Genomic DNA, 144179 nt, shown 5'->3' with positions numbered 1-144179 from the left:
ACACGTTATAGTTAGGAAGTAGCATTTACAAAACCTATGAAATTCACTGAAAAAACCATAGGTTTGACACCAGTTATAGTTAGCTGGAAATTTTATTGATATAAAACCAATGAAATTCCACGTTATAGTTAGTTGGACTCACTATAACTTGCGCGTGTAATGCACTGCTGATGACGTCACATATTACATCACTCATGACATCACTGATGACACCATCCAGTGAATGTGTGTCTTTCTGAAAAATAAATATGTGTTATATATGTATATATTATTGAATATCTTAGTGAATACATATATTAGTGAGCAATGCTTAAATATTTAAATATATGTATTAGTGTTTCACTTTGTGTATAAGTGGCTGCATGGGTTGATGAGTAGGTACATGTGTATGTATATAGGTTATTAGATGTTTTTCTTAGTATCAGTATGAGTGTTTGCATGCTATGGTGGTAGTATTACTTAGTACATAGATGCAAGAATGACTGAGTCTCTGTTTGTATGTGTTTTGAAGACAGCATATGTGCAGGACTGTATGGGTGGATGAGTGTGTATATGTCTGTGTTAGTGAGTGAATGACTGTCTTATTAGTGTCTTTATCAGTAACTACATATGTTTTAATCTAGTATATGTGAATATTGATGTATATAAGTGAGTATATGTGAGAGTGAGGGATTGTAAGAGTTCCTGTTTAAATTAGTATGTGTTTCTATAAGTGATTTTTTAAGAGAGTAAGTATGTGTAAGTTTCCTTAGAAGTAAGGTGGTAGTGTGTGTATAGCTGTTTATGCAAATAAATGGATGTTCAATAGTTTATTTGCATGTGTGAGTATGTGTGTGAATAACTTTTGGATGACTGTCGGTGTGTAACAGGATGTGTAGGTGTATCACTACATATGATTAGTGAATATATGTATGAGTGACTATATAGAATTGTTGGTGAATTAGTGCATGTGTATATAGATGGTGGAATTATTGAATTGGTTGTTGTAACTGGTATGGGTATCTCCATTTTTTTGAAAATTTTAGTTTCTATTTTTGAATATGTGTTTCAAGGGTTAGATTACAGTGAAAGGAGGTCTGTCACTGTGTCACAAGGATGGTGTCATCAGTGATGTCATGAGTGATGTAATATGTGACGTCATCAGCAGTGCATTACACGCGCAAGTTATAGTGAGTCCAACTAACTATAACGTGGAATTTCATTGGTTTTATATCAGTAAAATTTCCACCTAACTATAACTGGTGTCAAACCTATGGTTTTTTCAGTGAATTTCATAGGTTTTGTAAATGCTACTTCCTAACTATAACGTGTGTAAAACCTATGGTTTTTTCAGTGAATTTCATTGGTTTTTAAAATGCTAATTCAGAAATATCTCGTGTATACAACCTATACTTTTGTCAATAAAGTTCTGGCAATATTTTTTTTCGGAAACAAGCCGTTTTCTTCACTGTTCAAGTTGCATAGAGACTCCTTGTAAAGCGATACAGAATTAGAAAGTCTGTACCTTGCCTTTTTTTCAACGCATTAAAATTTGCCTGTAAATAAAAATAGCCTTTCTAAACTTTCGTGCACGACCCGGTGTGCGCACTCTCGGCAACAGTTCTCAATAAAATGGATAGCGCATTTCCAGGCTTTCGTGCGCGACCGACTGCGCGCACCCGCCTATATATTTCGTGAAAACTTTGCAATCTGAACTTATTGAATTTCTTCATAGACCCATCAAAGAACTTATACTACGTCAAAGAGACTAAACCTCGGCTTCTTTTTTAATATTATGAACATTTTCATTAAATGGAGCCAAATGTCTTTTTAAACTTTCGTGTGTGACCGAATGTACACACCTTGGTATTTTAAAAAAATATATAAAAGGTTTTATACTTTAACAATTGTATGCTTGAATCGAGCTCAGAAGATATATTAAATCCGGATATGTTTGGATTTACTCCTTTTCACGTTTTGAAACTTTGCTGAATTAGACCGCTACTTCCAAATGGCGTACATGACCAGATACTATCACTGCGTACACGTCCTGAGACGCGCATGTGAAGTCATGTGACTTGAAAACAACACTTCCAATTGGTTCTTAGTAGTTTCTATTCTGCAATTTACACGGAGCACTCCACCCACTTCTCTCACTATCTTTTCTACTCTCAAAAGAGAACAACGTTCAACATCTTTCGAAAGACTTTCTTTTCACGCGATAATGTGAAATACTGAGATTGTTACAGGATTTTCTATCAGATATGTGTTCCCATTTCTGTTGAAGCACTAACACCGTGGAAAATTCCACCGATAGCAGTGATATTTTTAACGCCGAGCACCGGCGATTTTTATCACTTAGAAGCCTTCCTATTATGAAGGTTTATCTCCTAAGTCTCTGATTCTCAAACTGTGCAACGCGGCTCCCCTGTGTGCCGTAATGAAGTGCTAGGGGCGCCGCCCACACTCTAGTGTGACTAACCATCTATAAATTCCACAGACATCTCTACCCTGTTATCTGCAATTGTGAGCATCAAAAGGAGCTGCGCTACGCCCCTGTGAGAGGCCTCACTCCCACTGCTGCAACGGCTTGGCAGTCCTCCAGATGCACAGGAACAGCCCCTCCGATCCATTGAAGTTCTCTGTCGTGAGAGGCCTCACTCCCACTACTGCAACGGCTTGGCAGTCCTCCAGATGCACAGGAACAGCCCCTCCGATCCATTGAAGTTCTGTGTCGGTCTCAATACCACTTACGAAATGAAAATAAGCACTGAAGAATATTCAAGCATGTAGTACTCCTCCTGCTACAGCATACAGAATGCATTGTATTACCTATAAAAAAGTGAAACACCCACGCTACAATCATATAGAATACTTCCTCTAAAGAAGCCTGTGAATAACTTTAAAACATCAGGTTAACCTTTTTTTACTCTCTCATCATTGTTAAAGATAAGTATTTACAATACTATATTAAACAATGCCATGGTTGTTGCTTTTTAATTTCAAAAATCTTGCAATCTTTCACAAACCCAATACTCATGGCTTCTTTTTCGTGACAAAAATATTGCAATATTACATACCTACATAGAATAACAGAAAAAACATAAAACTACAAAGGCCAAACAGTCTACTAAACACGGATTTGTAACCTATGGGGCAGATTTATGTTAACTACTTCATACCCAGATATGCACCAGTTAATGTGCACCACAGTATGCTAGTGCTCCGTTACCCATGGTGTGCCACATTTGAAATGTGGCGCACCATGGTACAAAAACACCATACATGCGTAACACATCTGTGCTGAAAAAGTAATACATTGCTAGAGTTGCATCGCAACTGTGATGCAGCTCCAGCAAGGCTCACCAATGCACCATATTCACAATGCTGCGTCAATACCTACGCCTGCTTCAAGCACATGCACAGTTTTGAAACAGCATGGGCCTGAAAGTCACCGAGTGAAATATCATACATTACAGTCAGCCACTTTCAAGACGCATTCCTTCAGAGGAACACTTACCGTTTATTAGAGGTAGATCGTCCGACTCCACCGGAGGACACCCCTAATAAAAAAGACATATATATAAAATGCGGACTAGCCGCTGTATCGTGCTAGCAAACTTTAACTTAAAAATCGTTAGAAAAAACAAAAGGAATCGAGCAAAATCAGTAGGCCACTGATAGGATCTCTTTTTGACCTCGCTAAAATAGAAACATTAGGAACAACCCCTCATGAGAAATATGAAACTAGTAAGAAAAACCGAGCTCGACGCCATGATGGCTGCAACATAGCTCGGCTCCGCCGCCCACCCCACCCAAAATAAACAACAAACCCTATGCAAATATTATAAATAAATACAACACACCAGCAAAGTAACAGGGTAAAACGTTTTATTAAATAACTATTTACATGGCAGCCTGCTGCAACATGAAAACAACACTTCCAATTGGTTCTTACTAGTTTCTATTCTGGAATTTACACGCAGCACTCCACCCACTTCTCTCACTATCTTTTCTACTCTCAAGAGAGAACAACGTCCTACATTTTTCGGAAGACTGTGGTAAAATGGCTACCGTATCTCATTCATCTTCCGAATCTGAACAAAATGATCGACTACCTTTAAGAAGAAAAAAAGAATCTTTCATCTGGCAATTTTTCACTTATCCTGAAGATCAAAAGAAAGTAAATGCACCAAAAGTAACCTGCACGATATGTGACTCGTTTCTCTCAAGAGGAAATCCAAGAAAAAAATATTCCTTTTCCATACATACCATGGTGCGGCATGTCAAACAAGTGCACCCTGTGGAATTTGCAAAGGCATCGACAAGAGCCCTGGCCACGCTATTACCATCAGAGGTGGCCAGCACATCTGCTGGTGGACGACCTGTATCTCCATCGAGTGCACAGATGGACTTGAGATATTTAACTATATATGGTCTATAACCTATGGTTTTTTCAGTGAATATTCAAGGTTTTGTAAATGCTAATTCCTAACTATATATGGTCTATAACCTATGGTTTTTTCAGTGAATTTGCTCCGCCGCCCACCCCGCCCAAAATAACGACAAACCCTATGCAAATATTATAAATATATACAACACACCAACAAAGTAACAGGGTAAAACGTTTCATTAAATAACTATTTACATGGCAGCCTGCTGCAACATCGATCCAAATGCATGACACTGTTCCTGTCAAGGTAGCATAGCTGGCGGCCTAGGGGTAGAGGACCGTTGTGCAAATACCCCGGGGAGGACTCTGGATATGCTTGGTCCCTGAGATTCTTCGATGTCACTGCCTTCCACAAATGGCATAAGTCCTGGATGTTCGGTGCCATACTTGAGGGTTTGACCTAAAGACACGTCCTGCGGTGCCCTGGTCCAACCATCACATATACCTGCGCCAGGAGACGGCGTGGGGTGCACTGGAAGGGAGAGGCGGCGCGAACGAACCTCCCCCACCTCCCCAGGTGGAGGTTTCTCAGCTACACCCCAGCGCTTCACTGATCTCCTTGTCCTCAGTCAAGCATCAATAGTAAGATTTTCATAGGTGAGTGTAGGTTCATAGTTTGCCATCCACAGACTAAAAGCCTGGAGTGGGAGTGAAAAAACCATAACTAGGTAAGAAGGAACGCAGAGGCTGTAGGAAGGACTCTGGATATGCTTGGTCCCTGAGATGCTTCGATGTCACTACCTTCCAGAAATGGCATAAGTCCTGGATGTTGGGTGCCATAGTTGAGGGTTTCACCTAAAGACACGTCCTGCGGTGCCCTGGTCCAACCATCACATATACCTGCGCCAGGAGACGGCGTGGGGTGCACTGGAAGGGAGAGGCAGCGCGAACGAGCCTCCCCCACCTCCCCAGGTGGAGGTTTCTCAGCTACACCCCTAAAGACACGTCCTGCGGTGCCCTGGTCCAACCATCACATATACCTGCGCCAGGAGACGGCATGGGGTGCACTGGAAGGGAGAGGCGGCGTGAACGAGCCTCCCCCACCTCCCCATGTGGAGGTTTCTCAGCTGCACCCCAGCACTTCACTCGACATAGGCGGCCGGCTCCCGGGGTCCGGCGGAACTTTTAGCCTTTTGGTGACTCTTCCATTCTGGACCTTGTCCCACAATCCGTTTGACCTGAAGACACGTCCTGCGGTGCCCTGGTCCAACCATCACATATACCTGCGCCAGGAGACGGCGTGGGGTGCACTGGAAGGGAGAGGCGGCGCGAACGAGCCTCCCCCACCTCCCCAGGTGGAGGTTTCTCAGCTGCACCCCAGCACTTCACTCGACATAGGCGGCCGGCTCCCGGGGTCCGGCGGAACTTTTAGCCTTTTGGTGACTCTTCCATTCTGGACCTTGTCCCACAATCCGTTTGACCTGAAGACACGTCCTGCGGTGCCCTGGTCCAACCATCACATATACCTGCGCCAGGAGACGGCGTGGGGTGCACTGGAAGGGAGAGGCGGCGCAAACGAGCCTCCCCCACCTCCCCAGGTGGAGGTTTCTCAGCTGCACCCCAGCTCTTCACTCGACAAGATGAGTTGCGCCCGCTCCTGCGGCACATTGCCTCGCTCGGCCAGATGAATTACGCCTGCTCTTGCTATTACAGCGTCTCACCCGCCATCCGGCTGAATTGCACCCACTCTTGCGGTACAGCGACAGGAGGCTGCCACGGAGCTCAGGAAATGGCGGTCGGCTCCACAGACTTGGGCCTGGCCTGCAAGGATGGCTCTGGACAACCCTGGAACTCGGACGCTTGACTGCTACGGCATGGGCCCCATTCCCAAAAGCGTCCCATCAGCCTTGAAGATTCTACAAGAGTCACCGGGGCCCCCAACTCCCGCAGAGTTCCGGTGGGGAGCTTCTGCCATGATTGCTCGCAGAATGGCCACGACGTAGCCATGGGGTGCTCTCATGCTGACGCCAGCTTCAGTCTGAAACTTCCAGAAACACTGTAGACTACCAATTCAATCAGTTCCGGTGGAGCCCCAACGACGTATCGCGTTGTTGCATAATGCGTCATATGACACGCCGCGTTAGCGCACCCGGTAGTGCTCCGGTGTGCGATGCGCGAAGCGCAGCTTCCCGGAAGCAATCCGGGGCGCGGCGCGGAGCGCGTAACGTAAGCATAACAGGTCATGTGACTTGTTAATAAAACTTTTCATTGGTTTAGAAATATTTTTTGTCCCAAATGATGAAAACCCCTCCTTGTTTCCTCTTGGCTCCTGCCCCCTCCCCAAGTCTTGCTCGCCCAGCTGAGTTTCGCCCACTCTTGCGGCCTACGACATGGATACGCTGGGGCGTTATGGATCAGTATGAGCAAATATACACTTGGGGATTCACAAGCAACAACAAGCCTTTGTATTTGGGGCTCTAAATCAACAACAGTGACAGAGAACAGAACCGAACTAAGCACTCAGGGGCTACGTTTAAACGTAACATCATCTCCCCAGAGTAACATCACCTTACACACACATCCACTCTGATCTCCTTGGCCTCAGTCAAGCATCAATAGTATGATTTTCATAGGTGAGTCTAGGTTCATGGATTTCCATCCACAGACTAAAAGCCTGGAGTGGGAGTGAAAAAACCATAACTAAGTAAGAAGGAAGGCAGAAACAGAATCTTCCTCTGCAACATCCGGCTCTGCATCGCTACTTACTTATAAATGCAGAAAAAACTCAATTAACACAAGGGCTCTTTTCAGAGCCACCTTATATCAAAGCACTGAAACTTCGTGCTCCATTTTCACACTCTTGTAAATAGGTGTGCGCGCCCGAGTGCGCGCACCCCGCAACTTTAAAAAAAAAAAAGATATATATTTTCGCCTTTAAGGACCTTACTGCACACCCTGAGAAAACCTACGCATCAAAACAATCTCTACCTTCTCCCCTTTCCATGTTCCAACGCTTTGAAATGAACAATATATTTACTCGCAGTGACAAAATGGCGGTCAACACTTCCTGATTTCCTTCGAATCGAACGTTAACAGACGTCACGCAGCAAAAAAAAATTCCGCTCGCGCGCAGCCGCTTGAGTGCGCGCACCCGTGCGCGCGTATAGATATATAATTGACTTTAACTTTAATTTTCTCAGCAACTACTGAACGGATTTACACCATTCCAAAAAAAGCGTAATCTGCGAGCCAGACTCTACAGTTTTGCCAAATTTCTTATAAATCCATTCAGCCGTTCGACCTGTAGCCGTGTCTAAACGTCCTATGGAAAATAACATGGAGAAAACACGTTTTGGGACCCCCCTTTTATCTCAGCCCCCACTTCACCAATCCCCAAACTTTCAGGGAAGGAGCGCAGCGGACCGAGCCATCTTCTTTGAGAAATTCGCAAAGATTCATCCACCAGGGCCAAAGTTAATCCAAATAGAATGTTGAGGATTTCCTATGGAAACTAGGTCCTAACTATAACTACCTACTGGCGACCGCCAGTAGGTAATAAATATATATATATATATATATATATATATATATATATATATATATATATATATATTACCTACTGGCGGTCGCCAGTAGGTATATATAGTTAGGATTTTTTCCCTATGGGATTTTTGAAAATTCTATGTCTAATAACTTTGGCGTTTGTGGACGGAATTGGCTGAAATTTTCAGCAAAATGGAACATTTTGTTTCTGAGCAGCCCCTGGAAATTTGGGGGGAGTTGGTCCAGGGGGGGCAGAGAAAAAAGGGGGGTCCCAAAACGTGTTTTTAACATTGAGTTTTCCATAGGGCGGTTAGCCTCACTTTTAGCCCGAACGGCTGAATGGATTTGCACGAAACTTGGCAAAATTGTAGGGACTGGTAGCCCGATGTGCCTTTTGTAGGTCTCAATATATGTGCTGCAGTGGATTTTGAGAAATTAACGTTCAAAAAAAGATATATATCTGTAAGCGCGGACCAGGCAGCGCCCCGGTTCGCGTACTTGACGCGTAACGGAACTTCGCGTAGCGAAGATGATTGGCTCTCCGGTGTCTGTCAACATTCTAAACAGTCCGGAGCGGCCGCCATCTTGTCTCTCGGTAGGATCGAGAGACAAGAGGAGGCCAAAACAAAGGGGGAAATAACTATAAGGGGGCATAGTAGATCCTCGCTGACCCCCTAGGTTTAATGTGGAGGTTTTAAAGGGGCCCCGCGAAGCAAAAAAAATAAAAAAAATTTTTGTTTTTTTTCGTGGTTAGCGCCCGGTACGCGAACCGGGAAGCGTTCTGGGGAGCGTACCACAATGAAAAATGAATGATAGACTTTTCAAATGCTGTATGTTAATTGATTGTTGGTTTTGTTGATTATTTTTTATTTTTTTTTATTTTTTAAGCTTTTTTTATTGTGTTTCATAATTTATTAAACTTTCTAACATTTCATTGTCAGAAATTTCATAATAATCATGGAATATAGATTGTAGTCTCTGAGGTTGTAAAATTTCCTCATTTGCAAGGAGGTTATCTACTGCTTGTACACATTGCAGTAGTTCTTGGTCCCAAGTTTCATCCATAAATTCAATCTCATTTGGATCAATGATTTCTGTGTTGGACTCTGGAAGGACAATTTCAAATGAAATGTTTTGTTCACTTTCCATTTTCCCTGAAATTTGCATAAAAAAAATATATATTAGTAGAGGTAGGGCACTGTTGGGATTAATTTTAGATAGGCAGTTTTTAACAGAGAATTTATCTTTGGGCAGTGTATAGTATCAGAGTGGAAGTAGGAATATAAAAAAGTGTATCTAAATTTATAAGTACTACAGAGGGATAGTATATAACTAACAGAAAAAGTTTGCCATATTAACTTAAAGTGCACAATATACTTCAGTTTTAAAAATAACAACTTACCTTTAAAAAGAAGTTGAAGTTATTAATGAAAATCCTATTGAAATGTACACCAGGAAGTAGTAGTCAAAATGGCTGTGTTTCCTTCTCTTCCTTTATATATATTCGGGTACATAACCAATCAAATGTCAGGTAAAAAAAGTAGAAAATGAAAGTAACATTTTAATTGGTTGTCAATTCCAACATTTCAGATGTGTTTTGTGAAGTAATTTACCTCACGGTATTTAGAGAGGTCTACAAAAGATAAATGGCTAAATGGAATTCCAATCAAATTTGTGAAAATGGTAGGGAGTGGTATGTAGTATGAGCTAATCTATATTTGGTGAAATTGTCTCAAGTGGCTTTTCTGTGAACTACTTTCCCACCTTTTTTGATGGTGCGCTTCCCAGGGAGCGACCCGGTACGCGAACCGTTGAGCGCCCCGGTTCGCGTACCTTAAGCGTTCCGGGAGTCCACCATTTTGTGTTTCGGTCGAATTAAGATACAAGATGGATGGCAAATAATGTTCAGAATGGGTAGAAGGGGGCACGGTAGAGTTATCTTGACCCCCTAGGTTTTCTGAGGGTGGCTGAGGAGGTTTATATGTGCGAAAAAAAACCATTTTTTTAAAAAATTTCGCGAGGTTAGCTCCCGGTACGCGTACCGGGTAGCGCCCCAGGGAGTGTACTTTGTTGAAAATTAGTGAAAAAAGTTAGAGTAAAATAATAATTGTGAGTGATTAGATGTAGGGTAGCTCTGAGAAGAGCTTTTGGGTTTATGGTACATTTAGGTACTTATAAGTAGGTACCAATGCACATTCTTAAATTCAGAGTGAAAACTCTGTTGCCCTCATCTGAGAAGTGAACTCCATCTCCTCTGTAGATATCTTGCATGTAGTATCGCAAGTTATTGTTGTACAGGGAGCCCATTCCATGGTCTCTCATGTAAGCTGAAACAGATTTGTTTACATGCTTCCTCGACTTCTCAATTTGTGGACAAAATTGGTTTGACCATCTCCATTTCTGTCTTTGGCATATATTTGAATATACCAAGGCAGTCTGAGGAAAAAGTGCCATTAATTGCTCAAAGGTGTCCTTTAAAAGCATTTCCAGACCTACACCAGTCAAAGTGCCCAAGTCATTACCTCCACAGTGCACAATTAACAGGTCAGGTTTTGGCAAATGCATAAAGGTTTTCACCAATGGTATCAATTGGTGACATTTTAATCCTCTGTGGCCAAACCACTTAATTTCCACATCTTGTAAATTGAGGTTAGGTAAATTCCTGCTTTCAACGTACCTTTGAGCCCAGTGAATATAACTATGACCAACAATCCAGACAGAAAACATGGTGAGAGAAGGTTCTCCTGCAGTCAGATGAAGTGTGGCAATGAAATGGCAGTTGAAAAAATGAGAGTTTGAAATGAAAAAAACTGTGGAGTTTCTGTGTTCATGAAGCAGTAACAGTGATTGGTGGATTTTGATTGATGAAAACAGAAAGTTAGGGTGTACAGATGTGTTGTTTGAAAGATGTATTTTGAGTGGTCAATAAAAAATCATTAAATGAAAGAAAGCACTGGATATGCAGGTGCACTGAGAGTTCAGAGTTCAATTGCAACATTGTTGTGTGAACTTGCAAACACCAGAGTTTCTCCAAGAGGTGGTTGCTATGGAAAATAGGCAGAAAGGGCAGAGGGGGAAGGGTTTTCATTTGAAAAAAAGTGAGGGAAGAGTTTTGATTGGGTGACATGAGAAATATGTGTGAAGAATTACAGCATTTCTGTGCTTTTGATAGCTGCAGACTCTGGAGTGCATACCTTTTGCTCTGCTGAAGACAAATTGGTGTGTTTCTTAGACTGTTTTCAAACTGAAAGTATTTGCTAAGGTGAGAAAATATTTCTTTACTTTAGATAGAGAATAGTGTGCTTTAAGGAGAAAATTATGATTTATGTGGCGCAAATTGCTTGTAAATATGCTCTCACATGTGCATGGAAAATTTTGATTTTGAATGTTTGTGTTAAATAGCCATGTTAAAAGTGACGCAACCATGCTGGAAAGCCAATCAAAAAATGATTTCATGTGTTTTAATGACATTTTAAGTCATTTTCCCATGTGCAGTGTTTAGAAATTATGATTTTAAAATCGTTTTTGGGGAAAAGGAATTGTTTATAAAATCATGACAAGGACATAATGGTGTATGGTTCTTTATAAGGCAATTGACTGTTCCTGATGTTATTTTTCTCATTTTAGTGTAAGACCTTTCTCTGTGGCGCAAATTGCTTGTAAATATGCTCTCACATGTGCATGGAAAATTTAGATTTTGAATGTTTGTGTTAAATAGCCATGTTAAAAGTGACTAAACCATGCTGGAAAGGCAATCAAAAAACGCTTTCATGTGTTTTAATGACATTTTAAGTCATTTTCCCATGTGCAGTGTTTAGAAATTATGATTTTAAAATCGTTTTTGGGGAAAAGGAATTGTTTATAAAATCATGACAAGGACATAATGGTGTATGGTTCTTTATAAGGCAATTGACTGTTCCTGATGTTATTTTTCTCATTTTAGTGTAAGACCTTTCTCTGTGGCGCAAATTGCTTGTAATATGCTCTTACATGTGCATGAAAATTTTAATTTTGAATGTTTGTGTTACATAGCCATGATAAAAGTGACCCAACCATGCAGGAAAGCCAATCAAAAAACGCTTTCATGTGTTTCAATGACATTTTAAGTCATTTTCTCATGTGCAGTGTTTTGAAATTATGATTTGAAAATCGTTTTTGGGAAAAAGGAATTGTTTTTAAATTCATGAGAAGGACATAATGGTGTATGGTTCTTTATAAGGCAATTGACTGTCCCTGATGTTATTTTTCCCATTTTAATGTAAGACCTTTCTTTGTGGCGCAAATTGCTTGTAAATATGCTCCCACCTGTGCATGGAAAATTTTGATTTTGAATGTTTGTGTTACATAGCCATGTTAAAAGTGACCCTACCATTCAGGAAAGCCAATCAAAAAACGCTTTTATGTGTCTTAAGGACAATTTAAGTAATTTTCCCATGTGTAGTGTTTTGAAGTTATGATTTGAAAATCGTTGTTGAGGTAAAGGAATGTTGTTAAAATGTATGTGCGCCATATGCCCCCAAATTTCTTTTTCAGGGTTGCAGCAGGGTGTTCTTGAGACACCCCTGCACCTTTGGAATAAATTCCTAATTTGTGATGAGCAAATTGTTAATCGCAAATTGCACCTTCATTTATATGAGCCTCCTAGCCCATGGAAATGAATGGGTAATTTGCAATTAGCAATTTTCTCAAAGCAAATTTGGAATGGTAAAGAATCGCTATTTATTCCTTAAAATTCGCTTTTTTGGAAATGCAAAATAGTTATATGATACATATGGCGGTTGATGTCTAACAAGATAAGAAGCTTACGGATACATTTATGATGACTGGTGCAATGAAGTAGAAATCACTTACTTCATTGGTAGGCCTTTACAATAAATTATCTCCTCTGTATTCTTCATCAAGCGTAACTTTAATCTGCAATCCTGAGTAGGCCTCACCTTAAACAAACCTCTGGATAGGCCACATCTTATTGTCATCCTGAATTAATCATTTAAAATGCTAGGGACAGATTTATGATAGGTGTATACCTCTTTTGTGCCACTTAGAAAACATTGTCCATGGGGAAATGACTTAAAATGTCCTTAAGACACATGAATGTGTTATTTTAAAACGTTTGCAATTTTTTTGGGTCACTTTCAACATGGCTATGTGTCTGAAACAGTCAAAATCTAAATTTGCAATGCACAGGTGGGAGCATATTTACAAGGAATGTGCTTCATGGGGAAAGGTCTTATAATGTAATATGGGAAAAATGACATTAGAGATACTGAAATGCCTTATAGAGAAGCATACACCATTATGTCCTTGTCATAAATTTGCAAACCATTACTTTTCCCCAAAAACGATTTTCAAATTATATTTTGAAAACACTGCACATGTGGAAATTACTTAAAATGTCAATAATTCAAAATTTGTGATTCCTTAAATGCAATGTATCAAAAAAAAAATATGTAAAAAATGATATTAAGGATTTGGAAACTACCACCAACTTCTAGTTTGTGGTAATTTGCGAATTCTTTTCAAAAAGCATTTTTTTCAAAAAAAAAAAAAGGTCCCATATGACGCCCATACATGCCATTAGGGCATGTAGGTGTGCCATGTGCTCCCAAATTTCTTTTTCAGGGGTGCAGCAGGGTGTTCTTGAGATACCCCTGCACGCTTGAAAAAAATCCTATTTTGTGATGAGCTAATTGCTAATCACAAATTGCAACATTAATTCCTATGAGCCTCCTAGCCCATGGAAATGAATGGGTAATTTGCAATTAGCAATTTGCTCATTGCAAATTAGGAATAGTAAAGAATTGCTATTTATTCCTTAAAATTTGCTATTTAGGAAATGCAAAATAGTTTGATGGTACATATGGTGGTTCATCTGTAACAAGATAAGAAGCTTAGGGATACATTTATGATGACTGGCGCAATAAAGTGCACATTACTTACTTCATTGGTAGTCCTTTATATGTATTATCTCCTCTGTATTCTTCATCAAGCGTAACTTTAATCTGCAATCCTGAGTAGGCCTCACCTTAAACAAACCTCTGGATAGGACACACTTTATTGTCATCCTGGATTAATCATTTAAAATGCTAGGGATAGATTTATGATAGGTGTATGCCTTTTTTCTGCCACTGTGCGTCACTTTTATGATGCAGCGGTGGTGCATAATATTTGCTATGAGGTGACAACATTAAAAATTGATGCATTTAGGCAGATATGTCATAGTGTAAAAAAAAAACGTACCACATAAAACCCAATCAGCAGTAATGCAAAAGATGCACCATGTCGCAAGACAGGCCTCACTTGGGGCCATATGTATCAAGCTAATTAGCATTTGCAAAGATCAAAATTCTATGAATTTCGGCCTTTGCGAATGTTAATTAGACAAATGGTATGTATCAAACAACTTTGATGCAAAATAAGGAGTAGCAAAATTTGCTATTCCTTATTTTGCGATTGCACTGAAGCATTTGTAAATTTTGTGACTACTTAAATGCAATGTATCAAACAAAAACTATGTAAAAAATGACATTAAGGATTTGGAAACTATTGTGGTAAATTAGTGGTAATTTGTGAATTCTTTTCAAAAAGCTTTTTTTCAAAAAAAGAAAAGGTGCCATATGACGCCAACACATGCCCTTAAGGCATGTATGTGTGCCATATGCCCCTAAATTTGTTTTTCAGGGGTGCAGCAGGTGTTCTTGAGACACCCCTGCACCCTTGGAAAAATTCCTACTTTGTGATGAGCAAATTGCTAATCGCAAATTAAACCTTCATTCATATTAGCCTCCTAGGCCATGGAAATGAATGGGTAACTTGCAATTAGCAATTTGCTCATCGCAAATTAGGAATGGTAAAGAATCGCTATTTATTCCTTAAAATTCGCTATTTAGAAAATGTAAAATATTTTGATGATACATATGGCAGTTCATCTATAACAAGATAAGAAGCTTAGGGATAGATTTATGATGAGTGGCGCATCACCAGGGATGTGACAGTCATCCTGCGCCACTGTTCCGCCACCCATGTTGTGCTGCATTTACAATGCGGCGCAGCATGGGGCAAAAACGGCACAGATGCGTGACGCATCTGTGCCGTAAAGGTGGCGCATTGCTGGAGTTGTATCGTAAGTGCGATGCAGCTCCAGCAAGGCTCAGGGGTGCCCCATCTCTACAATGCTGCGTCAAGACCTATGCCAGCTTCAAGCAGGCGCAGGGTTTTGAAGCAGCTTTCTCCTATCTGATTGTAAGTAGTGTGTTATGTTTTTGATCACTATTACTGATTTACTGTTTGATAATAATGTTTATTAACATTTTTTATTATATTTTTCCTCAGATTCAACTGCAGATCATTTCAAGATTTCAATATGCCTACAATACTAAGACAGATAAAGGCTGCAAAACGTCAAAGACAGCAGGAGAAAAAAAAAACGCAGCAGTCCTCTAACAAAAAGATTTCTCAAGCCACGAAGAAAGCACCGGGTAAGAGCTCTAAATATTTCATAAGAAATATTTGTAATAAAAAAAATATTACTACAGAAAATGTTTCAATCCATAACACGAGAAGTAAATCAAATGGAAAGAAAAGGACAAATGAAAATGTTACTGCTAGAGCAAGAGATAAATCTGTGCATGATAGTAGAAGGAAACAACAGTTTGGGGAGATTCGTAAACGAATGTTCCGTAACAGGATAATTGGCAATTTGTTAACAATTTTTAAGAAAGGTCAACAGAAACTAGTTTTTTATAAGAGAAAAAAAAAAGTTGAGAAAGTTATTGATCAGGCATTTGAAATTAAACGTAAGTTATTTATTTTGATAATCAATAGAATTAGGAAGCTAAACAAGGCAATTTTTGATTTCAAAAGAAATAGTAGATGGAAGAGAATAGTTAATCGTAGTAATTTTTGTGAAGTTTTTTCTGGAGAATGGATACATAGTTCAAGCTGTGAGGCATTTTTTAATGAAGAGAGTTATTTCCAGGATAATGATTTGGTGCATGCAGTTGACATCAGTGGTCGTGCTTATGAAGTGAAAGATGGTTGTCCAGTTGAAAAAGAAAAACTTGTGACAACAGAGGCAGAAGAGTTGTTAGGTAATGAGGTTTTAGGAAGACGTGCTAAGGGTCCTGTGTACACCTGGAAGTGTAGTAGTATTTGCAGTGTGCGACAGGATTCCATCAATTTGCTTTGTGATTTTGTACGGTCATTTAACAAAAAAAGTTTGAAGCAGAAAATGAGGTTGTTGCAAGAATTAGATCCTTGCAGAGTAAGAGAAGTGACAGGTTTGCATGGTCATTCACTGGCTTGTCTATCCAGGAGAGTATGCCAGAGTGTTTTTCATCATTTCAGGATGCTAGCAGTGCATCATAACAAAGTGAGGAAGTTAGTTAGACTGTTGTATTATGCTAAGAGTCCAGCAATTATGCTGAAACAATTATGCGCTGCTCTTTTGCATGGTTCTGAAATAGATGTGAAGAATATATGTGAAGAAATTGAGTTTTGTTACTTTGGAAGTAAAGAGGAGAATGTTGAAATTGAGCAAGAAGTAGAGGGTCATTTGGAAGATAGTGTACATGTTTCCAGTACAGATAATTTCCAGAGGGAAATTGCGACGTTTGACATGAAATCAAGTGAGAGGCCTAATTTCACTTGTGTGTGTTGTAGACGCACTTATTATAAGAATCAGACTAAGTTAGTGGATTTATATGCAAAAAGTGAAAGGGAAAATAATAGTGAATGGAAGGATTTTGCAACATACTTGATGGTAGAAAATTGTTTTGATTTGGGATTGGATCAACGTGTGTGTACTTATTGTTGTAACAAATTAAAACAAAACCAGATGCCTGCTAGAGCAGTTCATAATAATCTGGAATTGGTTGAGATTCCTTCTGAATTGAAGGACTTAAATACTTATGAATCTATTTTGATTCAAAGTATCCATCCCTTTCAGGCTATTGTAAGAATGGAGCCAAAGACAGGGAAATTGCCTCCATCAGATTTACAGAGAGGATTAAAGGGAAGAGTTGTTTATTTGCCTCTAGATTTCAAGAAAAACATTAACACAATTGGAGTAGAAAAAGTGGAAGAGGAACCTCTGGTTATCTTAGTTAATGGGGTTCCGACAAAGAATAAGAAAATATGGCAAGATTTAGTAGATGTTAGGAAAGTTAAAAAGGCAACATTGTATTTGAAAAAAAATAATAAATACTATAAGAATGTATATGTTGCAGAAGAGGAAGTAAGTGAGGAAGAGGATAGCGATTTGTGTGCTGGTCAAATTGAGAAAGTAGAACCCTCTACTAGTGAGGAAATATATGAACATTATAGTGTTCATCCTTTGCATTCGAAGGAAGTCATGGGGAATGCTATTGAGTTGTTTCAAATGAAACAAGCCAAACGGAGTCCCATTAGTGTTTGGGAGGAAAGTTTGGAAGCTCGGTGTTTCCCACAGCTTTTTCCAACAGGTCAGGGAGGAAGATATGATGAGCGACCTCATCAAATTCCTGCTTCTGAATACCGGACTTTGCGATTGTATGCAGGAGATGCTAGGTTTCGACAATGCATTCCTTATTTGTTTCATCTCCTGTTTGAAAGCGATCTGTCTGGACTGTCATATGCAGTGAACCACATCTTGAAAAGTGGTATACACATGCAAAACATCTCGGCAAGTGATTTTATGGATAAAGTGAATGTCCAAGATAGTATTTTGGATTCTCACCTGATTAATCTCATGGCGTGTTTGCGTGGTACTAATGAGTACTGGTACCGTCGTCATGGTGATTTAAAATGTATGCTGAGGAACTTAGGTACTCCCACATGGTTCCTCACTCTGAGTTGTGCCGAGTATGGCTGGGAAGACTTACTTCAATTTCTACGAGAGGCAAATGCTAACGTAGAAAACATCGAATTCAAGACACCCGGAGAACTGTGCTCTTTGGATCCAGTCAATGTATGTAGGTACTTCAATCATAGATTTGAAGCTATGATGTCTTTCATCATGAATAAGAAGAATCCACCTCTTGGAGAGGTGTTGGATTTCTTCTGGAGAAAGGAGTACCAAGCAAGAGGTGCTCCTCATATACATATGTTGCTGTGGATCAAGGATGCACCTAAATTTGGAAAGACTCAGTGATGAGTTTCATCCAACAGTATTCTACGTGTGCTGTTCCAAACGCAAAGGAGAAGAAAAGCCTAAGAGAAAAAGTTCTGCGTTTCCAAAGCCATCGATGTGGAAAGTACTGCCGTCGTAAATTCCGAAACAAAGACAAGTTCTACACCAAATGTCGTTTCGGCTTTCCACGACCGGTGATTTCTAAAGGAAGAGTAAACAGTTTGATGTCTTCGCTGCGACATAATGTGATGAAGAAATCACCTAAAAACACTTACAATTTGAAGAGGAACGAAGAGTCCAAGTACATCAACGACTACAACCCGGTGATTTTGTCCATGTGGAATGCTAACATGGATATACAGTTTGTGGCTGATAACTGTATGGCTGTGGCTCGGTATGTGACGTCTTACATCACCAAAAAAGAGAAGACAGAATTGAAGGATATGTGGGAGGACATTTCCCATGAAAAGAGCCTCAGCAAGAAGTTGTACAGTTTCAGTCTGAAGATGTTGTCGCATCGAGAAATCGGAGCGTACGAATGTTCTGACCGGTTGTCTTCAGCAAGTCTCTATGCCAAGTCCAGGAGTATCGTTTGGGCGAGTCTTGGTCTTGCTGCAACACGTAATCGAGTTCTCAAACCTGTGCGGGAAATTGAGTATTTGGCGGAAAAGGAGCCAAACAGTACCGACATTTTGAAGACAAACATGTTGGATACATATTATCCAAATCGAAGCAGTCACCTAGAGAATGTTTGTCTGTATGAGGTTCTGCAAAATTACATGTTCAAGAGGAACATCAAAGAAGATACTGAGAAAGGAGTGTATGCTGTAATAGGAAGTGAGGGATGTCTGGTCAAGCAAAGAAAATGCCACTTGATAAACCATCGAAAATTGAGTGGCGAATCTCCTGAAAAAAAGGAGTTTTTCTATTTAGCACTTTTGCAACTTTTCAAGCCTTGGCGTGCAGAAGAGGAACTGCTTGGAGATTTCCTCTGTTACGAAGACTCTTTCAATGCCGCCAAGGAGACCATAGAATGTCCTGCTTTTCCCAAATATGTAGAAATGTTGAATGCGGAAATTGAGCAGGAAGCAACGATTGCAGCCGAGATTGCCAGAGACAGTTCTCAGGACAGTCAGAGTTCTGCTTCATTGAGTCAGGATCCACTAGGAGGACCTCTTATTGAAAATGAAGCTGCCACTGCTATGAATGAAGTGGAAAGAGCCATGGCACATGCTCAAGAGGATGCGGTTAACTTAGAAGAGTTGGAAAGGCAACTCAACGTTGAGCAGAGGAAAATATATGACGAAGTTACCATGCAAATTGATCATGGATTAAGTCATGATAAGAAAGAGTGCTCATGTACGTCGTTGAAGCCTGTCCGACTGTACGTGAGTGGAGAAGCGGGAACTGGAAAAAGTTTCCTCATTAAAGCAATTTCATGCTATTTGCAGGAAAGGACAGAGTCATCGCTGTCTTGTGTTGTCACTGCTCCAACTGGACTGGCAGCACATAATATTAAAGGGATTACTTTACATCGTTTACTGATGCTGCCAGTGGAGCATGACAACAAATTAGAATATCACAAGCTATCTGGAGATGCTTGTTTTGAAGTTTCAAGAATCTTGAGGAAAATGAAACTTCTTATCATTGACGAAGTAAGCATGGTTTCCAATGTCATGCTTGCCTTTGTGCATTTGAGGATGCAAGAAGTTCTCAAAACAGAGTATGATGTGTTATTTGGTGGGAAACACATCATTGTTTTCGGAGATCTTCTGCAGCTGACACCAGTGAAAGGGCAACCTGTGTTCAAAATGCTCACGCATGAAGATACCAGGAAGTGCCTAGGCAGCATTGGCAACGTCAATATATGGTTAAACTTCAATTATGCTGAACTGCATGAAAATATGCGTCAGGCGAAGGATGAAGTTTACAAGACTATTCTACAAGATGTTAGAATTGGAAAAGTGACCGAGCATGGGAAAGAAGCTTTACATGCACGATTACTGTCAAATTTGTATCCAGAACAAGATGTTGTGCCTGAGAATATTTTTCAGAAAATTACTGATAAGAAATCTGGAATATGTTTGATGCCAACTCTTGCAGAATGTGCCAAATTCAACAACAAAATGTTGAATTTAGAAAAGCAAGAGATTGTGAAACTGGAAGCTATTGACAGAGTAGAGCATATGGGATCAACAATTATTTTGTCTGAGAATCTGAAAACAAAATTGGATTCATTAGAGAAGACTATATCTAAAACTGCAGGTTTTGAAAAGACTCTGAATGTGTGCTTGAACTGCCGTATAATTTTAAGAAGGAATTTACATGTTGAAAGAGGTCTGGTAAATGGGTGAATGGGTAATGTTGTTGATTTTGTAAAATACAGAAATAGAGATGGAATTGAATTTTTAAAAATTAAATTTGATGGCATTGAGGAAGTACAGCTAATTGGTCGTTGCTCTGCTAGATTTTTGCTTGTGAAAGACTTATATGTTCGCCGTAAGCAGTTTCCTGTTTGCTTGGCATATGCGGTGACAATCCATAAATCGCAAGGTTTAAGTGTAGACTGTGCATTGGTGAATATTGGCAGTTCTGTGTTCAAGGAGGGTATGGCATACGTGGCATTGTCACGAGTTAGAACTTTATCGGGATTGTACTTGATTGAGTGTGATGTCACAAACATTTGTGCGGATCTAGATTGTGTTAAGGAATACAATAGGTTAAGAAGAGAGTATGCGCCACATTTGCCTCAGTATCCTTTGTTTGAGAAACGTGTGGTAGGCCGGAAAAGAAGAAATGTGACCAATACTGGGGAGGTTGTAGCAAAAAGACGAAAAGTCGATGAACCTAAAATTACAAGCAGAAACAAAGAGGATTCTGTTGAAGATGTTGTTGGTTTTCAGTTTTAAAACAGTTCTGGTGTCAACTGCTATGCTAATGTAGTAATTAATGTTTTGTTTTCTCTAAAAAATGTAAAAGAAGAGATTGTGGTCAATTCTGATCAAAGATTTTGCAGTTTGTTAAATTCTGTGTTAGAGAAATGTACCACTGATAGAAGAAACATAGAAAGTGTGTCTGAAATTAGAAATCTGTTAGATAGATGTTCAGGCCAAACACAATTCTCTCAAAATATTCAGCAAGATTGTCAGGAGTTTTTAATGTATATGCTTGATGTATTACATGCTGAAGGTGTAGATGTAGATCAGCTGTTTGGGCTTTCTTATCAATGGCAGCATGACTGCGAGAACTGTATGGTATCAAGTACTACTAGTGTAGACTCAGAAAGATTTATACATTTAACTTTGCCAGACAGTAAATCAGTCTCCTTTAATAAGCTAGTAAAAGCTGCTAATCACAACATGGAGTGTAGCCAATGTAAATCTGAAATGATGTCCACTTTATTTATACGAACATATGGCCAGTACGTCATTTTAATGTTCCAACGATGTAGGCCTGATGGAACAAAATTGACAACTTTAATAAAAAATTTTGTAGCTTCGCAGTTGTCAATATCAGGAAGGACTTTTGTAACTACAGCAATTATATATCATGACGGCCCTTCAATATCATCAGGACATTACACAGCTTATTTAAAGTCTAGAAATGGCTGGTCATTCTGCAATGATTCTGTTTTAATTTTCAAAAAAAAATTGCCGTATGACCTTAAAAACTCTTACCTGGTGTTTTTAAAACCAAAATTTTAGGGAAATAATCTCAGGATGTGCTCTGTGGAATTTCAAGAAGTTCTAATGGCTCCTACACAATTTGGCCTTGAGGATAAGTGTAGTTCAGAGACATAACTTCTAATCATAGGATTGGACATCATGTAGATATATGTGCACTTTGAATGAGTTCAGAAAAACTGTTTCTTTTCATAAGCTAATTGAAGCAGCCAATCAAAACATGGAGTAGAGGGAATGTAAGTCTGCAATGCTGTCTACTGTTTTACATTGCTTTGTGATTAAAAGTGATGTAGAGAATTAAATAATTGTACTACTCATAGAGGTAGTGTAAGTCTGCTTCATATTAAGCAGTATCAGTGTCATAGGAAATGTAGAACATGACTGAGCAAGAAGGGGAAGATATTACTATTCCAGGATTGTGAAAATGATCTTCAACATTTTAATTGTGAAAGTTGCGGAAATGCCAAATGATGGGATTGGCTTACAAGAAATCCAAGAGTTATAAATATCTCTGACTAGATTTGGCCTTGTGGAAAATAGTGGTACAGAGCAAGAAGTCATTTATTGCATGTAACGTGTTTTTAAAAACGATGGAGGTTTTCTTTCAGAAAGTGGCGGGCTGAAAGTAATAACAGCACAAAAGAGTGTAAGCTGTTCATAGGACATCCTTGGACGTCATGGAAAGTAAGTTAACTTTAAGGAGTTCTGAATTTTAATTTCTGATGTTGTATGGGTTTGTTAAACACAATCATTTTGATTGTGTTTTTTTTTCCCCGCTGTTACATGATGAATACCTTCAAGTCACTGTTTTTAGTGAATTTTGATACATTCTGAGAACAGCAAAAATAAACCATTTAACATGTATAATTAATTCTGTACTGTTTGCATTTATGATGTATATGTAGAACTGTGTAGGAGGCATGGAGAAGGTGAGTTTTCTGTAAGTGTTAAATTTATTGCATGCAGTGCTGCACTTCTACGTATTCTTTCATATGCTGGACTACATCTGCACAATGAGATACCTAAGCAAAGGAAACACAAGTGATGTGATTGTGAAATGAGCAAAATAAATTGCACATATTTCAATTACATCACCTGTGTTTCCTATCATTACGAATCACATTGTGCAGATCAAGTTTAGGTCTGTCCAGGGAAACATAGGAGGTTTCTACTTTGTTGAAGAGTGCAGTGGACATGACTCACTTCATTGGTAGACTTTCACAGATATTATCTCCTCTGTACACTTCAACAAGTGTAAATCTCATCTTGAACTCTGAGTAGGCCTCACCTCAAACAAATCTCTGGATAGGAGACATGTTATTGGCATCCTGAAGCGACACTTTTCTGAAACAAGAGCAATGCAAAAGATGCACCATGTTTTAAGATAGGCCTCACTTCATCTGCATCAAGATACTGTTAGTTTAAAATGTATATCTTTAGGATTGTGTAGAGGACCTGGAGAAGCAGAAGCTTCTGTCAGTGTCAAAGTTGTTGAAAAACTATTTGTCCTTCAATATTTTCCCTTGTCTTTTGTAATTTTTAAATACATGTTTTAATATTTTTCAAATGTTGGTTCTCTCTTTCACAGATTGAAAGTATAAAAATAAAATGTGATTAATTTAACGGCAATTACAAGGTACATAGTTGTACTCTTTTCGTTACATTTCTATCACATTCACCTACTATTAGATCCACTGCTTCACTTCTTTAATCCTCAGTTTCCTGCCTTTGCTACTTTCCTCATTCCTTTCTCTATTACCTACTTACTCAACTCCTTCCACTCTTTTTCTCAGTCCCTCTGTTCTCATAGTTCCTCAGTCTTGTTCACTCACTCCATCTCTATCTTAGTGTCTGTGAATTACTTTCCCAACTTTTTTTTTTGGACCGCTTCCCGGGAAGTTGCCCGGTTCGCAAACCAGCAGCGTTATGGGAGTCCACCATTTTGTGTTTCGGTCGAATCAAGATACAAGATGGAGGGCAAATAATGTTCAGAATGGGTAGAAGGGGGCACGGTAGATGTATCTTGACCCCCTTGGTTTTCTGAGGGTGGCTGAGGAGGACCATAGTTCTTCACTCTTGTTCACTCTCTCTGTTTCTATTAATGTCACTGTTTATGACTGATCAAAAACATTTTTTTTAAAAAAGAACAGTAACTATAAGGGAAGGAAACAGACAGTTATGTCAAAAGAAAGACAGCTATAGGGAGTAAACTAAGGATACTGTTACCTACAATCCACTGCTGTTGATGTTACTGACCATGTCATGAATGATGTAATATGTGACATCATAAGCAGTGGATTGTAGGTAACAGTATCTCTTGTTTACTCCCTAACGCTGTCTTTCTTTTCACATAACTGTCTGTTTGCTTACCTTATACTTACTGTTCTTTTTTTTTTTTAAATATTTTTTTTGGTTAGCTGCCGGTACGCGTACCGGGTAGCGCCCCGGGGAGCGAACTAAGAGAAATAGAGGTTGGCAGAGTTCCAAATATTCTACCAATTTTTTTATAATAGGGAGGTAGTTCTGAAAAGAACTTTTTTTTTTATGTTTTTGTTGTTTTATATTTTTTTTTGTATTTTTTGAACATTTTTTTACTTTTTTTGTATTTTCTGAACGTTTTTAAAAATTTTTTGTTTTTTTTGGGGGGGGGAAACAAAAACGATCCATTATAAAGGGCTCAACAGGAGCAAAAAAAAAAAAAAGAATTTATTTTTTGGGACGTTTCGTACAAACATTAACATGATTTTGAATTGCTCGCAAAATCAAAGTGATGCTACTTTCTCTGTAGCAGATGAAATCGCCACATTCCACGCACACTTGCTTTACGTGCCCAAACAACATTTGGATGTTTGCAATCATCTCCCTCGCCTCTGGTCCCGACACCTCTGGAACCACCGATCTTCTTGCCATTGGGAGGGGATTTTGTTGTTCGTCACGTAGCTGGGCAGCACTATAATTATTTGGGTGCCACCTACTCATATGCCGATGCATAGTATGATTGCCATAACTGTATTTTTTATCAGTGCCCCTTGACAATCTATCACCGCATATACGGCAAAACACGTAGCGTGCATTCACTTTTTTTTGCCCCTCAGGAATTCTGTAGAATTGCCAGATGTAATTCTCCTTTCGATTGTACCTCCTGGGCTCCTCTGGCAAAAACCTTGGCTCTTCCTCCTCTTCCTCCTCTTCCTGTTCTTCCTCTTCTTGCAAAATTACTTCTGCAGGTGGTCCTCTCTTTCTTGGATTTGGTGGAGGTGGTGGGTTAGCACCAGCTGAAGCTACTAATGAAGCCATCTCAAAGTCTCAATAAAGGGTCTTTCTCTCACCAAGATGAAAGTCAGAGTGAGGAAAGAAGGAGGGGTTTTCATCATTTGGGAAAAACAAAAGTTCTAAACCAATGAAAAGTGTTCATTTTAGATCACATGACCTAGTATTACATCATTAGGAAACCAAAAGTGAAATGAACCAATGAAAAGTGTTATTACCGAGTCACATGACCTGCTGTGTTTACGTTACGCGGTCGGCGCCGCGCCGCGGATCGCTTCCGGTTCGCGTACCGCTGCGCTTCCGGGTACGCGAACGTAGCACGTCATATGACGTATTACGCGAGAACGCGAAACGTCATGCTGACGCGACGTGTCACGATGTTGTTTTGTAACGCGAGAGGTGCGCAAAAGGAACGTTTACCGGTTCGCGTACCGGGTTGCGCCTTCGGATTGAGCTAACGGGAAGCTAACCGGTACGCGTACTGGGAGCGAAACAAAAAAAATTTTAAAAAAAATTGTATTAAAAACATGTAAAAAATATTTTTCTTTTTAAAGAATAATACATTGTAAAGGTTTTGATATTAGCTATTAAAAAACCAATGAAATTCACTGAAAAAACCATAGGTTATAGACCATATATAGTTAGGAATTAGCATTTACAAAACCTTAAAAATTCACTGAAAAAACCATAGGTTATAGACCATATATAGTTAGGGAATAGCATTTAAAAAACCTTATTTTACTCACACAAAACCATTGAAATTCCATATATAGTTAGTTGTACTAACTATATATCATGCACCCGCAATCCACTGCTGATGATGTCACATATTACAACATTCATGACATGGTCAGTGACATCACTGATGACATCACTGATGACATCTCAAATGACATCACTGATGACATCACTGATGACAACATCCAGTGACTGTATTTTTCTGTAAAGTTAAAATATGTCTTACATATTTATGAATGAGTCGATGTATAAGTGTCTGGACGATGAATTTAGTAGGTGCATGACTGAATGTATGAGTGAGTGATTAAATGTGTCTCACTGAGTGCATGGGTTAGTGACTAAACTGTCTTAATTTGTGCATCATTATGTCTGTTGTTCTGTAAACTGCTGCATGTGTTGATCAGTAGCTATATGAGTAACTATATGGGTTATTGATTGGTTGCCCAAGCATTTGTATGGGAGACTGAGTGTGTGTATGGGTGGCTGGGAAGTGTATGACTCTGTGCATAGATGTATGGGTTCAAAAGTGCATGTTGGAAACAGCTGTATGGGCGGTTGACTGTGTGCATGACTGTATTGGTGAGTGAATAGATATCTCAGTGCTACATGTCAAATTAAGTACATATGTAAAATATAGTACATGTGAGAGTTGACATATATAAATAACTGTGCATAAGAGCCAGTGAATGTGTGAGTGGCTGTATGGATCATTGTGAACTTGTATCCAGGATTGTATAAGTGAGTAAATATGTTTTAGTATATGTTTGAATAAGTAAGGTGTGTTTAACTGTATAGTTAAGGAAATGGAGGTGTGATTGATTGTTTGCATGACTGTCTAGGTGTGTGTGTAACTTCATGGATGAGTGACAATCTGTGAGTCTGTGTTTACACTGAGTGTATCTAAGGTTATATTAGAGTCTGAAGAGGTTCATCGTATTATCACATGAATGATTTTATCAGTGATGTCATCAGTAATGTCATTTGAGATGTCATCAGTGATGTCATCAGTGATGTCATTTGAGATGTCATCAGTGATGTCATCAGTGATGTCATTTGAGATGTCATCAGTGATGTCATCAGTGATGTCACTGACCATGTCATGAATGATGTAATATGTGACATCATCAGCAGTGGATTGCGGGTGCGTGATATATAGTTAGTACAACTAACTATATATGGAATTTCAATGGTTTTGTGTGAGTAAAATAAGGTTTTTTAAATGCTATTCCCTAACTATATATGGTCTATAACCTATGGTTTTTTCAGTGAATTTTTAAGGTTTTGTAAATGCTAATTCCTAACTATATATGGTCTATAACCTATGGTTTTTTCAGTGAATATATATATATATATATATATATATATATATATATATATATATATATATATTCACAGAAAAAACCATAGGTTATAGACCATATATAGTTAGGAATTAGCATTTACAAAACCTTATTTTACTCACACAAAACCATTGAAATTCCATATATAGTTAGTTGCACTAACTATATATCGCGCACCCGCAATCCACTGCTGATGATGTCACATATTACATCATTCATGACATGGTCAGTGACATCACTGATGACATCACTGATGACATCTCAAATGACATCACTGATGACATCACTGATGACATCTCATTTGACATCATTCTTGTGCTAATACGATAAACCTCTTCAGACTCTAATATAACCTTAGATACACTCAGTGTATACAGACACTCACACACTGTCACTCATCCATGGAGTTACTCACACACCTAGTCAGTCATGCAAAGAAACAATCTCACCTCCATTTCCTCAACTATACAGTTATACACACCTTACTTATTCAAACATATACTAACACATATTTACTCTCTTATACAATCCCTGATACAAGTTCACAATGATCCATACAGCCACTCACACATTCAGTGGCTCTCATGCACAGTTATTTATATATGCCAACTCTCACATGTACTGTGTTTTACATATGTACTTACTATGACATGTAGCATTGAGATATCCATTCACTCATCAATACACTCATGCACACAGTCAACCGCCCATGTAGCTTTTTCCACATGCACTCTTGAACTCATACACCTAGTGAATCAACTGCTCACACATCTATGCACAGAGTCACACACCTCCCAGCCACCCCCACACAAACTCAATCTCCCATAGAAATACTTGGGCAACCAATTAATAACACATATAGCCTCTCGTATAGCTAATGATCAACACATGCAGCAGTTTACATCACAACAGACATAATGATGCACAAATTAAGACAGTTTAGTCACTAACCCATGCATTCAGTGAGACACATTTAATCACTCACTCATACAGTCAGTCACGCACCTACTAAATCCTTCATCCAGACACTTATACATCCACTCATTCTTCAATATCTAAGACATATTTTAACTTTACAGAAACATACAGTCACTGGATGTTGTCATCAGTGATGTCATTTGAGATGTCATCAGTGATGTCATCAGTGATGTCACTGACCATGTCATGAATGATGTAATATGTGACATCATCAGCAGTGGATTGCGGGTGCGCGATATATAGTTAGTGCAACTAACTATATATGGAATTTCAATGGTTTTGTGTGAGTAAAATAAGGTTTTCTAAATGCTAATTCCTAACTATATATGGTCTATAACCTATGGTTTTTTCAGTGAATTTTCAAGGTTTTGTAAATGCTAATTCCTAACTATATATGGTCTATAACCTATGGTTTTTTCTGTGAATTTCATTGGTTTTTTAACAGCTAATATCTGTAGCTGTAAAATGTATTCTTCTTTAAATCCAAAAATATATTTTATATGTTTATGAATAATTTTTTTTTTAAATATTTTTTTTTCTTCGTTCCCGCTTCGCGAATCGGGAAGCTTCCCGTTAGCTGACCTTGATGCCGCGAAATAGACCGCGAGCCGGTAAACGTTTCTTTACCGCAAGTGCCGCGTTAGAAAACAACATCGTGACGCCTCCCGTCCGCATGACGTTTCACGTTGTCGCGTGATACGTCATATGACGTGCTACGTTAGCGAACTGGTACGCGAAGCGAGTGCCAAAGCGCAGGTTTCTGGAAGCAAACCGGGAGGCCCTGCAAAGCGCTTAACGTAAACACAGCAAGTCATGTGACTTGGTAATAACACTTTTCATTGGTTCATTTCACTTTTGGTTTCCTAATGATGTAAGACTAGGTCATATAATCTAAAATGAACACTTTTGATTGGTTGAGAACTCTTGTTTTTCCCAAATGATGAAAATCCCTCCTTCTTTCCTCACTCTGACTTTCATCATTGTGAGAGAAAGACCCTTTGTGATCACTGAGCAATGGCTTCTTTAGTAGCTTCAGCTGGTGCTTCCCCACCACCTCCACCACATCCAAGGAAGAGTGGACCACCTGCTCAAGTTGTAATTCAACAAGAAGAAGAAGAAGAGGAACAGGAGGACGAGCACGAAGAGAGGCAGTTTTTGCCTGAGCAGCCCAAGACGTCTCACCGGAAAGAAAACTTCATTTGGCAATTTTTTAAAATTCCCAAAGGTCAGAAAAAAGTAAATGCAAGATACGTAACTTGCCTTATATGTCAAGATAGACTGTCCAGAGGGACCGACAAAAAATACAGTTTCGGAAACTACACAATGCATCGCCATATGACTAGGTGGCATCCTAACAACTACAGTGCTGCACAGTTTCGGAACGACCTAGATAATCTCCCTATTATGGCCAGAAGATCTGTTGTACCGGAAGTAACGGGACCAGAGGGCAGGGAGATGGTGCCAAATATACAAATGAGATTTGGTGAAGTAAAACACACCTGCGTATTTTGCGATGGGTTCATTTCCTACGGAGAAAGAAGCATCACTCTGATCAACAGAGCTATTGACTATCATATGCAAGTTTGTCCGAAACGCCCAAAATAATAAATACTTCTTTTTTTTGTTTTGTTGCTCCTGTTGAGCCCTTTACAATGAATCGTTTTCATTGCCCCCTCCAAGAAAAACCCAAAAAAATATAAAACTGTTCCGAAAAATTCAAAAACAGTAAAAAAATGTTCAGAAAAATAAAAAAAAAAGTTCTTTTCAGAACTACCTCCCCGTTATTAAAAAATTGGTACAATATTTGGAACTGTGCCAACCTCTATTTCTCTTAGTTCGCTTCCTAGTTCGCTCGCTGGTACGCGAACTGGAAGCGAACCAAAAACAGTAAGTATAAGGGAAGGAAACACACACTTATGTTAAAAGAAAGACAGCTATAGGGGAGTAAACTAGAGATACTATTACCCATAATCCACTGCTGATGATGTCACATATTACATCATTCATGACATGCTCAGTGACATCATCAGCAGAGGATTGCGGGTTTTTTGGCAACATGCCTTATCCACGGTTTAATAACGCTGCCTTTTGCTTTATATAAGTTTTCAAATTGTATGAAATATATACCAATAGGTCTTTATGAACCTTTAGGTAGTGCTTTTGTTCATGAGGTCTGGTCGCTTCCATACACATACAGATGTTTCAAAGATGATCAAGAAGTTTATCTGAATGGAGAGGAATGCACTGAGACGCCAGATCATTCACTAATGTGTAGGCACATACAGTTACACGATTCATGCAACAAACACCGACCAAATATGGCTTGCGTGTTGCAAGGCACGCCAGTTCCTGCTATCATCCCCACGTTCAAGTTGTTGGAAAATGGTAGTTATTTGATGCTCAATAATGAAGATTGTTCTGAGTTAATTAAAAGTATTCCTTTTATCGTAACAGTAAGTGAACGGGTTATTTGCTGCAGAAATGTTCTATTTCCTCCCACACATGAACATAGGGAGTTTTCAATCTGGCCACAAATACCAACCTTGGGACACGTTTCAACGGCATGGCAAGAATAAGAGCTCTTTTGTCTCAGAGAGAGGTGGCCTTGAGTTCGGCCCGTGAAACTTTCGTACTTCACATAGCGAACACCCGTACACAGGTTTGCCTTTCAATTTCAGCAACATGTTTCCGACTATCTTTAACGCATCCTCCACAAAATCCCTGGCACACTTTTTTAAAGTTGTTACCAGTGGTCTCGTGACTTCATTTGAGAAAATCTTTGGAGTCATCCCTGCTCCCTTTCATTGTATTTTCTGCACTCTGGTTCGTGGATTGGCATTTTTACTTGCATTACCAGCGGACGCTCTTGTGCTTTTTTACATTTTTAAATATGGATGTCCCTCCTATGCAACCTCCGACCCTGCAGCTGCTGACACTGTTCCGCAATCGCATGCTAGAATATTATGGCACAATGCCGTTGGCGATATTAAGCACGGCATATGGATTATCTTTTCGGTTCTCCTACTTCACCTGTGTCCAGCCTGTATTTCACTGCCTGACCTGTGATTTCGATTGGGCCATTGATTTGTGTCTCTGCGGACCGGTTTCTCCTGACGTCGACTTTAATCAGCTGATGACTCCTATCATTACTCACGAGTTGATTTGTCCTGGCGAAAGGATTATGGCTGTGGCATTGATGCATGGACTACTTGGTCCCTGGAATTTACTGGCGGCAGCACAGTCTTTCTTGGAACACAGCTTTCTTGAAAACCCACCGAGCTGTCCTCTGATGGTGATAGAGGATCCGGTGCTGGGAGAGCACGTATGTTCTTTTCCGCTTTTAAATTGGATGGCTGAACTGTTTTCGGATGAAGACGGTGACTTCCTATTGGAGGCTGTTGCAGCTTATTTTGCATACACAGTTATGTCATAGACCTTTTTCATGTTTGATATGCTGAGTACTAGCATTTCATTGACAATTCATTGACTTATTTGTCAAGTTTTTATTATTTACCTTGCCTATTGGCTTAAGACTCGATAAAGTACTTGGCTGTTTTATTTTTCTTTAGCATTGAATTTTCCTAGTTTTTAATGCTTTACCTTGCGGACCGTCCACATATAAACTTGCAATCTGCTCTCATGAGATGGCACTTCTATTATCTTATTCAGTTCGTTTCCGGATCATGAGGAGGTGTCATCTAGGTCCTGGATATCTTTACACCGTGTTAAGTTAGCATGGGCTCATTACCGGTTTAAACGCCATTTTTCCTTTTTTGCAACTTCTGCACACGACACTTAGTTGTTGCTTTAGCTTTCCACCTAGTAGTTCATCGTGGTTTACATGAGAATAATATGTTATTGGTCTACTATCTGCTTTACTTGTTAAACTATATCTGTACAGCGAGTGCTAAAGTTTCAAGAACAACACGATACAGAATTGTTATGAGGTCTGATCTCCACGACTTCATACTCATAACATAAGTGCAACTTCTGCCAATTCTGGGCATGAGGCGGGTTTTATATTGCTTTGCCGAACACACATACACAACAGTTGATGCGGTTCACATGAAGAGAGAGCTGGTGTATGCTGATGTGATTCCTTCAAATCTAAGACACTAAAGTATGGGCACGCCCTAAACCAACACAAAGAGACCTTCTTAGCAAATAATATAATATGTGTATTAGGGAGGGTGAGATATAAGCAGCCGCGGGCCGTGGAGGGAGTTACGATGGGGCAGGGAGGCGGGGAGGGGGAGAAGCAGGGTGGAGCCCTCTCTACCTTGCCCCTCCCCCTCCCCGCCTCCCTGCCCCACCGTAACTCCCTCCACGGCCCGCGGCTGCTTATAAGTGTTGCTAACTCTTATTCATTTACAGCATGTTAACATACTGTCACCATTCGCTTTTTATGTACTAGTAACTATGCTGGTAATTTTGCTACTGATAATATGTGTACTTGTATTCTCCACCCTGCTTCTCCCCCTCCCCGCCTCCCTGCCTCACCGTAACTCCCTCCACGGCCCGCGGCTGCTTATAAGTGTTGCTAACTCTTATTCATTTACAGCATGTTAACATACTATCACCATTCACTTTTTATGTACTAGTAACTATGCTGGTAATTTTGCTACTGATAATATGTGTACTTTTATTATCTAAGGTACTACGCCTGAGAAGACGGCATTAGTAAATAAACATTTCAAATACACATCTGTTCTTCTTAACTCCATGTTCTGGTTTCTAAGAAATCTATAACGACCGACTGTTCATGAGTTCCACGTATCCTGAGGTACTATAAGTTCATATTCTGGATTGTCTAAACATTGAGAGTTTGTTATATCCAATGTGACACTGTACCTAGCTTGCTAAATAGTTTTTGATTACTAACGTGAGTTTTGGGACACCCTAATTCGCCGAGGTTCCAATCCTCTGTCCACAGTTCTGTGTGAGAACAGAAACCCTGCGACAGGGGCACCCCCGACCCTTGCTGGAGCTTCATCACACTTGCGATACAACTCCAGCAATGCGCCACCTTTACGGCACAGATACATCACGCATCTGTGCTGTTTTTGCCCCATGATGCGCCGCATTGTAAATGCAGCACACCATAGGTGACGGAACAGCGGCACAGAATGACTAACACATCCCTGGTGATGCGCCAGTCATCATAAATCTATCCCTATGCTTCTTATCTTGTTAGAGATGAACCGCCATATGTATCATCAAAGTTATTTGCATTTCCTAAATAGCGAACTTTAAGGAATAAATAGCGATTCTTTACCATTCCTAGTTTGCGATGAGCTATTTGCTAATTAGCCGAATGTAGCCCAATGAAGCCCAATGTAGCCCAATGTAGCCCAAAGATGGCCGCCAGACACACAAAAAAACAAATGTAGCCCAAATATCAGCCAGATGTAGCCCAACTATAGCCCAGTGACAGAATGACCAATCAGCTTCGCAAACCTCCGTTACGCGAAGCGGAGCGCTGTTACAGATATATATCTTTTTTTGAACGTTAATTTCTCAAAATCCACTGGAGCACATATATTGAGACCTAGCAAAGGCACATCGGGCTACCAGTCCCTAATATTTTGCCAAGTTTCGTGCAAATCCATTCAGCCGTTCAATTATTATTTTTATTATTTTTTTTTGCCCCGCGGGGCCCTTTTAAAACCTCCACATCAAACCTAGGGGGTCAGCGAGGATCTACTATGCCCCCTTATAGTTATTTCCCCCTTTGTTTTGACCTCCTCTTGTCTCTCGATCCTACCGAGAGACAAGATGGCGGCCGCTACGGACTGTTTGGAATGTTGACAGACGCCGGAGAACCAATCAGCTTCGCTTCACAAAGCTCCGTTGCGCGAAAAGTCCGCGAACCAGAGCGCTGCCTGGTCCGCGCTTACAGATATATATCTTTTTTTAAACGTTAATTTCTCAAAATCCACTGGAGCACATATATTGAGACCTACAAAAGGCACATCGGGCTACCAGTCCCTACAATTTTGCCAAGTTTCGTGCAAATCCATTCAGCCGTTCGGGCTAAAAGTGAGGCCAACCGCCCTATGGAAAACTCAATGTTAAAAACACGTTTTGGGACCCCCCTTTTTTCTCGGCCCCCCCTGGACGAACCCCCACCAAATTTTCAAGGGCTGCTCAGAAACAAAATGTGCCATTTTCCTGAAAATTTCAGCCAATTCCGTCCACAAACGCCAAAGTTATTAGACATAGAATTTTCAAAAAACCCATAGAGAAAAAATCCTAACTATATATACCTACTGGCGACCGCCAGTAGGTAATATATATATATATATATATATATATATATATATATATATATATATATATATATATATGCGAAATGTGCACAACATATGTTTTGCACAGAACAAAAATCCTTGTGAATGTAATATATGGCACTATGCCATTAATTCAGTTTTAAATAACAAACATCTCTGTCTAAAAATGTGAACAGTAAAGGGTTAACAGGGGTAGGTTGGAAATAATTAACACCACCCCTTTTTTTGAACTCCTTAAGTACCCTCGTCACTGTTTAGCAACTGTATCATGTGATCAAGCCTCGAGCTAGAGGCGAAACGCGTCATGCGGACTTGCTGGGTTTTATTTCTGAAATAAAACACTAAATTTGCACCAGAAACTTTGGGTCTGACTTGTTCGCTTTTATGAAAACTGTCCGAGCAGAGAGGACAGTGATGTGGTGGCTGCAACATGGAGCGGAGTACAAGGAATATATATATATATATATGAACATTAGCATTACGGTATCCATCGGCCGGCTTGATTATCTCTGGAGAGTATCATTTAAATCTGTAAATGGACCGAGTAATGATATTGCTAGGATGTACCGTGGAAATCTGCAGCATCTTGGGCTACCTATATGAAATGAGTGATCATGTATACTGGGCCAGGAGGTAACAGGTAACAGGTACCAATATATCTTTGTGAAAATCAAGGGTAGTTCCATCTTTCAAACAGTGGATTGGATATTGATTACACTTTTGTTTCAGATAAAATGATTAAAACAAATTTGAATATAAGCTGACTCCTTGAGTCAAAAGTGATCATAACGCTCAGTTATTAACTCTGCATCTGTCAATTAGCTGCAATCCCAAAAGCAATGTGCTTCAAAATAGTGTCCATTCTTCATATAATTTAAAAAGGCTGGTTTGGCACTCGGAAAAACAAATGAAATAATGAAGTTTGCTGAAAATCTAATCAAAGATAGTAATCAAGGTTTTGGTGGGCTTAGGATGCTTGTGCTTCTCATACAATTTTGTTGAGTCAAACTCCGATATGCCTACAAAGATTAATTAATGCATTTGATGATCATATTTTAGTTAATGGTCTGAGAACACTAAGAACACTAAGAACAAAAGATATAGCTGATGGGCTAGTTGTACTTGTCTTCAGAACAGGACCACCCCATTGTAGCCTGGTGAGATTTAGATTACATAATCCCGGCGACACACTAAAAGGGAGCCACTTTAACTCTGCCAATCGTAGAGTATTTTCCAATTCTGATGCTCCGCAAAACAATTAGGAGGCAGTTGATTGACAACTAATGCTGCCTCCTTCATTCTATCAAAGTGAGGGTCCCCCCACTTTCTTAATTGTTGATCCATCAACATTTCCCCTTAATACCATGCATACAGATAAGGGAGAATGAGGGACCGATTTCGATCAAGTGCGCTCATTGTCGGAAATAATCAATCCTGCTACCTCAATTGCGATTGATATCTTGGAATATAGCTGGTCTGAATCGAAAATTAAAAGCCTTAGACTGTAAGAGTATATTAACCATTGTGAAATCTGCTTGTTACAAGAAACTTGGTTACTGGCAACCCCAGACAAACTTGGATACAAAACATTTAGGGCTCGATTCAAAAAAGTAATCTGAGACAAAATCTTAACTTTACAACTTTCGGAATTCACAAAGGGCATTTAGGAGTATTAAAGTTAGGAATTTGTCTCAGTTAAACTTAAGTTTTGGTCTTAAGTTTTACATAGGTAAAATGTAAGTTTAATTGAGAAAAAATCCTAACTTTACTACTCCTAAATGCCCTTTGTGAATACCGAAAGTCGTAAATTTAAGATTTTGTCTCAGTTAAAGTTATGTTTTATTCTTAAATTTAACTTAGGACCAAAACTTAAGTTTAACTGAGTCAAAATTCTAACTTTACTACTCCTAAATGCACTTTGTGAATACCGAAAGTTGTAAAGTTAGGATTATGTCTCAGATTATTATTGGAAATCCGGCCCTTAGTACCTGTGCTACTCCTTCAGTAAGAGGTAGACTATCGGGTGGCCTTGTAACATGTATAATAATTATCTTAAAAGTAGAAACAACAAGGTTGGACATTCCTTCACAAGATATACTTGGGATAAAGGTACTACCTCATTATAAAACTAAAATAAATATACTAAAAATGTATAATACACCAAGCCCCTCTAGCAAAGAATCTCCAGTGATAGAGCAGATCGATATGTTTTTAAGCACAATTGACCCAAGAGCTATGGTAGTCATAGGTGGAGACTTTAATCAAAAATTTGAACCCGTAGTGGGACCAGACAACATCTTTGAAGATGAGGACATGGCAAATAAGGCTGGCTCTGCAGTGGCCTGCACAGTTGCAGTCTCATGACTTATTAAACTAATTGCCAGGCAGGGTTTAAGGCCCTGCAATGGCAGTCTGCCGTCTGACAAACCAAGTGCTCCCATATTTAGCAGGGGACCCACCTGTAGTAATATTGATTACATATTGGTACCTGTTACCTCCTGGCCCAGTATACATGATCTAGAAATCGAAATTAGAGAGTACAGCAATCACCTTCCACTATGCATAGCAATAGCAGGCACTCTATTTGAATCCATGAATAGGAGAATTAATGATAACGATTTAATTCCAACTCAACCCATAGTTAGCAATAATCGTAGATCTTTGAAATGGCCATCAATAGTGGGCAAAGTTTAGGTTATGACAAAGATTTACAACACCTTTTCAGAAGTCATGTATCCTTATATTGAACTGCACACTGCAGTGATTTCCATAGTGCATATTCTTCAAACTATGATAGATAAACTAAAACTGATCATGACAAAAGCTCCCAGAGACAACGAGGTGGGGAATGCAAAGCCATTTACTCCAACCAACCAGTGGTAAAACAGCGAGTGTTGTAAAGCAATGACAGAGCTGATTTTGGCAGTAAACTCTAATAACACTAAGGATTTAAGGGACAAATGGTCAAGGTACAAAAGAGTATTAACCCAAACCAAGAGAGACTGGGATGACAGTATCTGGTCCAAATTGATTTCAGCAGCAAAAAGTAAGGCCTACGTGGGCTTTTGGAGAATAGTAGCTAAGGGTAACAAAACAGGGAGAAGCAGCTTGGATCGCTTTTTGGATTCAAGCACTTGTGTGAACCATTTTACAAAGCTTTATTTTGAAGTTACCATCAAAATAACTAACATTCGCCATAGAACCATGCAAAGTCCCCTGTATCTCCCAAAATGGGGCAAAACCTCACCTAATTTTTTACTCTAGAGGAAACTTTTGCAGCCATAGATGCCGTCAAGCCTGGGAAAGCACCAGGCCCCGATAAAATACCAGGTGATCTGTTGAAACTAACATTCGCCATAGAACCATGCGAAGTCCCCTGTATCTCCCAAAATGGGGCAAAACCTCCCCTAATTTTTTACTCTAGAGGAAACTTTTGCAGCCATAGATGCAGTCAAGCCTGGGAAAGCACCAGGCCCGATAAAATACTGGGTGATCTGTTGAAACATGACAACGCTGTTTGGGGGCTGTACATTAATCTTCTCTGTAATGCCGTGGTGGCAGGAGCCCCTTTACCAGAGTCCTGGAAAGGGGCTAAAATTATTTAAATTTTCAAAAAGGATGAGCATCCAGACCCAGCAAAGTATTGCCTCATAAACCTTATTGACACCCTACAAAAGATTTATGCTAGAGAACTTTTGTCAAAACCTAATGATTGGATAGAGGGTAATAATATTTTATCACAATTCCTGGCTGGGTTTAGAGCTGGAACCAGTCAAATTAATGGGTTTTTTAGAGTTTTTTGCATGGGATGGAAATATACTATTTAAAAGGAAGTCCATTTGTACATAGCATTTATAGATCTGAAGGCCGCTTTCGATTTTAACCCCAGGAGACCTGCTTTAGAGATCTTGAAAAACACAAGGTGTACCTGAGGATTTCCCTGTTCAGATAATGAGATTACATGAAGACAATCATGCGAAAGTCAGATGGGGACCAAGGAGAGAACTTACTGACGCAATCCCCATAAAGAGGTGTAAGACAGGGTTGTGTGCTGGCACCCACTCTTTTCTCATTATATGTAAATGATGCCCCAAAATACCACTTGGGGTGCAGTCATGATTCTCCGAAGCTAGGAGAGGGGCCTGTACCAGCTCTCTTATTTGCGGATGATACCATTTTATTATCACAAACCCCGAATGGTCTCCAAATCTACTAGATTAATTTAGCGACTATTGTATTACAAAAGGCCTAAAAATTAATTCTAACAAAACAAAATATATGGCAGTTAAACCGCACAAAAAAAAGAACATTACCATTTAAGAACAGAGGCTAGAATATGTGCTGAATTTTAACTATTTAGGTATCACATTAGACACCAAATTGACATGGTATCCGCATCTGCAATAAAGCAGGACCATTTTTTATCTAAATTCTGCACCTATTCTAAAACACATCAGAATACCATTAGTAAGACTGTGTCTCTCGTACTCAAAGTATATAAACAAAGGGCACAAACAGCTACCCTGTATGTGCAGAACTTTGGGGGGTTACTTGCAGGAATATGTTTGCGGGGGAAGAAAATATGTTTTTTAGGATGCTGGTATGCCTTCTTGTAAGAACACCCATAAATCCTATTGTCACTGAGCTGAACGTAAAGCGTGTAGACCACCAAGCCATGTTAAGACCGTTATTGTTCTGGGTGCTTTAATGGAGCACTCCAGAGCTAGCAAGGTATACAGAAGGCAAAGTGTAGTGTGTTTATCTAGGTACCTATATTGATACTCCTATTTCTGACCCTTGTCCGGTTATTAATTCACTAATGTCCATACAACGGCACAGAAACCCGTCTTCAGATTAGGTCATAGCGCATGCTGTCACATTAAGCAAGCACTATCCCTTCAGCCCCCTAGAGAAGCACACCGAGTTCTCAAAACAAATCAAACCTCCAACAGACCTGGGAAATCCACGCGACCATTGTTTTGATTTCGCTCGAGAACTCCTGCAAAGAATGTAAGAACGACCAGTCCTTATGACATTCTTGCTGACGTCTTATGTCCATCCTTACGTCAAACACGGCACCTTTCAGGTATAAATATACCGACGTTGCCCTAAGCTAAGACACGGTGGTGACGAGCTTGGAGCAGCGCTACTTGCCGGAGAGCCCAGCTGATGCAGAAAAGCCCACGGACGCTGCCCCTCCCTTTTGACGCGCTGAGAGAGACGCTGCCTTTTCTCCTGCCGAGAAATCCAGCCTCCGGCGTTTCCAGCTGCCCTCGCGGGTAACTGGGATATCGAGTCCTGAGACAGAGATACCAACCCTCCAGCCTTCTAAATCCCAGGTACTGAACTGACTAACCCCTTACAGAGAATTCTTGAGTCAGATTCTTGGCAAAGCAAACTTAACTTAAACTGCTACTTACTTACTCCCTCCCAAGTATTAGGCTTAGGTCAGGTACACCGGGGTAGGCGTAGTTAGAAGCACCAGTTGAGTACGATTAGTCAATGTATATATGTATGTATATCTTTTATCCATTTTAAGTATCATATGGCTAAGAAACCATATAAATGCTTTTACAGTATTATTTTATAATTCTGTTTTTACTGTATGCACTTTACTTAACTATAAGTATTGCAATAATAGTGATTCATTTCTCTTGTATGAGAAAAGAGACTGATCAATAAATAACATCTTTTATTGAACCACGCCCATCTCTTATTTCTCTACAAACTGGTGAAACTAAGAATGCACGTACTGACTGAGTAAAATAAGTTGTCTTTTGTTTTCACACGACTCTGGAGATATACTCTTGATTAGGGGAGAGCAAAGTTGTCATGGTCTATGGTTGTCAGAAACTAAATCCTTTCTTGTCTATCCAGGGAGGTTAAACTCCTCCTTGCCTATTCGAGAAAGTTTCTAGTGAACTCTGAGCTAGCTGGCACACATAACTTTAAGTCTAATATTATTCCAATGCGCAGAGCCTATTGGGAAAATAGGAACTACACTACATGGCGCCCAACGGTTTGGATAGGCGATAAATCAAACGCAAGACATTAGAGTAACTCAGTCGTGCTTTTTCACACAGACCCTTTTTCCCATAAAACTCCAAAGACGTCTGGAGTGGGTGAAAGGTTAAATCCGCCAAACTTAGTAGGAGGAGATTCCTATGTATGGTTTTTGGTTTATTCAACGTTGAAGGATACAGTGCTCCAAAATATTGTGCATCTAATCTTTGTTTCCGTGAAAACCTGATCTGCAACAAAAAACCTTCTTGTCAGTAAAATGTCAGAAACTGAAGAAGATAGGGAGGCAGCTAGAATAGCAGCTCAACTCCTAGAGGAAGACACAAGTCTCCTACAGCAAGACCCGGGTGCAATACTCATCCCGGTCAGCATAAGAAAAACTATAACCTTAAAACTTATAGAAAATGGACTGACACCAAGAGGTGGTACAGTCATATTCGTGATTGAGGCACACGAATATTGGTAGACAGAGGTATTCTATTCATGGATAAATTTTCCAGCAGCAAACGCTGTAACAAAGGAGTTCCATTATTACAAGATAGAGGAACCTCCGGATGAGTACACCCCTTTCGAGGAGGTGGAAATACCACTCAAATACCAAGAGCACCTGCTCTGGTTTAAAGGCGCCCTAAAACATAATGATCACATCACCAGGCTCGGTCCACTAGGTAGACCAGGAGCGACGTGGCCGGTTCTAGCCGGATACACACCACATCCAGACATTGAAAAAATGTCAGTAACAGTACTTTTAACACAGTTAAAAAAACTGATTAAAATACACAGACAACTAGTCCAATATGTAATGCGGACTTCAACAGTCCAACCAGCTATTAAAATTCCACAGCTGACCCCTCATCAGGGGAACACAAATAAAATCACACCACAGAACATACAGTCCTGTCTAGGTAAAGTACCCATTAAACGGGAACGAATTCCATTCTGGTTAGCACAAAAAATCACTCAAATAGAGGCGGTATTTCCAGATACCACACCTGTGGAGAAACACAGAATTCTGACTATCTGTCTCCCAATGGGGATCACACCACATGTGGAGGACTGTGACACTTGGGGTACAGTCTTTGCTTCCATTTACACAAAAATACATGGTGTTCCGTCCATGGCGGTAATACCAGAAGTGCCAAAACAGATTCAAAATGAATACGGTCCAGAACCTGCTTTAACTCTGGGTATGAAATTACTGAAAGACTTCAAGCAGGTCTTGGCAATACTACTAGCAAACATAAAAGGGGAAGCAGCAAATGTGGCGATCCGCCAAAGATTGAAGGAAACAGATATGGCAGACCAACCATTTGAACTTGCCAGAATCATAGAAAAATCCTATGAAGAACTAGGAAGAGATAGTTTGGGTGGGAAACCAGTGAAACCCCAACTAATAGAAAATCCTGAAAAGGTATTTAATAAAAATAATCTAAACACTTCAAAAAAGAACTGGGATGGAAATAAACAATCCACTCCCAAAGAAAAAAGATTCCAGTCCGGAGGAAGGTCTCCTCGGCGGAGAGAAAGATCTCCGGACCAAGGACACAAGTCTCCCCAGAGGGAGCCCTCTGAGAAAAAATACAACCTTAGAAATAGGGATAATTTGAAGAAACCTGATAGATATCAAGATATTGATACACGTCCCTCTCGATCTTTTCAGACTTCCTCGCAGAAATCGGAAAGAAGAGGACGGTCAGAACACAGGGAAGAGCACGTAAAGTCCAAAGACAAAGAACCTGCTCATCAAAGTAAAAAGTTACAATTTCCAAAGAAGAAGGTAGCCAGCATTAAAATAATAAAACATGCCGAGGATCCTGAGGACTCAGCTGAAAAACGGAGAGTGGGCTCAGACAATGCTAGACAGCGCAGCAGAAGTGAGCATAGCTCGCAAGATCCTGATGAATCATCTGGAAACAGTGGACACAAATGAATACATTCAGGTAGAAACTGCAGATACCAGAGTTAGCAAACCTCATAAAATATATGAAATAACCTTACGTATAGAGGGAGATAAGACTAAGAAAATAAGGGGTCTATTTTGGGATAATCTCTCCAAGGACTATGACATCCTTCTAGCTGAAAAAGACTGGCCACCAGAGTTTGTCAGGGAGTGCCCTCATTGCGAAGAATTTCATAAAAAATATACACTTGCAAGAAAGTGGGCAGTAGCCCAGGCTCCTGCACTATATAAAAATCATGTGGGATGGGATGAGGACTCTCCTCCTCACAAAATCCAGTTAAAATCTCAACCAACTGCACAGAGGCAGTACCCAATTAAGCAAGAAGCTAAAAAACAGGTCAGGGAGATCTTAGATCAACTTGAATACCAGGGGGTGATTGAAACATGCACCTCACAAATGAACAATCCTTTGTTTCCTGTCTCCAAACCAGATGATTCATATCGTCTAGTTTTGGACTACAGACACCTTAACTCATGCTGCAAAACGTTTGCAGTACAAAACTCACACAGTGCCACACTAATGAATAGCATAGTGCGCAAAAAATACAAAAGAACATTAGACATCTCTAATGGATTCTTTTGTCAAAATATAGCACCTGAAAGCAGATATTTGACCGCTTTCTCAATAAATGGCTCGCAGAAAAAATTTCTGTTGTTTGCCCCAAGGGTTCAAGAACAGCCCAGGATTATTCTCAGAAAGAGTAACAGAATTACTACAAATGTATGATGATGAGGCATTATCTTATGTTGATGACATCTATCTAACAGATGATGACTTGGATACTCACTTGAAAAGAGTGAACACCATAATACTTGGGTTCGCAGCAGAGGGTTACAAATTCAACTCAAAGAAGTCAAGAATTGCCCATATGACTGTCCTATTTTTAGGATATGAATTATCAAGTGAAGGCAAAAGCCTGGCTGACAATTTCCTAGAGAAATGTGCTGTAATCCAAGCACCTAGAACACTGAGAAACTTGCAATCAATTCTAGGTTTCCTGAATTTCGGAAGAACTTACATTATAAACTATGCAGAGAGGGTTAAACCTCTCTATGACCTAATAAAACCAGATTTTAAAAGAATCAATTGTACTCAAAAACACACAGAAATTTTGAGATCTTTACAAACAGACATGTTAGTTAAAACAAAACTACAAACACGCGATAACACACGCAACCTTGTGATTCGAGTCATCCCAGGAACATGCGGATTCACATACCTGACCTCAAATGAGGGAGAAACGGTACCAATAGCATACAGATCGCATTTGTACACAAAAGCTGAAATAAAATTCAGCCCAACGGAAAGAATTTTAACCGCGGTACAGACTGCTGTAGCGAAAGAAAGAGCCCTAGCACAAGGTAAACGAATAATCATCGTGACACCAATACCAGCCCTGGAGGCGGTAACAAAGGCAAGCATTCCGAATGCTAAAGCATTACATCCGAGATGGATACAGTGGGCTAATTCACTTGCTGCAACAGACGTGGTATACGAATTTGACCCTAATTTAAAAACACAAGGATTTCTCCAATATGAATTTGAATGTCCTCTGCCGACTGAAATTCTGCCTCTAGAACATTACGGCTGTATAATATATACGGACGGATCAGCAAAACCCGCAGTGGGGGGTAAACATGCTTACAGTGCTGCGTGTGCGATTGTTAAAGGTCGCTGGCACGAAGGGAAATTTAGACCACTGGTAACTAAAACACAATCTCTAGGAGATTGTACAGCTCAGCGAGCTGAACTACTAGCATTCAAGTTGGCGCTTGAAAATACCGACCGAGAATTCCCCACACTCATAGTGTGCGATTCATAATATTGCGTTCAGTCTTACAATGAATACTTGCAGATCTGGGTTCAGAACGGTTTTAAAGATGCAAAAGGTGGCACAATCAAGCATAAAATGCTTTGGAACAAGTGGTTCTTTTACAAAAAGAACTACAAAAGACTCACGTGATACATACACTGAGTCATCAACGTGATGGCGTTCACGTTGCAGGGATTTCATTGGCTGATGAGGCCGCGAAGGCAGCTGTGCAAACGGCTTCCGTAGCTGCCATCACCCGGTCAAAAACAAAAATAGACAGTGAAATATTACAGGCTGTCTGCGCTACGGTAAAAAATGCGATAGAAACACTCCTGAAAGGCTTTCCAGTAAAGTACTCATACATAACTGATGCTAATAACGTTCCATTTGCTCGAATCCCTGGAGTGGGGGATAGGGCATTTCCGAACATGGAACATAGGTTAGGACTCATTATAGCGGCACACGAAGGGCTTGCTTCTGTACATGCTGGCGTTTCAGCCACAGTATTGTTATTAAAACAGAGATACTGGTGGCCACGAATGAGGGGACAAACTAGGAACTATGTTCTAGAATGTGAAATATGTCAAAGAATGAAGGTATCAACAGTAAAACGACCAGCCCAGACGCCCCTTCTAATCTCAGATAAACCATTAGACTGTGTTTACCTGGACCACTGCGGTCCCTTACAAAGGGATGGTAACTATAAATATATCATGGTCGCAGTGGATTCATGCACGAGATTCATATGGATGTGGCCCCAGCGATCGGCTGACGCCAGAACTGTTATAAAAGATTTGCGAGTCTTCATCGGCACATACGCAATTGGCATGCTACATTCTGACCAGGGTCCTGCGTTTAGCTCTCGGGCTTACAAGGAGGCCATGACCAGCATGGGCATTGCATTGCGGTACTCTTGTCCCTTTCATCCTGAGGGAAACGGAATTGTGGAAAGAAAAAACCGTGACATAAAGCAATCTATAACGGCAAAGGTATTAGGTTCGGGAGCTGGGTGGGTCAAACATTTAATAGTGTCCAACGTAGTCTTAATAATCTGCCGAGAAATTCTCTGAGAGGTCTCAGTTCGTACGAACTATTGTTTGGGACTAGAATGTTAATCCAGGACCTTGATAGTCAAACTTCAGTGGTTAAAGAAAAATGCTTTGATGTCAAAGATCGTTTGGCTATTTTACAGGACTTAAACGAAACAAGAAAAGACCTGAGCAACATAAAGTTGAAACAGCAGCCAATAACCACTGAAGAGAAACCACCTGTCCCAGCAAGGCCTGTCTGGATTCCAAAAATCGGGGATCTGGTCAGAGAGAAGATAGCGGTGAAGAAGGAATTTGGGCCTTCTTACAGAAAAGCAGTTCCTGTCTTGTCTGTCAACGGGACAAGATCAGTAGTACTACCGCCCCTTGCTGGTAAAAAGGAGAACCGAGTTGTATCCATCGACCTGGTTAAACCACAATCATGTGGCCGATAACAAGTAGTAGGCCAAGTGGACTCCCAAGAAGTAGTAGAACACCAAAGTTTGCTACAAACACAGAGGTTCAAACTGAAAGACTAATCACAATTGATAAACCTACAGTAAAACAACAAGGACTATGCAACAAAGCCATGGAACTTAAACCTCTTGAAACCCAAATTAAAATCTTAAATCAAGAAACACCAGTCTACAATGATGTAACCACAGACTATGCTAATGAAACAAAGAAAATTCCAAAAACAAAAAGGAATCAAGAAGCAATTGAAACAATTGACAGAACAGCATCAGGCTACTTCATCAACTTCGATGATTTTTCTGAGGATCCAAGTGAACCGGAGGAACAGCCGACAACAAAAACTTTTAAAGACAAAGCAAAGGAACGCTTTCATCAACTACAAGAAACCTATCTGATTTCTCCATGGATTGAACTTTGGGTGGCACTAGGAGTATTCATCCTCATACTTTGGCTCATCATGGTACTATGCTTGGGACATTTCATTGAGGGAAAATATGTTACAATGGACACAGCAAGTCAGAACATCAACTTGGTCCTGAAACCACACAAGTCTTCACACATAGAGAAAAGAGAACTTTCTTCAGTAAACTACACAGCCAATCCTATACCCGGTGGGGTAGCATGGGACAAAACTGATTACGAAATCTATGGTCCGGTTGAGCTTCTGAAGTATCCTCATCAATTTAAGATTTCATTAAGTGACTTTGTAAAACCAAGCACATTCGCTGATGATTGGGACGTTGAAAGTATTAATGATATGATGTCTGATCTAGTAATGTCAGCTAAATTTACAGAACATGATTATTTGCAAGGTTCATCTAATTACGATCAAATGTTTTGTTACAACCATTATGGTAACCATTATCTGCATAAATCTACTCAACCTAGAAATGTTTTAAAATTTAACCAATGGGAACATTGTGCAACTCCACCAAAAGGCAGTTCAAAGACATATTTTGATAAATATTCATACTTTTCAGGGTTCAACACAAGTAATGCAGAATCATTTTATTTCAAATTGTTAAATAAGACAGGAGTGAAAACCATGCTTACAAACACAAAATTAATATATTCAGACTCATTCTTTGAAAAAATGAATACCTTCGGTTTTGATTTCTTGAACAATAACATTGAAACAAAAACGATCTGGGGCACAAAAGATTGGCAAGTGCAAGGTATAGAATCATTATTTAGAGCCTGCATGATCCCAGAACAAATTATATTTTTGAATGATACAATTCAACAGACATCCTGTCTTGGCCTAGCCAAAATTAAGGACTTAAATAAACCGTCTATTCCAAAACCAACACCTAACAGTAATAGCACTACGGATGTTGAGATAGACGTATCCCATATTTTAAACCAAAACAGAACACATGGTGATTGGAAAAAATGGTTGATCTGGCCCACAGACACAAATAACTGTCAAGACAGATTCCTGAACAAAATACAGGGGTTCACATTGACCAGGCCAGACCCAAAATACTCCCAGAGACAACATCCAGGGATTGTAACTACTTATAGTGTGGGAAAACTCTGCCTTCAATGGCTACATACATCCACACTGTCAGAAATTAAGCAACACTTAACTTTACTTAAAGAAGGTGCTGACTTGCGTGATTTCATCATGGGACCATGCAAACAGCGTCAAAAACGTTTCATAGCGGCCTCTATATATGCAGCTTACAACGAAGCTTGGAAAGTAACTCAAATTGAGACAGCAGAAAAAATACGAGAAATTGACCGTGTTCATTTGGAAAAATCACTTTCTGTTGTGGACAATGGGTTAATCACTCTGTCTTCCAGAATATATTCACTGGACAGTATTGTATCTTCTGCAATCGATATAATAGAACAAGACTTACTGATGTTGCAACACGGTCAGTCTCAATTGCGTTCTATTGTACAGCTTGGCTGGACGTTACAAAATCTGCGTTCAGGCTATGTGCCTTGGTGTTTAATCAACACAACGTCACTATTTAATATCTTTAACCTTACTGATAAACAATTCAGTTTGGCACAAAAGGGTGCTGACTATACAATTCTGAGCATTGAAAAACTTGAGAGATTACCATTTACAATGTAAGAACGACCTGTCATTGAATGGATAATACATGGGATAATAAATATTCCGATAACAACTTTCCAGTTTCAATACTGCCAAAAATATATACAGGCAGGCCAGTATGAAAGGTTGGGTAAAGGATACATTAAGTCCACATAGAACTTGCCCTATACACACACATGTGTCAGTAATAACGGACAGAGTGTATTTCTTAGTAGTAATAATTGTGAAAAATCACTAAGTGGCTTTCTTCTGTGTCAGGGTATTAGTTTGCATGGGGCCTGTGAAGGGACTTCAAATAACCTTTCATGTCACCAGTTAGGCACACCTGCAACACAAATAGAACCATTCTTTAGAAGACTTTCGAACGGGAGTTACATTCTAATTGTAGATCACAGATGTTGTGGCTTGCTGCCAGGAAAACCTTATCTCATAAGCGTGACTTCCAGGGTCATGTGCTGTGAAAGAGTATTGTTCCCGAATGATGCTCCAGACAGGGAGGGAAGGTTATGGCCCAGTTTAAAAATCTCTTCTATTCGAATTGATACTTTAAGCAGAATGAAGACTGTGCTCCTACAGACGTCAACCCAGTTGACGTCATCAAAAGAAACGTATGATCTCCAAGTTTCAAGGACAACGGCCGAGATTCATTCAATGTTATCAACAAATTGCCCCCTACACTTCGCAGAAATGTTGAACGAAATCTTAAATATTTCTGATACAAGTGCTATTTAAGACAGTTTTTTCAGGCGCTTTAACACCATTCAAAGCGATCCTGGGTATTTTTCCAAATTTCGTCCATTCCATCTTTGGCGGACTTCCACTCCTGTTGGGACTCGTAGCAGGCATTTTATTCTTGCTACTCTTGCTTCGTTATGGCAAGCCATGTCACAGACAAGACTCCAGCTACAATGGAAGAAACGATCCTAGCTATCCGCTACCGGGACCGCATAACTAAAGTCCTTGGCTTAGCCCGGCTACGAGATCTGAATATGACCTGGTTTCTTTCATTCAGACCCATCTGGCAGAATTGTGTTATGCCTGTATTAAGGTGCATGCTATGCGGCGAAGAATGCGTGTTAGACACCTGTCTTACACTACAATCAGACGTACATTGGATGCAGATACTTTGTTGGGTCCGGTAAAGGCTCATGCATTGTGCTGTCCCCAGCGGCTACCTATCCTGATGACGGCATTCGTGGAAACTTCACCACTGCGATTGAAGGGTAGTGAAGTACATGATGGAAGCAGCATCGACCAGGTACGACCTTCTGTAAGCAGTTCTGATCAAACCATCAGTGAAAGCAATCATGCGCGTGACTGCATGGTAGCGACATTTTCTAACCTAGTCGAACTCTCACCAGAAGCTGTAGACTGTTTTTTCGAGAATCTATCTGAAATGATGTTTTCACCGGAACAGAGAGAATGATTTTAAACAAACTTGCACACAGCGTTCCCTGAACTCTGAATTAGAGAACAGAACTTCTATTCTTAGGAATACTAGAGTAATTACATTACCTCAACCTCTAGTTTATATGCAATTCATTGTGTTTATATGTGATGAGATGGTCTCGCAATTTTTTTTCTGTTTCAAGAGCCATTTCATGTGTCATTTCGCAAATCATTCATGCCGATATAAAATGTGCATCTCCTTTTGAATGTTTATACTGCTTGAATGCATACAGTACCTATACTCATTTTGTGCATTTTGCATACGCCATTTAAAAAAAAATATATATATATATGTTTTTGGGGTGGGCCGTTATACAAATGCACTGTTAGTTATGTTTACTATTGCTTAGGTTAGTAAATATGTACATAATTTCGTGGAGTGGGTGTAGTGTGTTTATCTAGGTACCTACTCCTATTTCTGACCCTTGTCCGGTTATTAGTTCACTAATGTCCATACAACGGCACAGAAACCCGTCTTCAGATTAGGTCATAGCGCATGCTGTCACATTAAGCAAGCACTATCCCTTCAGCCCCCTAGAGAAGCACACCGAGTTCTCAAAACAAATCAAACCTCCAACAGACCTGGGAAATCCCCGCGACCATTGTTTTGATTTCGCTCGAGAACTCCTGCAAAGAATGTAAGAACGACCAGTCCTTATGACATTCTTGCTGACGTCTTATGTCCATCCTTACGTCAAACACGGCACCTTTCAGGTATAAATATACCGACGTTGCCCTAAGCTAAGACACGGTGGTGACGAGCTTGGAGCAGCGCTACTTGCCGGAGAGCCCAGCTGATGCAGAAAAGCCCACGGACACTGCCCCTCCCTTTTGACGCGCTGAGAGAGACGCTGCCTTTTCTCCTGCCGAGAAATCCAGCCTCCGGCGTTTCCAGCTGCCTCACGGGTAACTGGGATATCGAGTCCTGAGACAGAGATACCAACCCTCCAGCCTTCTAAATCCCAGGTACTGAACTGACTAACCCCTTACAGAGAATTCTTGAGTTAGATTCTTGGCAAAGCAAACTTAACTTAAACTGCTACTTACTTACTCCCTCCCAAGTATTAGGCTTAGGTCAGGTACACCGGGGTAGGCGTAGTTAGAAGCACCAGTTGAGTACGATTAGTCAATGTATATATGTATGTATATCTTTTATCCATTTTAAGTATCATATGGCTAAGAAACCATATAAATGCTTTTACAGTATTATTTTATAATTCTGTTTTTACTGTATGCACTTTACTTAACTATAAGTATTGCAATAATAGCGATTCATTTCTCTTGTATGAGAAAAGAGACTGATCAATAAATAACATCTTTTATTGAACCACGCCCATCTCTTATTTCTCTACAAACTGGTGAAACTAAGAATGCACGTACTGACTGAGTAAAATAAGTAGTCTTTTGTTTTCACAGGTCTCTGGAGATATACTCTTGATTAGGGGAGAGCAAAGTTGTCATGTTCTGTGGTTGTCAGAAACTAAATCCCTTCTTGTCTATCCAGGGAGGTTAAACTCCTCCTTGCCTATTCGAGAAAGTTTCTAGTGAACTCTGAGCTAGCTGGCACACATAACTTTAAGTCTAATATCGTCAGTAGCAGACCTAGTTAACCACAGTCCTACGTCTATACTATTGAAGATATTATTCCAATGCGCAGAGCCTATTGGGAAAATTGGAACTACACTACAATAGAAGGGATTCTAAGGTTTGACCAGCCTTCTGTGGATCAAGCATGTGCACACATGCATCAAGCAGAATTGCATTCGCAAAAGGTGCGAATCGCAATTTTCGGACGTTTGCGAATGCAATTCTTAAATTTGGGATGCATCATGTAGAAATCATTTTTTCGCAAATTAAGAAATCGCAAATGGATTTGCGATTTCTTAAATAATAGCAATTTTAAGGAATCACAAAAAGAACTCAAAAAAGTGCATGCATCAATATCGCTAATTGCGATTCGCAAAAAAATCGCATATAGGAATTCTAAAATTTAGAAGTACTGAGAGCAGGTGGTAATTTGTTTTTTTTTTTGGACACATCTGAAACTAATTTGAAGTGTATTTAAGGAGTTCCACAGTAGTTCCAGGTCTCTTTGAGGATGGCAACAGTCATTGTCCTTTATTGGATGAGGGAGCACTCCGTTCACTCTGTAGTTTTACACTTGTCTTTGGTGCTATGGTTACTGGGTTTGTCAGTCCCTGGTAATTATAGCTTGTTTATGTTGGGTATGATGGCCCAACGAACCATGCACTATTCACTTGGTGCTATGCACCTATACATATAATACTTTTTTACAGCAAAACATAAACCTGTTGTCATTACAGTATCTTGTCTTTTATTTTTAAACTTCTTTTATGTCTTGTTTATCATATATGCACTTCATCATTCTTTGTTAATCACAATCTTTCGATTAACATAAATGGTTCAAAGTAACAATCAATATATTCTTAACATTTCATATTCATGTTATGATTTACTTTGCAAAATATTGTACATTTTGTGAGAGAGCCCAATGCATTTCGGCACTACCAAAGTGCCTTCATCAGGGGCAGACCTGTAAAAATAAACAAAATAACCTTGTAAATACTGTTATTGGGTGCCCATGCGTGTTAGTGAATGTGTTTTGTGATTGTTTTTACCTGAGTATGGTGTGTTCAGTGTTCTGGCCTGCGTAAACACAATTGTAGTATTCATGAAAAACAGCTAGACAACTAATCTTTAATTATTAAGCCGTGCCAATATCAAATCCAACTAATGAGTGTCCCAAACATTCTGCTTACCGCTAATGTCGTTATTTCACCAGCTTCCTAAATGATAGATAGTAGACATAGATCTAGTTTAGTGTCCAGCTTATGATTGTGGACAATCCTTTATCGTTAGTGCTACAAAAACGTATGTTGAGGTGCCTACCTGGTTCTCCAAAACTTTATCTATCTGTAAAACATAAACAGACAAACCACGTATTTGATATTCAGATTCTAACCTTGTAAGCCACCAAACAAAGCACGATTTCCCTTTTTAAACCGGTACCAGATCTCCACATACCTCTGCAATTCAACTCTCCCGTTTTCTCTGTATTGAGAAAAAACAAAAGAAAACCATTTTCAGCGTCATGCCGTGCTGTTAACAACACGTTTTTACGCTAGATTCCTCTGAACTCCCCTAGACTGCCAGCTTACCTAATGTGCATATCTTCCACGTCGCCTTAATCGAACTCGCTGTTGTTAGTACGGGCAAAGATTTCGCTACCCGCGTTGTCGGTCCGTTGCTATTATAATCCCCCGGTCTGCAACCATCAATGACATAGAAGACGGACTCCTCTACCCTAGACACGAAATCTACGGGCGCCATCTTGGAAAGGCTATCTACTCTCAACTCACTCAGTTCAATGCTGCATGTTCGTCTCTCAAACCATAAACCAATGCATGTGGAAAGTTTGTTAGTCGTATTTGGTGCAATGTGGTGTGATGGTGTTTGAACATGGTGTCTATGATGATGTTTACTTGTCGTTATTCAACCCCTTCATGCATATACGTGGAAAAAGTAAACATTACAATCTTAACATTATTATACTTGACACACTTACTATGTTGCATGATTAAACTTTCCTCAACTAACTGGATACTTTGTCATTATTATGGAAGCTGTTTTTTGCCCTTTATTTATTAATATAGGTCTCTGTTTTCACTTATGCTTGGTCTCTACCATATATATATTTTTTTTTGTTTTCTAAAATGACCAAATTTCCCAGTGGAAGATTATAACATGCAGTTTCATTGATAAGTTTAAGAGTTCTCCTATTACCTTAATCCTCCATTCACATGCTATTTAAATACAGTGTTGTTTGTTATTTGGTAAGATGCTACAATGAGTGAGTACCTTCATGTCATAATAAGGGTTCTAAATAATGCACTTATAAGAAGCATGATAAATCATATTTGTCATTGAGACCTCTTGGAGTCAATGTCTGTAGATGTTTGATCCAGAATAATTCACGTTGCAATAGTCTTTGTTGGTTGTTTGTTCCTTGCCTCATCTGTACTTGTTCAATAATAGTAAAACGTAACTGGGAGATGGTGTGCTGGTTGTCCCTCCAATGAACTGCTAGAGGTGATGTCATATTCCGATTTCGGATTCTGCTCTTGTGTTCTGTGATTCTGACCTTTATTTTACGTTCCGTCTTGCCCACATAAAGTTTACCGCATGGACACTTTATTCCATACACTACATTAGCTGTGTTGCAGTCGCTGCTATGTCTCAAGTTTATAATTTTTCCTGTAGTTGGATGGGTGATAATGTTGCCCGTAGTCACATTATTGCAATGCGTGCAATTTAGACACTTGCTCATCCCTTTGTAAGGTGTTGTGGAGGGTATTGATGATTTCTGCTTCAACCTTTCCTGCAGGTTTTGTCCTCTGGTATATGCATGAACCGGTAAGTCCTTGAACAATCCTTTGAAATCTGGTTCATTCTTTAAAAGTTCCCACCTTGTGTTGATTATCTTTTTGATCTTTTTTGATTGGGTAGTATACTTCGTTACAAACACTATCTTTTCTTTAGGGGTTCTCTTCTTAGGTTGCAATAGTTCATTTCTATCCAGTGCCAATACTTTTGCCATGCTGTCTTCTAGTTCTTTGCGAGGGTACCCTCTGGCTGCGTATTTGTTGGCATGTTGCTGAATTGTGCTTTTGGAAACTTGATTGTCCGAACATATTCTCTTAATTCTTATGAATTGGGATTTAGGTAGGTTTCTGACCAAACTCCTGGGGTGAAAGCTGGTGTATCCCAATGCATTATTTTTATCCGTTGGTTTTGTGTATAATTGAGTTGAAAAGCCTGAAGTCTCTTTGTTTATCCTGACATCCAAAAAATCTATTGTCTGTGAATCTATTTTGTGTGTGAACTGAATTCGTGGATTGATTGAATTCATCATCTGAATCATGGATTCCAAATGTTCCTTAGTGCTGTCCCAAATCAAAAAAATGTCGTCAATGAAACGACAGTACATTTTCACATGTTTCCAATCTGCTTTGCACATGATGTTCTCAGATTCAAAATGAGCCATGAAGATATTAGCATAAGCGGGCGCTCCCGCAAATCCCATAGACGTTCCCGTCAGCTGGGCATAATGATGGTCTTTCCACAAGAAATAACTGTTGTTTAAACAGAACTTGAGTAATTGTAACAAGAATACTTTGTGTGTTGCTAGTTCTCCCATCTTCAACAGGGCCCATTCTATTGCTTCCAGTCCCGCTTCATGGGGGATTGACGTATAAAGAGCCACTACGTCAATGGTACATAAAATCCACTCCAACTGAAAGTCTTGTTCTGTCCAAGTAAGTTTATTTAAGAAGTCCGTAGTATCACGTATGTATGAGCCCCAATTCTGTACGAATTGTTGTAAAAAGTGATCAAGAAATCGGCCGAGGGGATCAAATAATGACCCGCACCCCGACACGATTGGTCTAAATGGTGGGTTAGTGAGATGTTTATGCACTTTGGGGATCATGTATAGTCTCGGTGTTCTGGGATGTTTGGTTGTCAAGTATGCTCTCACTTTTTCGTCAATCCAGTGATTATCCTCTGCTGTATGTAGTATTTCGTCCAACATTTCTTGTAGTTTGATGATAGGGTCTGATGGTAAACGTAAGTATGTATCTTGATCAGAAACGTGTAGGTCTACTTTAGAGTCATAAAACTGCGCATCCATCACCACTAATGCTCCCCCTTTATCCGCTGGTTGGATCATTATTTCCTTGTTGTGGGATAAGTTCTGCAGAGTAATGCGTTCTTTTTTGGTCATGTTACTATATTTGGGTTTATTGTAATCCAATTTTTGGAGGTCCTTTTTAACCATTACTTCAAATGTGTCTAACATCTTGTGTGTGATGGGTGATTGGAACACACTTTTTGGTTTAAATTTCTCCAATTGACTGGTTGAAACCGTATCTGTCAACTCTGGTGGTTCCACTACGTTGGTGAAATAATGTCGCAACCTGAGCGTTCTCATGAACCTGAAGAAAGCTCCCTCAGTTTCCATTTCGTTAGTTTGTGTCGTAGGTACATATGTGAGTCCCTTATTCAGCACTGCAATCTGTTGGTTTGTCAGTTCCATTGATGATATATTGATAATCAAATCACTTTCCTTCCGCTTCGTAAGGCTTTTCCCTCCTCTTCCTCTCCTGGTTTTGCATTTGTTGATATTGCAGACTGCGTTGGTGGTCGATCTTGTTGTGGTACCTGTGACAAAAAAGGTGCGCTATCACGACTTGTGGATTGTTCCGCTATTTCCAGAGTTACTGAAGCTACTTCTGTTGAAACACGGACTGGACCCCTACGTATTGATGTTTCCTTGTCTGTAACAATGCTCTCTTCGGATGAGTGTGTTGTTAGTGTAGTTTTTTTAGGGACAAATTGTCTGCGAGCATAAATATCCGCCCAAGTATAAACCTCGTTTAACTTGTAATCTATTGTGTCCCGTTTATACTTGCGCAGTTTCCCTTCCTGTAATTCCTTTTCATACTTGTCTAATTTCAGATTGATCCCTTCTAGGTTGATTTTCCAAGTGTCCGCCTCAAGTCTCATTTCTAATTCTGTTTTTAGATTGAAAATTTCCTCCTCTAGTTCTCGAATTGTCTTTGCCAGTGAATAGTGCATGGTTCGTTGGGCCATCATACCCAACATAAACAAGCTATAATTACCAGGGACTGACAAACCCAGTAACCATAGCACCAAAGACAAGTGTAAAACTACAGAGTGAACGGAGTGCTCCCTCATCCAATAAAACACTATTTACTGCTTGTCAAAACCAGGGAGGCACCCAAGTAAAAAAGTAAAAAAGTAAAAAATCAAGATGCAATTTGAAAATATAGCTGGTATAACAGAAAATAGGGCCACAGTTATGGCTTACACTGCCGATCAAGCGGATGAAATATACTCTTTAATCAAGGAAGTACGGAATATGGATGCCCATGGTGGCTCAGTCAGCCAGCAGTTGAAACAATTAGAATACTTAACGCGAAGACAACTAAACCAGAGGATGCACGCGTCAACGTTGATCCAGTATCATAAAGCTAAGAGAATACCGAGGGGACTACGTTTAGCAATTAAACCAATGCTTTTCCGTTTCAACTTGAACGCAAAGTTCATGGAAAAATGGTACAGCATTTTAAATAAATGCTCGCTAGACCTTATATTGCTTATTATTGAAGAACTGGCAAAGACAATTCGAGAACTAGAGGAGGAAATTTTCAATCTAAAAACAGAATTAGAAATGAGACTTGAGGCGGACACTTGGAAAATCAACCTAGAAGGGATCAATCTGAAATTAGACAAGTATGAAAAGGAATTACAGGAAGGGAAACTGCGCAAGTATAAACGGGACACAATAGATTACAAGTTAAACGAGGTTTATACTTGGGCGGATATTTATGCTCGCAGACAATTTGTCCCTAAAAAAACTACACTAACAACACACTCATCCGAAGAGAGCATTGTTACAGACAAGGAAACATCAATACGTAGGGGTCCAGTCCGTGTTTCAACAGAAGTAGCTTCAGTAACTCTGGAAATAGCGGAACAATCCACAAGTCGTGATAGCGCACCTTTTTTGTCACAGGTACCACAACAAGATCGACCACCAACGCAGTCTGCAATATCAACAAATGCAAAACCAGGAGAGGAAGAGGAGGGAAAAGCCTTACGAAGCGGAAGGAAAGTGATTTGATTATCAATATATCATCAATGGAACTGACAAACCAACAGATTGCAGTGCTGAATAAGGGACTCACATATGTACCTACGACACAAACTAACGAAATGGAAACTGAGGGAGCTTTCTTCAGGTTCATGAGAACGCTCAGGTTGCGACATTATTTCACCAACGTAGTGGAACCACCAGAGTTGACAGATACGGTTTCAACCAGTCAATTGGAGAAATTTAAACCAAAAAGTGTGTTCCAATCACCCATCACACACAAGATGTTAGACACATTTGAAGTAATGGTTAAAAAGGACCTCCAAAAATTGGATTACAATAAACCCAAATATAGTAACATGACCAAAAAAGAACGCATTACTCTGCAGAACTTATCCCACAACAAGGAAATAATGATCCAACCAGCGGATAAAGGGGGAGCATTAGTGGTGATGGATGCGCAGTTTTATGACTCTAAAGTAGACCTACACGTTTCTGATCAAGATACATACTTACGTTTACCATCAGACCCTATCATCAAACTACAAGAAATGTTGGACGAAATACTACATACAGCAGAGGATAATCACTGGATTGACGAAAAAGTGAGAGCATACTTGACAACCAAACATCCCAGAACACCGAGACTATACATGATCCCCAAAGTGCATAAACATCTCACTAACCCACCATTTAGACCAATCGTGTCGGGGTGCGGGTCATTATTTGATCCCCTCGGCCGATTTCTTGATCACTTTTTACAACGATTCGTACAGAATTGGGGCTCATACATACGTGATACTACGGACTTCTTAAATAAACTTACTTGGACAGAACAAGACTTTCAGTTGGAGTGGATTTTATGTACCATTGACGTAGTGGCTCTTTATACGTCAATCCCCCATGAAGCGGGACTGGAAGCAATAGAATGGGCCCTGTTGAAGATGGGAGAACTAGCAACACACAAAGTATTCTTGTTACAATTACTCAAGTTCTGTTTAAACAACAGTTATTTCTTGTGGAAAGACCATCATTATGCCCAGCTGACGGGAACGTCTATGGGATTTGCGGGAGCGCCCGCTTATGCTAATATCTTCATGGCTCATTTTGAATCTGAGAACATCATGTGCAAAGCAGATTGGAAACATGTGAAAATGTACTGTCGTTTCATTGACGACATTTTTTTGATTTGGGACAGCACTAAGGAACATTTGGAATCCATGATTCAGATGATGAATTCAATCAATCCACGAATTCAGTTCACACACAAAATAGATTCACAGACAATAGATTTTTTGGATGTCAGGATAAACAAAGAGACTTCAGGCTTTTCAACTCAATTATACACAAAACCAACGGATAAAAATAATGCATTGGGATACACCAGCTTTCACCCCAGGAGTTTGGTCAGAAACCTACCTAAATCCCAATTCATAAGAATTAAGAGAATATGTTCGGACAATCAAGTTTCCAAAAGCACAATTCAGCAACATGCCAACAAATACGCAGCCAGAGGGTACCCTCGCAAAGAAATAGAAGACAGCATGGCAAAAGTATTGGCACTGGATAGAAATGAACTATTGCAACCTAAGAAGAGAACCCCTAAAGAAAAGATAGTGTTTGTAACGAAGTATACTACCCAATCAAAAAAGATCAAAAAGATAATCAACACAAGGTGGGAACTTTTAAAGAATGAACCAGATTTCAAAGGATTGTTCAAGGACTTACCGGTTCATGCATATACCAGAGGACAAAACCTGCAGGAAAGGTTGAAGCAGAAATCATCAATACCCTCCACAACACCTTACAAAGGGATGAGCAAGTGTCTAAATTGCACGCATTGCAATAATGTGACTACGGGCAACATTATCACCCATCCAACTACAGGAAAAATTATAAACTTGAGACATAGCAGCGACTGCAACACAGCTAATGTAGTGTATGGAATAAAGTGTCCATGCGGTAAACTTTATGTGGGCAAGACGGAACGTAAAATAAAGGTCAGAATCACAGAACACAAGAGCAGAATCCGAAATCGGAATATGACATCACCTCTAGCAGTTCATTGGAGGGACAACCAGCACACCATCTCCCAGTTACGTTTCACTATTATTGAACAAGTACAGATGAGGCAAGGAACAAACAACCAACAAAGACTATTGCAACGTGAATTATTCTGGATCAAACATCTACAGACATTGACTCCAAGAGGTCTCAATGACAAATATGATTTATCATGCTTCTTATAAGTGCATTATTTAGAACCCTTATTATGACATGAAGGTACTCACTCATTGTAGCATCTTACCAAATAACAAACAACACTGTATTTAAATAGCATGTGAATGGAGGATTAAGGTAATAGGAGAACTCTTAAACTTATCAATGAAACTGCATGTTATAATACTTCCACTGGGAAATTTGGTCATTTTAGAAAAAAAAAAAATATATGGTAGAGACCAAGCATAAGTGAAAACAGAGACCTATATTAATAAATAAAGGGCAAAAAACAGCTTCCATAATAATGACAAAGTATCCAGTTAGTTGAGGAAAGTTTAATCATGCAACATAGTAAGTGTGTCAAGTATAATAATGTTAAGATTGTAATGTTTACTTTTTCCACGTATATGCATGAAGGGGTTGAATAACGACAAGTAAACATCATCATAGACACCATGTTCAAACACCATCACACCACATTGCACCAAATACGACTAACAAACTTTCCACATGCATTGGTTTATGGTTTGAGAGACGAACATGCAGCATTGAACTGAGTGAGTTGAGAGTAGATAGCCTTTCCAAGATGGCGCCCGTAGATTTCGTGTCTAGGGTAGAGGAGTCCGTCTTCTATGTCATTGATGGTTGCAGACCGGGGGATTATAATAGCAACGGACCGACAACGCGGGTAGCGAAATCTTTGCCCGTACTAACAACAGCGAGTTCGATTAAGGCGACGTGGAAGATATGCACATTAGGTAAGCTGGCAGTCTAGGGGAGTTCAGAGGAATCTAGCGTAAAAACGTGTTGTTAACAGCACGGCATGACGCTGAAAATGGTTTTCTTTTGTTTTTTCTCAATACAGAGAAAACGGGAGAGTTGAATTGCAGAGGTATGTGGAGATCTGGTACCGGTTTAAAAAGGGAAATCGTGCTTTGTTTGGTGGCTTACAAGGTTAGAATCTGAATATCAAATACGTGGTTTGTCTGTTTATGTTTTACAGATAGATAAAGTTTTGGAGAACCAGGTAGGCACCTCAACATACGTTTTTGTAGCACTAACGATAAAGGATTGTCCACAATCATAAGCTGGACACTAAACTAGATCTATGTCTACTATCTATCATTTAGGAAGCTGGTGAAATAACGACATTAGCGGTAAGCAGAATGTTTGGGACACTCATTAGTTGGATTTGATATTGGCACGGCTTAATAATTAAAGATTAGTTGTCTAGCTGTTTTTCATGAATACTACAATTGTGTTTACGCAGGCCAGAACACTGAACACACCATACTCAGGTAAAAACAATCACAAAACACATTCACTAACACGCATGGGCACCCAATAACAGTATTTACAAGGTTATTTTGTTTATTTTTACAGGTCTGCCCCTGATGAAGGCACTTTGGTAGTGCCGAAATGCATTGGGCTCTCTCACAAAATGTACAATATTTTGCAAAGTAAATCATAACATGAATATGAAATGTTAAGAATATATTGATTGTTACTTTGAACCATTTATGTTAATCGAAAGATTGTGATTAACAAAGAATGATGAAGTGCATATATGATAAACAAGACATAAAAGAAGTTTAAAAATAAAAGACAAGATACTGTAATGACAACAGGTTTATGTTTTGCTGTAAAAAAGTATTATATGTATAGGTGCATAGCACCAAGTGAATAGTGCATGGTTCGTTGGGCCATCATACCCAACATAAACAAACAGTCATTGTCCTGGCACGTAGGTGGAGGTTGAGAGCAGCAGGAAGGAGGAGAAGGATGCTGAATGAAAGAATATTCAGATTGCGCATAACTTTGTTTGGGCAGACACAGGCTGAAATCTATGACAAGTATAGGCTTAATGCTGACTCCATTGTCGACCTAATAGCTGAACTGGACCCAATTTTGCATAGAGAAACACGTAGGACCCTGGCCATACCTACCCATGTGCAGGTGCTATGTTCTCTTCACCTTCTAGCCTAGGGGTCCTTTCAGGGAGTCATTGCTGTTGCTGAGGGTGTTTCACAGAGTGCACTATCCAGATTTGTCAATGATTTCCTCAATGCAATGCTGCAGAGGATAAGGCATCATATTTTTTTTTTCCAAGGACATAGCAGGAATTGTAAGAAACAAAGTTAGACTTTTACAACATAGCTAATTTTCCTCATGTAATAGGCTGTGTAGATGGCACACATGTACCTATTTGTCCCCCATCTGTGAATGAGTACATTTTTAGAAATAGAAAAAATTACCATTCTTTAAACATACAAGTAATTTGTAATGCAAAAACAATCATCACAGATGTAGTTGCAAGTTACCCTGGGAGTGCCCATGACTCCTACATTTTCAAACATAGTGCCATCCATGCTCGTCTGCTTTCTGGAGAATTTGGAGATGGTTATTTGCTTGGTAAATATAGTCAATTCTTTTTTTTTTACATTTTGTATCAAGAAGTGCCTTGATATTTTAACTCCATGTCTATCATGACCCCTCCCCATAGGTGATAGTGCTTATGCTGTGAGGTCATATATACTCACGCAATATCTTACTGCATCAACCCGCAAAGAACAGCACTACAACCATGCCCACATATCCACCCGCAATGTGATAGAGAGGCCTTTTGGTGTCATGAAGTCTAGGTTTCGCATCCTGCATAAGACTGGCGGAGCATTGCAATATCGGCCAGAGGTGTGCTGTAAAATAGTTGCTAAATAACGGTGATGGATCAAGCCCTGATCTTTGGACTGGGTAAGAGTGGTCTGCTTAATTCAGACACTCTGTTCATCACCACCCCCTTTTCTGAATCGTAAAATAGTTGCAGCATGTGCCATGCTGCACAACATAGCAACTAGGAGAGGCTTAGAACTTGAAATTGATGATATCCTACCTAATACTGACAATCAGCCACAACAACCCCATGCAAGACTTCATGGCCCAGATGCAGCAGAAGGAAGAAGAAGAAGAGAGGAAATTACAGAACATTACTTTTGAAATAGGTAAGAACCATGTCAATTGTGTTTAAATGTTACTTGTATTTATTTGCAAACTTCAAAGCAGATATGATTCAACTTAGGGCACATTAATGCATGTATAGTTCAAACAAATTACCAATTTTTTTGGGGACATTCTCAAAACAAAGCACAATTTTTACATGTGGTCAATCCTTCAGAATGCAGTCAATTGCTTTAAATAAACGTTATTTTCTTCCACGCACACCTAATGCTTTGTTTTTTAAATTACCTACGCCCTTAGATGTGCTTGTTTTTTGTTCAAGATGTCTTGAGCTGCGTCGTTCTCCAACTTGATTAGGTATTTCCAAACCACTGCTTTTAGCACAATGATCAATTTTGCCCTCTTGCAAAGACTGCAGCATACTAATGTCAGGTGGCATGACATCATCAGCACTTTTTTTGGCCATCATTCCCAATGTAAGTTGACTGCAACACTTACTTAACTCCTTCTGCATGCACATGGTATGTTTAATGATGTGTGCATTGCTATTGGTCAAACGATGTAAAGCCCTGGTGTAAGTGTGCATGCTAGACATTAATCTCAAGTGTCTCTTGCAATTGGCAATGTTTTGAGCCTGTATTGCTTCACACATGGTTTCCATAGCTGATGCCATGCGGTCCAGTTTACTATTTGAGGCCAAGTGTGCAGTTTCAAAAACCTTTGTGAATTGACTTACACTGCTACTCATGGCACTGATGTCTTTACTAATTCGATAGAGTGAGCCCTTCATTACCCTTATATCTTTCCCTTGCAGCCTTTGGACTTTGAGCAGCTTCTTTTCCACCACACTGGCATTGCTGTCATCTTGTGAGGATGTTCTTTGGTTTGCAGGACGGGACCTTCGCCTGTAAAACTGTTGGATTCTAGAGCGACGACTTAACTGTGTTTTTTGAGGGGCAGTGTTTTGAAAAGTCAGCTGCTCAATGACTTGTGCATTGGGCTCTTCTTCAGTGTCTGAGTCTTGTATTTGCTGCACTCTTTTCTTTGTTTTTTTTTCATTACAGTGGGTGAGGATGTCAAATTACTTTGTTCTGCAGGGGAATGCAACTCTATGTTGAATGTGTTGTCCAAATCATCTGTTTCATTTTCCTTTTCATGTTCTATGAATAAAAAAATGATTATTTTATTTATTTTCCTCATTTTTAATGTTTGGGTGCACTGTCTCAAACTACATTGAAACTAAAATAAACATGCATCATGCTTGCAAAGTCACATGGACTTTTGCGTTTTTTAAAATTGCCTTTGTGATTTCTATGTACTAAAATGTAATTTATCAAATGTTCACAAAACTACAACTCCCAAAATGCATTGCTACAGCGCATTACAATGACCCTATGTCCACTCTCATCTAATGTACATCTGTAAACCTTTTAAGAATGTGTAAAGTATTCAAAGAGTTAAATAAGGGCTTGTGCACTATAACTAATATAGCAAGAAGTAAATGAAAAATAAAACAAACTTACCTTGCGATGTGCCAGCATGCTCTGAGGTGTCTATTTGAATCACTCCAATGACTGCTTCAGTAACAAGGGTCCCCTCAACCATGTCCTCCAGGGGGGTATTAGGTCTATCCATTGGGTTGCCACCACCAGTTTTTTTGGCACTTTTAATCCTGGTCGCAATTTTTTCTTTTGCACGACTGCGTAAATCATACCAGCGTTTCTGGAGATTGGTGATGTCACGGTGGGCAACCCCCACAGCATTAACTTTTACTTGTATTGCCAGCCAAAGTCTTCTCTTCACTGCTTCAGGGACCTTAAGGGAATCTTTCCCAAACAGCTGGTCATGCCTCAAAGTGACCTCTTCTATCAAAATCTCCAGCTCCTGGTCACTAAACTTTATTTTTCTTTTCCTTGCTTGTTGGTCTTCTTTTGAACTTTCTGTAGCCATTTCTCCTTCAGCAGCAAACAAAAAACCCTCCTTCTCTAGCTGCAGTCAGAGCTCCAACTGCCAAAAGCCACTCCTGCAGTTTGAACTGGGCTGCAGGTGTGTGTAATTAGTCTCCTGGCTTCCTGGGTGTCTTGATTGTAATGCATGAAAATGCGAATTCGCAAACTGCGAATTTGCAAACTGCGAATTCGCAATTGAAAATTCGCATTTTTTATGCGATTCGGTAAAAATTGCGATTTTTACCGAATCGCAAATGAAATGCGAATTTTTTGATGCATTGCATTTTGCGATTCCTTATTTGCGATTTGCTATTTTTCGTAAATAAGGAGTCGCAAAAAAAATATTGATGCATGTGGGTGATGGTTCCTTCTACAAAAAAATGTTGAAGATTGCATTTTGGACACACAAGCAAAATAGTGTCTCCAATAGTTCTACAATTGGTAGGTTGACATATCTACCGCTTTTCGAGCCATAGCTGGATGAAGTTCAACCCCAACTTGCAAAATCCTTGTAAGTGAAATTCCACTATGGTGTTTTGCAAGTGCACTCTAACACAGTGAAATGGGGTTGTGAAAATGGTGAGTCTAATGATGATCTTTGTTGTCTTTGTCAACTAAATACACCAGAAAATGACTCCCATATATTGTTTTTTTGCCCTGCATATGCTATTCCAAAGCAAAAATGGATCAAGCCTGCATGTTGGAACTTAAGAATTAGATCCTGTTCTGATGCCACAAGAGTATTGAAAACTGACACTATTCAGAAAATTGTTTTTAGTGTCAGCAAATTCTTTTTAACTGTGAATCTAGTAAGACTAAAAAAGGCATGACATTTTAACATACTATTCTGTTAAGAGGTCCTCCCAAGTACACATATGCACTTTACTTCTTGAACAGACGCTATATTTAAATATTTAGGAATTACATGAATTTTTGCATCCTATAGCATTTGCACTTTAATTCGGCCACAAACCCACGCCGGAAGTTGATTTTATTTCTTGTTTTCAATGAAGTATTATAGCATTTATGGCTTTATATTCCCTCCCTGGAACCTAAATTACCCTCTGTTTTAAATGTACGGATCAGATTTTTTTAAATTAATTTTATTTAATTGTTCTTTTTTTATTGAGCAAATTGGACTTTACATTATAATGAAATCCAATACCTATAGCTTGCTTAAGGACTGAGTATGGATACAATTAATATAACTGTGATTATCTGAAATCGTTGATCTGTTATCAATGTGTAGATTTTATGGTTTTTTAAACCGAATAAAGATTATTGAATGAATGATATAAGTAGAAATAGATATACTTAATGGTAATATTTTGTACATTAAAATGTGTGTTTTTTTTAGTTAGGTATAGGAAGGTGAAGAGAGTGGAAGTGATTTAAGGAATAGTTCACAACCAACTTGGGAGTACACCAGCCACTCATATTAACAGCCTTATGAATTCCATGTGACTGGTGCACAAATTGTATCCATTGAATTACATGGATGGAGGGATGGGGCTGTTGATGTCAGCAAGTTGTACGGCCTCCGCAATTGGTCGAATCTTGAAAGAAAGGCATTTGAAGACCTGCCACATCATAGAGAATATGTATCGCTATGATGGGGATAATTTACCAGTACCCACCCATGACAGGGCCGCACACCAAAAGGGACAAAAACAGATTGTCAGAGGTATAATGCTTCGCAGTAAAAAAAAACTAAAATGGCCTCTCAATGCCCTTGAGAAACAGGAGTGTTTTGCTGAAGGCTGCAAATCCTGTTTGTAGAGCCGCTTCTCTGTGGAGCTCATTCTTGCAGGATGGGTGCACAGTTCCCGAGTACCATTGCAGTGTGCCCCTGCATCCTATAATTTAGGAAAAAAAATCCTGGTTCTCGTTTCATTTTACCTAATATTTGCCAAGATTGCACTAGTTTAGTCTGAGCACCTGCAGCATTCAGCTGGAAGAGAGGGGATGTGGTGAAAGGGATATGCTCAAACCAGACATAAGGTAAATTGTCATGGAAGCAAGATTAACAGAGGGCCCTCTTTGGAGCAGTGTAGGGGAAAATATGGTGGAATAAGTGTAAGGAAATCCACAATGTTATTTTTACATTCTGGTGTTATGATATTATTAAATACTGTTCATGTATTCTGAATTGACCTGCATTGGGAGAGCTAGGTGTTGATTAAGAAATGTAGCACAGGGTCTTTTTTGTCAGATTTGATGTGCACTGCTAGTGGGTGGGCCTCCAGTCTGGAAATCGAAGTGGGCATCTGATCAGATATTGAATGTAACACCTTGGCAAGGTTGTGTGTAGTTCCCAATACAATAAATCAAGAGAGATGCTGCAAAACAGACTTAAAGTGCATTGATGTTGTGTGGATCCAACTACTAAAGTAGTTTCAATGCTGCAGAACAGAACGTAATGCAGTCCATTTTGATGGCTATGATTGTGCTAAAGTACACACGTATACTAAGAAAGCGTGATGTAGGTCAGAAGTGAGTTTCATCAGAAATGATGTCTGAGACTCACAATCTTGGGAAACAAGTGACTACTTCAGATAATGAAAAGGAACACTGACAGAGTTGAGCTTGTGTCAACAGTTTAGGTTAGCAAGGACGTTTCAACTTAGAATTAGCGTACACTGACTTTGCAGGCATAGTTGGCAAATGCATGTCACATGAGCAAAAGGGCCCAGAACTAATACTGTGTTTAGGCTTCTGCCTCTTGGCACCAGCACATGAACTACCCTTGTCACAGCTTCATCAAAATGCTACTGGAATCTTTCTTGTACAATCATAATCTACACTAAACACACGAGTAAACCTATTGAGATCTATTAATACCTTGCTTTGGAAATTGGGTCATGTGTGCTGACATCCTAGTCTGTATATCGAACCTGTCCAAAGGCATTACTTTGCAAGGACAGTGCCCTAAAATGCTCAGTTTGCATGTCACTGTGTCCTTATTGCATGAGAACATGCCTAAATCAGATCATGCCACACTTGTATTGAACCCAAATCCAAGTACCTCAAGCTCTGTGGCCTCTGCACACTTCCTTCTCATTTTTTGTTTGCTCCACACACAGCATGTAAATGTGCCAAAGCGTTTCAGACAAAATAAGTGATGGAAGGAATGCTTGAATTCATTTCAGCCACTGACAAGGTCTTGGCATCACATTCTGGACCACCACCATTAATAATAACTAAATAAAAACGAATGACAAAAAAATAATTTTCCATCCGCTATGCCACTCTAGACACAGATCATCCAGTCTGGGTCCTGCTCCAAGAGGAACAGTCCAGCCAGATATCCCAGACCAAGTCCCCTCCATATGGGAGCGCAAGTAGACCCACACAGGTTTCAGCCTGCTTATTCCTCATCAGAGACCACTGGAAACATGTTTGGGAATCCATATCTCTCTTAGGGAATATTCTGCAACAGCAAAAAAGGGATTAAAAGGAATGCTTGAATTAATTTCAGTGACCAGAAGCTGCTCGGACCACATTTCAGATCACCACTTTCCGGAAACTTTGTAAACCTAGAAGGAGGCCAGCCATATACAAATTAGTCTTGGCCCTGCAATAATATAAATAGTCCAGTCAAACTGCCAACCCAGAGCACCTCAGAAGGAATCACAAGCCCCCATAGGCCAGGCTTCAGCCAACTTGGGCCTCGTCAGTGAGCTTGAGTCCTGTTACAAAGAGAGCAGAGGACACATGTATTGGCACACCTATCTCACTTATGGCTTATACTGCAACAATGCTTGAATTCATTTCAGTAAATGGAAGTCACGTGTACCACATTTCAGAACATCACTTTTCACCAATTATCTCACTCAAGAGAGAGACCAGTGATATTCAAATTAGTGTTGGTCCTGCTCCAATATAAACAGTCCAGTTGAATTGCCAGCTCCTCCCCCTCCCGAAGTAAACACAGGCAACCACAGACAGGTTTAAGTCAACTTAGGCCTTGTCAGCGAGGTATAGCTTGATTCTGGCACTGTGAAAATAGGACCCATGTTTGATGCATTTAGGGCATCTCCTTCAATAAACAAGAGAGTGCTGGAGGGGATGCTGGAATTAACCGTAATGACTGACAGTCGCTTGAGCCTGCATCTCAGACGATTGCTTTTTACCCACTATGACATTTTAGACAGTGTGCAATCATACCTTTTTATTTGGGCATTCTTGTAGAGCACTCTCTTCCTGAGTTTAACAGTGTGCCGTACTCATAACAGGGTGAAGTTTACATTCTTCAACATTATATCAAATAAGATATAGCAATCAATTTCATTGTGGATGGTGGTTATGTTCAATCAAGAAGAGTAAAGGTGAGGAGTAGGGATAGGGAGACATGAGAGGAGAAAGGGTCGATAGTTGAGATGGGTCTTTAATTGTACATTCGTTATTGGTACAAGGAAACAGTCTTAGATGTGATGTTGTTTGAAGTGAAGACTTTGTTTTTTTCTGAAAGAGCAATAGGGATTCATCTGTTCTTATTTCAACAATGTATTAATTAATTCCAGAAAACGATAGAAAATTATTGTAAGGCTACTTTCTTCGTTTTACACTTCTTGATTTCAAATGTAAACTTGTGTGAACTCCTTGGAACCTTCATAGCATCATTTTTTTGATGCAAACAAAGTTGATACACGGGATTGTTGAGGTTTGTTGCCTTGTTGGTAATTCATGTAAACTTTATTTTGGCCTCTTCAAATTGCATGTCTTTATGGCTGAAACTTCTCACTGTCTGTATGTAACCAAGTTCCTTATGCTTTCTGATTCTGTCCTTGTGGCTCCAATTCACCCTGCTATATGTATACCTATACTCATTAGACTGCCTGGTAGTGTGTTCTGAGGTTATAATGGCCAGAACTAGAAATGTTTCGTTATTCATAAACCACTCATAAACTGAAACTTGTTTATGGTTGTCAACATGATGCAATGTACGAAGCCCCAAACCCAATGAATTCCCCAAAACTAAGAAGTGAAATTACCAACTAGGAAGTCAGTATTTTGCGACATTTCCTAATTTTACTTTTGAAATGACAAATTGCATATATTTTGTAGTAAATGTATAACAATTTGTGGTTAGGTGCAAAAACTGCATTGTGCACTTGCAAACTGCTTACAAGTGGAGCCAGCCAGTAACCAGGTGCAAGAAACAAAAAAGGGACCCAAAATGCATCTGCTGAGTTCAGAGTGGTTCAAAGTGGTTGCTTTGTATCGGATTCTGTAGGAAATGTGGAGTTTGGCATTATAAAAAGGTAACAGGATAATAGTTTAGGTTAGAGTAACCATCATTGTCCAAATAAGTAGCAGATATATCAATCAATCAGGGATTTGTGAAGCGCACTACTCACCCGCAAGGGTCTCAAGGCACTGGGGGAGCAGGGGTTTCACACAGCTTCAGTTCAACCAAAGAGCCAGGTCTTGAGGCTCCTCCTGAAAGCTTGCAGTGTGGGGGTTTGTCTGATGCTGAGTGGGAGTTCATTACAGCTCTTGCTCTATGAATGCATGGGATAATGGCTAGGGCAGGGTCAGTGGAGTGGAGGCTTCTGTTGGGTGTGTGGAGAAGGAGATTCTTTCATTGAAGTATTGTGGATGGATTTGTAGGCATGAGTGAGGAGCTTGAAGGTCACTCTCTTTTCAACAGGGAGCCAGTGGAGTTCTCGTAGGTGTTGGGTAATATAGTATTGTCGTGGGATGCCGAGGACAAGTCTAGCTGCGGCGTTCCGGATAGTCTGGAGTTTGCGGAGTAGAGATTTGTTTATTTTGGCATAGAGGGTGTTTCCATAGTCCAGTCTGCTGGTTACGAGTGTGTGGGTGATGATCCATTTGGATTCGGGGGATCCATTTGAGGGCTTTGCGGAGGATGCGGAGGGTGTTGAAGCATGTGGGAGATACGGCGTTGATCTGTCGGTGCATGGTGAGGGAGGAGTTGAGTATGATGCCGAGGTTGCGCTCATCATCTGTGGGTGTGGGAGAATCGCAGAGCATGGAGGACCACCAGGTGTTGTCCCATGCTGAGGGTGTGGATCTGAGGACAAGGACTTCCATTTTCTCTGAGTTGTGCTTTAGGCAGCTGTTGCTCATCCAGGAGGTAAGATCTTTCATACCTTCCTGGAAGCTTTGTCTGGTGCTGTCAAGTTCATTGGTGAGGGAGAGGATGAACTGGGTGTCGTTGGCATAGGATACTATGCTAAGTTCGTGTTTTCTGATGATAGTGGCGAGAGGGACCATGTAGATGTTGAAGAATGTGGGGCTGAGTGAGGATCCTTGTGGTACTCACAGCTGATCCCTGTGGTTCTGAGAGGAAGGGTGGGAGTCTTATTCTTTGGGATTGGCCAGTAATTAATGAGCAGATCCAGTCGAGGGTGTTTCCCCAGATGCCGGTGTCAAGGAGTCTGGTGGGTTAGTGTGCGGTGGAGGATGTTGTTGAAGGCTACAGAGAGGTCTAGTAGGATGAGAGCTGCTGTGTGGCCCTTGTCCATGAGAGTATGGACGTCGTCCATGGCAGCTAGGAGGGCGGTTTCGGTGCTGTGGTTGGTGGGGATTCTGGACTGGGAAGAGTCGAAGATCGAGATAGCTTCTATGAGGTTAGTGAGCTGGTTTTTGATGATCTTCTCTGTGAATTTGGCTGTGAAGGGCAGGAGCAAAATGGGTCAGTAGTTCTAGAGGTCCTTATGGTCTGCGGTGGGCTTATTGAGTAGGGGCTTGACCTCTGCATGTTTCCAGTCATCGGGGAAAGATGTAGAGATTTCTGATCTTTAGATGGAAGTAGGAGCAGAGTTTATTGCAGAGGTTCTGGAATTCAAAGGAGGGTTTGGTGATTTTTGTATTATACTGAAGAGCTCCTTTGAGTTGTGGGAGTTGGTGAGTATTCTGTTCTGACGTATGGCAATTAAAGGCTTAGCAGATGGGTTATATTTGGACTCATCCAAGAATTAGATCAATCACTAAGAACAGACACTCATACAAGCTAGGCCATGCCTACTCATGTGCATATCATCCATTCACTTCTCCTGTTTACTCCATGTAGTTTTCAAGATATTATGCATTAATAGCCTGGATGTTAGGTTCAGTATGTCTAGCACCTGTATAGTCTTTCCTATCACCCCCACACATTAAAGGACAAGTGACAGTTCTACAGAGTAGAACATTTCCCCAATGTATCTGACTTTGTTGATCGGATGCACATACGTATCTGCCCACCCTCTACAAACAAATATCTGTGCATGAATTACAAAATTCAAAACAGCCTAAAAATACAGGTGGTCTGCAATGGAGCCTTGCCAGAGGAGAACGAATGATGAGTGACTCTTCGGTTAGTCATTTTTTAAAATACATACTTGCCATGCCACATATGAGAAAACATTGAGAAATGAATGCCATTGTAATGTTCACTAAGCCTATTCCATTTATCCCTGGCTCTGAACACCACACCTTAATTTACGTACTCCAAGTGAAAGAAGATTTAACAGTCAATTGCGTTCTGTTATGGAGAAAACATTAGCCTTCTCAAAGGAAAATCCAGATATCTACACAAGAGTTTTGTGGCACTTCAGTATACCTTAAATACCTCATGTAAAAGTAGAATTTCCAATGGAATCTTGCACAGCATTGCTTATATAAAAGTGGTCTCATCAGAACCTGTGGGTGATGACTCAAAAGATGAAGATTTTGCTCAGTAACCCATCCCAAGGTAAGAAAGCAGTCAGGACTGCAGAGGGAAGGACACACCATATAGATATCACAAATGGCTATTTCTAAGGTACTGGCACACTGTGTTGGAGTGATGGAATCTTGTTAGTATCCCATGTCACCTGTAAATGTAGCTGTGTCAGCTGGGCACAAGCAGTCTTTGTTTAAAAACCCCTCACACACCAACCTGGTTGGTGTCATGCTTCATCATCAGGGTCCAACTAGGCAGCGGAGTGCCTCCTGGTTGTGCTTCAAAGCCTTACTACAGCGGAGCGGGTGTCGTGCAAAGGTGTGAAGTGGATGAAGGTGGATGTTAAAATGCACCTCTGGGAATCCTTGCCTAGTAATTTATTCGTGGCGGCCCAGGGTGTCAGTTAAAAACTATGTGCTGCAACTAATAGTTAAAAAATTATGATTACTTAGTTGACTTGATGACGGCCTACATGTTTCAGTCCCTGTGGAGTCTAGGCGGGACTTTCTTCAGGACCAAGGGTGAGTGAGTGGCAAAAGGAAAAGCCACGTGTTTTAATCTCCTACACACACACTAAGGTGTGTGAAAAAAAGGTGGAAGGCGCGCCTGTGTGTTACAGGCACCTTCTGGGGAGCGAAAACATCCTGTGGGAAGGAAAAACAGACAAAGCACATCAATTCGTTAAGAGAATTGCTGCAAGCGTACGTACGCTATGTTACAACAGGTGTTCTATGGCATGCATAGTGGTTGCTGCTATCAAAGAAAAACAAAGAAAAACAGGTGATAGTGGGTAGAGCACAGCACGCTGTGAGTGCTAGCATGCCTGTGCTGTGACTGTTATGGTGGCGCTATGGAGCCTGGTGGGTAGTCACAGTAACCTATGTGCCCCCAGTGTCTTAGCCATGGTGGTGCTGTCACCTATGGCGGCTGGCCCTTGCGCCACCTAGGAGTTGAGTGCAGGCTGCGTAGGCTCATGTTCTCAAATGCGCAACAGATAAGCGCTTAAATGTGCTGTGCTGTTACAGTGAGACTCACATACATTTGAAAATTACGTAGTGACAGACATACATGTAAAAATTATATGGTGAAACACACGCGCAATTAAAAGATGCCAGAGAGTAATGCGCCAATAATTACATCGCTACTTATGAAGATCCAGAGAATCGGGGCACAGAGGGGAAGTCACTCCTGTCACTATCTGGAGATGAAAAAGGAATATGGCAGTCGATATCCTTCGTGTATGGTGAAGGATAGGCTGTCGCCGTGCTAGCGGCAAATTTCGAAAGGGAGGCGAGACCATACTTGTGTATGCAGAGTGCTCCGCTTTGATCCTATTCAGTAGTCCTCCGTGGCTTCTATTCATGTTTCTTTATTTATGTAATTTAGACACCCTCAAAAGGTGTGTTTCTCGTTTTCCGCACACATTAGTATTGGCCCATTGCAGACGAGAACCTGCGCCCTGCCTCACCGGCCAGAGGCGCCGTAATGAGCATCGCGCATGCTCTGAGTTCTACTGTCTCCTAGCGCGCATGCCCACCACCTCCAGGCACACTGCGCATGCGCGATACTAAGGCGCCTCCCCCAAGCCTCCGGTAATGGCCGCTACTTAATCGGATGCTGCCCGCTGCCCCATACCAGCCGGGCCACGGAGGACTACTGAATAGGATCAAAGCGGAGCACTCTGCATACACAAGTAAGGTCTCGCCTCCCTTTCGAAATTCGCCGCTAGCACGGTGGCAGCCTATCCTTCACCATACACGAGGGATATTGACTGCCATATTCCTTTTTCATCTCCAGATAGTGACAGGAGTGACTTCCCCTCTGTGCCCCGATTCTCTGGATCTTCATAAGTAGCGATGTAATTATTGGCGCGTTACTCTCTGGCATCTTTTAATTGCGTGTGTATTTCACCATATAATTTTTACATGTATGTCTGTCACTACGTAAGTTTTTTAATCTATGTGAGTCTCACTGTAACAGCACAGCACATTTAAGCGCTTATCTGTTGCGCATTTGAGAACATGAGCCTACGCAGCCTGCCCTCAACTCCTAGTTGGCGCAAAGGCCAGCCGCCATAGGTGACGGCACCACCATGACTAAGACACTGGGGGCACATAGGTTACTGTGACTACCCACCAGGCTCCATAGCGCCACCATAACAGTCACAGCACAGGCATGCTAGCACTCACAGCGTGCTGTGCTCTACCCACTGTCACCTGTTTTTCTTTGATAGCAGCAACAACTATGCATGCCATAGAACACCTGTTGTAACATAGCGTACGTACGCTTGCATCAATTCTCTTAACGCATTGGTGTGCTTTGTCTGTTTTTCCTTCCCACAGGATATTTTCGCTCCCCAGAAGGTGCCTGTAACACACAGGCGCGCCTTCCACCTTTTTTTCCACACACCTTAGCGCGTGTGTAGGAGATTAAAACACGTGGCTTTTCCTTTTGCCACTCACTCACCCTTGGTCCTGAAGAAAGTCCCACCTAGACTCCACAGGGACTGAAACATGTAGACCGTCATCAAGTCAACTAAGTAATCATAATTTTTTTACTATTAGTTGCAGCACATAGTTTTTAACTGACACCCTGGGCCGCCACGAATAAATTACTAGGCAAGGATTACCAGAGGTGCATTTTAACATCCACCTTCATCCACTTCACACCTTTGCACGACACCCGCTCCCCTGTAGTCAGGCATTGAAGCACAACCAGGCAGCACTCCGCTGCCTAGTTGGACCCCGATGATGAAGCATGAAACCAACCAGGTTGGTGTGTGAGGGGTTTTTAAACAAAGACTGCTTGTGCCCAGCTGGCACAGCTACATTTATAGGTGACATGGGATACTAACAAGATTCCATCACTCCAACACAGTGGGCCAGTCCTCGTTGTTTATTTGATTATACCTCAGGGGTAGGGACTCGCCCCCTAAAACCCTTGCTCTCAATTTTGCTTAGTCTACCTATTTCTAAGGTACTACATATTGCGGTTTTGTCAAAATGTTCTGTTACATCACAGGTTCACATTCATGAAAACATCCAATCCTGGCATATACTTAATGATCTAAACAGCTGAAAACCTAAGTTTGTGAATAGTAACAAAATGATACAAAATCTTGGGCCTGATTAAGTTTTTGGTTGACTTGCCAAGCCCTGTCAGCACAACGGAGTAAAATATGTAATCGCCCTGAAGAAGATGCCGGGAGCCACATTTTGAAATGCCTGCTCAACATGGAGGGGGCCATAGATAAAACGTACAATTATTTTTATTTTCAAAAAGCAAATCCCCAAGACAAATTTTCTTTTAGAAAAAAAAAAAAAAATGCCCCTTTTCCATGGGAGTTTGCCCCCATGGTGCGGGGGGCACTGAGCACATTTCAGTTTCTCCAATGGCCAGGATTCTCATAACGGTGCTGAGCAGTGAAAAATGTCTGTTTGGCCGCCCATCTAAAATAAGTGAGTAGACATACACCCAACCCTCCACGGCTACTGTGGAGATGGAGTAATCTCCTCTGTCATGAAGCTATGGTCTGCTCAAATTTATTTTGGGTGGGCAGACCATTAATTTGGCAGGTAGGGAACTACATTCCTCTGTGGTAGTCTGTTTCCAGATTGTGAGGCAGAATAACTATTTGGTGTACAGATTCATTAGTCCATCTGGATTTGCAATTTACAATTAGCGATATAGGGGCATATTTACAATAAGTGGCGCATCCCTGCATATCAGCAGGGATGCGCCACTTATTGTGCGCCATGCCTACGGCAACATGGTTGCGCTGCATTTACAATGCGGCGCACCATGGGGCAAAAACGGCACAGATGCGTCACGCATCTGTGCCGTAAAAGTGTTGCATTGCTGGAGTTGCGTCGCAAGCATGACGCAGCTCCAGCAATGCTCGGGGGGCCCTATTATTCCAATGCTGCGTCAATCCTTACGCCTGCTTCAAGCAGGCGCAGGGTTTTGACGCAGCATGGGCACCAAAATGACTGAGTGAAATCTTCTAGATTTCACTCAGCCACTTTCAGGAGGCGTTCCTGCGCCGGAACGCCCCCCCCTCTCCCCACCCCAGCACAGGAACGCCTCCTTCTGGCGCAGAGCTTTACAACATGACGCATCTCCCAGATGCGTCACGTTGTAAATACCCCGCACCTTGGCGCATCTTTTTCGCCGTCCTTGAGTCACAAAAGTGACGCAACAGCGGCACAAAAGCGGCGCAAGGGGCTTGTAAATATGCCCCTTAGTGTTTGATGCATCACTCATTCCTATGCGTTTCACATGCTCCATGTCCATGTATCAGAAACTGCTCATTAGGCGTGCCCAGCACGTGTACCTCAAAGTTCTTACTGACTCACAACATGCTCATGGTTCCTCTCTGTCTTATTATGTGTCCATGGACTACATTAACTGCCCATGCATCCATGATTGCGTGCCTCTGTCTTTGTGCCCCAAGCACTTCATTCTGCATGTCCATGTGTCACACTTTTTGAGACACCAGATCTAGAATTACTTCATTTTACAAAACATATGTATAGGATTTGGCCTGTGTTTTCAGTGATGTATTGCCAAGTATCATATTAATTCAAACAACTTCTATTTACTTCTGAATGCATGTTTTAATAACCTTAACTCATATAAATTTTAATATATCGAAGAAGAATTCCTCCACAAGAAAGGAAAGAGCCGCAGTCACAAACTGGGCAAATGTGCTCTTTTTCTTCTTTTATCAGCTGCTGCAGCACTCCTGATGCGTTTTGCTCCGTACAACCTTGATCACAAGTGAAAGCACTTACAATGCGTGAATGGCAGCCACAGTTCGATTGCACTCTAAATAGTACCGCCCCTTGTGGGCTCCCTCGTGGATGTAAAAGTGGTTGCCCGAACTTGTAGTAAAGCCGAAAAGCTTATTTTAAAAGCTTCAGTGGGCAATGTCAGTTTCATTGTCTATGCAGCAGCACATACCTTAGCCAATAAAAACACACTTAAAGCAACCAGTTGCTCACTTTTCAAACCAATATCCAAAGGGATGCAAGAATCTATACTGCAGAAAATCCTCAGCGGCACCGTTACCCAATATTGCATCACAGTCAAACCTCCAAGTTGGTCCTAATGGGTAATTAAGGCACCTTGCTGGTGGTGCGTACTCAGCGGCAGGACCACGAGCTTAACATCAAAGAAGAATCCCTCCACAAGAAAGGAAAAAGCTGCACTCACAAACTGGGCAAATGTGCTCTTCATGTTCTTTCATCGGTCGCTGCAGCACTCCTGACGCGTTTCAAACTGTACAACCTTGATCACAGGTGAAAGCACTTACATTGCATGAATGGCAGCCACAGTTCCATTGCACTTTAACTATACCGCCCCTTGTGGTCTCCCTCTTGGATGTCGAAGTGATTCCTGGAACTTGTAGTAAACCTGGACAGCTCATTTTAAAAGCCCCATTGGGCATTTTCACTTTCAATGTCTATGTGGCAGCACATACCTAAGCCAATAAAAACACACTTAAAGCAGACAGTTCTTCATTTTGCAAACCAATATCCAAAAGGCTTCAAGAAATCATACTGCAGAAAATCCTCAGCGGCACCTTTACCCAATATTGCATCACAGTCAAACCGGCAAGTTGGTCCTAATGGGTAATTAAGGCACCTTGCTGGTGGTGCCTACTCAGCAGCAGGACCACACGCTTAACATCAAAGAAGAATCCCTCCACAAGAAAGGAAAAAGCTGCACTCACAAACTGGGCAAATAGGCTCTTTATTTTCTTTCATCGGTCGCTGCAGCACTCCTGACGAGTTCCGGTCCGTGCGACATTGATTTCTTTTTTTTAAATCAGTTTTTTTAATTTTCACACTGTGACAAGTTATACGTTAGCTTCACATATACATCCAACTGGTGCTTGTTAAAGTTGCTTTGTACATAAATCAGCTGGTCAATTCAACAACATTATGATCATGAAGTACATACATAATATCCATTTGCCATACAATACGTATTTTCGTTTTTTTTGTCGTCTCCTTACATTTACATGTATGTAACTGTTAGGCAGTTTTCTTTCCCCCCTTTTTTTATTTCTTGTAACTTGTAAAGCTGCTCTACTCTTCTAAGGTGAGTGTAACTTGTGCTTTACTTCCATTGTCTGTCACAGATAATGTATGCAAATGGGGTAAACAATGGGGGGGTCATAGTGTAACAAATCTTACGTACTGTAGTTTGTTCTAGGCTGTGAAGTTATTGCTTGAACACAATGGTTCCTATGTTTTATGAAGAAATATGTGTCCAGTCAATGACTTTGTCATGGTGGTAGTTGGATTGTGAGGAGGTTCAAGTTTATTTTATTTGTTTGATTAATTAAAATCTTACAAAAAGAGCAGCTAAAACTTCACCAATTTTTTTAAATTATAAAACAATCTGTTTTTCAATTAATTTCCAAAGAATAAAATATATATCATACACATTTAATTGTCTAATAGGCTGTCCTTTACGATTGTTTAAAAACTGTATTATATAAGATCCATATTCACATAGTCTGTTGTTTGGTCAAACGAAAGCCTCCAATTTTTTCTGTACAGCACAAAGGAATTTGACAAGTGCAGAACTCATTGGCAGATCTTCTGGATTTAGACTTGCAATCAGGGCCTGTCTACATGTCCTTACACCGCGTATATTAAACATTCTTTTAAGCATAGATTTTCTTTCAATTTCCAGATCCGGACAAAGACATAATCGATGTAGAATGTTTTCCTCTCCTAGTTTACAAAGCCTGCATAAGTTATTGTATTCCCATTGTTATTGTTTGCTCTATTTGCTCTATATCTTATTCAGCATCTTGACCTATTCTAGTGATATATTTCTACTTATTAAGTCAGTGCTGTTCTTAGGGGTGAGGTTGGTTTGTCGTTATTGTGAACGTGAGACTGCGCTGACAGGATCTCTTCCCAGCTGCTAGCAGTAGGCATCCATCGGAGGTCTAGCGTGTCTTCCCTATGCATGGCCACACACTCTGCTTTTGCCCACTTGAGCATGAGGCGTCTCCACAATATAATATGTGGGAGATGTGGGGGTTCCCACTTTCTGGTGATAAGCCTCTTTGCTTCCACCATCCCCAGTACAAGGAATCAGGATGTAATCTTATTGTTGTGGTTCCTGTGATATAGATCCAATATGTATGTATGACGTTCTGGGGAGAGGTCTCTGCTCATGTGGTCTGTACACCCTTGATCACAGGTGAAAGCATATATATCGTGAAAATTGGGTAATTAAGACACCTTGCTGGTGGTGTGTACTCAGCGGCAGGACCACACGCTTAACATCAAAGAAGAATTCCTCCTTAAAAAAAGGAAAAAACTGCACTCACAAACTGGGAAAATTTGCTCTTCATGTTCTTTCATCGGTCGCTGCAGCACACCTGACACGTTTTGGTCTATACAACCTTCATCACAGTTGAAAGCATATACATTGTGCGAATGGCAGCCACAGTTCTATTGCAATTTAAATATACCGCCTCTTCTGGTCTCCCTCGTGGATGTCAAAGTGATAGCTGGAACTTGTAGTAAAGCTACACAACTCATTTCAAGAGCCCCAGTGGTCAATGTTTTTTTTCATTTCAAGAAGATTTTATTGAGAGAAATAATGACCAAATAATAGCAATCAAAATACAAAGAGGTGATACATTCCAATATGAGAAGAACGTGAAAACATGGATAACATTTGATCAGGAACTAAGCTCAATGTAAGTAGAATTGGAGAAAAGGCAATCAATATGAAGTTAATGAAATGAGCCAATAAAGGAGTACATTGTTCAGAACGCAGAACGTATCAGTCCCTAAGATGAGGATAGGGGCAGGGGAAGATAATAAGAAGAAAAGGAAGAAAGAAGGAGAGAAAGGAAAAAAGCAGCAGAAAGAAAGAACGGGATGAGAGGACAGGAAAGAGGAAGAAAGGAAGAAGGAATCCCACAGGAATAACCCAATGTAACGCAACTACCAGACAAAAATTAGGTAGACAGAACAACAGGAACTTGAGGGACTACACCTTTCGCGGAGAGTTCCATATAGTCATCTAGGGTTGCCCAAACCCCATTAGAGATGGAAGGCGACAGGTGTGCTAGATCTACTGAGGTGTGAGCACTGCGTAAGAAGGAAACCCATGCCCACCATGTATGGTAGGAGACAGACGAGAAAGATTTCCATTCCATAAGGATAACTTTGACCGCTACAGATAAAAGAAGGTCTAACAGTTGTAATTGCAACGGATCAAGGGGAAGAGGCGTAGGAGCAGCCCAGGGACCTAATATAACTAAAGGAAAAGAGAGCTGGAGCTCAATGTCAAAGATAAGAGACAAATGTTGCTGAATAGGGTCCCAGAAAGGTTTAAGCAAGGAACAGTTATAGAACATATGTGGAAAATCACCCGACTCTACGCCACAACTCCAACAGAGGTCATCCTCTTTAAGGTTGAGGGAATGAAGACGTACAGGAGTCCAGTGGAGTAGATTGATCGAGAAAAACTTGGACTGTATTAAGGAAGGAGCTATTTTATTATGAAGCGCTAATTTGCCAATGGATTGCCAAGCTTCGGAGGATATATGATCCGTAATATTGTGATCAAAATGACGCGACCATTTTTGCTGTGCCACTGTCTGATCAGGAAGCTAAGTAGAGGATAGAAACCTATATATGTGGGAAGCAACATGACCCGCTTTGAGCCAAATACAAAACAGCGAGATGGTGGAAGAGGAGGGGTGAAGACGAGTTTTCGAGACCGCAACCTTGATTTTAAGAAAGGTATAGAAGTCTAGATTTGTTAGAGAGTGTTTGAGCGCTAAGGTAGAGAAAGGTAAGGGCTCACCAGAATCAGTATTCAAATGTTGTACAAGAGAGACACCCTTCGTCGCCCAGTATGACATGAGGGTGGGAGTGATATTAAGTTTAATTTTGGAATTACGCCAAATGGAAGACCATCTTGTTTTGTGCAGAGGAAATGCCATCTTTCTGTCCACTTTCTTAATTGCGACAATTGTATCAATAATTATAGAGCGGGAAAACAGAACATGCAGAGTGGAAGTAGTACAAAAAGAGGCAGTTGGTAAAGGTGCAGCTAAATCCTGTTCTATGAGTAGCCATAGAGGAATATGACGGGTTGGGGGAGAAAACCATAAGGCACCTTGAGAGGCCAAAAAAGCAGTCTGGTATTTTTCCCAGTCCGGGAAATTACATCCCCCCATGTCACAAGGTCTACGTAAATATTTATATGCTAACCGGGCACGTTTGCCGTTCCATAAAAATTTGGAGGTGATACCATCAATTTCCCGAAAAAAAGAGTGAGATAATTTAATCGGAATCATGGATGAGACAAAATTGATAATCGGCGTGATCATCATTTTAAGGGTTTGTAGGCGACCCCACCATGAAATATGTTTTGGAGACCATGTATCCAGAAGACGACGAACTTTAGTAAGAGTTTGAGATTCATTATAGGCAACCGTGGTATGTAGCGTGGAACAGAAATAAATGCCTAGATATTTGAGATGGGTAGATTGCCATTTAAAGCCAGCCGAACCCATATGAACAGGAAAGCAGTAGGCATTTAAAGGGAACATTTCTGTCTTATCTTTGTTTAGAGTATAACCCGATACCTTAGAAAACAAAGAAATGGTGTCAGAGATAGCAGTAATGGCCAACGCGATATCGTCTGAGAAAATGAGAACATCGTCAGCGTAGGCTGCAGTTTTAAGACAATGAGGGCCAAAAGAAAACCCTTTGATATCAGGGTGTAAATCAATCAGCCGAAGGAGAGGATCAATAGATAACAAAAACAAGAGAGGGGATAAGGGACATCCTTGTCTCGTGCCCTGGCAAAGATTAAAAAAAGAGGATGTAGAACCATTAACTCTAATATTAGCTTTAGGTTGGGAATATAAAGACATTACCATGTTAATAAAAGAGTCCCCAAGGTTATGTGCACATAAGACAGCTCGAAGAAAAGGCCAAGAGACCTTATCGAAGGCCTTCTCCGCATCGAGGGCCAAGGCCGCGGCAGGTAATTGGGATCGCTTAGCCGCCCCAATAATATGGCAGAAAGTGCGAATATTATCTCTTGCCAGCCTACCCTTAACAAAACCAGTTTGGGAGGGATGAACTAGATTGGGAATAAAAGATTCTAGACGTTTAGCCAGGATTTTAGCAAAAATCTTCGCTTCCATATTGAGAAGCGAAATAGGGCGGAAATTCTTAGGGTCCGAATGGTCCTTCCCCTCTTTCGGGATCACTACTATGGTGGCTTCAGCAGCCGTACCAGAAACAGAACCATTATGAACAAAAGCGTCAAAGACAGCTTGTAACTTAGGAACAAGCAACGGGAGAAAGGTTTTATAAAATAATATCGGGTATCCATCTGGGCCAGGTGCTTTCCCCGAACGGGTGGCCTTGATAGCAGAAACTATTTCCTCAGGTGAGATAGGTGCATTCAGAGTGGAGCGATCTTCTTCTGATACTGATTGAATCGGAATCGATTTTAAAAAATCCTGGCATTTGTCAAAAGAGGCTTGGTGAGAGGGGGTATATAATTTGTGATAGAAATCGCGAAAAACTTCAAGAATTTCCTCAGTTTGGAATTTTTTAGAGCCAGTATGATCCTTAATAGAAGAGATCTGTGAGGATTTATAGGAAGAATCTTGGAATTTTAAGGTAGCAGCCAAAAGTTTGCCAGCCCGATTCTTCAAAAGTAACTTTTTGGACTTTTGTGCTTGGAAACCAATATGAGCTCTTTTAGTGACAATTGAATTATATTTGTATTTTAGGAGCTTAATTTGTTGCAGGATAGTCGGATCTTTAGTATGTCTAAAGGAAGCCTCCAGAGTCTTGATTTCAGAAGATAAATCAGTAAGTTCTTTCTTAATCGCTAAATTACGTTTGGACATGCATGCAATAACTTGGCCCCGGAAAGTACACTTAAAAGAGTCCCATAAAGTTATTGGAGAAGAGACAGAATCCTCATTTTCACGGAAAAAAGTGTTTATAGCCGATGAAAATTCTTCCACCTGGGAAGAGTCATGTAACACTTCCGTATTAAGTCTCCAGGAACGACCACGTGGTTTCGGAGCAAAGGACGATAGTGTAAAAGTGACCGCAGCATGATCCAAGATGACAATGGGATGTATAAGCGGGGAAGAAGAAGCTGAGACAAGAGAAGAGTGAACTAGGAGATAATCAATACGAGAGAATGAGGAATGAGGGGAGGAAAAGAAAGAAAAGTCACTACCAGTGGGATTATGGAGACGCCAAATATCATGCAATTTAGCAATGGAACACATGTTGAGCATCTGTTTGTGTGCTTTAGGCGGACGAAACAGAAATGCCGAATTCCTGTCCAATAAAGGATCCATTGGTAAGTTAAAATCCCCACCAACAATGAGATTGCCAGCATGTGGGGTGTTGTGCAATTTTTTAGAAATGGATTTCCAAAAAGCAGGGTTATCAACATTCGGAGCATAGATATTCATAACAAACAAATCATGTTGCCCATCCGACAATTTAGATAAGAGCCAGCGACCCTCAGAATCATGCTCAGAAGAGAGAATTGATAAACCTGAATTCCTCGAAACTAACGTAACCACACCATTGCGTTTACCAGAAGCATCCGAACAAGACACATCCGACACCCATTCTTTCTTTAAGAATAATGCTTCTCTACTAGTGATCTTAGATTCTTGAAATAGGACTAAGTCCGCCGAGAGAGACTTACAATAATCTAAGATTTTAGATAGTTTCACCGGATGATTCAAACCCTTAACATTAAGGGATAATACATTTAAACCTGGCATATAACGGAAGGGGATACAAACGAAGACAACATTGATAACAGAGAAAGGGCGAAGGTCAAAAATATAGTAGACCAACCATTAATCAAAATAGATGTTACGGGAGCATCCATGTGGGAGAACCAGGAAAAAAGAAAAGACAGAAGAGGAGAAGAAAGACTAGAAAAGAGAAAGAGAAGAGGCAGAGGGGGAGGTCTAAAAGAGACCCATATCATGCAAGGGAGAACGTGGAAAAGGCGAGTAGGAGACCCGTACTAGGAGCAAAAGTTGGTAAAGAAGAATAGCCCACTATTAACAAACAACTGTCAATGAGATAAAAAAGCAATAGAAAAACCATACTCCTAGAAATACATTTGATAATGAAGTACTAAATTGCTATAAGAAGAATAATACAACTCATAGTAGATTAGCAATACCACAGCGAGAACAAGATCGTATATTAAATAACAATAATATAAAATGTAATAAAAGCTTAATTATGTACGAAACATCCTAAAAAACATATATCATTTTGTGAATACAGGAACAAATATGCACTGAAACCGCATATGAATAATAAAAAACACCTGCATATAGCTATACTATAAAGTGGAATTGTATAAGAAAGAAAAAGAGGAGCATGAGAACAGCATATAGAGACGAGGAAGAAACAGAGAGGGAAGATAAAAAGGAGCGGAAAGAATAAGGAGAAATCTACACAACCATAATATAATGAAACCTAGTATAATGCAAATGTAATACAAAATGTTAGTAAAAGAAGTAATAATACTGTAATTACAGGCAATAAATCTGCACACAATAGCTATAAAAAGGCAGGTAGCATGTAAGTTTAAACAGCAACAATATAAGTGAGACACACCGTAACAAAAAATAGGTAATAGAAAGAAAAAAGGAAAAGATAAAGAGGTACAAAAACTAAAGAGGCCAGATAAGTCGGGTAAAAGAAAAAAAGAAAAAATGAAAGGATCTGAAAAAAGTCTTCTCGAAGGATAAACAAGAGAAAAAGATGGGGAGGACGGATACGAGAAAGAAGGAGAGCTTCAAGAGTAGTATGGAGAAGAGAAAAGAGATAGGACGTACAATAGCAGAGGATTAGATCAACATGTAAACATGGCTGGAAAAAAAAGAGGAGGTAACTATCCAGAAAAAGACACAACCAGAAATAGAGAGAAAGACAAATCAGGTTCCTGAGGCACCATGAGCCTGTGAAGTTGCTCTTTGAATTTCCATTTCTATTTCCTCCTGGTTATCTAAGAACGTTGCCAAGTCCGCCGGTTCATCGAAGATTCTGGAACGCCCTTTATATGTAATGCGAAACTTGGATGGACCAGAAAAGGAAAAAGGGATGCCCAAGTCAGTGAGACGTTTTCGAAGATTCAAGAATCCTTTCCGTCTTATAACCGTGTCTCTGGCAAAGTCTTGGGAAATGGATATGCGATGACCCTCCCAGTTGAGTTGTTTAATCTTGCGCATATGAGACAGAATCAGCTCAGTGTGTTGATGTCGTAAGGGCTTAAAAATGATTGCTCTTGGCTGGGTGGCTGCCTTAGAACGGAACGTTGGAACACGGTGTGCTCTTTCAATCTCAAAATCCCTGTGGAAAGATAATTGAAGTGTATCCGGAATCCAATAAGATAAGAACTCAATCATGGAGGAGGATGATTTCTCTGAGTCCTCCGGTAGGCCAAAAATACGCAGATTAGATCTCCTATTACGGTCCTCCTGCTCCGTGAGGTCTCTGCGCATCGCCGCCATAGAGCGCTCCAGTTGAGAAAGGGACCTGGATTGCTTTTGCATACCATCCTCTGCGGAACTTATCCGTGTTTCTGTCGCTGATACACGTAGAGAAAGGGCTTTAAAGTCATTCCTGATAGCAGACACTTCCACTTGTAGTAAGTCAGTATTAGTTTTTGTTGACTGCGCAATATCATGAACCTCATTAAGGCGCGCCAATATGGTGTTCAACGTGGAAGTATTGTCTGCCTGAGGGGATTCAGGAGTCGGAGAGACTGCCTTAAGTCTTTTCAAAGATGTACCCGGGTCCTTAGAGTCTTTGCTGTTCGAGGACCGATTCATATTGACAGTATTGGAGCAGGAGCCTAACAGAATACCACTGGAATAGGGTATAACACCAAAATTGCGCAAAATAGTCAAATACAGTGAAAAAAGTGGCAGTTCACGCTCAAAATCACGCTACGCTAATCTAGCGGTTCAAGTATGAGCATAGTTGAGCAGGAAATCACCTCAATGAAGCGATATGAACACCTCCATGAACAGTTTGAGAAGGTAAAAAAAATAAAAAATAAATAAACTGTGAGCAGCTTAAAAACCAGCCAAGAAGCAAGAGAGTAACAGTAGAAAAAAAGCATAAATGTTACCAGTTAGACGTCGTGTGTAGAAACCCTTAGTCAGACACTTGACATTGCAAAATTGTATCCGCGGCGGCGCCTCAGAAGACAGATGACAGGAACGTCATGCGCGGCAAAATGGGGGCCGCTCTTCAGGAATGCGAGCGCCTGTGAGGTTTGAAGCAGAAAGCATATCTCCGATGGCTAAAACAGCGGAAAAGCAGCGCCGTCGAGTTCACCACATGTTCCGCTGCTGGTGTATGATTTTCCCGGTCAGAAGGGCAAGAAGAGACGGAGAGAGACGCTCGACGGGACCAACTCACCCCGGAGCTCAAGCGCAACACGCCATACTGCAGCGGCGCGCAAGCCACGCCCCCCCCCAGTGGTCAATGTTAATAACAATGTCTATGTGGCAGCACATACCTAGTCCAATAAAAACACACATAAAGCTGCCAGTTGTTCACTTTGCAGACTAATATCAAAAACGCTGCAAGGACCCATACAGCAGGAAATCCTCAGTTGCACCTTTACCCAATACTGCATCACAGTTGAACCTCCAAGTTGGTCCGAATGGGTAATTAAGGCGCCTTGCTGGTGGTTCGAACATAGCACAGGACCATGACACTTAACATCAAACAAGAATCCCTCCAGAAGAAAGGAAAAAGCTGCACTCACAAACTGAGTTAATGTGCTGTTTTTTTTCCAACATCGCCACTGCAGCACTCCTGACACATTTCAGTTAGTACGACATTGATCATAAACAAAAGCAATCACATGGCGTGAATGGCAGACAAAGTTCGATTGCTATTTAAATAGTATAGCCCCTTGTGGGCTCCCTCATTGATTTTAATATATATATAACTATTTTCAACCCATCTCATTAGTTTCAAAGCATGTATCAACATTTTGACAAGTGATATTAATTTCAAAAAGTTTATATTCATTTAAAGAAGTTCCTCATTCAATTCAGTGCATTCCACATGTACCTGACAGGATTTCATGAACAATTCAACAAGTATTCATTTACTGATCTCATATTCGTTTCAAGAGGTGGTATATTAGCTTCATTTAAACACATGAAAGGTTAATTTCAGTGTGCCTGACATTTGTTTCAATACATGTCATATTAATTTCAGTGTACGTCATAATAATTGTAATGTGTTTCATACTCATTTCAATGTGGGTTATTGCAATTTTGACAAGTGTAATAATCATTTAATGTTAAACAAAATATTTTCAACATGGATCATTTTAGTTTCAAAACATTTTACATTTAATAATAGATCATACTGATTTTTCTTTGAACATAATTTCAAAGCATTTCGCATTTTGTTTTAGCATATTTCATACACTGTCATTACATGTAAAATTCTCTACACATACCACATTACTTTCAGTGTGGTCATAATTTTTTATGTGCATGCCATATTCATTTTAATGTGTCATATTCATTTTCGCACAGTGTGTGTTCTTTTTAAGAATGTTATTATCTATTTCATGCAAAAATACCGTTTGGTTGACAGAATGTCGAACAATGTTAAACATTTACCCCAGTACAGAGAACCAGGCCTGAATCCTTCTTTTTTTGCTTCTCGTGCCATTCCAGTTTAAACCCAGCCATAGGCAAAACAGTCTTAACCCTGCTCCCCATGGGAACAATTCAGCTCAGCGTGCCAGGCCAGGTCTTCTCTGGACAGTAAACAAGCATCCTGGAACCAGTTTCAGGGTTTCACCCCTCATCAGCCAGGCTAGCTTGACCCCAGTGGCATGGAGAGCACAGTACCTACGTCTAGGCATACCTGTCCCACAAGGGTTGACAATAAATGCTAAAAGATCAATTGATGGACAGAATGTTGAACAACGTCAAACATTCACCCCAGTACAGATATATTGTCCTGAATCTATTGTTTTTTGCTCCCCATGCAATTCCAGTTTAAACACAGCCATATGCAAATCAGTCTTGATCACGCTCTCCATGTGAACAGTCCAGCGTAAACTGCTAGGCCAGGTTCTCCCTGGACCAGAAACAATTACACTGAAACTGGTTTTGGGGATTTTACCCCTCATCATCCAGGTTAGCTTGTCCCTAGAGGCATGGGGAACACAGGGCCCACATTCACTCCAGTACAGAGAGCTGGGCCTGAATCCATCATTTCTTGCTCTCCTTGCCATTCCAGTTTAAACACAGGCTTATGCTTGGCAGTTTGGGCTGGACTGTTCCCATGAGGAGCAGGGTCAAGACTGATTTGCATATGGCTGCGTCCAAACTGGGGTGGTGTGGTAGGTAAAGGAACAATGGATTTAGCCCAGATCTCTTGACTGGGGAAGAATGTTACCATGAGGAGCATGGTCAAGACAATGTTTGCATATGGATGGGTAGGAACTGGGGTGGCGTAGTGAGCAAAAGAACAATGGATTTAACTGGAGTCTCTTCCCTGAGGGAGAATGTTTGATTCCTTCAGCATTCCGTCCATCATTTGTTGCTGCAGCACTTTTCACCCTAGGTGGGATGGGTATGCCTAGATGTCGGTCCCTTGCTCGCTGTACCACTGGATTCATGCTAACCTGGCTGATGAAAGGTGATATACCCCAAAACTGGTCCCAGGATACATGTTTCTGGTCCAGGGAGGGCCAGGCTTGACAGTTCGGGCTCGACTGTTCCCATGAGGAGCAGGGTCAAGAATGATCTGCATATGGCTGGGTCCAAACTGGGGTGGTGTAGTAGGTAAAGGAACAATGGATTTAGCCCAGATCTCTTGACTGGGGAAGAATGTTTGATTCATTCAGCATTCATGCATCATTTATTGTCGCTGTACTTTTTGCCCTAAGTGGGATGGGTATGCCCAGACTTGGGTCCCCTGCTTGCTGTGACACTGGATTCAAGCTATCCAAGGCTGATGAGGGCTGATATACCCCACAAACACAAGGAGATGATAGACAGAGAGACAAAACTTTTCAAACACTCACCCCCAGTCATAGATCATGGTTGAATCCATCATCGTTCTTTAGCTTACTTTGCCACCCCAGTTCAGACCTAGCCACATGAAAATCAGTCTTGGCCCTGTTCCTTATGTGAACAGTCCAGCCCAAACTGCCAAGCCAGGTCTTCTCTGGACCGGAAACAAGTATCCTGGGACCGGTATTGGGGTAACACCCCTCATCAGCCAGGCTATCTTGAATCCAGTGGCAAAGTGACCCCAAAACCAGTCCCCGGCATAGCCGATATGGCTGGACTGGTCCCATGAGGAGCAGGGTCAAGACTGATTTGCATATGACTTGGTCCAAACTGGGGTGGCGGAGTGAGCAAAAGAACAATGGGTTTAATCCAGAGCTCTTGACTGGAAGAGAATGTTTGACTCATGCAGCACTCTGCCCATCATTTGTTGCCACAGCACAATTATCTATTACAAGGAATCTAATTTTATTTTTAAAATGTGATATATTAATTTCAGTGTTGCCCACATTAATTTCAATGTATCTCTCAGTATTTCTGTCTGTGACATATTCATTTCTATGCATCTCATATTCATTTTTATACATACCAAACTAATTTGTTGCATGTCATATTCATTACCACGTATGTAATATCAATGTCTGTGTTTCTCATATTGCTTCCAACATGTGATAGATCAATTTAAAAACACATTATATTCATTTTAATGCATGACATAATAATAGATTTTCATAATGTCGTGTTTTTATTTTTGTGTGTCATTTTGTATTCAACAAATTCAGTCAATTCCTTTATTGTTTAAGCATTAAGCCATACAATAGCACATATAAATTATTACACGTTAAATTGGGTGCATCTATACAACCTTTCCATGTAATTTAAATATGAATATAGGTTAAAAGTAGTGTCAACCTACCTCTATGTGCATAATGTAGCATTTAGTAATTATAAGACTAAATATTAATAAAAAGTCATCATCTAACTTTACATACACATTCCCTCAAGCTACATACACCCTTTTACCCTGGTGATGTTTGGTACATACAATTGATAGGATTTCATTTGTTTTAAACAATTATAGTAAGAATCGAACATTTTGGCAGCCTTATGATCATTAATGGCAGTACACATTTTGTTTGCATTAAAACATCAAAATGTAGCTACTGAGAGTTACATATCACTACCTATCAATCCAGCTTCAGATGTTCATCTCACAACTTCAATAATTCATTTAGATTACTTTGAGGCTGGTAAAAAAAGCATTTTTTTTACACATGGCCAGGCTACCTAAAGAAATTAGGCTACAGAATCAAAAATAAAACAGAAGGGTAGGGCAGTACAAATGTAGCCAAAATCATAGTGCCCAATTAAGGCCAGCAACCATATTTTACAGGGAGCAGCAAATGTCATGCAAAAAGGGCGAAATATAATCCCTACCCCCATGAATGCATTCACAAGTTTGCTTCTTCTCTGAAATTTTGCACATCAAACAAGATAATCCCCAGTAGGAAATATAACCAATCTGAAGTTAATATGCAGCGAACATTTCACTTCTGGGCAAATCACATCCAACTAGGACTTCCAGCCATGACCTGCTCTACTGGCAAAGTAATTGTTCAATATGCTGACTGATTTTAATGCAGCTAACTGATTCCCACCAATGTTTGTAATAATGATCTTTCACAAGTTCTATGGTATGGCACACAACCTTACTCAGATATACCCATAACCCCACCAATTGCATTTCTTTTAGCAAGGTCCTCACATACACCACCATATTCCCTCCTCTCGGTCCAGCACATCAACAGGCGTCCTACAAGGACCGCAGATATATGGAGGCCTTATGATTCACTATCAGCCTAATCTAGTATGGCAGTACAGTAATAGTATAATATGTTATTTTCAATACAAATTCTACAATATTCATCTTGGCATATCTGTCATTTCAGAAAATATATTTTAGTTAATATATGTCATGTTCCTTTCAGTGCATGCTACATGTTTTTCGTTGAGAGGCATTGTATGGTAATTTTCTATGGTTGGTGTATACTGACACATGCTATAATCTTTGTGGTATTTTATGTTTTTTTTTGCTACTGTCAAACATTTTAGGAAGAGTCTTATTTGTAGACTGTAATTTTGACATGAACCACCTTGCATAATAATAGCCATGGTTGCCTCAAATTTTTTTTTCTGACATTTACGACTTACAATTTAAAGTGATAAGACACATAATGACACCCAAATGTCCGTGACAAAAAAAAATGAACATGAACCACTTCGAATAGGAAGTCCCGTGTTCCCGTCCAAATTCTTTTTTTCATCAAAATTAACATGCTGAACAGATGTTTTGACAAAACAACAGTCAGACTTCAGCTGAGATGATGTAATGGAAATTGTAATAACTAAATTATGGAAATGAGCAAAGGAATGAAAATACTCATTAAACATGAACTGGAATCAACTAACATTTTCCCTACATTCAACATATTGTCACACATTACATTCTGTATCCTAGATTAACACTGCAAAAAGGAGCAAGTGATTTATCTTCCTGATGACTTGCTCCAAACCACAGCTGGCCTACTGAGAGCAAAACACATACAATAAATCAAGTGGATACGGGTGACTTATAGTTTTAATATGAACAAACATGATTACAGAGACATGAAGAAATACCATATTTATTTTTAAATTCAAGATAATTTTAAATTACTTTTACCAGTTTCCAAATGCTCTACTTTGAACTAGACACATCGATTTGTACCATTAAGTGTTTGAGTGGGGTATGGGTATTTCCTAAAAGCAGATCAAATATATACAATGAATTTCTCATATTCTTTAAATGAAATAATGCTCTTGTATATCACCCATTCCTGCAATTAAGGTTGGTCTAATAGAAAATAAATTTGCGAGGACCAGTAATTACGTCTTTAACTGGTGACAATTTTTAAAAAAATGTCTCTGATCTACTAAAGAAAATACATCAAATGTGTAAAATACAAACAAGGAGGATGCACGTATGTTGTATGATCTTAACAAGCTCTAACACTAGACGTTTGGAGGAAGATTCATTAAAAATGCCGTTACTGCCGTAGGTAATGCTTATGATTGGCATTGATTTCCATACCTTCAATAAACACAACCCACAAGCAACCATAACAAGATAACATTTGTGAGTTCCCTAAAAAATCTATAAGTGCCTTTGCATAATTGTTTCCTTTCCAAATACCCCCTAATGGGGGTAAAACGAGGCACAGTTCCATATTAGTTGCATCTCTTCAACCTGCGCGAAGAAAGTGTTAGTTTAGAAGTTAAATGAGTGGCAAAGGTAATTGCAAATGGTTCCCAGTGCCAAAAACATTGTCAATTGTGATCGATTATGAGTGTTATACTTGCCTCTATCCCAGCACTCTAATGGGAAAACCAAGGGGCATATGTATAAAGCCAAATTGCGATCGCAAACGCTGAAATTCTCAGAATTTCAGCGTTTGCGATCGCAATTCAGGCAGTGTGCAATGCAGCACACAAAGGGCCACATGTATGAAGCCAAATTGCGATCGCAAACGCACACAAAATCCCACTTGCAAAATAAGGAATCGCAAAGTTTGCGATTCCCTGTTTTGCTAATGCATTTAAGGAATCGCCATTTGGGATTCCTTAAATGCAATGTAGGAAGCACACAAGTTGTGCGATTTGGCTTAAGGAATTGCAAATTGCCACCAACTTCAGGTTGGTGGTAATTTGTGATTTCTTTGAAAAATGCACTTTTTTGCATTTTTCAAAGTGCGATGTGGCACACATACATGCCCTTACGGCATGTGTGTGCGCCGCATGTGCCCACACATTTATTTCAGGGGTGCAACAGGGTGTCCTATAGACACCCTTGCAACCTTGAAATTGCATTTTCAATTTGCAATTCTCTAATTGGGAATCCCAAATTGAGAATGTCTTCTCATTCATTCATATGGGCCTTCTAGCCCATAGGAATGAATGGGAAGGTATTCCTTATTTGCGAATCTCAATTTGCGATTCACAAATAAGGAATATGTAGGATTCGCAAAATATTTAGCAAATCCTACATTTTGCTAATCTCTAATTCTGATTCCCTAAAAATCACAATTTGAGAATCGCAAAACGCATTTTTCATACATTTCCCCACCCAGTATGGCTGTTACAATTTCTTGCACTTCACCTATTTTCCAGATCTGTGTCATTTGCAGATGCTGAATAAGGGTATGTGTGTTGTGAACTGCTTCTTTCCCTTTAATGAGTACTAATGTTTCATCATGTATCGCAGTGTAAAAATTAAATCCCTGTGTATTGAATGGGTGACTTCTTCAAGAAAGAAATATCATTATTGGTACAAAGAATGATGGCTGTTTAACAGAAATAGCCACAGAGAGTGTGTGTGCTATGATGCATTTTTAATTATCAGACTCTGACAGCAAGAGAAAAAGGAAGACAAGTGAGAAAGAATGAGGAAAAGAAAGATAGAAAAACAGAAAAGGAAAAGGATGAGGAAGGGACTAGAAAGAACCTGCAAAAGTGAGAGAAAGAGATAGGGAGGTTTAGAGAAGAAAGATGCATGAGGTGCTAACCAGACAGTGAGATTTTTATTTTAGAGTTTTGTAGTTGGAATAAATTGCCTCTTGTTGTAATCCTAGAACCCTTTACTTAATAGGACTCTCTACCTTTGAAGGTGACCTGACTGAAGTAGGTATAGCGCTTACATGCTTTGGAATACTATGCTGCTGGCAGGTCCATTTGTACAACAGCAGAATCCAGCTGTACGCATGATTAAACAGAGTAGGGAAATGATTCACAAACATTTTGTTATTAACTTTTCACTACCCCATGAATTATTCCATGAGAAAGCAAAGAGCACTGGTTGGTTTCTCCTTGAACTCAGAAGTAAGTCAAGACAACTACAAAAGTAAGTTACATTTACTAATAGATAAACCTTTGTGATTCCAACTCAATGTGCTCCCCTTTACTTTGTGGCTTGGAAAGGTGATGTGCTATACACGATTAAAGGGTTTGCTTTGAAGTTAAAGTATGTATGATAAAATATTTCCTTAGTAAATACTCCAGATTAATAAATCCAATATACAGGTGCTTTGCACATCAATACCACCTCTTGCTTACCATATTTAGCACAACACTGGGTGGAGCTTGGAATAAGTTATCTTTCCAAATGAAACGCGTTGGCTGGAAGATGCACTAGCAAAATATTTTCTCATAATTACTTCAAGGTGTGGAAGGACATCATTGACTAATTGAAGCTTCACCAAGAGATAAGGAGCCCATGTGTGAACTAAGGATTCTTTATAAGTTGGCCAGGGCAGAAAGAGATAAAACCTGAGGAAGTAGAGACCGCGTTGTCACAGTCATCACCCTTAAAAGCAGTAGGACCCAATGGGGTCCCAACTGATCTCTTTTTAACTAATATTCAATTGTAGTCACCTTTATTGATTATAGTTTTTAACTCAATAGCCCTCCTGGAAAACCTCGGTAATTATACCTATTTTTAAAAAAAGCAATGCCTCTTCTCCACTCAACTACCTCCATATTTCCTTGCTAGATAGCACGTCAATTACTAATTTTATTAGAGAGTGTTATCTAGATGCCTCTGCTTTGGTTCGATTTGGTTGACGAGGAGAATACACCAACCTTTTAAAATGTAAAGGGGGGTCAGACAGGGTTGCGCCCTGGCCCCCTTTCTATTTGCCTTTTATACAAATAACTTGTATGAAGCCATAGTTAAAACATCAAAAGACACCCCTCCATCTGAGAACACCCCCCTTCTGATTTTGCTATATGCAGACAACGCATTTCTTTTAGCAAGAACCCCCCGTAGCACTCAAAAATCTTATTTCTGAGTATACAGCTTTTATGTCCAACCTGGACCTCAAGGTAAATACATTTAAGACCTTTATTTTAGTTAAGAGATGTGCCAACAAGAAACCTCCAAGTTTTTATTTTGATGGGGAAAAAATAAAACAAGTTCCAAGCTTTAACTATCTAGGGGTGGTCTCTGACTCAAAAACATTACTGGACGGCGATGTTACAGAATAGGGCAGATAGCCTGGGCAAGATCATAGCTACATTCTTCCGCTTTTTGCAAAAATTGGGCAGTAAGCCTGCACCGGAAATGATTAAAATCTATTTAGCTAAATCAAGTTCTATTGCCAGTTATGGGAATGCAATTTGAGGGATAGTGGACAGCGCACCCCTGTAAGTGATAGAAGTCAACTTCATTAAGGGGCTGCTAGCGCTCCCAACAGCTTGCAGCACCCTTGTTGATCACAAGGAAGCTGATTTGCCCTATGTTAGTGATGTTAATAAATTGGCTCCACTTTCCTTGTGGCTGTCAATTTGGAAAAGGAATAGCATTGCACCAAACCAACGGATCCTGAAAGACGTTCAGTCTCTAGATCACAGTAATAAAATCTTGTTGTTTTCTTACTTAAAACACACCGTGACATCACTGGGGCTGACTAAACTTTTTGACACTCCTAGTATTTATGAGGAAAACTACTTCTTATAGGTGGGACAGATGGTAACAAGACAAAATATTGAATTCAAAATATAGAATTACCAAACTATAGACTGGACAAAATATCGAATGGACAGAATATAGTGGTGAAAAATATCGAATTGAAGGTAAGTAATTTAATATCGAATAGTAATTTTTACCCTTACGCTATCCAATGCTTTCCCTACCGTTGCAGTCTCTGGAGTGGGAATAGTAATTTTTACCCCTACGCTATCCAACGCTTTCCCTACTGTTGCACTCTCTGGAGTGGGAATACTAATTTTTCCCCCTAAACTATCCAACACTTTCCCTACTGTTGCACTCACTGGGGTGGTAATAGTAAATGTTATATTTATTATTTAATTAATTTTAAATTACTTTTAAGACATTTAAAAAAATTCGATATTTTGACTAACTATATTTTTTAAAACTATATTTTTGATTCGATATTTTTGTACTTACCTGTTTGTAGATAGGAATTCGATATTTTTGCATTCTATATTTTTTCTTCGATATTTTGGTAATTCTATATTTGTGAATTCGATATTATGTCAGTGATCCATCTCTTTTGATTTTGTGGAAAATATCCAGCACTGGTTAATTTTAAGTAGATTTCTATTGAATTATATGCAGATTATGCTATGATATCCATCGAATGTTTTCTCAACTTCACAACTCCCCCCTTGCCCGTGTAATAATGAGTCAACTCAATCGATTTTCCACATTTAGGCCCACATGCATCAAGCATTTTTGTAGTCGCAAACGGTGCGATTCCTTAAAATCGGCCGTTTGCGAATGCAAAAGTGCTTTTTGGGATGCATGAAGCAATTTTAGAATTCGTAATATTTTTGCGAGTTCTAAAATTGCGGGTGCTTTTAAGAAGTCGCAGATGTGCGACTTCTTAAAAGCAATGCATCATTACTTTGACAAGTGGAAATTCGCAATTAGGGTGCCAAATTTACCGAGTGGTTGAACCACTCGGTAAATTTGGAAAAAGTGTTTAAAATGGTGAAAAAGTATTTTTTTCAACATTTATGTTTAACACACACATGTCTTTAGGACATGTGTGTGTGAAACATGATGCGAAAAATACATTTCAGGGGTGCATGGGGGGGTCCTTTGGACCCCCCCTGCACCCATGAAATTTTCTAAGTGCCACTCGCAATTTGCATTGACTCCTATGGGGCCCATAGGAATCAATGGGAATTGCGAAAATTTACTTAAGAAATCGGTATTCATTTGGGATTCAGGAAAAATTGCGATTTTTACCGAATCCCAAATGAATACCGAAAATAATGATGCATAGCATTTTGCACTTCTTAATTTGCGATTCCTTATTTTTCGCAAATTAGGAAGTGCAAAATGTAACAATGATGCATGTGGGCCATTGTTCTTTTGCACTTTTTATACCAAAGATAGGATACAATATATTATCCCTCTGATGAAAAAATGTAACTATTGTTCGGCAACATTGGCTGTTGCTAAGTTACAAACTTTAGAAACTCAGTTTGTTTGCCTTACTATGGTTTCCTTCTCACAAGCTGCGATAAGAAATCGAAAGGCCAACAAACAACCACTCAAATAAAGTTATATCAGGGGCAGACTAAGATGTTAACTGTTTTTTGATTTGCACATTCAGCTCATGTATACATGAACAAAGCAAATGCTTATTGTTTCTTGTGCAGAGTTCTTGAACCATGATTAGATTTGTACAGCCATATTCAGCACGTACGAACCGGGTGAAAGTTTTTTCTGTGGAAATGAATCCTGTTTTTACTACTGTCTTTTATGTGTCTTAATGTACCTGACCTAACATATGGTATGTTATGTTATTTTAATTTGTATCACACACAGATACTCGCAAGTGTCCCAACGCGGAGCAGAGAGAGGCAACCATCAGAGGTTTGGCAAAAAGATAGGTTTTAAAGTTCTTCTAGAAGATCAGCGGGTCCTGGATATTCCGAAGGGTGACAGGGAGAGCGTTTCAGGCAACAGCAGTTTTTCGCGGTACAGTGCAGCATCCAAGCCTCTGATGTTGAGAGAGCGGGACTAGAGCAAGGCGCTGCGACATTGAGCGCAGATAATGCGCTGGGGTGTAGAAAGCGAAGCATTTCTGTAAGTAGATGGGACCAATCCTATGAAGAGCGCGATGAGCCATGACCAAGGATTTGAATTTAACCTATTCAACCCCTTGGAGCCAGTGCAGAGAGCGCAGGTTAGGTCTCATGCTAGTCCAGGCTGGAATTTCCAGACGGTGTCTGACTGCCACATTGTGGACCACCTGGGGTTTTCTCAACAGTTAGCCCGGAATACCCACATACAGGGTCATTAGTGTAGTCCAGTTGAGACAAAATAAGGGCGCAAATGACGGACTCCTTCGTCTTCCTAGGCGGTAGAGGGAGAAATTTGTGTGGCGAAGGAGAGATTTTCCTTAAACCACACCCCCAGGTTCTTAGCCGTCTTCCCTGTAGAAGTGGGGCTGGGGAACTCGATGAGCCAAAGAGTATCTCTAAAGTTCAGAGGAAACTTTCTGTAGAGGAGAATCTCTGATTTATCTTCATTCCACTTGAATTGTGCAGCGGCTAGACAATGAAAAATAGAGGAAAGACTAGTGTTGAGCAGAGAAGACCAAGTCCACATTCTTATCCAAAGTGAAGAGGAGCTGGGTGGCAGCAGCATTGGCCATGATTTTAGCCCCAAGTTCCTCTGCTAAGTACACCAGAGGTGTAACATAGATGTTAGAAAGTAGGGGTCTAAGGGAGGACCCCTGCGGAACTCCTGTGGTCACTACCTGAGAAGAAGAAGAGGACAATGGAAGCCATATCTGTTGAACCTATCGTTCCAAGAGGGATCTGAGCCATCCCCACAACACACCCGACACCCCAATCTCTGTTAAACGCGATAGTTAGTTGTAAGTTGTTTGATTATGGCATAGTAGATATTTATAATATGTAGCTATTTGTGAATATTTAAAGATTTGTATTACGAAAAAAATGGTATTGGATGTTTTCCCCATTTATATGTAATGTCACCAGGTGGTATTGAGAAACACACAGAATAGAGGAAACACTGTTCCTTTTCTGGACCCTTTGAGGTTATATACTGTGACTATGTACATTGTAATAATCAGAGTATAGCGAACTTCAGAGGTGCTAGTGACTTGTCGATGCGAAGACTAAACATTCATATGTAACGTGAACAGCTTCTCCTTCCTACTCTGTTTCCCCCCTTTGATCATATACTGTAAATCTGTATATTATAAGATTTACAGTCATTATGATCTGAGAGGAATTTGTGTGCCTTCGGCGTGAAGACGAAAGATCTCGAAGTTGCGGAAAAAAAAGCTTTCAACATAATCACAGCTGAAAAATATTTTGTTATTGATCTTGTTTTGTGTTAAAGACTTTATTTTCCTTTTCTGTTTTTGTGTGACATCACTGAAACTCTCTATATTGTAATAGAGTATCATATTTTCACACAAGAGTAATTGGAGATTTGTCTCTCACCAGGAGTAACCCATCTCAAATACAGCTTACTGACCTTTATAACTTACTTGGTCAGATATTTTTACAGTGAGAATATTTTTCGAAATTGCAGTTTTAAAAAAGATTATATACATAGATTTTTTTTTACTAAATGCCTTTGATAAACTCTACATTTCTTAATTAATATTTCTCTTTTTTTTTGTTGTGGTTCCTATTCTCGTTCTCCCTATACAGTATATAGGAATAGTATTGTATATATTATTACTTTTCTGTATATTGTTAATAGAGTACATGATCTGTTACCTAAACACTACGCCAAAACTTTCCCGACTTCTACAGATTAGAGACTGAAAAAACTTATTTTTTTTTGTTGTCCTTATTCTTCTTTTCCTCTGAAATACTATGAAGTCACCGTGTATATGTTAATACTGTGAACTTATAGTACTTCAGAGGAGTTGGAGATCTATCTCTACAACATACATTTACTACAGTTAGTTCCATTGATAACTTACTACCTCCCAGTTCAAAATACTGCGAATATTTTATAAAATAGTAGTCTTTAAAAAAAACAGTAGTAGAGGGGAGTGTAGGAACACTGTTAACTCTGGACAATGATCACAAGGTGGTGGACAGGGACTGTGAAGGTACATTTCTTTATATATTTTAAGGGCCATTTATATAATTTACGTGGGGCCTATAAATCATGTCGGGAAATTAACAGTGTGTTGCGGTCTTCTTTTTATTAAGTCTGCGGGTGGGATACTTCACAGGAGCAGTATTTACTTATAATATGGTGGTTACTTTTCTGACACAGAGTGCTACGTCTTTGGAGCTAATGTTATAATATGGAGGAGGGGGCTGAAAACCAAAGTGCGCTGTTGCGGTCTTCATTCTAAATAAGGTTCTGAGTAACCTACTTCTCGGGAGCAATGTTTTTTTTATAATGTATAGTTATAGTGCGGTGCTTACTTCTATCGCTGGTAGTCCTATTTCCTTGCAACAAAATAGTAGATGTGGTTGCGCTGCAAATAATTAAGTCTAGGTTTGAAACAGTTTTTATTAAGCAATTACAAATATACTTTCTTTTGAAAGCATAGCTGTATATATCAGAGGGGTGATAAATAATGGAACTAACTGTAGTAAATGTATGTTGTAGAGATAGATCTCCAACTCCTCTGAAGTACTATAAGTTCACAGTATTAACATTTACACAGTGACTTCATACTATTGCAGAGGAAAAGAAGAATAAGGACAACCAAAAAAATTACGTTTTTTCAGTCTCTAGTCTGTAGTCTGTACTCTATTAACAATATATGGAAAAGTAGTAATATATACAATACTAACAATACTATTCCTATATACTGTATAGGGAGAACGAGAATAGGAACCACAACAAAGAAAAAGAGAAATATTAATTAAGAAATGTAGGGTTTATCAAAGGCATTTAGTAAAAAAAAAATCTATGTAAATAATCTTTTTTAAAACTGCAATTTCGAAAAATATTCTCACTGTAAAAATTTCTGACCAAGTAAGTTATAAAGGTCAGTAAGCTGTATTTGAGATGGGTTACTCCTGGTGAGAGACAAATCTCCAATTACTCTTGTGTGAAAATATGATACTCTATTACAATATAGAGAGTTTCTGTGATGTCGCACAAAAACAGAAAAGGAAAATAAAGTCTTTAACACAAAACAAGATCAATAGCAAAATATTTTTCAGCTGTGATTATGTTGAAAGCTTTTTTTTCCGCAACTTCGAGATCTTTCGTCTTCACGCCGAAGGCACACAAATTCCTCTCAGATCATAATGACTGTAAATTTTATAATATACAGATTTACAGTATATGATCAAAGGGGGAAAACAGAGTAGGAAGGAGAAGCTGTTCACGTTACATATGAATGTTTAGTCTTTGCATCGACAAGTCACTAGCACCTCTGAAGTTCGCTATACTCTGATTATTACAATGTACATAGTCACAGTATATAACCTCAAAGGGTCCAGAAAAGGAACAGTGTTTCCTCTATTCTGTGTGTTTCTCAATACCACCTGGTGACATTACATATAAATGGGGAAAACATCCAATACATGTTTTTTCGTAAAACAAATCTTTAAATATTCACAAATAGCTACATATTATAAATATCTACTATGCCATAATCAAACAACTTACAACTCCATAATAAGTTTTGTTGTTTCAAAAGAAGAATCCGACGCTAGAAAAGGGAACCTACATCACAGAATGGACATACGAAATAACTTGCAAAAACAAAACTAATCGAACAACGGGTGTGGTTGATATACTTTTTGGTTATTGAGTAGTCTATGGAAGGAAGATGTGGCTCCGCCTATTTAGATTTCACGTTTTACAGTTGACACGTGCTCCCGTTTTAACTGTTTCACTTGTGCACGTGTTGGGAAAAGTTACAACAGGCTATTGATTCTGTTATGATTGATGAATAAAATAACTTTTTCCTTGAAGAAAATGATTCCGAAAAATTCTTGGGAGAACAATTTGATGTTTACCAGCATTTATGGTTAAATAATTGATACTGATGCATGAATATTGCAATTGAAATTCGAAGGGTGCGGGCTCTATTCTTTGAAAAGTTACAAAATGTAAAGCGGTAAAAGTCTCACTTATGATCTTCAGAAGTATAAGTTCCTTAATATGTACATACGTTGGAGAGCTTAAAAACTGTTACCCGGCAAACGTGTCATTTCCCGTAGTCGTGACTAAAAACATGCTATTAATTGCTGTAATTCTGAATAGAAGATATAAAAAAATATTGTTTAGAATAGAAGAAAAAAAAGTATGTGCTAATATTTCTCCTCACATTCAGCCTGATTCATGTAGGCAATAGCGCTCGCAAAAGGGCCAGATTCTGAGAATCTGGCCCTTTGCGAGTGCGATTTTTGCATTTGGTATTCACAATCCCAAATGCAAAAATCGCTATTTAAGAATTCGCATATTTGCGAGGAATGGCATTTAAGGAATCTCTAATAGAGATTCCTCAAATGCTATTCATGACACATCAGGAAATTGCGATTTTGCACTTTTGGGGTCGCTATTTACCGAGAGGTCAGACCTGTCGGTAAATAGCAAAAACTCAGAAAAATGCTTTTAAAAGCATTTTTCTAAGTTGCATGTTGCACACACACATGTCCTTTGGACATGTGTGTGCGCAACACCTGTTCAAATGTGCATTTTAGGGGTGCTACAGGGTGTCCTTTGGACACCCCTGGCACCCTTAAAATCGCTATCTTATTTGCGAGTATCAAATTGCTACTCGCAAATAAGGGATACTCCCCATTCATTCCTATGGGCCTCTTGGGGAGTATTTGCGAGTAGCAAATTGCTACTCGCAAATAAAGAACATGTAGGAATCGCTATTTTATTAGCAATTCCTACATGAATGCCGTTTTGCGTGTCCTCAATAGCGAGTCGCTATGATTCGCTATTAGGGACACGCAAAACGGCATGTACATGAATCAGGCTGTATGTTTTAAAATTAAAAAATACCTGCATTTCTGAAGCGTCTAAGCACCTCAGGAAAGATGTGCCGGCACTTAGGGGCGTTGGGAAGATTAAGGAAGGTGTTTCCCACAGTGACATAGTGGAGGGCTAATATGCTGCTGGAGCCAGGAATTAAACTGTAAACAGTGTTGCTCGAAGTCAGGTATCATAGCTACTGCATCACACATTTTCCACACTTATATGTTACTTACTGCTAATTAAGTTTTAAACATTGTTAAATTATAACTTATAACAGCCTACTGTTACATTTAATTTTTCACTACAAAAAGTATGCATGTTTTTTTAAAATGTACTTAAAAACAATATAGGTTTCAGTGACATTGTAGTTTGAAATTTTATTTATATAATCTTTGAATTTCACTGAAAAAACAATAGGTTTTACAGATGTTATAGTTAGAAATTAGCATTTAAAAAACCTTTGCAATTCACCCAAGAAAAACATAGGTTTCAGGGACGTTATAATTACAAATTAACATTTAAAAAAAGTTTGAAATTCACTGAAAAAAACATAGTTTTAGGGACCCTATAGTTACAAATCAACATTTAAAAAGCTTTGAAATTCACTGAAAAAACTATAAGTTTCAGGGACGTTATAGTGAGCTGGACATTTCACTCGTACAAAACCATACAAATTCCACCGTTATAGTTAGTTCAGCTAACTATAACTCGTGCCCCCGCAACACACTACTCATGACATCACATATTACATCATTCATGGCATGGTCAATGACATCACTGATGACATCTCAAATGAAATCACTGATGACATCTCAAATGACATCACTGATGACATCACTGATTACATCTGCCATGTGAAAATCTGATGCACCTCCTCGCACTCTAATATAACCTTTGATACACCCACTGTAAAATACAGACTACCATTTTCAAAACCATCGAGACACCAATAGCAGTTACTACATACACACTCACTGATTCCTAGATCATCATACACAACCACTCCTTTACCCATACAATCACTTATGGATGCAGTCTCTCATTAATACAACACTATCACTCATACACCTATTCAGACACTCACACACCGCTACTCATCTATGGAGTTATTAACACACCTAGTTAGTTATGTAAAGAAGTAATCATATTCCCATTTACTCACCTATACAATTATACATACACCACCTCACTAATGCATACAGATAGTAATGCATACTTACTTTATTATATAAGCACTGATATAATTACACACCCATCCATACAGCCACTCACAATTACTCACTCTCACATATAGTTACTTATATACACCATCATCACTCACATATACTGCCTTTTACATATGTAGTTACTTGCAATTCTACCACTGAGACATCCATTCACTCACCAACACACCCATACACACACTCACCCACACATAGAGCTCTTTCCACATGCACTATTAAACCCATACACCCAGTGAATCAATTAGTCACACATCTATGCACAGAGTCACACACCTCCAACCTACCCACACACACACACTCAGACACCCATATAAATTCTCAGTCAAACAATCAATAACCCATATAGACACTCATGTAGCTACTGACCAACCCATGTACTAGCTTACGCAACAACAGACAGACTGATAGAGACATTCACACAGTTTATTCACTAACCCAAATATTCAGTAATCCATGTTTAATCTGTCATTTATACAATCAGTCACACACCTCCTAAATCCTACTTCTAGACACATATACACCTACTCATTCTTCAATACATCTTGGCATACATATAATTTAAACTTTACAGAAACACACATTCACTGGATGATGTCATCAGTGATGTCATCAGTGATGTCATTTAATAGTTTATCAGTGTTGTCATCAGTGATGTCACTGACCCTGCCATGAATGATGTATTATGTGACGTCATGAGCAGTGCATTGCGGGGGCGCCAATTATGGTTAGCTGAACTAACTACAACAGTGGAATTTCTATGGTTTTGTGCGAGTGAAATGTCCAGCTAACTATAACATCCCTGAAACCTATGTTTTTTTCAGTGACTATATGTAGATGTATATATATATATATATGTATATATATATGTAAAAACACTCCCTTGATTAATACTGCAAAGGCTATTATACACTCCAGAGAGCCAAGGGATATCCATATATTTATCACAATTCAAACAGTCAGTGATAATATCTCTTGTAAGTGATGCCCCAGGGTTCTTCCGGATAGAAAGCCAAAAGAGAGCAGGGCGAGCACCGACAAAATCTTCAATAAAATTCACGCCCAATTCCTCATGACAAACATATTTTGGGGTGGAAATAGGAACGCAGAGTATCTTCCTGAGAAATCTGTTCTCTTCAGATTGAATAGGTCGGCTCTTAGCGATACCCCAAACCTCTGCTCCATACGTGGCAACGGGAATGCATTGCGCTTTATACATTTTTAAAATTGCCAATAAGGTGCCAGTATTTTTAGAACGGGGTAAGCTGAGGATTGAGTTGATGGCCTTTGAGAACCTACCCCTGGAGTGAGCAATATGCTCAGTCCAGGAGTTGTTCGCAGCAAAGACCACCCCTAAATAGGGAAAGCTGTTAGTAGACCACAGCTTATCAGCGCCCATCGAAATACAACCTAGCTGTCGTTTCTTAGGGCCACAGGACATAATAAAAGATTTCTTAAAATTAGTTTTTAGGTCGAGGGACTCCATGTAATCAACGAACCCCTTGAATCTTTTAGTTGATTAAAACAATAGAATCTCTCAACAACTTTTTTGCTGGCATCAATATAGCGGAAAACCAGTATAGAATGAGTCTGTGTGGATACATTAGTAGTATCATCCGCCTGGATAGCCACCCATTCAGAGCGTCATAGCTGCTGTTTTAAGACGTCTCTTGTTACTTCCAACATACAGTCCAGGAGTTCCTTCTGGATGGTTTTGGGAGTGCCTTTAAAAACTGTTGCTGATTTTAAGTAAGTGTCCATTGCACTGTCTAAGCTGACAACAATATCAAGCAGGCCTCTAAAGATTCTTTTATTTAAAGAGCCTTCCTGTTCATCGTGACCACGTAATGCCAACTCAAAAGTGCCACAAAAAAGCACACAGTCAATCTATTTAGATAAAATGTACTTGTTTTTATCAACTTCTAGGTTATGGTTTCTTATTCCAATGCGATAGCTGTCGTCTAGCTGTAAAGCAATATTCATATTTCCAAACATGGCAAGCTTTACTGAGCTATCTAGATGAGATTTACATGCCTCGTGCTTCTTTATTTTTCAGAGAGATGCTTTAAATCCATAACTCCTGTTTTGCCCATGGTACTTCACCACCAAACAGTAAGCAGGGAAAGCAGAACAGTGAATGTTTTGTATTGCTAGCAGTAAGCCACATTTTCTTTGTATACCTAGTAGAAGTGAATTTTCTAGTGTAATCTTTTCCTCAAACTTTTGTAGACTGTTCAAGCTTGATTTCAGGCTTATCAGGCCCTAAACCTTTGACCTGCATTTTTTCTTCTTCTTTCAGCCTAAAAAATGCTGTGAGGAGTAGCTGGTCAACTGTATTCATTTTGTATAACAGAAAATGAGCTAGTGATTCAAGTGGTGTGATTGAGTAGGGCAGTGCTTTGAGTTTTACAGTGATGCTGGCCTTGCTGCCAGTTAATGGGTCAAACGATGGCCCCTGTGAATAAGTAAAAATGAGGTGTAAGGTTTGACACAGATAGTGCATTAAGTAAAAATGAGATGCAAGATATTAGTGCACAGAACAAACAGTAATGAGTAGTGCAAACTCACTACTATGAACCAGGCAATGCAGAATGATAGAATGTCCTAAATGCTAATGGCTTTTTATAAAAGTCTCCAAAGTATGCCAGAAAGTGCTTTACAGATGTGTTGTTGAAATACTGTAAGGTGCAATTGAAACAGTTGCCCCATTCTTATATCAGATGCATGTTAGGTTATTGAAATCCATTGTAACTATAGAACAGAACCTGCTTACGATGATGGCTTGACTTAGAAGCATTTATCAGTCACTGCCATAAAAAAGGATAAAGACAAAATTCCCTCAAGCAGGAGCATTAAGAAACATAGATTGAGTGAATGCAGTGGATTCATTCACCCAATAAAATAGCAGACATTGCATAGACTACACAAACTAAACTACTGAAATAAAAATAAAATATCACCTCACACAGCAGGTTGCCTAATAGGGAGTGACATTGCATTAAGCAAGATCTCAAAGTCCTGCATAGATAGGATAACAAACAGACTAAATGAGACCTCTTGAGCTTTTGTGCTGTTACTTTATAGACGTATAAGCATCATCATTACTAACCCTGGGCGGAACACTATGCTGCGCTCGTGGAGTGCTTGTAGTTTGCGCAACTATGCGCTACGCAAATTGCACGTAGCACAGTGCAAAAATGCATAGCGTAGAGGCCTTTTTTTGCTCGCTTGCTGTTCTCAACGTCAAGTTGGTGACTGCGAGCGAGCAAAATCACCATCCTGGTAAGACTTTTTTCTCATTTGCGATCAGCAACATCAAGTTGCCGATCGCGAGAGTGGAAAATAAATCTCCCAGCGAGATTCTCAACGTGGGGAGGTCAGGTTTCTCATCGTGAGTGGTCGCGTATGCTCGCAACCGCTTGCAATGAGAAACTACCAGTTCGCATTGAGAAAGCTACCTCTTGAGTACAAATCTACTCGAGAGGCAGAAAACGACTGCTTGCACTGTGCAAGATGCCGTTTGCAATGAGTGCACAGTGCGGACAAGCATCCAGCACTGTGCAATCAGTGCGAACAGCATTTTCCCTATCGCACAACGCAGTACGCGAGGTTACGCATAGCTTGCGTAGTGCTAAGTGCAGCACTACTACCCAAACTGCGCCCAGGGTTAATCATTACCCATGCCCCACATTACAAGAATATGCTCACTATTTACAAACCCTTTGCAATGATGCCTCTATTCCCACTAATGTCAACTACAGCCACTGGCTGACTGGGTCTTTCTAGGCTAGCCCTTTATCTGAACGCACCCACACAGCATACTTCGCTAACAACACTTTCGTAACTTCAGTGACCCACCATCCACATTCCTACTCAGTACCAAACTTCTCTCCGCCACTCTCCTCTTTTCAAACATTCAACGCCACTGCAGAATTGCAGATTTACCTAAAGGTTGACATCCAGGCTGACCTTTGTGGAGGGCTTCCACTTCCTGTTCACCTTTCAGGACTATAACGGCATCAGCTGTTACTACTACTTGGACTACCCTGGCAGAATATCTTTCCTCTGTGGTAGCAGCAAAACCAGTGGCAAACCAAAACAAGCAAACAAAAAATAGAATTATTAAGAGAAAGAGGGAAGGGTTTGCACATCATTCTGTGTCCATCCATAGCCACTGGCTCTCTGTTTTTGTGGGAAACTCTATGTCATTTATTACACAGCAGAGACACAGGACCCCAGGTTCTGTGGTTCTTGGGATTTACCAGACGCGAGTATATTTGTCATCTTCAGGATTCGATTTCTACTAATGCCCTCAATTCTAAAACCCAATTATTCAAGTACATGAATGGTCTATTTTAGCAGACGACTGCCTTTCACAACTTTCGTGCAATAAAGACTTTACCTCTTTACACCCCCAGCCACCTCATCAGCCTTTGCAGGTGCAGCTCAAATATTCCCAGTCCTCTCTTGCACTTCTGTGTAAAGCTGTCTCAGCCCTCTCCCTCCCCCCCTCCCCAGTTAAAGCTCTTTGATCCCTTCTTCTAACCCCACATCTACCCTGAACTCTCCTACCGGAGGCCACCGCTGCAGAGAGCTGCTGGTTGTATTTCTCCAATCCCAGACCCCTGATGGCCTTGCGCAATGTTGCTTTGCTTAGGATGAATTGAAGCTCCTCTCTAGTGACTGGCTCCCACACTTACTTCTTGCACCTTGGGAGCCGATGACACGCTGTGGTATTTTCATGATCTCCACAGAAACATTACAAATCCTATATCAGCACTGCCCCTTTCCAGTTAAGTTGAGTGGACGACAGCTCTTGTGTGCATGTGAGAATATAAAAATGTCACACATACCAATCTGAAACCTTAGCAGCTATGTATAACCAACATCTCCTCCTTAAAAGCAAAGGAGCCCAACACACCTACAGCAAAAGTGCACAGCTACCAATGGGAAAATAGTAAAGGAGTGCCCTAATAATATTCGCAGAACCACTGAAATATTTCAACAAATTATTTAAAATGGTATAAAAATATAAACCACGTCATTACAAAATAGTATACAATTAACTACGGAGAGGATCATGGCAAGTGCACTAGATATAGTTTAATTAACAGTGGCTGTTCTAATCTAATGTTTTGCTTGCTCTTGCATAACATAAAATAGTAGGTGGGCAGTTGTCAACACGTGGGTATTTTTCCTGCAGGGAGAATGACACCTGGGATAATTCCAGCTTCTCTTCTCATGACTAGTATAGAACGGTCAATGGAAATACCCCATTTGTAGAAAGCTACCCTTCTAATATTTTATTCTTCATCCAACACAGCCCATAGATGCTGTTGGGTTGAACCACACCCAGCGCCCACAGAACTTCACTCTTCACAGAACAAAATACCCCTTCATGACAACATACAACCTGATACCCCAACACCCATCAATTCCTTGGAGGTTTACTGTGGACTATAACATGACGCCATATTTTAATTCATCTCAGACACATTGCATTTGGACAGTGCACATCCCAGTCCTGCCAGATCGGACATAATTACATTGATAATGAGCAGCGTCCTACAAAGCAGACTATCGGTGGAGCCAGCTGGGGTCTCTGTGCCCAATGGCATTATTGCACAAGGTGGGGTATTGTGGCTGAAGGGGTGATTGGGTCCTATGGTGTCACTGTGCCTTACGTTAATATTATGCCCAGGTGATGTCATTGCAAGTGATAAGATGACTGTATCTTGGTGGGGTCATTGTGTCTGATGAGCTGACTCTGCCTAATGTGATCCGATGGGGATGTGTAATGATTATCCCGCAAAGGCATTACTGCGTTATTTAAGCACTAGAGCCAGCACTATAGGCCTATTGGGTGGAACCTCAGCTTCTACTCTGCTTTATGGCAAGTCACTGTGCTTCTCTTTTACACTTTCCAGGTCTCTCTATGAGTTGCTCTTGGGGTCCCTTCTTTTGCCAGGTTTTCAGCCTTTTTGTTGCCAATGCCTTCCTCATGTCTGCACTTTTCTCAGAGTTGGCACATGACTTCTGTATAACTCTCCAGATTTCTGACTCTTCCCTGTGAGTTTGGCTAGTCTATTTGCTGCCTTTGTAGCCCAACACACTTTACTTGTGTCATGGGAGTCCTTGTTTATGCATCTCAGCCTTTGTCCTGTAGGTACAGCTTGCACTCCCCTCCCTTCGCATAACTGCCAAGTAGTCCAATAGCATGAGTGCCACCTTCACCCAGTCCTGGATTTTAGGCCACAAAAGTGTGCATGCATCAATTTTAATGGCCATGCATGCTCGGTATAAAAACTACAACCCTACAATGCATCTTGATATTGGCTCGGACGCCTGTGGTGGCAGAAGGTGTCACACATGAAATAGGTCCACATGCATGCCTTGTGTGTTCATTCCTATGCAACCCGCAGGGCACCTGTCTATAAGCATCCTCATTGTGTGTGATTTTACCCAATAGAGAGTTTGTGTGTGTGAGTGTTTGTTGAGCGGCTCCCACAAGTGCATTTCTCATAGTTATTCCTCCTAGTGCATTTCTCACAGACCAGTCTCGTAGGTTTTGCATTCGCCTTCACATGAGCCCCAGGGCCCTTAAATTGTATTCTGAAAGCAAGGAGATTAGTTACTGCTGAAGTACTCCGCCCCTTTAACCTTGGCACCCCGGACTAAAACTGGCCGCCTCTGCTGACACCTTTCTTATATAATGGAATAGTATCTGTACATATCAACAGATCGGTAATATATCCCATTTCACAGTACCCTCACCTCTCAGATGGGTTCTTTTAATGAGGCAGTACCATTACTTTCAGTAGGTCTACCCTTCAGGCTGCTGTACTTTCAATGGGATTGTGTCAGGGCTTCTCAGATGACCAACAGTGCTTTGCAGACAACTTTGTGCAATGCTGTAGGATTCTTAGCTGGACTACCTCGGTTCTTCTCTGCATTGCTGCTGTACTTCTGGAGGGGTGATATTGGTACATCTCAGCAGGAAAATAATACAATCCACAGGAAACATGGTACCTCTCAGCAGAACTGCTCCACTTTTAATGGGGTGATACCGACACCTCTTGTGCGGAGCTGATACACTTTAATTGCATTAGACTGGCACTGCTCTACACCACTTGGATGCTAAGGCCCTGGAGACATTTATTAACACTTTCCATTGAAATCAATGGGAACTCCATGACGAGTTACCCTTGTCATTAGCAGCCAAGTGGTTAATGGGGAGGGCCTTTATGTGGTGATAGTAGCAAGTCCCAGCAGGGCCCTGTTACCTTCCTGAGGCGGAAGCTGGGAGAATCGATAGCTTGCTCTTAACTTGTGTATGATATTGTGATTTTTAACTTACCGATTCCCCCTCCCTGGGCACCTATTATTTCTTTATCACTCACCAGGCATCCCCCGCACAGCGGACTTATCGCTGCCACGGGTTCGAAAATATTTCTTGCCGCCATTTCCTGGGACTCCCCAGGACACGCCCACTATTGCTGGCCACGCCCCCTCCGCCAAGGCTACTTAAATCACGCTGAATACAAGCACCAGACTCAGACAGTAACCTCCTGAGGCGGAGGCCGGGAGAATCGATAGCTTGCAGCTCTTAACTTGTGTATGATATTGTGATTTTTAACTTACCGATTCCCCCTCCCTGGGCACTTATTATTTCTTTATCACTCACCAGGCATCCCCCGCACAGCGGACTTATCGCTGCCGCGGGTTAGAAAATATTTCTTGCCGCCATTTCCTGGGACTCCCCAGTACACGCCCACTATTGCTGGCCACGCCCCCTCCGCCAAGGCTACTTAAATCGCGCTGAATACAAGAGCCAGACTCAGACAGCAACCTCCTGAGGCGGAAGCCGGGAGAATCGATAGCTTGCAGCTCTTAATTTGTGTATGATATTGTGATTTTTAACTTACTGATTCCCCCTCCCTGGGCACTTATTATTTCTTTATCACTCACCAGGCATCCCCCGCACAGCGTACTTATCGCTGCCGCGGGTTAGAAAATATTTCTTGCCGCCATTTCCTGGGACTCCCCAGGACACGACCACTATTGCTGGCCACGCCCCCTCCCATCGCCCCCACTCGCCTATAAATCATGTGCACCTACCGGACACGCAGCGGACGAGCGCAGCGGGCGCGCCGTCTGCGGGCCAAAGGCGCGCCTAAGGCAAGCCCGTCTGCGCCCGTTCGTACCTCGGACCCCCTTAGCCCCTACCTTGATCAAATATACCTCCTATCAACTTCTAGAACTTAACCCTCCGGCCAACCTACTGCATTCTATACCACATTTGTTATATATGGACCCCCTGATAGGTCCTCACAAATGCCCTGCTTGTATTAACCACACTCCCCCTGCTAATACTCCCAAACAGGTTTTAGCAGCACTCATCAACGTACGCTCCCTCCCAAAACACAAACTCGAAATATTAGAGTTCCTTGTGTCACACAATCTCGATTTATTGTTTATCACCGAGACTTGGGGTGACAACTCCTCCGGTCCTGACTTCAAAGCAGCCCTCCCTGAAAACTACTGTGTTCACAGACTAGACAGATTTTTAAAAAAGGGTGGCGGTATTGCTATCATCCATAGAAACCGCTATAAAGTTAAAACCACTGATCTTAAATACAAAGATTGTGAAGTCTTTTCCTTCTCTATTAGCCTCTCCGGCAACCAGTCATTCACAGGCACTCTGCTCTACCGCCCTCCTGGAGCTATATCTAACTTCCTTAACAGCCTTAATAACCTAATTGAAGTTACAGCTGGATCTCCTCAATACACCATATTAGGAGACTTCAATTTCCATCTAGAATCTCTAAGCGACAACGATCCCATCGCCCTTATCAGTGATCTTTCAGCAGCAGGACTTCATCAAATTGTCACCCAGACCACCCACAAGGCAGGTGATACCCTTGATGGGATATTCACCAACAACCCTGACTTTCTGATTTCCTATCCTATCCCTCTTATTTGGACAGATCACTTAGCAGTCTGTTTCTCTATAAAAACCAGTTCCCCTCCATCTCTAATCGGACCATCTTCCCCTATCTTATCAAGAGACTGGAAAAACATCGATACTTCTCATCTTGCCTCTATGCTGACCGATGGCATCAATACAATGGAACCGGATCCGTCACAAGCTTCCAGCAACTACCTCAACATCTTGGACAGGGCTTACTCCAAACTAGCACCCCCTAAAACCACTCATCGCAATAGAAAATCTCCTTCTGCCCCATGGTTCTCTGAATCCCTACGTCTTCAAAGACAACATTGCAGAAATATGGAAAGACACTGGCGCAGGTACTACAACCCTATTGACAAAATCTCATATAAAAGCGCCCTATCCAAATACAAAGACCTCATCACTTCAGAAAAAACGATTTACTACACTTCCCAAATTAATCAGGCTCAAAACTCCGCAAGAAAACTGTTTCAAGTGGTTAATCATCTCTCAAACACCCCTCCCCCCCTTCCGACACGTCCCCATCCCTCTGCAATTCCCTTGCAGATTTTTTTAAGGACAAAGGGCCCGATGTAGGTAAATCCCATTTACCGATTTTGAAATACCGAATCCTACCGAATCGGTATTCAAAAATCGGTAAATGGGATGTAGGTCCCAACATCTGGATTCGTTACCGAATCCTTAACAATTCTTTAATTACCGATTCGGTAAATACCGAATCGGTAATGCCCATTCATTCCTATTGGCTTTGAAGCCCATAGGAATGATTAGGCATTACCGATTCGGTATTTACCGAATCGGTAATTAAAGAATTCACAAGGGTGCAGGGGGTGTCACTTTGACACCCTCTAGCACCCCCAAAACGGGTATGTGTGCAATGTGGCACACAGACATGCCCTAAAGGCACGTCTGTCTGTCACATGGCACATGTGTACATGCACAGATGTGCATGTACACAGGAATCGGTTTTTTACCATGGATTTGTATTCCATGGTAAAATACCGATTCTGTAGGCCATGTGCTGATGGAACATTGGCTACCTACATTGCATTTTCGGTAGTTCTACCGAATCGTCATCATTACCGAATCGGTAAATATTACCGATTGGGTAACTTTACCAATTCGGAAATGATAACGATTCGGTAAAATTACCGAAAATGTGCCCCTACATCTCGATAGCCCTTTACCGATCGGAAACGGCCGAAAATCGGTATTTTCGGCCGATTCCGATCGGTAAAGGGCTACCTACATCGGGCCCAAAGTCACTTCTATTTTCTCAGCCTTTCTTCACGAACCTCCTTCAACCATCATAGTTAAACAATCTCCAGCTATCAACGTCCCTTCCTTCTGTAACTTCAAATTAGTCACTGAGGAACAAGTCTCTCGCCTAATCTCCAGGATCACTGAAATATTATCGACGGTCACATTATCGACTTGCTAAAATATCGTTGAATAATTATCGACTACAAAAATATCGACTTTGAATACTTATTACACTTAAAATACAAAAATATCGACTACAAAATATCGAGTACTTAGAATATCGAGTACATAAATATCGTCTTATTAAATATCGACTACTAATATATCGTTGTTCATGAAATTACACCTAACACTACCAAAATATCGACTACTAAAATATAGAGTACAAAAATATTGTTTCTAAAGAAATATCGAGTTAGTTTTTGTACCCTTTCAGGTCTAAAATACCATATTACTCGTCTATAAAAGTCATTGCTCTATACAAAAAACATTTTACATATAATACCTGTTACTTTTATAACATTCCTATTTATCTACATTTACTATACATTCTATTAAATGCCTTCTATCATTTGAAAAATAATCTTTACATGTAAGTAACATTTTCATTATTTTTTTCCACTTACACATCTATTTTATTTAACAACTAACCTGCTTTAATGCGGAAATCACCACATACCACCATTCTCACATCAACAAACACACCAATTAACTTAAAAAAAATTCAAACTAGCCTGTACAATCCTTCCTTTCATCCTACAACCAATCAAATCGAAGCACACCAAATACACATACTATAAAAGGTATACATGCATTCTACCATTTGCTGCTGCTAACTCTACAGAAATAAGATGCCAACACTATGAAAATTTTGTTCCTGAACAAACATCTTTAAAGATCCAGCTCACTAGCTAATCATTCAAGTAAGTTACATTGCATTATTTAAAAATCTAAATTAGTAGTCTACTATTTTACTTATATCTCCTAACTCTTCCACTTATGTAATTTTTATCTCCTCCTACTTTTCTGATAGAAACTACCACAAACAAAATCCTAATACCTGCTCCTATTTCTTCCCCTGCAAAAGAAGATAGTAAGTATATATTAATGCTCTGTTCTACAACAACAGCTGTTTTTAAACACTATTTCACAAGATTCATACTTTACTTAAAACATTTTATTCACAGATATTCAGCGAATTTCCGATTTCAACACTACAAATGTATAGAACTACACTAATTAAACATGTAAGTATATATGTTTTTGTTATTAAACAACCCAAATTTTAAATGCTAGTTTCTAAACAACATATCTTGCATATTACATATTCCCTACAGATCCAATAAAAACATCCTACATCAACTATACCAAAACACAAGACTACCCTTGTAAAAAATGTAAGTATACATCAATTAGTCTAAAACTTCAGAAAAAAACAAGAACTATGTTCTTAACACCATGTTATGTATTTTATATTTCCTCTACAGATATTGTGAATACATCATACATCTATTCTACCTACAGCAAAGAAAAGTACATATTTAAAAGTTAGTATACGTTTAAATATTTCCAATTTCCCAACGGTAAAAAGTAAATCTTATAATATGTGACATGTATTTCTTCTATTTTCTCTACAGATCTAAACTTGACTACCTTGATGTACTCCACCAAATACTACAACTCAACTATTTAAACAAGTAAGTATATGTAATGTTCAGATCAAATGTACTACTAAGCAAATTAAAAAAGTGCTTTCTCCTAGGAAAAACGTGTGTTATGTATAAACATTAACTTAGCATTTCTATATTTCCCTACCAACAGTAAATAAAGAAATACATACAAGAAAGTCCTTCAAAATACAGTTCTGCATTTGTGATTACTACTTTTAGTAAACGTAAGTATAAATACAACATGAATTATGTTTGCACCACTAAGTGAAATATATGTTATTTGATTTTGTTTCTTTCTACTCTTTCCTAGAACAAGTAAAACAAAATGACAGAAGGTGCAGAATTTGTAATGTCACAGAAAAATAAATTACTGTTATGTTATATGGGTTATGTTTATAGTCAGGAAAGACAAAGTGGTAGAAAAGTTTTCTGGAAATGTACAAAATATTACTCAAACAAATGTTATGGAAGGGCTACTACAGAGGAAACTAATGTGCTATTTACCAGGGAACACAATCATCCCCCCAATGTCACAGAAATTGAAATAAGAGATGCTTTAGAAAGTATAAAGACTGCTAGCACACAAAGTGATAGACCAACAACACAAATCCTTAAAGAGGAACTGGTAAAAGTCCCAGCCCATGCTTCAGGTCAACTACCCTTTTTGACTCACTGAAACGCACAATTGCATACACTAAAAGACGCACTTCCACAACTCCACCCAACCCTACTACTTTTGAGGAAATTATTATTTCACCAGAAATGTCCATCACACACAATAAAGACAAATTTATACTTTTTGACAATGAAAGCAGTACAAACAGAATCATAATGTTTGCAACTGCAAGTAATTTAAGAAAAATCCAACAGTGTCCCCAATGGATGATGGATGGAACATTTAAACCATGCCCAAAACCTTTTTACCAACTATATTCCATCCACGGGTTATACCATAACTATAACATCCCTTTCATTTACTGTTTGCTACCAAACAAACAGCAAAACACTTACACAGAAATATTAAATGTCCTCAAAAATGAAATCAATAAATATTTTCCAGAAAAAATAATTATTGATTTCGAATTAGCTATGATTAATAGCATTTTGAAAATATTTCCCCACACAGCAATCCAGGGTTGCTACTATCATTTCAATCAGAGCATATGGAGACATCTCCAAAAATCAACTTTAAGTATTTTGTACTCAACAGATAGCACCTTTGCCTATCAAATTAAAAAATTGATAGCACTGGCCTACGTTCCTGTTACCGATGTAGCGGAACACTATAATTTATTAATTGACAGCACATATTACAAGAGAAATGAAGATAAACTAACCCCATTACTGGATTATTTCGAAGATACTTGGGTGGGAAGGTTGCACAGATCTGGACATCGACGCCAACCCAAATTCCAAATCCCTTGGTGGAATGTCGATCTTAGTACTTTAAACCAAGAGTCAAAAACCAACAACAGTGTAGAAGGGTGGCATAATGCTTTCCAAGCTACCACAAGCAGAACCAGACCCACATTCCATAACCTACTAGAAGCTTTGATAAAAGAACAAAGCTAATCAGTGACCCAAATTGGTCCAAAACTAAGTAAACAAACTAAACAAATGTTCCGACTACTGCAAAGTCAAGTCACACTATACCCTACAACTAGAGGATTAGAATATCTGTCAATAATAGCTAGAACCCTACTATAAAAATGTCTACCAAATATACTAATATCTTCTTACAATAATGGTACATATAACAATCATAAACATTTCAAAAAAATAATAAATAATACATATTTGTTTTACAAACTTATCAAAATGTTGGACTTTATTTCTAAACAAATATGCAATATTTATAATTACAGCACACATACACATTACATAAAGATCGACATTTCCCACCCAATAAATAGAAATATAAAATTACTTACAAATTTTGTAGATGACAGAGACGTAATGAAGCAAAATACAATCCATACAATCCATTACAAAGTAAGAGAAATCCAATATGGGAAACCATCAAAAACCCGAAAATAATGTTAAAATAAAATAAACGCTTTAGGAAATTCCGAAAACAGTAGTGTGGACACTTTATTATTTAAAGTGATATACACACAACTTAAAAAAAAACGTTGACGCATACCAATGTATCAATCCAATACGAAACCCTCAAAAAACCCGAAAAAAAGTAAAAATTATTAAAATTCGCTCCTGGCAAACACGAAAAATAGGAGATACACGTAAAAATATAACGAAAATAAGTCATACATTAGTATCTCCAAAAAAAAACACGCTTCCTTCCATGTAGTTTTCATGCGAGGAACCGGAACCTGTAAAAAAACATACATAACGAAACCCACCCACAAATAGCCCATAAATTTTGTAAATACACTCACAATTAACATTAACCATGTAAGAAGACATTTCCTAACATTTTAAATAACACTAGAACTAAAATATACACGACGCATCTATAACGACGACATTACACCTAAACGCTACATAAACAATTCATACATACACTCAAAAACACTACACAGTTCGAATATACCCTCACACATTACAACTCAGTCATAAATAGTATTTAAAATTTACCTTACCTCTCTACACACGAAGCAACACCCAACCGCGAGCTTCTCCAGTCCTGAATGAAGCGTAATAACCTTACGCGGTAAAAAAGTAGTCCCCTTAAACCAATTTTGAGAAGGTATCATAGAAAATACAATGTTATAGTCTAAAAATATAATACATACACATTGTTATTGTAACAAATTAATACAGTAGACTCATTATAATTTAAACTGTTAAAAAAAAAAATTATTTTATATGAATAAATATATATTAATTGATATATATTTATAATATTAAATAAGTATGTAACACTTGAAATCATATATTGAAAAAAATTATTTTTGTGTACATTTATAGGAAAAAATTTGTGTTTCTTTATAACTAAACATGAATAATTGTTTTGTTAATAATTAATAATAATAAATAATATAACTTATTTATTATTATTAATATAAAATTTATAACCATTTACTATATAAAAAATTGCCTTAAATAATGTATTTTTATTTCTCTGAATGTATGTATTTCTGAAAAGAAAAGATAAATGTTTAAGTTAATTAATTAATAATAATAATAATAATAATAATATTTGTTATTATTGTTATTAATTAATTATAAATTTTTAATAATAATGTCTAAGTATTATAAAAGTATATAATTGCATAAATAATCTTTTACCAATACCAGATATTATTATTATACATATTATTCCCCTTTACAGTTATAAAATTAACAACATAATATATTTATATGTATAATTTAAAAACAACATTGTCAGAAATATGTGTAAAAAATGTCTCAATTAGTATTTCCATATCTTGAGCAAATATAATAATTGTCATGTTACTTTATACAAATGTAAATATAAAAATTAAATATTTAATATTATTAATATATAATATTAAAATTGTTAAATATAAATGGAAGAAACAGAAAAATAACTGGTATTTTATTTATTTCAATATAAATACTTGTAACAGAAAGTAATTGTTAATAAGATTTTGTTTTGACATAAAAAATGTTGTGAAAAATTTGTTGTGTCACAAATTAAAACATGTACATAATGATAATGTGTTATTATGCAAATACAACATTTCCAAAAATCTGTATGTTATATTTGATAGTGATTGTATTCTATTACACATGAAAAAATAAAAAAATGGTAATAAAGTTTTGTGAAAACATCCATTTTGCATTGACTTGTAATATAATAACACACTAAATAAATTTATATGCAAATGTGCAGGACACTGACCAATTAATAATTGCTATTCCTACTCCAGTCAAAGTATTATCAGAGAAGTTGCTGGACACTGACCAATTATTATTTACTATTCCTACTCAAGTGAAAATAATATCTGGAAAGGTGCTGAAGACTGACTATGTATAAATTAGAATAGCTACTTTACTATAATGTTATTGATTAAAAATAGTCAAATATTTATATATAATGTATAAATATTATAAACATATTTGTTTACTAAATTTTTTGCTGAGTAGTTCAACAAATTATTATTAGCATGAAAAATAGGAAGTATTTGTCACTCAAAAATTTCAAATATTTGTAATATTTATAAAAAAAAAATCACAATGTATATACCCAAACAGACCCTGAACCCTAAAAATACCCCTTTACCCTAAAACTAAAAAGTGTCCATGAACTCAAAAATATACTCCTTTACCCAAGAACTGGAAACTGACCCTGAACCCTAAAAATACCCCTTTAGCCAAAAACTAAAAACTGACCCTGAACCCAAAAAATTCTCCTTTATCCAAAAACTGAAAACTGACCCTGAACCCTTTAAAATACACCTTTACCCAAAAACAGAAAACTGACCCTGAACCCTAAAAATTCCCCTTTAGCCAAAAACTGAAAACTGACCCTGAACCCCAAAAATACCCCTTTACCCAAGAACTGAAAACTGCCCCAGAACCCAAAAATATACCCCTTTACCCAAAAACTGAAAACTGACCCTGACCCATTAAATATACCCCTTTACCCAAAAACTGAAAACTGACCCTGAACCTAAAAATATACCCCTTTAACCACAAACTTAAAACTGACCCTGAAGCTTAAATAAACCCCTTTACCCAAAAACTGAAAACTAACTCTGAACCTTAAATATACCCCTTTACCCACAAACTGAAAACTGACCCTGAACCCTAAAAATACCCCTTTACCCAAAAACTGCTAACTGACCCAGAACCTTAAATATACCCCTTTACCCACAAACTGAAAACTTACCCTGAACACTAAAAATACCCCTTTACCCAAAAACTGAAAACTGACCCTGAACATTAATTATACCCCTTTCCCCCAAAACTGAAAACTGACCCTGAACCTTACATATACCCCTTTACCCACAAACTGAAAACTGACCCTGAACCCTGAAAATACCCTTTTACCCAAAAACTGAAAACTGACCCTGAACCTAAAAATATACCCCTTTACCCACAAACTTAAAACTGACCCTGAAGCTTAAATAAACCCCTTTACCCAAAAACTGAAAACTAACCCTGAACATTAAATATACCCCTTTACCCACAAACTGAAAACTGACCCTGAAACATAAAAATACCCCTTTACCTAAAAAAAGAAAACTGACCCTGAAAACAAAAATTCCTCCTGTACCCAAAAGTAATTAATATTATTTAATTAACTAATAATGAATTATGAAATATAAATAATAAGTTAATATATTAGCAAAGTAGCTGTAATTAATTGAATGTAATTATTAATAATATTTATTCCCAAACAAATATTTAATAATAACAAATTATTAAATAAAATATTTGCATAAATAATAATTAAATTTACTAATTAATAATAATTAATTACTAATGATTTACTAATGATAAATATGTACCAAATTATATGAATAAAATAAAAAAAGAATCTTTATTCGTTAACAATTAATTAATAATTAAAATTTATAAGAAACATATAATAATTAATTATTTTGTTTAAATTACTCCCCACCCTTATCCCCTATTAACCCAACATCCCGCTCCTAAACATTAAGTACAATTTATACCAATAACAACAATGAAAATATGTTAGCACATTAACTGAAATTAATTTCATTTAATTGTTGATGAATTTTCCCCCAATTATGTAACAAACTATACCAACTTTTATATATATAACAATTACTCTAAATAATGTAATTAACTAATTAATATTAATTATTTACCTATTAATTAGTAATACAAAATTTAAAAAAATTATAATAATTAATTAACTAATTAAGAATATTTATTTTACAATTAACTAATTATTCATAATTAATTACCAATTAATGACTACTTTAAATTTTATAACCAATTATATTAATTAATTAACTAATTAATAATATTCTATTTTCAATTAACTAATTAATATTAATTAATGACCAATTAATTACTACTTATTTTTTTATTGACAATTATATTAATTAATTAACTAATTAATAATATTTATTTTCCAATTAACTAATTATTATTATTTAATTACCAATTAATTACTAATTAAAAATTTATAGAAATTTATATAAATTAATTAACTAATTATTATTAAATATTTCCCAATTAATTAATATATAAAAATATTTACAAACATATATAAATTAATTATTTATTTTAAATTACTCCCCACCCTTATCCCCTATTAACCCAACATCCCGCTCCTAAACATTAACTACAATTTATATTACTATTAACATTTATTTATATTTTTTACCTTTTTTCAACATAATATCGATATTTTTTCCTTTGACTAATAATCGATATTTTGTCATGTCGATATTTTTTAGTCTATATTTTTGTACTCGATATTTTATTATCATTATTGTAATCGATATTTTTAACAACGATATTTTCGTTATCGATATTTTAACATATTCGATATTTTTCACTCGATATTTTATCCATTCGATATTGTGGAGTCGATATTATGTCTGTGCACCATCTCCAGCACCAAATCAGGATCACCCCTGGACCCATGTCCACCTTCCATCCTCAGCCTCATCCCGGACGTCATCTCCCCCGCTTTGACGAATATTTGTAATACTATGTTCACTACCGGCTCATATCCCTCAGTCTGGAAAAAGGCCATCATCAAGCCACTCTTGAAAAAACCCACACTTGATCCCTCCTCCCCATCCAGTTACAGACCCATTGCATGTCTCCCTTTCCCTGCAAAAATATTTGAAAAAGTAATGAATATACAGCTTTCCAAATTTATCGATGAAAATAACTTACTGGACGATACCCAATTTGGTTTTAGGTGGGGACACGGAACCGAGACAGCCTTAATAAAAGCAGCAGATGAAATAAGAATGACATTAGACAAAGGCGGAGCGGCAGTATTAATACTGCTTGATCTATCTGCAGCTTTCGACACGGTCGATCATGCCACTCTGATCGACCGTGTCTCAGCAATCGGCATCCAGAACAATGCCAAAGAACTCCTTGCCTCCTTTCTGGCCAAGCGTTCACAGGCTGTAAAGCTGGGCCCTTTCTTCTCCCACACGTTCTCCCTTCCATGCGGAGTACCACAGGGCTCCTCGCTAAGTCCGACCCTGTTTACCATATATGTTTCGGACTTAGCGAGGGTGATCAAGTCCTATGGCATCAGTCTCACAACCTATGCCGACGACACCCAACTGGTCCTATCTGTACACAATGATGGACCGACAGTTGCAGCAAACTTTCAAGAGGGAATGCTTGCCATCAGTTCCTGGATGTCCTCAAACTGTCTAAAATTAAACTCTGAAAGACAGAGGTTATGACATTCGGGAAACTGGAACCTGCCTGGTCCCCTCTATGGTGGCCCAATGAGATGGGACCTCCACCAGAACCTGTTACTAAGGTTCGCAACCTTGGAGTCATATTTGATGACAGACTGCTCTTTCACCATCACGTCAACTCCGTAGTCTCCACCTCCTTCTTCACTCTGAAGAAGATCAAGAAGCTTCTTCCTTACCTTCCCACTTCAGCTGGTAAAACTCTGATCAGCACCCTTGTTTTTGCCAGAACAGACTATTGTAATGCCCTCCTTCTCAATGCACAGGAAAAAGTTCTTAATAGGCTTCAGTTAGTGCAGAATGCCTCAGCCAGAATCTTACTGGGCATTCCCAAGTTCACCTCCATCACTCCTTACATCCGACAGCTTCATTGGCTCCCTGTCAGGAGGCGTACAAAATTTAAGGCACTGTGCATTGCCTATTAAGCCATCAACAACTCAGGCCCGCAGTTTCTCAAAGACGCCCTCCGTCCGCTTGAAAACCTCAGAACCCTTCGTTCATCCTCAGCTCATCTGCTCAAAGTCCAACGCACTAAGAAAGCTAACTGGGGTGACAGATGCTTTGTGATCTCCACAGCCAGACTATGGAATTCACTCCCTCTCACCATCAAAACTGCCCCAACTCTCCTTAACTTTAGGAAGAAATTAAAAACCTGGCTGTTCCCACATTAAGATCTGCTATAGCCATCATCTGATAAGTTAGCGCTGAGACACCCCTGGGTATTTGCGCGCTATAAAAATCGCCAAAACATAAACATAAACATAAACATGACACCCTCACTCCTCACTGGTGCATACCATACTTCCCTAAGTGTTGCGGGTCGGTATTGGTTTTTCTCAGCAGTGGTACATGTTATGCAGCAAATACTTAAAATATAAGATGCGTAAAGATTTAATAGTAGTCTTTCAGAACCGTGATCTTAATGCAGTTAGGAGGCCTTGTGTGCAACCGGGGATGCTCGCATTGGCCCCATGCAGTGTCATTTGCAGACACAGGAGGAACTCACCCGTCTGTATTTCTTAATGCAAGCTTTGTACTATCCATTGACCATGATGGCTTGATAGGGTAACACTGAAATGTTAGCAGGGCTAGGGCAAAGTCAGTCAGATATCCGGTATTGGCCAGCAGGCAGCTAGAAGAGCTGGTGCAGGGACAGGAGAGGTGATGAAATGAAGAAGGAAGAGTAGAATTAAGAGAAAAGGAGGTAGGCAGGGAAGAAGAGGGGGATGATGGGAAGCAGTGGCACCGGGTAGGGAATAGGGTGAAAGTAAGCAAAGAAGGTGAGAAACAGAGGAAAAGGGGCGACAGAAGTGGTGGTGGAAGGGTAGAGAGTCTATAGTAGAATGCTTTCCCAATCGACAAAGACTACAGAACTTGCTAAAATTAGATTCCTTCATTTTTCATTAAATTATTTCTATCCCAGGTGAAACAATTTCCAGGTAAAAACTTGATAGGATTAGAATTTGAGCGGATTGTTAGCAGACGTCTGTTGGCAGTTTCAGCAAGTAAATACAGTTGGATTCTCTGAAGTACTTCCCTGGTCTAATTCACCCAGTGTGAATAAAAAATATATCATTCAGTATGGAAAGCCATTCTGTAGGTGTTCTCCTCACTGCCTTTGCATATGTTGCTCCATGTCCCTTTGTAGCCAATCTCCACAGCCAAACCTGGACATTATTTGCTATATGTTAAACCCATAAGGGTTGTGGCGCACTGAAGTTGCACAACCGCATTGCTTGTAGTTCAAAACAGGGCCCAAGTCGAGTATGTCATTTCTTTGATCTAAGTAACTTTTTACCTGAATTAAAATGACCTTCACTGGGCATGGTGTGACCCCGTGGTGGCTGAACATGACTGGTTTTTAAACAAACCTTTTAGGGGCAGTAAAGATCAGCATCTGCTGTGTTGAAGGGACTGAATGGCGGTAAGATCTGTGAGGCAGTAACAGCTCAGAGACACATTTCACAAACTGCCCTTTCCAGAGGTAGACCAATTTTTCAGAGCAGCCACTTGCAGACCACCTTGAATACCTAACACCGGCAGTTGCAGAGTGGAAGGTAAATATGCAATCCAGTCACTCTGACCATAGCCAGCCACTCCTAAGGAGGTGGAGGGGACCCATGTTTTCACTTAAACCTACATCATGTTTCAGTCGGGTCAGGTCACTCAGCTGTATTATTTAGTCAGTGCTTGGTAAATTGAACAACACACAAAAAAATTGCCAAATAACACAGCTACCTCAATCCTATCAGCTCCGGAGCTCGACATGTTCTCTCGTGCCGGGCTACGATTCCGAGTCGTGACTGCATAGGGTAGAAGACAGCGTGGCAATGACTCAGGCACATCTCAAACAAACTGGAAAATGCTAGGTTGACCCCTCCCCCAGACCCCAGCACACCAATCACTTCAATAAACAACAACTGTTACTGGGTCTCTCTCAAGGAAGAGGCAGAGGCCACTGCCACACCCCACTACTTTCCCGAATCCAGACTGGCCTGCCCCCAGCCATTGAAATTAATGGGGAGGTTTTGACTCTTCTCTGGGCTTTACAAATAACACCCACATTAAAAGATGTAATCTGGAAATGATACACAGATCTTGCCCACCTGTGTGTTCTCACTGCTCTGCTTTCTGGTTCCAGGTCAAAGAAATATACTCCCTCCCAAAAGTATGCACAGAAGAGCCATGTGCCATCATCCCCCACCCCCTCAAAGACAAACTTGGATCTGCCCATGTTTGTTCACCGAGCAGCCAGACAATGTATTGCTAGCAGCTCAGTGTTCCAGCTCACAATTTTTTTAATCCCCCACGGTGGCAGAGCGGTGCCCATTTCGCCCATGAACACCAGCCGCCCCTGCAAGTTTTGAAACTTTGCCTAAATTGAGTGGGCGCATAAGAAATATGTACTTACTTGCTACAATTGTTTTAGAATTTGTACACTCCTAAATGTCTCTACTATATACAGTGGAGGATACAGCCTTAGCGGCATGCATTTTTAGACCCAGTTTATTGAAATAGGCATCAAACCTTGACTTGAACTGAACTAAAGAATTTGTGTTTCTTACTATGCTAGGCTACAGCTTTTCTACACTGTTCTTTCTAAAACTTGCTTTCGGAGTACTGAACTACTGAATAATACAACGTTACAACTTACCTTAGTACTTTTGATCACAAATGACTGCTTAATAGGACTTCATAGCCTAAATACCAGGTTTAGTTTTACAAAGTTTTATAGTGATACATTTGGAATGACAATATATGCATAGACATTTCAGGTAGAGGGAGACGGGCATCTTCATCTGCAATTAAAAAAAAGTGCACTGGCTCCCCACTCATCTATGGGTAGTAAAATTGTTGGTCCCTTAAATACCTTACCAGGTCAAGGAGAGACTGAAGAGAGTAAAGGCCAGTGCATATGCTTGTTTTATTCCAGCTTAGACAAACTCTCACTATGTAGTGTTCCCAGAGTCTTTCACCTACTAACCAAATCAAATACAATTTTTAAAGTGATTTAAATCGGAACCTTTCTCTAGAAGATATGTTTAGCATAAATCTGAAACAAAAGAAAACATAGGTCTACTATTTCACCATCCACCCAGAAATTAAATTCATAAATAAAATGTAGACACATATATACTTGCTTAGAGGATATGCCAGTGGGTCACCCCTCTTGATATATTAGTCTCTTAGTCTGCCTTTTTCATTATGTTTCCATCTCCCACAGCATGGAGCATGGGGCAATGGATTAAGGCTATCTTGAACTGGGAATCATGTTATGTTGTCTGATAGTATTCACTTTTGCCTAAAAGAAGTGCACTTCAGTGTAAGGGCTGGTAACTCAACTACACTAACAAGTGCCTCTCTACCTAGGTTATCAGGTATAATTAAATAACATAGTGGAACCATTTATCAGGGATTATATATATTCTCGCTCTAGATTCTCTCGAATTGCAATGACATTCTGCATGCATTCTGAATTTCTTTCTGCTATTGCTTTTAGCTGCCACTAATCTCTCACCTAGACTGCTCAATGTGCTTACCATTCTTTACTCTAGTTATTCATTGTAGAATAACTTTGCAGCTGGTAATAACTACTTTGGGATATCAGATGGTGTTTTTGTTTTCTATATCAGATATTCAATTTGCATCCATCATAACTTTCAGTTCTAATTTAGCAGCTACGCAGCCTTTATCAATCTAAATCCCCTGGCAGGATGGGAAAATCAGAGCTGGGGACTGAATAGGCTGTGCTCTGCTTTCACACAAAGGTCTTGTCACTACTGCATTATTTATGCTGCCATCTCGGAGCCAGAGCCAGTAAGGCAGGACACATCAAGCGCTTCAAAAGGAATTCTCTAGAAACTTCTCCTACTTTAAAAAAGTACCAGATATAAAAATAGGACCATCAGACCCACTCTTTAGTTCACTGTCTGATCCTGTGGAAGGATTCTCATAGGAATGACTGCTGCTGTGGTCTGTTTTGTACTTCAGATGACTGCTATACTGCACCTGGAAGAACTGCTTGTGCCCTGCACCATGTCTTGAACCACCTAGGAGTATCAGAGTGACTCTAATGGCTGTCTGACTGTCCTTCTGATCAGAGCCTCAGGAACAGAAAGTCTCCAACCAACTTGAACCTGCGCCAGGATTGGAACTGAGTGAGTCCTAAACCCTCCAATTATGCCCTTCCCGTCCAGGTCCATTGGTGGGATTAGTAATGGTGCCCAGATAGCCAAAATCCAACATTTGGTCCTCCGTAAATTTTTGACTAAAAACTGCTCTAAGAACCGAGAGGAGACCATGACCAGCCTGCTCGCCTATCTAACTAAGGTGCATCACCGGTCAACATGACTTAGCGGCAATTACCGCTATGTTCTTCTCCACAGCTGCAGATCCTGTTCATTGATCCTTTGCTTAAAAGACATTCGGCCTTATGGAACTCTCCCCGGCAACAGCCTCCAACCTATCCCACTGAGGGTTTTGACTTTTTCAAAAAAGAGACTAAGGGCCTGCTTTAGTTTTTGGCAGCAATTATTCCTCTTTCGCTTTTCGGTTGGCTTCCCTGCCCACCTACTAGGATGTCTGCCCACTCTATTTAGATGCTGGTGAGTCCTTAGTCAAAAGACAGTTGGAGTACTGCTAATTCCGCCAGGTATATTTACCAGCATCAACGGCGCTATTGGCAAAAGCGGCTGGTGGAGGGAGGACTACTACTTTGTCTGTTGGACCAATCATGATGTGGCTTCCCATCACTATGACTGTGGTGGGAACACCTCCACATTTGAGTTGGCAAATTGGATAGGAATATAAGGCAGAAACACACCTTTTCTCACTTTCAAGCTTCCTTTGTGACTGCGTGTATGAGTGACTGTATGGGTGAGTGAGTGGATGTATGTGTGGACCTATGAATTAGTGAGTGGGTATGTACTAACTGGTATTGGTGTGTCTATGGTTTTGAGAATGGTAGTCTGTATTTTAGAGTGGGTGTATGAAAGGTTACATTAGTGTGTGAGGAGGTGCGTCAGATAATAAGTAGGTGACGTCATCAGTGATGTCATCAGTGATATTATTTGAGATGTCATCAGTGATGTCACTGACCATGTCAGAGTGATGTAATATGTGACGTGATCAGCAGTGCATTGCAGGGGCACCAGTTACTATAATGGCTATATTTCTCTGATATTGTACGAGTAAAATGTCAGCCAAACTCTAATGTCCCTGAAACCTCTGTTTTTTTCAGTGAATAAGTAAGTTTTTTTAACCCCTTAGCTGCGGCGGCTATTCCGCCGCAGCGCTAAGGGGGATGCGGGGCCGCGCGGCGCTCCCGTACCCATGAAGGAAACGCTCCGTCACGGACCTCGGGTAAGCTGTGCTTGTGACGGAACGGTTCCGTCACGGCCCCGCCCGCTCATCAGAACGCTCGGCGCAGGTGCGGAATTCGCAGGCGCGGCGAGCGGGCCGTGACGGAACCGTTCCGTCACCAGCACGCTACGGGTTAAATGCTAATTCCTAACTATAATATTTCTGAAACCTGTGGTATTTTCAGTGAATTTCTAAGGTTTTTTAAATGCTAATCCTTAACTATATTATCCTTGAAACCTGTGTTTTTTCAGTGAATTTCCAAGTTTTTGTAACTAAGCCTACGTAGGTAGGACATGTACAAAAAGAGGAAGAAAGCTGCAGAAAGAAGCAAGAGAAGTACAGAAACAGGCAAGAGAGGTACAGAAAGAGGAAGAAAGGTGCAGAAAGAAGCAAGAAAAATTCAGAAAGAGGCAAAAGAAGTCCAGAAAAGAAAGAAAGGTGGAGAAAAAAGCAAGAGAAGTGCAGGAAGAAGCAACAGAGGAGCAGAAAGAGGCTTAATTTGACTGAACCTTTAAACAGACTCATAAAAGTAAACTAATCACTAATCCTTCTCCCAAGATGTCTTTAACCTCACTTTTCTCTTGAAGGTTCACTATTCATTCACTGCTCAGAATATTATGCCTACCAAATGTAAAGCAGCAATCCTAACCATATTACTGTTGTAAGTCTGACAAAGTTTGTAAAGGTATGCATGCATTTGTCTCTGCTTTTACCTTGTGCCATGTGACATACAAAGAAACGTACAAATACTTGAATACCTGTGTTTCAAACACCATACTCTGTACATTTGTATACAAATAGGTGTAAGTATTTCTTTCTGCACTTCATATAGGGCACATGGGTATTCAATAGCGTATTTTAGGGGCTCTATAACACCTATATACATAAGACATGTCTGTCAGTGTAACTAAATGACAGAGCAGAACCGAGAAAATTTAACACCTAAAGGGAGAAGCTACCCGCTTTTTAAGCTAGCATCTTCAGATTCATAACACATGTAAGAATACATGTACAAGTCAACATATACCTCAGTCACAAGAGCAGGCAGACCTTTAAACTTGACACAGTGCACTTCCCATTTGAATACAGAAAGAGGCAAAAGAAGTAGTGTGGAAAAAACAAGAGAGGTGCAGAAATAGTAAGAAATGTGAAAGAAGGAGAAGTGCAGAAAGAGTCAAGAGAGGAGCAGAAAGAGGCTAGAGAGGTGCAGAAAGAGGGAAGAGGGGTGCAGAAAGAGGCAAGAGGGGTACAGAAAGAAGCCATACAATTGTAGACAGAAGCAGGCTAAATGTAGAAAGAAGCAAAAGAGGTGCAGATAGAGGCACAAGGGTTGCAAAAACAAGCAAGAGAGGTGTAGAAAAAAGCAAGTTATATGCATAAAGAAGCAATAGATGTGCAGAAAGATCCAAGAGAACTGCAGAAAGAGGCAATAGAGCTACATAAAGAGGAATGCGATGTGCAGAAAGAGGCAAGATAGAATCAGATAGAGGCAAGACAGGTGCAGAAAGAGGGAAAAGGGTTGCAGAAAGAAAAAAGAGGGGTACAGAAAGAAGCAAGAAAGGTGCAGAAAGAAGCAAGAAAGGTGCAGAAAGAAGCAAGACAAGTACAGAATGAAGGCACAGAGTTACAGAAACAGGCAAGAGAGGTGCATAAAGAGGGAATAGAGGTGCAATAAGAGGCATGATGGATGCAGAAAGAAGCAAGAGAGGTACAGAAAGAAGCACGAGAGGTGCAGAAAGAAGCAAGTAAGGTACAGAAAGAAGCAAAAGAAGTGCATTGAGAGGCAAGAGAGGTGCAGAAAGAGGCTAGAGGGGTAAGTGAAAAGGGTGCAGAAAGAGGCTAGAGAAGTGCAGAAAGAAGTAAAAGAGGTGCAGAAAGAGGCAATAGAGGTATAGAAGAAAGAAGCAAGAAAGGTGAAGAAAGAAGCAAGTGAATGGTGCAGAAAGAAGGAAGATGCAGAAAGCAGAAAATATGTGCAGAAAGAGGCAAGAGAAGTATAAAAAAAAGTAAGAAAGGTGCAGAGAGAAGCAAGGGAAATGCAGATGGCACATAATTCCACTACCCACAACGTACATCCACTTCACTCCAAAAAACTTTAGTAAAAACGTTTACATTTACAATGCCAATAACTCTAAATACGAGACCTATTACATCGCAAATGCTTCTTCAACTAGAAGTCTCATTTGAAGAGTGGTGGAGAAAGGGGGTTGGACTTCCTACCGGTGCTCAGGAATTCCACTGCATAGGACTTACAGGAGGTACCAGGAGGGCTTCTTTGCCCCCAAAACCCCTCAGGTGTACAGTGGACTTCTTCCCCAACCAGTAGTGTGCCAGGAGGCACACTTTCAGATTGGTAGAGAAAGGGGGCATGGCCTTTGAATAGCAATCCCACTCTGTGGGACTTACAGGCGGTAACAGGATGGATAGTTGGCCCCCAAGGACATTCTTGGGGGCCTACTACCCCTCCTACTACCTGCAGTAAATCTCACATGAGCAGGATTGCCAAATTCTCATAGCAGACATGCTCTTGGATGGGGATTGAAGTGCCCTCTGCTGCTGGGGGTCCTTCAGAGCCAACTAGCCTACCTATTACCTTCATTAAGCCCCGCACAGTGGGATTGCTGAGAGGTGGACGCAGGCCATGTCCGCTTTCTCCACCACACTGCAAACATACTTCCTTGCACACTCTTGGTTGAGGGATAAAGTCCCCTTGCATCCTAAGGGTCCCTGGGGGCCAGCTAGCCCTTCTGGTACCTCCAGTAAGCCCCACACAACTAAATCTCTGAGAGTGGTCAGAGGCCACCCACTTTTTTATACCACTCTGAAAACACGCCTGCCACTTGGGGGAATAATTTAGTCCTAAAGTCCTCAGTACACAAGGGGACCTCATCTCCCCACCAGCAGTGTGCCAAGGGGCATGTTTGCAGAGTGTTGTAAAAAGGGGCATGACCTCGGACAACCTCTTAGCAATCCCACTGTGTGGGGCTTATTGGAGGTACCTGGAGGGTTAGCTGGCCCTAAGGAACCTTAAGATCAAAGGGGAATTAATAACCAAACCCAGAATGTGCCAGGAGGTACATTTGCAGAGTGGTGCGGGGGGGCAGGAACTCCGGTGAGTTGCCGGTTTCTGGGTTTTTTATTTTATTGAAGGAAGGGGGGCTTTGTGGCCCCCTTCTCTTGACCCTGTTGGGCCCTGGGGCCCCATCCCATGGAGCCTGAGCCAATTTAAAAAGAAATTAAAAATTAGTGAATAGTGAGGGGGCACTTGGCCCCCCTCTGAGGTCGATTACAGCCCCTGGGACCCTATCCCCGGGGCTAGGCCATAGTTTATAATTTCTTTTAAAGGCAAGGGGAGCTGTGCGCCCCACTACCCAGGCTGATTTAGGCCTCATGGACTCCATCCGCCGGGGTCCGGCAAAAATGTTTTTTGTGAAAGGAGGCCACATGGGCCACATTTGGCCCAAGGACCCCATCCCTCAGGGACTGCCATGCCTATTTTATATTTTGGAGGGGGCCACAAGGCCCCCCTCCTGTGGCCAATTTTGGCCCTGGGGGCCAATCTACTTGTGGGAGCCAGCACTGCTTTTGAGCAAAGGGAGCTGCTGACATGCAGCTCCCTTTGCCCAAAAACAATACTATGTCCTGGGGTGGGCAATGAAATGAAAAAGAAACTTGCAAAAGGGCACTGCGGCCAAGCGGCTTCCTGGCGCTGAGGGTGGGAATCGGATTCTACAAAGCAACCACGGGGGCTAACCGGGGAAAGCCTGGGAGAAGAGAAAGGTTTTTAAGGCTTTACGAAAGGAGGAGTAAGTGGGGATAGAACGAATGGACAACGGAAGACTGTTCCAGAACTGGGGGGCCAAGACCGAGAAGCGGGTGCCACCAATTCGGGATTTACGGTAACTGGGTACTTGGAGAAGAAGAAGAGATGAAGAATGGAGGGTACGAACCGGGGTGTAGGGAGTGATTAAAGAAACAATAAAGAGAGGAGCAGAGTGGGTATAAGCCAGGCTAAGCAAGCTAATTTAAAAAAAGATCGGAAGTGCACCGGGAGCCAGTGGAGGGACTTGAGAACAGGCGTGATGTGAGAGAATTTGGGGAGATGAAAAATGAGACGGGCTGCCTGGTTTTGAATGGCCTGTAACCGTCGTGTTTCAAAGGCCGGAATGCCAACGTAAAGGCCGTTCCCGTAATCAAGACGGGAGGTGATGAGGGCCATGATGATGGATTTAAGGGCATTCGTAGAAAAAAACCTGGATATTTTTCGGATGAGACGGAGGGACAAGAAACAAGATGAGACGACGGAGCTGATTTGGGCATGCATAGAAAGGTCGTTGCTAACCTTAATGCCCAGGGTACGGACAGAGGGAACTGGTAGAGGGGGAGGGCCAAAGGAAAGGGGCCAATGAGTCGGGGACCAGGGATTAGAGGGACCACCCGTGAGGACAAGCTCCGTTGAACATTGCTGGAGCCAGCCCTGGGGGTGGCAGTGCCCAGGGGGATAGAGGGCTCTTATAGGGGCCCATGTGGCCCGCTCCAATCTACATTGTAGCCCCAGGAAGGCAGTGGTCACCAGAGCCGGGGGTCGGCAACAGACCCATGCATTTGCATATTATATGCCCCAGAAAGGTGGTGGTCCCAGGGCAGTGTGGGGGGGGCAGGAGCCCCACACCTTTTTGAAGAAAAACCCCTCAGAAAGCCCCGGGGAGGTACCTGTCCCCGGGACTGCAGGGGCTCCCTTGGGCCCCTGTACTATATTTTGGCATTGCCCCTGGGACCTGGCCCGCCCGGGGGCCTAATTAAAGAAGCACAGGAGACTGTGCTTTGTTTTAAAAAAAAAATTTGGCAGAATTCGCGGACCCTGCATGAATCCCGGCGAAAATATTTGTAAAAAATGCTTTTTTTTGCCTTCTGGGTCCCTGCCCCCTTTTATAGTTTTTTAGACTTTTTTATTGTGACTCGGTTCAACCGAGTTACAAGATGGCTGCCAATACTTTCTGGTTAGAACTGTTGGTGGCCAATCAGAGTCAAGTCGAGATTGGGATCATTTGCGGATCCACTGCGGTCACCCGATACTAATATTTGTTAATATATGAATTTCTCAGGAACTATTGAATGGATTTACACAATTTAATGAAAAAAGTGCACTCTGGAACAAGAGCTACCTTTCTGCCAAATATGGTGTAATTCCCTTCAGCAGCCCGGGCTGTAGCTGCGACAAAAGATTCCTATGGAAAGTACCATGGAGAAAATGAGTTTTGCGAACCCCCCTTTTTTTATTGACCACTGATGGACAAATCACCCAGAAAGCGTACAAGACAAGAGCTGACCTGAGCGGGCCATTAGTTTTGAACATTTTGTGAAGATTCGTCAAACGACTCCAAAGATATTGGCAAATCAAAAAACGCTTTTCCTATGGAAAATAGGTCCTGACTATAACTACCTACTGGTGACGGTTGTAAAGACAATATAATATAACTTCTAAGTTCACATGATGTGAAATTTTGACATTTCACATGAAATTCGTATATATACCTAGATATATCTCTAAATCAACATCAACTGAAATCTAGTGCTTAAAACACAGAATACATACAAATGTTTTTGTTTTCTCAAATCATAAAGTGCTTGATCATTCAAAACATCATTTTTATAAGTAATGTAAAACAACAAATGACACTTTACTTTAATTACTACACTTCACTCAGGAACTCAAAGGGACATTCTAAACTGTGTTTCAAAAAACAACAGTTAGACAGATAAACTAATACATTTTAAACATGTACCTGTTCCTCTGGTGAGCCATAGAGCAGGCTGTAGAGGGTCAGGACCTTCATTGCCAGCAACTCCAGCTCCTTTGGCGAGAAGGATGGGGCCCTGTCACCTGCTCTTCCTGGCATCCTGGCTTCCAGAGGTCAGACACAAAGCCAAAGTCTTGTTAGCTGGAGTGTTAGGAGGTCATGGAGCTTTTTTAAAGTGGCGCGTACATTTACATGACATATGGGATTGTCAACACAGACAGACACAGACATTGACTTTCGTACCTTGCTTTTACACATGTTTGCCTATGGCAGTGTCCATCATGGTTTTTCCCATCCACTACCCAGTCAACTTCCGCCACGTCGTCTAATTCCAAATGTCATGACTGCGAGGACAGATCCTGCCATTTTAGTTGGTCAAATAGTATGTTTGAGAATGTTTAGTGAGTCGCCGCCACTCAAATGGTGACTATGCAAAATGATATTACTCATTAATTGAAAACAACAATCATATGTAGTGCTTTCCTGTGGTTTATTGTGATAGTGGTGCGATATGGTGTACACTTCAGCTGACGGTATTTTGATTGGAAAAAATAATGTCTAAATGATACATTTAAAGTGTATTATTTATTTACTCAATTTGTATAAAAAAAAACAATAGACAGGTAAAAGAAGTTAATTGTTATAAAAAGCCAATTTTACATTAAGGTGCTGATTCCGATTTGGTAAAATGCCCTACGATTCGCCGTACGCTGCGTTTTTCCCGTACGATTTGTACACCTACAACGTCCCCGTACGTACGTCCAAGTACGATCACATAACCAAGCGAATCCACGTACAATTCATAGAAAACACTGTACAACACGAAAATACATACAAGTTGCTTCCGGGTCACGCAGTACGGTACGTCCGTACGTACAAAAGCAGCAGTTTCCGGCACGGCAAGTACGATCCGTCCCGGCAAGTACGATCCGTCCCGGCGACAATCCGTACGACCCTTCTTCTATAGGACCCAAAATCTGCCGTAAAAGCAGAGTCCGGCTTGAACTGCACCCCGGTACGCGACATACACGCCATGAACCCCATCATCCGTGTCATCCCAGTCCTGTACGCCTACGACCTGGTGCATAGAAACCAACGACGACGCAGTCGATGAGAATTACGTACCGTAACAAGGGAAGTGTACCTGTACGGTGTGTCATACATTGCCGCATATACCATCATTGTCATAGAGATACGAGCCGCACGCACGCCATGAATGTCGGGGTACGGTGCATCACACGCGTTCGCATATGGCACCATTGTAATAGAGATACGAGCCGCACACACGCCATGAATATTGGGGTGTGGTGCATCACACGTGCACGCGTATGGCACCATTGTAATAGAGATACGAGCCTCACGCACGCCATGAATATTGGGATACGGTGCATCACAGGCGCTAGCGTATGGCTCCATTGTAATAGAGATACGAGCCGCACGCACGCCATGAATGTTGGTGTAAGGTGCGTGGCACATGAGGGGTAGGTGGATAGGACTCCCAGCAGTGCCCAGACATAAGAGGGGTAGTTGCAGAGGGCTCTCAGCAGTGCCCAGACATATGAGGGGTGGGTGCTGAGGACCCCAGCATTGCCCAGACATAAGAGGGGTGGGTGCAGAGGACTCCCAGCAGTGCCCGGACATATGAGGGATGGGTGGATATGACTCCCAGCAGTGGCCATACATAAGAGGGGTGGGTGGATATAACTCCCAGCAGTGCCCAGACATATGAGGGGTGGGTGAAGAGGACTCCCATCAGTGCCCAGACATAAGAGGGGTGGGTGCAAAGGACTCCCAGCAGTGCCCAGACATATGAGGGGGGGGTGCAGAGGACTCCCAGCAGTGCCCAGACATAAGAGGGGTGGGTGCAGAGGACTCCCAGCAATGCCCAGACATATGAGGGGTGGGTGGATATGACTCCCAGCAGTGCCCAGACATAAGAGGGGTGGGTGCAGCGGACTCCCAGCAGTGCTCAGACATAAGAGGGGTGGGTGCAGAGGACTCCCAGCAGTGCCCAGACATAGGACGGGTGGTTGCAGAGGCCTCTCAGCAGTGCCCAGACATATGAGGGGTGGGTGCTGAGGACCCCAGCAGTGCCCAGACATAAGAGGGGTGGGTGCAGAGGACTCCCAGCAGTGCCCGGACATATGAGGGATGGGTGGATATGACTCCTAGCAGTGCCCAGATAAAAGAGGCGTGGGTGGATATGACTCCCAGCAGTGCCCAGACATATGAGGGGTGGGTGCAGAGGACTCCCAGCAGTGCCCAGACATAAGAGGGGTGGGTGCATAGGACTCCCAGCAGTGCCCAGACATATGAAGGGTGGATGCAGAGGACTCCCAGCAGTGCCCAGTCATAAGAGGGGTGGCTGGATATGACTCCCAGCAGTGCCCAGACATAAGAGGGGTGGGTGCAGAGGACTCCCAGCAGTGCCCAGACATAAGAGAGGTGTCTGGATATGACTCCCAGCAGTGCCCAGACATAAGAGGGGTGGGTGCAGAGGACTCTCAGCTTTGCTCAGATATATGGGAGGTTATTATCATCATCATACAACTACATGGGTGTATGTTTACATCCCTAACCTGCGAGTGTCCTGATAGTGCCATAGCAACACATCACTTACAGTAGTGTGCCACTCCACGGAGGATGGATTTCTGTCACACACTGCGTGACACACCACATGTTTGTGTGTGATGTCAGATCCCACATCCATACCCACCCATGGAGGTTGCAGCCAACCTACACACCCTAACATCATGAGACAATACTGTATAGCCATGTGACAGCCCACCAAACAAAGAGAGCGAAAGGGAACACACACTGTCATGTATATCCCTGGGCTGAGATGAATGTCCAGGTGGTGGTCAGACCACCAACATGTACTCGCTCATGGAAGGAATAGGTTTAAAACCCCTTAGATACAATGCACAAAATTGTGGGTCATGTGTGCAAATACCCTGCATCACAAAACCCAACACAGGGGAATGTTTTGATTGCACATCTGCATAGTGGGGAAAAGGGTGAATGTGTCCATGAAGGCATTTCTACATACTCAAAACACAAGTACAGTGAGTAGCATGGATGGCACAGACTAATGAGCAGTACTCATCTGTGAGCAGGCATGTCCATTGCTGAAGGGAACGGTCAATGAAATAGGACATCTGCACACATGTCAGAACAACAAATGGGCAACTGTCTGTAGTGAAGAGCTCATGTGTCACTGATGAAGAAACACTCCTTGGGACAATGTCTCTAGCCAAACTGAACACACACAACCAAAGATTAATAGCTGCAACATTGTGATGGCACATAGATACCATGGTCCACATCATCACCATCATAAAATAGACATCTTCCAGGACCCCAAAACATTACCATGACACCAACTCCTAGGCCCACAGCACCGAAAGCAAGTACCTTAAATGCAATAGTTTAGAAAGAAAAATAAAATGCTTTATTCAGCTCCAAAGTAAAATGATTTAGAAAATGAGTCCAGGCTCAAACAAGGCTAATGGCCAGTCCACAGTAAAGTCTGTATGGGGGACGATGGGGAGCTCATCGACCCCAAACTTGCCTGCACATGTAGGAGCTAAAGGGTTAGTGACCTGTGGGGAGCATCATCTTGGTCACGGCCAGGCACCGCAGGGACAGTAGAGGGAAGGGTAGGTGTTGTGGGTGCAGGGGGGTGGATTCCACCTCAGTGTCAAGTGCAGCGCCAAAGGTGGCAACAAACTCAGCGCTGCACACTGCTGCCAGTTCCGCAAGACCACCACCTGCACCCAGGGACACAACGGGAGTGGAGATAGAGGGCTGTGAGTCAAGCGGACTTTGTCTGTGGCTGCGTGCCTGCCATCTATCCCCAGTCCCTGTGGGTATGCTTGCATCCCTCTGAGATTGAGTGCTTTTAGATCTGCGCTTAGACTTTGGTGGGGGTGTTCTGCTTGTGTCTGTGGGTGTGCGTGATCTTGTTCGTCTGTGTGTGCCTTGGACAGGTATGGGAGAGGGGGGTGTGGATGGGTCCGAAGGAGGGGGGGACGGACCGCTGCAGGAGGGATACTGCTGCCATCAGTGAGGACTCCAAGGACGATAGAATCCGACGTTGGTCAGACATCATAGCTGACATGCCCTCCATGAACTGCAACAACTGTGCCATGATTGTAGTGTGGCCATGGAGGACAGTCAGCATTGATGTCTGACCAACCTGAATCTACCGGAGTATGTCCACAGACTCCGCACTGAGGGCAGCAGGGGAGACAGGGGCTGGGGCTGCGGTGCCGGGGCCGAAGGAACATGGGGGGCAGCAGGGACAGAAGGGACACTAGCAACTGGGAGGGTGGAGATGGGTCTTGAGGAGGCAGAGACAGACACAGAGATGGAAGTTGGTGTCGCCGTGTATTCCCCCTCCTCCAGGTAGTCGGAATACGATCCGTCCGCATGGTATGAATTGTCGCCTTCAAAAGCTACGGACGGCTGACTCCCCTCACCCTCCGTGCCACTGGCTCCCTCCGACTCCTCAGCCGTGGTGGCACTGTGGCTGGGTCCCTCCTCATGGTCCGAGCTCATGTCTCCTCCTTCTGTCTCTTTTGATGATGCTGTGGGCAAGGAGAAGAAACAAAAATGCATCAGTCACCTGTACACATCTGACACATGAGCACAAAATCAGTTGGTCACATTGCAATCATGGCATGCATCATGAGTAACAGCCAGATAGCTCTGCACGTATTTGAGACTAGTACTGACCAGGTGTTATTGACACAATGCTACTTGGACACAAGGATACAAATAACACACCAGGCCCCAACTTGAATGAGATTTACACTTAGAAGATTCTGTTTGTTACATGAGAGCAGATCTATACAATGAAGTGATGCCACTTCAAGTTCACCAACAAATAAACAGTTGTGGTGGCCTTCAGGGCAAACTAACACACCTCACTCCCCAAGGTAACACCACATTCAGAGCCATGTAAGTACATTTGGGTGATCAAAAATGTAACAAATAGTTTTCATCTTGGGACTCACAATACTTCACTCATTCAGCATGTATTGAATGTGTAAATTAGCCAACTTGTGAATAGAACACGTATGCGCCTGCATGAAAGATCTCTCACAAGGAAATGCACACAAAAAACATAGACACATTCATTGAAACAGCTGGCACTCTGGAAGATGAAACACTGTTAGAAATAAATGGCATTGCAGATTTGCCATATACATGGGCCAGCGGAGGTCTTTATGGCTTGACACACATTAGTTTGTACAATTGAGAACAAAGGAGTTGCAAGATATCAAGACCACTGTGGGGACATGTATATGGAGATCAACGCACAACATTAATCACCAACACTGGCCTCATTCCAAATCTGCCAGCTTGTAACAAAAACTTGCTATTGTTGTTTAGTGTGCACTACCTTGTGAGACAACTATCATGCAGGCACATAAGTGTTACTTACACAAATCGTCATATGTACACATTCAAAACGTAAAGAACTAATAACAAGTTTTGGGAGTGGCAAGGTACAATCATTAATAAGAGTCAACTTGAAACATGTCAATCCTCACTGGGGCATCTATTACCTGATCATGCAGTTGCTAGCACATAAGACCTACTGGCTGTCATGTGAAGTGGCCCACATGTCCCAAATCAGGACAATGCTATAGCTAATGGGCCTGCAATTGTGAAAACAAAAATTCCTAGCTGCATCCTGGACACACCCTCATCCCCAGGCAAAATTACAACACAGTAGTGTGCACACTAAGACAAAACAGCGTTCCACCAGAACTACATACATGTGGCAAAAATGAAGGAGGCACAATCATGTCTGGAAACAAATTACATAGGCTGTCAAGCATGGTGAAACACCGACCAGCCAATTCTCACCCACAGGTCACACCTGGCAAGGCCAAATCAGGCAGGCCCATTAGACCTCTCCTGCACAACACCCCCATCCCTCAGTCAATGTGATTGATACAGATCAAGAAGTGAGAACTCAGAATCTGGGTAACAAAAACTGTGCAGCAACAATTCCAAAAAAGCTCACCTTGTGGGGCTGGCAATACATATTAGTCACAAACAACCAACCACAGATTGTTGTGAATAGGCACACAGGCACTGCCCAGTGTGAGCATGCACAAGCCAAATCTTGTATCCATGTACAGTGGGCACATGTAGCAGACACAGGATAAATACAAACTATGCCAGGGACCAATGCCACAGAGGCAGACGCATACTAAACACACATTGAATGGGCACAGTGCTGGATGACACACATGATTAGGAGGCCAGGGTGTTTCTGGTGACTGTAGTGGGCACCCTGATCCGTGGTTCTGGAATGAGCTGACTGTACAATGATTAACCATCATGGCACTATGCATATCTCACAAATGATGTACATCATGTCTGAGAACACAACATGGGTCATGCATGCTGCAAGGGTGTGCAGTTAAAACCTCACACTCCTATGTTGAGACTCATCATCAGTGCAAACAAATATGAAGCACAAACACAGTGCACAAGTCATGGCACAGGCAAGGTACCAACACATGTCACAGACCTGCCTCCCACATGATGCGCTAATCAATGTACAGTCTAATTCCCTGGCACCCTAGAAGAACATGCGCAAATGTCAAAAAACACAGACCAGGGGACACATGTGGAGGAGGAGGGTAAAGGATGAAAAAGTGCACCAGCTGAATATGGGGAATTGAAACTACAATGCACAAATAGCCTGTCTGACCAGACACCCCAGCTGTGGGAGTGTTTCCAGGCTTCAGAGCACCTCAAGTAACACTACAAACAGCCATGTACATACCCCCTCCTTGCTGCTGTCTCTCCTGCAACTGCCTATGGAGGTCTGGAAAGACCACTTCCAGGACCCGGAGCATGTGGGGGGTGAGGTGACGGCTTCCACCATGCCGGTGTGGAGGTGACAGCTTCAGCTGGACCCGGGCGATACGCCGGGTCCAGCACCGGATGTCCTGCCACTTTTTTCTGATGTTGGTCAGCTGCCGGCAAGGGCCCCCCATAGACCTGACAGCCCTGACAACGTCCAACCAGATCTCCCCCTTCTCGTAGGCAGTTACCTGTCAGGAAGACAAAGTGAAACAACATCACTACACCTGCTCCATGTCCCAGAGACGCACACTTTGCACTACATTGATGATGTGAACAGGCCATAGGATGCTGACAGGACTTGCATCATCGTACATGTGAATTTGGCCTGTGGGCAAACCCCCATGCACTACATGCCTATGTTAGACAACAGATGGCATAAGGGGGGCAACACACACACTGATCATGGCACACACTGTAGAACACATGCAACAGCAGGGTGTGGGACAGCACTTGGCAAGCAGTCACATTTCCTACTCCATTTACCAACCCCTAGCAGACCAGACAGATACACCCTGGCACAGATCACTCACCTGTCACTGACCACAGAAGGTACAACCCTCACTTTGCACATGTGCCACTTGACAAAGAGGTGTCATGCTAACTTTGCTAGTCAGGCACACAGCACTGCATACTTGTCACATCAGGTGGCCAGAGCTGATGCATACACCATGCAGCTGCGGTGCAACACATCACATATACACTCACCCAGATGACAAGGAACATTCACACACTTCAATGTCCATGAGGTCAACAACATCATTTGTTTAATATCACCACAGATCCCCACAACTCATAAACATCGGTGAGTACATTCAGCTGTCAGCCCGGGGGAACACTGTTACATCTCAGGACATTTGAGAATAAAGCCACCAAGGTCTTGCACGGCTGAATGTGTCATTCACTATGCAGTGAATGTCACAGTAAGCACAGTGCAAGTGAGGAGTGAACACACATGAACTACATCATGCTCTGCATGAGAGACACCATCATGTACATCCCCCGGGACTCTCTCAAAACCACATTGCATGTCTGTCCCACCAATATACAATGCCTGTTGTGACACCCAAACAACAGGTGCACAGTCAAAGCTGATGCAGTCAGTACTCACCTGCTCCCCTGGTCTCCCATACAGCTTGCTGTACTGTGGTAGGAGGGCATCCAGCAGGGCCTGGTTTTCCTCCTCAGAGAATGCTGGTGCCCTCTCCATCGTACGCGACATAAGAGTCCAGGGAATGCAGAGACAGCAGCAGTGTGGTCAACTCCAATGTTGTGCAGGCAAGTGCTCTCTCCTAGCCAAATGCAGCCTTAAATCTGTGCTGCTGAGGGGCTTTCAGTCTCAGGAGTACAGTGTGATAGGCCAGATTACTTTGCATCCTACGTTTCATCCAATTCCTTCTAAACATAAGGCCCTGACACACATTTGCATGGTTTAAAATTTGAGCTTCAGCTCCACAAACATTTTGTAACATTGTATATTTTAGACCAACTGACTTTTGCAGGACACCTGTAGCACACATTCAAATCTCAGTATCCATGACAACCAGGCTGCATTCAGGGCCTACTACTTGTCCCCTAGGTGTCCCCAGAGTATTTTTGAGATCCCCTCACGTGTACGGTGCGTTTCACGTCGCGTATGGCACCATTTCAATAGTGAAGTGTCCCGCACACACGCACATAATGTAGGGGTACGGTTCGCTCGCGTATGGCACCACTTCAATAGTGAAACGTCCCGCACACACGCACGTAATGTAGGGGTACGGTTCGCTGAAGTATGGCACCATTTCAATAGTGAAGCGTCACGCACACACGCACGTAATGTAGGGGTATGGTTCGCTCGTGTATGGTACCATTTCAATAGTGAAGCGTTCCGCACGCACGTAATGTAGGGGTAAGGTTCGCTCCCGTATGGCACCATTTCAATAGTTAAACGTCCCGCACACATGCACGTAATATAGGGGTACGGTTCTCTCGCGTATGGCACCATTTCAATAGGGAAACGTCCCGCACACAGGCACGTAATGTAGGGTTACGGTTCGCTCGCGTATGGCACCATTTCAATAGTGAAACGTCCCGCACACACGCAGGTAATGTAGGGGTACGGTTCACTCGCGTATGGCACCGTTTCAATAGTGAAACGTCCCGCACACACGCACGTAATGTAGGGGTATGGTTCAAACAAGGATGGCTATCAAGATCCTGTCATTTTTACTTACATGAGCATACCCTAGGTTTTGCAGGCTGTGATATAGCACAGGGCAATTGATCTTGTTGTACAATCAATATGTGATGTCCTGTTGACACATGTATTGTGTGCTTGGGCACTATGTGGTACACATCACCTTCACACTTGACCCATATGTATCATTATGCACATGTAGACATGCACATCAACACTGGGATGTCACAGTCATCACTACGGGCACCAGTTCCATGATGCCAGGGACCGGGACACTTTGTCAATTGACAATCAGAGGCTCAGCATGACCCTATGTGACTATGTCCAGTGTGTGTCATGTTAAAGATTGAGCTTGCTGTTTGTGCATCTGAGGATCAAGGGCTTGGCCACGATGCAAGTGATGAGGAGAAGGAGGATGATATCCGGAGTCAGCTCATATGCAACTTCTTCTCATGATGGTGAGTCACTGGGAATGAGTGTGCAAGCTCGTACCCTAGAGTGGCATATGTTGCAATGTGTGTGTCCAGCTGACTGTATGCAAAGTCACTTTGATGTGTGATCCGATGTGTCACGCAAGTGCTAATGTCATGCCACACACAAATGTGCAATGATTGTTCTTGAAATGTACATGTGTACTACATTGTTTGTGGTGTTACCATGACCATGTGTTTAGGAAAGAATATTGAAGGTGACCCCTTGTGTGCCTA

The sequence above is a fragment of the Lissotriton helveticus genome, chromosome 4_1 (genome assembly GCF_964261635.1).
Source record: "Lissotriton helveticus chromosome 4_1, aLisHel1.1, whole genome shotgun sequence".
In the NCBI taxonomy this organism is placed as follows: domain Eukaryota; kingdom Metazoa; phylum Chordata; class Amphibia; order Caudata; family Salamandridae; genus Lissotriton; species Lissotriton helveticus.
The sequence above is the reverse complement of the archived record's forward strand: the minus strand, read 5'-3'. Positions refer to the sequence as shown.